This window comes from Stigmatopora nigra, chromosome 2, assembly GCF_051989575.1.
Source record: "Stigmatopora nigra isolate UIUO_SnigA chromosome 2, RoL_Snig_1.1, whole genome shotgun sequence".
Lineage (NCBI taxonomy): Eukaryota > Metazoa > Chordata > Actinopteri > Syngnathiformes > Syngnathidae > Stigmatopora > Stigmatopora nigra.
The window spans coordinates 4120199-4263790 of NC_135509.1; the positions used below are offsets into that span (position 1 = coordinate 4120199).

Here is a 143592-nt window from a genome sequence, read left to right on the forward strand (position 1 = left end):
GCATCACTCGTAAGTTCAAAGTGCCACAAACTCAAATTAACAAAAAGAACTTCAGAAATGTGCAACATTTTCTTGAAGGAAATATATTACTGCTTTCAACTTGCCATGTGTTGCTCATAGTAAAATTTGGCCTATAAAGTGGATTTTCTTTTGATCAGCATCATTAATCAGCATTAAAATGAGTGGCTTCCACTTAAAAAGAAAAAAGACTGAATGAACACAAAGTATATTGCAGGCTAAGAAGTAAAATCATGCAAAATATGGTGACCTAACAAAGAAAAATGCATACTGATAAGGGTAATTAGGGATAATACCAGAGAAATTGTTTCCCCTGTGCTCCACCCAGTAAGACTGGGACATCAGCTTCAATATGGCAGAATAGATAGAAAGAACCAGTCTATTTATTTCCACATGTGATAGGAAGGGGGCTTATCTTGGGGAAATAAACACAAGTGTGCCTGTGTTAGTGTTTTAGGCTATCGGATCCTTTCAGCTTTCATGTCACAGAAAAGTATTCTTTTATTTTTTAGTTTTGTTTTTTTGTTCAGGTTTTTGCACCTGTAAAAGAAATGTCTGTTAAATGACTTTAAAGAATATCTGTTTTCATACTTAAATGCCGGCTGGTTTGTTATGAATCCATAGAAATAATGTCTGATATTTCCTTCAATGGTTTAGCGTTTTATTTCCCTATTTTTTTCCCTTTTATTGCCTGTAACTGTTTTGGACAGCAGCCAATAATGTCTTGTGCAGTGTTTCTTAGCAGCAGGTTCTGCTGCTTCACTAACTGTTCATCACCACATTTAGAGACATTCGTTACAAGCTGCTAAGCCATACATATAAAGCTTTCATATTCAATTAGTCAGTCATCCAGTCCAATACCCAAAAGAAACTTTCCTTACATACTGTTTGAAAACTACAGCAATATCTTGACATATGAGTATATGCATGGGGGCCATTAGGGATTATTACCCTAATTAATGACATATATAATAACTTTCAATGTGGAGGAATGATTTAACTGTTGTTCTGCTCAGCATAAATACACGTTAAATACATGTTAAATATACCTAGCTACTATTCTTGCGGGAGGAAATATGTTATTATTTTGAAGAAGCTCAGTTACATAGTTGAAATTGTTAAGCATCTGTTTTCTATTCCTATAGGTGTCCTAATTAAAATAGAAAAATGTTTCATGATTAATGCAAAACTGAAAATACTTACAGTTATTACCTGTAGATTATGAAGCAATAATCTCAAGTTGGTTTTTAAACTTTGCATGCTGCATATTAAAAATATTTAGTCTCCAGCAGTGAAATGAATAAATATTTGAAGTACAGAAATACACATTTTTTTCACTATTATTTAGTCCATAACATAATTTAAAGTGTGTGTACTAATTAGTTCATGTGTTTTGTGCGTTGTGATTTGATTTTAACTGCGTTGCAAGCCAAACTGCGTTTTTTTTTCCAACACATTCTCCTGCACACCAGCAAAAATTACATATTTGGGGTCCTGGGTTCAAATCCAGGTGATCCACTTGTATGGAGTTTACGGGCTTACGTGGGTTTTCTCCGGGTACTCTGGTTTCCGCCCACATTCCATTCCAAAGACATGCATTGTAGGCTGATTATACACTCTAAATTGCCCCTAGGTATGGGTGTGAGTGTGAATGTTTATCCCCTGCCTCTGGCCTAAAGTCAGCTAGTAAGGGTTCCAGCACCCCTCATGTCCCTTAATGATAAAGCGGTTCAGAAAATGAATATCATTGAACTTGAGGGTTGGGGTCCCTTAGGATGGTGAGCATGTTAAATTTCAACCCAATCTGTCTGTGTTACGAGGTTGTGTCTGGTTTTTCAATCTGTCATCCTTATCATATGTATTTTACATTCTTGTGAATATTTATGATATGGGTATTTTCCGGTATGAATTTTTCATTTTACTTGGATTTGGTTCTCACAGAGTTTTCTTTTAAAATTATGATTTCATAATATAACTTTCACAATAACTGACTCCTTTGTGTGTGTTAAGGGGTCTGGGTTTGTTTAACACTACTGTGTATTTGCCAGAGACACTTTGCAAGACAAATGAATGCAGGTTGACTTCTAAGTATGAAGTAGTTCAGCAGAACTCAAATGAGTCCAAAAGCTTGACAGAACCTTGGCCTAACTATACTCCACAGATACCTCCCATGAGCCTCCAGTCTTTTTTTGAACAACAGAACATACCACTCGAGCATAGTCAAGTTCCTCCAAAGTACGAAATAACAACTGGGGGTGTCCCATAATAGTTAACGCAAACAAAACGGCCTGACCTGTACAAATGTGAAATGCGGGCCAGGCCTTAGAAGAATGTCAACATGGCAGATGCAAAGCATCGGAAACATGCGCCGGTCAAACACCACACACACACAAAAGGTCGAGATAAAGGCTGCGGTGGAAGTAGTGGGAGTAGATATAAAAGGAATGGGGCACAATGGGAACAATAGACTTAAGATAAAATACAAATACTAAAAAAAAATCTAATAAAATAAAATACTAACTAGTAATAAGAAAAAGGCGTCAGCAACTCATTTGTTATGCAGCTAAACATGGCAACTTGCAGTTTGTTTTCTTTTGTATATCACAATCCAACTATTTATAAGCACACAAATCCATTGGTCCCCTCCCAGAGGAATGTTAATCTTCCCAAGGGGCTTTACTCAAGAGTCCTAAAACAAAGCCAATGATTTCTATTTATTGTTGTTGACAGTTTGGTCCAAAAACACCCTTTGAGTAGACTGACTTTTAGGGAAGATGTCATTTATATTTAGTAACTACCATGTGTATTGAGAGCAAAAGCTGTGTACCAAATTCAAGGAAACGGGGATCATCCTGAAACACTTCCCATTGTATTACTTTACAGGTATTTTGTTTATGTCTTTTATCATGAACTTCAGTGGCTTTTTATGACTTAAATTTATCTGCAGGTTATTTTTATTCCCCCCCTGTCCTGACTGCATACTTGTCCAGAGTATGTTACTCCTTCAAAAGTCGTGAGAAAGCGTTCGAGTGATGGAAATAATTTTAACCCTGGACTTTATGACAACAAATGTGTAAATTAAGGACCACAGATCCTCAAGTCATACAAAGTAATGGGTCCCACTTTTGTGCTACTTGTACCTGCTTGTGTTTAGCCTCAAGGATGAAGACCATTAAGTTTAGTCGTAGGGTGGAGAACTGAATGACCTCCTCTGTGACCTTTTTTCAACACTTTGGAGGGTTATACGTAGCAAAGGCCATAGGGGAAAGGTTGGGATAAAGTTTTGAAATTTTAATTTATATCTGAAGAGTCCTGGAACTGCCTAAGTAGTGCAACATTTAACTTAATAGAGACACAAATTGTATGTAATACATGAAGATTCTTAATGCTACCAGTTGGTTAATCTGACTATATACATAATATTATTTTACTACCCTCCACACACATGCACACACACACACACACACACCAATACAAAAAGGAGACAGAGATAAGGTGAGGAAGTTAGGAAAACACAACAAATATGCAAAGATTTCAATGCCCAGATATGTATTGTAAAGCCACCCTCATGTTAGTCAAAATCAAGACAAGACCCAGACGAGACTGAGACGGGAACAAAACCTAGATCTGTTAAGACCATAACAAGACTAAATCAATCAATTAAAAGTCTTAGGTTCATATATTATTGAGGTTTCACTTTCCTACCATAGCTGATGTTGGACTTGTCTTTTGTATCTGTACTTTTGGGGTGAATATACCTTGTATTCTACCCACATGTGTTTCATCAGATTGTCATGTTAGGGTACAGTATTTGGTTTCTCAGTTCTGGCGTGTTGCTGTTTTTGCTGTTCATCTTCAAACATGTCTGACACCTCTCGAGTCTAAAGTCTATCTTGTTTTGTCTGCCCTTATATGAATTCCTTTTGTTAGTTCAAATGAACTTTGGGGCCACCACCATCTAACGCACCAGTAAAATCCTATGCACTTTGCTTGGATTTTTTTCCATTTACTTCTGTTTCACGTCCTTACCAGTAACTATTAGAGGTGAGTGGCTAACATGTTGGCCTCATAGATCTTTCTGATCTACAAAAATCTCAATTAAAATGTAAACTGTCTGAGTTTTGGAGTGCTGATGAATAAAATGAATCACTGTACGTATAACTATGTACAAATATTACTCTCACTGACCATTTTCATTAAGGCACCTCTTTTCACAATTATAAATTCAACTTTTATGAAATAACCATTGAAAATTAATTGAAAAACTTATTTGGTAAACTTATTTGGTGAACTAAAATGTCAGAAACTGACAATCTCAAAAAGAAATTCTCCTTTCTGCACCATTTTTTTTAATATCCCGAATGTCAGCTTGCTATTTGGATAGTCATGTAAACGCATGGCAGTGGACTGAACTCCAATCCACATATTTGCGTGACGAGAATGAATGTGAAGGGAGCCACTGGAAGGAATCCGAGAATAACGATAGCTCTGGTGAACTTGAAATAACACGGTCAAATCAACGGCAATGACAATAAAGTTTCAGGTTACTGACCAACCAGATGTTGACGTGTATGACCTTTTGTTTGTTGACGCGGTTCAATGACACTTTTTCAGAATGAACTTTTGAAACTTAAATAAAAACACATTAAAGTCATTATTTAATGCCCCCCCCCCTAACTAACCCCCACTCCCTAAGCACGTTCTGAGTTTCTATGCCAAATTTGGTGGTTTTCCAGCCTCATGCTGCTTACAAAAGAGAAATTGAAAACACATAAGCGTCATTTTCCAAACCCGTTTTCTCTTAGTTTTTGAAAAATGGCTGACTGTCATTCATTTTCCTGTGCTGCATCACAGGTGTACACATTCATCTTTTAGCTGTCTGTTAGATTTACCGACAAGAGAAAATGAACCTCAATTTGACATCCTCACACTAGCTATGTGTCATGTCTAATCTTTCATTTATTTAAGTTAAACCAGAATTAGTTACAGTGGATTTTTAATGTTTCTGTTTTATATCATCCATACTACCTGCTAGATGTTTGTGTTAGAGACTTCATCCCCCTCAGTGAGCCTGGCAACACTCCGAATGGGGAGTCATGGAGTCTGTGACAGAGCAGCTGATCTCATTAGTAGCCGACGGGTGGACTACTGAGCTGGCCATTGCCCCTTAACTGGAAAGAAAGGGATGCACAGCTTACATTGAGTAAGAAAGTTGTAGTTCGAAATAAAAGGGACAAACATGGCAAAAGGAATCTAGAGTTTCTTGAGCAATTCAGTAGAATTTATCTTGCAATGAATAATTGAAAAAATGGTTGAGAGATGGTTTGATAAGGTCCATTTCATGAGGGGATCTAAGATGGTTTGAAAATGTCATGAGGGGAACTAAAATAAATATGGTCAGCTGTAGTATTATCATGTTTGGCATCTATTTGTTCAATTTGTACTCTGATAATAGCAGAAAAGAAGCGGATAGTGGATAGAAATGAAATGTTAATCATGGCTTGGACTTCAACTCTCTCACGGCTTTAGCAAGGACAACAGCATCAATCACACTCAGAAAACAGTCTCCTTATCCAAAAGATAAGGAGGTGCTACTATGTGTGTGTGTGTGTGTGTGTCTGTGTGCGCGTGTCTGCGTGTGTGTGTGTGTGTGTGTCTGTGTGTGTGTGCGTGCTTGTCCGTTTTTTAAGCAGATGCAGCAGTAATAACAAGACATAATTCTGAAAAAAAAACTATTGCTTTCAATGAAGTAGGCCATGAAGAAAAATGAAAGAATAAATGTGAATGATAGAGACTTAATAAATGTACACGCTAGGATCAAGGGAACAAAAAAATAAATACATAGTGGAGGAATTGTTTGCTTTAGCTTCACATACTTTTAGTGATTCACTATAATGGGGTTTTTAATGCTTGTGTACAGGGTGGTTTGAGAGGGGGAGGGATGGAGCAAGAAAGAGGGAGAGAGAGAGGGGGAGAGAGAGAGAGAAATGACGCAGAAAAGTTTCCCCTACTTGCCTCTGAGGAGGACTTACTCCACAGCCACTGTTCCATCCATTGATCACAAGTAAGAAGTTAAAAATGCACTTGACTGACTTCAGAGGATCCTCTCATCTTGTAACGCCATCATTATTGAGCTGTCGGTAACGTCTTGTACTTTTTGGGGGAATTAACTCTACGCCCAACGAAGAAAGACTTTGACAGGCAGCCACAATGGACCCAAAGATGAGGATGTTGTTTTACCTGATCGCTCTTGCTTTAGCGAGGCTGTCGTGGGGTCTTGGATATGCGGACCCCGCGGTTCGTAATGGGCAGCGCGCGGCTAGTAGACACAGGTTAGTGGCGCACACATGCTGTTTATACCCAAGAATACTGTGGAGTTTTATGACATTCTTTGATTCATACATGAACCATTCCACGTATGGAATACACTAAACATTATTTATTTATTCATCGGTCTATTTATTTATCCATTGGTCTATTTATTTATTAATCTATATATTTATTTATTTATCTATCTATTTATTTGTTTTTATGCATGTATGTATTTATGTATGTATGCATGCTTGCATTTATTTATTAAAAATGACATTATATAATATATAATATTGTAAATATAGATATTTTTCAAAATTTAATTAGGTATTTAAATTGCACATTTAAAATAAAAACACTAAATGTTCTCACTTGCCAATGGTGTTTATTACAAACAAAATGTGCTTTTAATCATTTTTCACTCACATTTTTTTGATTGATTGTTTCCTGGTGTTTTTTTTAGCTGATTAAGGCATTTAAAATAAGAGAGAGAAACATCTCTCTGCGCACCAAAGGATAAAATGTCAGATAATATAGACAATATATCAATGAGGATGCTTCTTGCATATTCATTTATTTGCAACATTTGCTAATGAGGAAAAGAAATATGTCATCAATGCTTATTTCTTTGAGGAAATATCACCCATTTATCCATCAATTGCCTTTAAATGCTGTTTATCCTGTTCAGGACTATGGAAAAGCTGCAGTTTAACCCTGTTGATTTAGGGACAGATTAAATCACTCATTCACCGTGCTGACAAAACACCTTTCAAACCCAGTCTATCCCAGTTGATTTTAGGCATAAGTGGCCAGCCAGTCACAGGGCACGAGGAGACAAACAACCATTCGCGCTCACATTCATACCTAGGGGCAATTTAGATTGTCAAACCAGCCTACTATATATGTTTTTGGCATGTGGGAGGAAACCGTAGTACCCAGAGAAAACCCACGCAGGCCCAGGGAGAACATGCAAGCTCCACACAGGTGGACCAACCTGGATTTGAACCTGGGACTTCAAAACTCTGAGGCCCGTGCACTAACCACTCATCCGAGAGTATACCAATCTCGCAAAAATAAACAATCCAAACTTGAATCTCATCAAATGGAGTACGTAGTCGTCACTAATCTGACATTTATTTTTTATTACACCTGATAATCAGAAGAACCATAGTTGGTGTGGTACTATGTTTAAATCGCTTTGGTTCAGGCAGCTTGGTTTCAATTCCCCACTGACTTACTATGTCAATTTGAAAATGAATGGTTGACTCTATGTGCCATGTGAGTGACATGCAATGACTGACAACAGTACAGAGTGTATTTAGCTTTTGCTGTTATAAGTCTCAGCACCTTATGACTGTGGACAGGTTAAGTGGTATATAGGAAATGAATGGCTAGATAGACACCTGATGCACAGTGGTGTGTAATTTACGGGAAACACTGGAGACATTTTTAAGCAGTCATATAACTGAACTGTCTCCATTCTATGACCACAGTGTTTCGAGGGGTTAGGAAAGAACTCAACTGGCCTCTCTACTAGTAGTTTATTACTCTGGTAAACGTTATGACTAGCTGAAGTTGATCTGTGTTTTGAAGCAAAGTTAATAAAGTCAAGTCCAAAGCTACTAAAATGAAAAATGCCCCTAAAGTCAAACTTAACTTTGGAGTAACTTGGTCTCAGTTAGTGCTGTTGCAGGACCACGGTATGTCATTAGTATGTGCTACAGAGTAATTGTGCTTATTTACCTTTAGACTGAGTAACGACATGATGTCATGGATAGCCTTGTGCTTGTTGTATGAATGAATAGCATGATTAGTTTTAGCTGAGCCAGTCAAGGATTATCCTGTACTGTAAGTACATGCATATGTGCGTATTTCATAGTAAAACGCATACATGCACCACAACAGAATGACAGACAGTTTATAGCATTACATGTGGTATACAGCTGCATTGGTGCTTACCATATGTTTGCACTTTGTGTGTACACGCGTGTATGTGTATTTGTATAAGAAAAAGTGTCTAGAGGTTGAGCTCCCGAAATATGAGCTTCTATTAGGTTTCTTTCAGCAACTCAGAAGAGTCAACTGCTTCTGTTTTTACTTCCTGAGTGATAGTACCTGGTTGGTGTACCTCTTTTGTGTAGATTTTTATTGTATAGGTTTTCTGTCAATACTTGGCACGGCATTCTTGAATAATATTATTGCTTTATCGTTGCTAAATCAAATAAACACAACAGCTCTATATCTAAAAAGGATAATACTGAGAATTATGGAACTTTTTCGAATGAAATGAAAACAAAAGAAAGAGTAACTTTTCAAGATTCTGCTTTTTTTTTTCACTTTAGTATTTAGTATCGAGCCAGCCAGCCCCCTTTCTCTAAAACAAGTAGGGGTCTGCATGGTTGAGTCCCTATGAACAAAAAACACCACATGGAAACCAAGATGGGAAAGAAGAATACATTGCAGGTTGACCCTCTGACATCTGTTTGAACTCAAATGATGTGTTTTGACAGATGTGTCTAGTAGGCTGCAAGTGCTAAAGGTGCTTGAATAAAGTGAAGACATCCAGCAGACATCTATTAAGACCGCTTATTGTCAGTGTCACTGTGATGAACTGGGCTGGTTTTGTTATAAAGCTGTAAAGAGTCTTCTCTTCTTTTAATTGACTTGCATGCCTCAATAACATTCCTGGAATAAGTAATATGGCTCATCCCAGAGAGTTTGGAATTATAAGATGGCATACCAGATGGATTGTTCCATTGATCCGGCATGGAAATATTTAATTTGTCCATCTGCTAATGATCAATTTGAGCCTTTTTTTCTGGGAGGAAACTTATAAATAAAAAAATATACGACTGCTGATTGGATGACAGGCCCGAAGGATGAGTGGATAATGCTTCCGCCTCGCAACTCTGGGGTCCTGGGTTAAAATCCAGATCGGTCTAACTGTGTGGAGTTTGCATGTGTAGGTTTTGTCCGGATACTCCGGTTTCCTCCCACATTTCAAAAACATGTAGGGTAGGCTGATTAGACACCCAAAATTGTATCATATCGATAGGCTCAAATATAATATAGCTTTAATTATTTGGTGAAGTATAGCAAGTAAAGCAAAGGGTTGAAATTGGTGTCTTTAATGCAATCTCTCAACCTTGGCGGCATTTTTGCAAGTTGCAGCTGCTTTCCATGTTCAGCCTAGCTTGGCACTTCTCGTCATCATAGCGATGAAAGCCCTACTCACCATTTGTTCTGCAGTAGAACAGGAAGGCTTAGAGCTTGTCCATTTTCATGAGACAGGATCAGCCCCTCAAAACAGGCTAAGCTTCAAGAGGCTTAATATCAGGGAGAAAGTGTGCTTATGTTTTTCTACTTGGTATATTTTGATGAAAGCACATCACAGATATGTTGTTATGACCTACGGAAACTTTTAAATTGGACTGGGAGGTGAGGGGGGGTTCACAATGCAGTGATCCAACACCATTGGCAGGAAATAAAGAACCAGGCCCAGCTACTAATAACACAAATCTGCAAGTAATCTACAGCACCTTAAAAAGGTTCATACTGTACTGTAATTGCCTAACCCCGAGAATAGAGTAATAGCACTAGACAACTGACGCTAACAGTTTCTTGGAATGGGAATGCCACCAGATGGCACAAATAACTGCAAAGAGTGAGTTTGTCAAAATGTCCCTCTTCCTTAATGGTGAATGAGTAAAATCAAATTGACAAAATGCATAAATGCTGCTGTAAACAATTGTTCGCAACAGGGGCCGAAACGTGGACGCAAAGACCCAAAACAAACATGGAGCAGGCAAGTGGTGAAAAACTAAAAAATATTTAGGTTTCTCAAAATCCACAAACAAAGTGTAAAATAAATACAGGGGAAGCAAAACAAACACAAGGAGCCAAAGCTAAGTTTCCGGATGCACTGGTAAAATCATCAAGTGTTTTGGTACGTAGAAAAAATCTTGGCAGATATTAAGATCTGAAACATTGTTCTGAGGGCTTAATCAGAAGGAGAATGCCACGTGAAAGTTCCATTTTAGATTCGTCATAATGAACATTGATTATGTTATCCGTTTTTCATTAATCAACATTACGTAATCTATATTTAAACAAAGTATTTGAAGGGCCATTTACACGAGACCGGTAACAGGGGAGAAAATGCATAAACTTTTCCAGATGTCCATATCATTTAGATGGAGATGGCGTTTTGGGTTGCAGTAACCGCAAAACTCTGTAAATTTCTTCCAGATTGGAAATAATGACGATTCTCTACTCGGTTGTTGTTGTTGTCTAAATGGTTGAAAACACTAAATTGAGATACGGTTCAAAACACAAAATTGAGTTTTAGTGGTATTTGTCTTCCATACTCCGAAACCATAGGTGGGCGTAATATTCGAATATGAATTTGAGAATGAATGGGAAGAAAATATATAGAGGGTGTCACAAACATGAGGCAATTCAAATACTTATGTAACGTACTACTTTCCAGGAGTCATGTTAACAATTTATTTAACCAAGAAATATAAAGTTCATCGGTGGGGTCATGCAGTGCAGTATAGTGTTTTTCCTGACCTGGTCAGAAGGGACGGCATACCAGCAGGCATTGCAATGTTACCAGGTAATTATAGTCGAATTATAGGATTTTCCTGGCCAAATCTTGGATTTCATCCAAATTCAGTCCGTTTGATTTTTTTGCAAATTAGGACAGTTGACAAATCTCTTTATATATGTAACTGAAAATGTGGGAATATTATCTATTTGAGTTCCAGCCATAGTAGACTAAATAACTCTTGTCTAACTTTCAGCATTTGTAAATTGATTTAAAAAAAATGTATTGAATAAATGTGCATTGTGAGTGAACTTGTATTGTAATGTGTTGCCCAACATTTCTGTTAAAGCTCAACCAAAAACAATTTTTTAAAAGCATGTTTTCCATAATAGGTCAAAAGTTAAAGCACTCCCAACCCACGCCTCTTAGTTGTCCCATTGCTGACGTGTGTAGACAAAGCTACTAAGGCTATATCATGGATCCTTTCTGTATATCTTAGTCAACGCTAGGCTAAACAATCTAAGAAAGGTTTACACAGTCATGCTGTCCCTAGATTTTGGAAAAGGTCCAAACAGAGAATAGTGTGGATGTGTGTATGGGGATGCGTGTATGCACGTGCGTAGTAACGCTTAAAACCCCTGGAAAGAAATGGAAGAATGTGTGTTCTTCCATTATGTTAAACCGCATGCAATCACTCAAGCTTGAGTGTGTCCACTCAAGTGTATACAACTGTGTATGCAGTGATATACCTTTACATCGACACTGAAGGGATACTTGACCCTAGGTCATAGTTCAAACATAGAGGCACACCCCTTCATTGAAGTTGCTGTTAGAGCCCTCCCTTGAAGGCAAATGAAAGGTACATCACAACAAAAGGGACTGCTTAGTTATTTCTTTGTTTAAGCATTCAGCTTCATTCCCCCATTTTTCCCATTTCATTTACTCATCCACTTGCCCTTTGTGTCACTGTTTTCACTAAACACTCCTGCTTTACCCAGATTTCTCCCTGCAATAGGTCATTGACAGAATATGTTAGGGTGGATTTCCCAGAACACTGGTGTGCTCAATGACAGTCTTGTATTTAAGATGCAGTTGGATTTAATGGATACTCAGCCAAGTGCGGTTGTTCGACACATGGTGAGTTATGGCCCTGTGAGCAGAAATATTAGATCAAGTTAAGGGACATTTATTTCACTGATCTGAACTGTCTTAATGGATGGTAATTGAGCTGATTCAACGTGAAGACCCGTGTTTTGATGAATTCCTTTGTACGGAGGTATAAATATTATTGTACATATATCTCCATACTACGTACTTGTAAGTAGAAGTGGACCAAGATATTTTTCAGCTGATATATCAGGCCGATTTATGGACTTTATCCAAGAGTATTCATTGGCTGATAAACAAACAAAAAAAGCTGATAAAGAAACTCATTTTGATCAGACAACTGGGAAACGAGAGTTAGACAGTGATGGCTCCGAAATGTATATTCTTTCAAAAGGTTCTGGGTGTATATTTAATATTATTTTTATCTGGATATCTATTATTTAATGTAAATTTTAAAATGCTATAATATTCGGACATAGTAAGGTCCAGACCTGCCCTAAGGCTGAAATGGGGAAATTATTGTGGAATGCCGTTTCTTGATATTTTTTTGTGGGTGCCACAAGGCTATTTCTGGTATGTGGAAAATGACTAACGGAAGAGTGATCCCATCAGATATAATGAAGGAGGATTCTACCAATGATGTTCTACAGCTTGTCATACACTTTCGTGGGAGGAAAAAGTGGTTTGCTCAGGGGATGGCTAACATGCACTTGGTATGAGGAAGTACATTTGAAGTACCATACAGATACATGAGTTTAGTCAATGAGATTGATGTAGAGACATGGTCACTTTAAGATTGCATTCCATCTGAATATTCACGCCTTGTCACTTACACATCAACAATCTACAAAAATACGAATTTGAAAAAACTAAATACATTCAGGATAGCAAATGAATTGCCTGTACCTCTGTGGTGTTCATTCATCCATTTTCAGAACCGCTTTATCCTCACTGGGGTCGCACGGGGTTCTGGAGTTGGATGAGGTAAAAAGCTATCCAACAGTGATTTGGTTCCAAGGAAACCTAAGTGGCAAAACAAAACACACAAAAGTTATAACAGAAAATGAAAGCTGTACTGGACTATATGAGAAGTTTATGGGCTTTTTTGCAAGTGTCATATTTAGTGGGTAAAAAATGTGATTCTAAGATTTTCTTTAGGTTTGCTTGATTGATATTCCATACATTTTTTAGATTGTTAATTCATACACCAGAGATTCAGTAGTAGTAGTATTCAATGAAGTAGGTGTTCAGTACATTTGATAGTGTTTAGGTTAGCACAAAAAGCCTTGCTGGCAGTAAGGGCTCACCTCTGTTTTACACAAAGCCATTTCTTTCCAGATTTAGGCATTAATGTTGATTTACTGGATTACAGTGTGGAATGCTTGACCTCACTCACCTAGAATGAAAAAGAAGGCAAATGTGTAACCTATTCAACAACAAACACAAGTGCAAAGATGCACAACAGTAATATTTATTAATTTTACTTGTGTTTTTTTGGTTGTCTTTTGGGTGGCTCGTGATCAGATGACCACCAATTCATGGTGGCCCCTACCTACTACATGTAGTTGGCTGGGATAGCCTCCAGCACCACACATGGCCCTTGTGAGAGTGTTTGATGCTCACATGTATAGCTCACAACATTATCATTGTATAAATATAAATGCTCCTCTTGACAATTCTTGGGACCCAGAAGGCCTTCAGGATGGAATGAGTCCTGTGTGCACACTCCAAAGAAGGGAAAAATCATGTCTGTATGTTCATAACTGAAGAGACATGTACCTGTTAAATAAGAAATATGATTATTTACATTCTATCGTGGATAGTCTGTGTACTGTCGAGTGGGATAACTGGATTTTTGCTTCTGCTTCTAAGCCATTGAAAAGTGATAATACATTGCTAGAGGCAACTCACTGAAAGACTATGTCCTTAAGACAGTGGAGATATAGAAGGACCAGACAGATTTATTACAGCTGTCTCTATTTTAGATGTTCTTCATTCCATTCTTCGGTTTTCCATTTTAAGTCCTGATGGAGAAATTTCCCCTCTCTAAGAATGTCCAAAACACACACAATGGGAACCAACCACAGAACATAACAAAGCTGAGTGGCAGCTGTGTTTGTGGTGGCAGAAAATGTCTGATGATTCCAGATGCAAGGTGGCAGATTACTGGCCCCACACCATCATAGCTGAGTTGCCAGCAAAAGTAAAATTAAAATGTAATAAAAGAAACTAAAGTATAGCAAGTGATAGGCAAGTGTGTGCATGGATTTTGCGGCGTATAGTAAACTTATAATGTATTCCTATAATTTATTAGTGTTATTAATTGGCAAATGGTGTAATAAATGTAACCAATCTAATGTTATCATAAACCAAAATATGGTAAACTTTATGTTGACCATTACTTTTGCTTGCAAATGTGTATGTTTTTTGGAGAAAGCCAACATAGAGTGTTAGAAAAGGCATACAATAATATCTATTGTTGAATTAGTGAAGTTGTTTTGATCCAATCTGACATTTTAACCAGGAAGCCTATTGAATGTACAAAATAATAAGCATGGTTTGAGATTTGATCTATGTTTTTTTCCTTGTTTTTCTGAGAAATAAATACTACCATTGTGAGCAGGTTGACTCTATGTATGTTTTTGTAAATCGGGACACTCATTAGTTGTCATTTCCTTTAGCTTGTTTTTTTTTTTGTGTGGTATCACAGGAACTGGTGTGCTTACGTGGTAACTCGAACCGTTAGCTGTGTGATGGAAGATGGCGTGGAGACATATATTAAACCAGACTACCAGCGTTGTACCTGGGGTCAGTGTCCTCGAGTAGCGTAAGTATTTATTATTATTTGTCACACACACACACACTGAAACCCCTAGGTTCAAGCATGCAATTCATTGCGTAACTCCAATTTTTCCCATTGGGATTCATGAAATAGTATTTTCCAGGGCCAAAACTGTTGCCTCCATAAAATATTTATGACTTCTGTATTTAGGAAAGTAGGATTTTAACAAAAAACAAATAACTAGTTGATTTATTGTAGAACACATGAAATTCCAAGAAAAAATATGCAATGTGAAACTTGTCAGGTTAAACTAAAAGCTTTCAAGGTGGTGTCTGGAGAAAACATGCAAACTCCACATAGAAAGGTCTGAACCCGGAACCGAACCCTCGATCCCAAAACTGTCAGGCTCACGTTCCAACTAGTCGCTCACTGATATGTATATTATATTATTTAAAAATTGAAATAAGAGTATAGAGGCCAAAGAGTACATTAACAGTAAGAACACACCCAAAAATCCCCTACTTCAAATTTAAACCGGTACAACCTTTGGGGATTTTCAGTCAATTTCCCACACATTCAAATAAATATGTAGCTCCTCATTAACTTCCTGGCTTTTATTGCCCGGGTATGTATCCTGTCTATTGGCACCATCTTGCCTTTTCCTGTCTAAGGATACTCATTTCACTTAGCACAGTTTTAATTTCAAGTCATCTTTCAGGAGTGTCTGGTCAGAGAGGATCTCACTTGTGGTTATCCGGCTGTATTGCCAGAATGTCACTATGTAAATGCTTACACCGCAAAGATTTGATTTCAATAAGGAAGTGCTGTACTCGAAACCACATATGTATCACTGTGTTGTCTGGAGAATATCCGGTGTCTTGAATTGAAGCACAAATCAACTCTAGATGGAATGGATTTCGTGATTTTCTCCAAATGTGGATCTTAGCCGCTTAGAGAAAGCATTCACCAAGCCTTCCCGATGTTTTTGTTCTATCGAAATAATAACCCCATTGTTGTGAACTCTGGCTCCTCCTTGATATTTGTGGCTGCCTCAATCAACGGCCTAAATCCAGGCTAAAACAAGAATGGAGCAAAAAAGGAGTTCCAGCCATCGTCAGTTAGAACGACAGCATACTGGAGAATAACATCTTGCACTCTTGTCCTTTTCTTTTCATAAATTTTCCTCCACTCCACCTTTTTCAGCTTTTTTTTTTTAGATATGTATATTTATATTTCCTCCGAGAGTAGGTCAGGTCTCTTTTTCTCACGCTATAATTGCAGAGAGCTGGAAGATGAAGATCTTTTCCACTGGCTGAGCATACGATACTTTGAGTGTTGCCTATGAAGAGTTAAGAAAGGCAACGACCCACTGAACAATTGCCTTTAACGCTCATTAATGAGCCTGATTCGATGCCAATAAAACTTTCTTCGGACTCCCAGTCCAATTCTGGGCTCTGTATTGTTTGGTTATTTAGACGTGTATGGTCCTCAATCACAAATCTGAATGGGACATTAATGAGGGGGAAAACCTGCCAAGATAAGCATTCAAGGTTCCCACTAACAGCAAGACATGGAAATATAGTAGTGGCTAAATATAGCTGATTTGTTGGAGTGTGAATAAGAAATAGCAATTGCAATGTTTAGAACGCTAAAATTTGAGTAGTCCCAATTGGAATCTACTGTATAGAAATAGGAAACATGCCAAACTTTTACTTTTTCTTGCCAAACAACCTGTCGTTCCCCTTTTTTTGGTTCTTTTTCTTTTATAATAATGATTATTATTCCTGTGACTATTTTAATGGTGCGTAACAAGCAAAGTCATCATTCAACTTACTGAAAGACAGTGTGTGGCTCATTTAGGCGGAGTGTACTTTTACAGCCTCAACCCAAACACTTATCGGCTGTCCTAAAATTAAACCTGGAAACTTAGAGGCGAGGTAAGAAGATCTCATCCTTTTAAGTGTTCAAAGTGATGTCATTCCTTTAAATGTCCAAGTGGATTGCTGATCAACTTTGTAAGTAGAATGTGTTTTGTCTCATAGGCCTCACTTTTTGCCATGCTGTTGTTTTTAGAAAATTCTTATCATGCCTTATGTTTTTATGGATGATGCGTAGTTAGTTTTCTTTATATTATAGTAATGATTAAAAAATGTAGATGAAAACATCAAATTTTAGTCACACAATGTCCCATCTAAAGAATCTGGAGCTTACATATGTGTTGAAATTAGTCATCTAAACTATTCCATTTATTTTAAGGGAATGCTAACATTGATTTGTCCTCTTTACAGCTTGGTATGACAATGTAAACTTTCACAAGAAATATGCAGAACTGCAGTTTGGCGTAGAAATATAAATATTACATTCATCTTGCTAATCAGGCAATTCCTTAAAAATTCAGGTACCGGACATACAGGAGGCCGAGGTACAAGGTGGCTTACAAGATGGTTACAGAAATGGAGTGGAAATGTTGCCATGGATATTCAGGAGAGGATTGCCACGAGGGGCCAGTCAATGGAGGGCGACCACTCGTTACACAGACAGGCCACACACAAGGCACCGGACAGAATGGAAATGGTAATGAACCGAATGCTGTCATACTTGTGTAGAATGAGATAGATGTATATATACATAGACTATATACACAAAATTATAACCAAGCAGAAAGAAGACAGCCTATACATTGAAGATGTCTTCGCTCATAGAAAAATAGTAACAAAATTATATCATTGTAATGTATTTCATAGTATAGTTTTATGACAGAGACCTTTGTTTTTAGATATGATGTAGTACGTTCCACAATCAGTGGCCCGTTATCCCAGTGGAAACCATCATACTGAGGCAGACAGATTCTGTACACAGCCAAAACCACACAATCTCAACTTAAATTCCAAATTACTTCCTGTTATCTAAATGAAACCTACAATACTTACAAAAAGAAGAAAGCACTTTGTCAATTATGTTGAATTTGACTAAACTGTCTTCCCAGAAAAATGGAAGCCTTTTCTAGTTTGTTATGAGTTCCATATTGTTTTGATTTCTGTAGAAAGAATTACTGAGCATGCCAAAATCACTTTGCCATTAATTACATGCTGAAATGACAATTCACCACACTTTTCTTCTTACTTTGTATAAACACATTCCCCCACCTGTTATCTACCAAATACCAGACATGCAGACACAAAGTCTCTTTAACCTGTCTCCAGTCCAGTGACCAATCTTCCAATACCAGGTTTACTTTTTCTTTATACACAGGTGACAGTGAAAAGGTCAAACAGTTGGAACAGACAATCAACGGCCTTGCCAAAGACCTCCAGAACATGCACACCTCTATTCAAGATCTACACCAGAAGTTGTATGTGGATGTTTTTCCCCTGCTTTAAAATCCAACTAGTTATCTTTTAAAAAAAAAGATAGATAGCCTGAAAAGTGCCCCTTTATTGACTACCGTATTTTGCAGTCTAAATAGGGGGATGAAAAAGTATAATAAATGGGCTTTAATGCCACTTTATTGCATTTTGCTCTTGTAACTCAAGGTAATGTTAACTATTGTCTTATACAGTTCAGTCCTAAACGGAGCTGTTGTGCCAGCTGATTCCGCCCAGCCACATATGAAGGAAACGATAAACAACATCAACACGAAGCTGGACCATCTCTACAATAGAACACAGGTAAACTTATTACTTAAAAAAATAGAACATGAATAACCTCGCAGAAATGTTTTTTTTTAATTCACTGACTTCCTTAGCTATTCCTGTTTTACTTGCTTGAACAATACATAAATAAATAAATAGTTTTTATTACTTTGTTACAGAAAAACTATCATAGAAATAAAGGTACTCTAGAAGTTTCTCTTTGCTATTTATTTCTCTCCAAGTAGAGATCTGAGCATCCAAGCAGGCTTATTCCTTTCAGTTTATTGTAGAAATGTTCCACTCTGGAAAATTGATAGATGCTGCATAGGCCAGTTCGCTCTAATAAAACTACACAGTAAACTTTGCTTTCACAGATGCCATGACTGCTGTGCTGTAGGTTAGTAATATAGTAACCTAGTGATACCCATGTGTAATATGAGTTAATCCACTGTGATGGACAAGGATTCTGACAAACTACACATAAACCTTTTGATTTGGAATATTTCTACAGGTCCATGATCAGACCCTGCTCAACATTAACAACCACTTAGAGAATGGTGGAGGCAATGACCTAGATGGGGCCACCGTAGGACACCAAGGGAACCAACTGAACACACTCAAGGAACAAATACTGACCGAATTGGAGAGAAGAGTGACTCTGTCCTGCTCTGCCTGCCAGGTGAAGCTTGATGATACATAAATAGATGTTGGCATTAGATTAACACTAGGTGCCTTTTTTGGAACCTGTCTATTTACTCAGGTGCCTTTCTTCTGCGATATTAGTAAATGTCTTGGTGTCAGGAAGCAAGTAGCGTAAAGTAATGCTAGGAAGTATTATCAAGATCTGCTCTCATTCTCCCCAGAGGTCGAGGAGAATGTATAAACCCATTTAAAGCCATAACTTTGCTCTCCATAAACAATGAGTCACTTCTGGCCGCGTTCACCTTTCATGGTTCTTTACACGGCGTGTGGATATTCATTGCCTATCAGTGCCCCTCAAAAGCAGTGTTTGGATGAGGTAGAGTTTTAAAGGAAATTAAAAAGACATGTGTGTGCATATTTGTACTTTAGAATTATTTGTTTTGTTGCTAGCTTGTCTGAATCTTTGTAGGAACACTGTTTATTTTCCCTGTTCTTCTTCAATTCAGTATTAAGTATTATGTTGCACTTCTCGCTTTTTCGGGGAGTTACTTTGCTGTGATTGAAATACATTTTGATAAAGCAACAATGAAATCCTAAAGAGGTTTCATGCATATAAGAGTTGAGAGCATGTGTTATCTCTCACACTGATGAAAGTCAACACTGTGACAATAGAAACAACAGATTTGTCATTTTCTGATATTCAGGCTGGTGTGGAGGACATGAGGAGGCAGCAAGAGGAAGACAGAGAAAGAGTAAGAGCCCTGGAAAAGATCGTCAGCTCCATGGATCAACATTTTAGGCAGACGCTTCAAATCATTCGCAGTGAGACTGAAAACTCCCAGACTTGCTGCAAAACGCTTACCGAAATGGAGACGAGATTGTCAGATCTGGATATCCAGGTCACTTCCACTGCCAGCAAATGTGACACTATTAAAGGGCAACTGGATAAGGAGCTGTCTGGAAGCGGAGGAGTAAAGGGATGGGTGACCGAGGATAGGATGAATGGAAAACTTAGGGAGTTGGAAAAGAGGATGAACAATACAATGAGAAAAACTGACCAACGATGTATTAACACCGGCAACAATATAAAGGATAGCGTCCAAAGAGATGTAACGCTGTTACAAAACATGGTATTGAGTCAGCTGGATGATCATAGCTTCAAAATAGGAAAGATCGAGCTTGACGTTGCTGTACTTGGAGACACTGTAACAGATCACAGTCGACGTTTAATCCATCTGGAGAATGTGACAACTATCTTGGATAGAAATTTAATCGCAACTACAAAAATGTGTAATGACACTTGTGGGCGAAGTGGAAAAGACCATATGACTGAAGACACTGTAAAAACCTTGGAATGGAGAGTTGTGGCAAACCAAGGGGAAATCCAGAAATTTAACACAAGATTAAATGATTTGTCTGTGTCAGGTGACTCACTAGTAGATACGATTATTAACCTAACAGATGATGTCAAAAAGATTATTGCTGTGACAGGCAAGGACGGTGAAAACTTCAATAGGATAGTCACAGAAGTTGAAACAATAAGCCAGGATTGGGAAGACTGTTCTGTTTGTACTAATGTGGAGGAAGACTTACGTTTACTGGCCAACTCCACCACCATCGGCCTCAATAAGTGTCAGACCGAGTTGAACGATATGCGTAGAAAGGTGGATTCAGGAGAAACAGTGTGTTCCCAGGTATGCTCGAACCTTCAAGAAGAGGTAGGGCGATTAAAAGAAGAAGTGGAAAAGAGCAACGAACAGTGTAAAATCAACATTAAAGATATAAAGAATCGCTTGAACGGTCACACTGACCACAATGGAAGATTGGGAGGCGATCTGAAGTCCATCCAAGGGGAGCTATCTAAGTTCATGGTCACATTCCGCTCCATTAATGACACTTTGAAGGGCATGGATAACACTATACAGACGCATGGGTACGCACTAGATGATCTGACTGACACTAAAGAAAAGACTAATTCTGAGGTAATGCTATGATTTTGATATTAATACTGATATTCCGTATTTTCACGACTATAAGGCACACCCTCAATGAATGACACATTTTTTGTTTCCATATATAAAGCACACTGGATTATAAGGCTCCCTGTTTATTTTTGAGAAAATGTAAAACTTTTAAGTGCGCCTTATAGTTGTGAAAATACGGTACTATTTCTTTGTACTATGAACTATTTACGACTGGAGATTGTTTTGGTACATTTTTATTGCACAACAAATTGTTGAAATAGTTTTCCTAATTTTTAATATCCTTTTAGAATTTAAAAATATTTATTTCAAACGTGTCATTGCGACAGTTTTATTTTATGTGTTATTTCATTGAAACATATGGAATTAAACATACCTTTACTTTATGAACTGTAACATTCACATATTTTGGCTTTGTCTCTGTGGTACCTTACAAAAATAGACTCGAAAACTGTCTAACCTGCTTCTTTTTTTGTTAAAGGTGGATAACTTGAAGAATGATTTGGACGAACACGTCCTTGACTCAAACATTCGATTTGGAAACCTTGGCAAAGATATTGAAGTGATCAGAAGTAACTATGTCACAGAGATTGGAGAGTGTCGGCGAGCAAGCAATGGCCTAGAACACCGCTTCTCCAAATTAGAGAAACTGTGCGGGCGCTTCGACTCTTTTTCAGACAGTTTGCAGCGTATCAAGGAGGGCCTGAACCAACATGTATCTGGACTATGGAGCTGCGTCAATGGGCTCAATGTAACAGTCACATCTCAAGGACATAGTATTGATAATATCCAAAATGTCCAGTTAGTGAATGTTCACTCCAAGATACACAGGCTCAACTCATCCCTACTGGACTTAACAAGGGAGTTCCATGATTTTATACGACAAGATTTCATGGGTAAGACTCAGAGGATGCATGTCATGGGAACTGACTTTGAGAAAAGATATACAGTTTGGTTAATGCGAGGCAATATAAAAATAGAAGAAAGAAAGAATTTGGACTGTCAAGTGTTCACTTAAGAGCGTATATACTGTGTGAAAGAGGAGTTTTAGTCAACATCTTGGTAAAAAAAACTCAAGTTACACTAGGTTTAAGATTGTGTAGTAGATATTCTTGCATACTGTGAAGATTTCAGGTTTCTCAAGCCATTGATCTTGAGAAAAGATGCTCCAAAAGATTTTTATTCGGACATTTCAAGAGGAATTGCTGTGTTTAAACATTATGTCCTTTATTTATTTAAGACATGTACACAATGGCACGGAGGTCTGATGCTGGTTGAGATAGGAATGAGACCATTATTATCGAACCAGCAATGTTCTACTATTAACTGTACTGATCCCAGCTGACTATTTATAATGGTTTCTATGTCAATCACTACTCAAGCATTCATTCATATCAACACCAATTGTTATTTTTAGAGTCAAATCCAAGATTTAGTCCACATGTGCAAATCACTCTCTACACATACTTCCAATTTTAACCCCATTGGAGTAAAACATACTGAAAACTTGCTAAGTAACATCACTTAACCCACATAATCCAAATCCATCCTAAATATTTATTTCATCCAGGTCCACGTGGTCTACCAGGACCCAAAGGAGAGCGAGGGCTATCTGGACCCGGGGGAGCTTTGGGACCCCAAGGAAAAGTGGGGCCTCCTGGTGAACAGGGCCAACAAGGACCAGCTGGACCCCCAGGTAGAAACAACCAATTTTCACTCGTTATGTGCAATTGGCTGTCTGAAATAACGGTTAAATTCCGTCTTTCAAGAAACTTGAAATCTGCCATTTTAACTAAATACTTGTTTCTCATCTTATTTTCTAGGCCTCAGAGGTGAACAGGGTACGTGTTGTTTTTACTAAACATCACATGAAAGATCCCATTACTGTTTCATCTGTTTAAACTTAAATTCCTTTTCTCTCACCCCCACTTTAAGGTCTTGCAGGGTCTGACGCCCATGTGCCAAGACTTTCATTCTCCACAGCGCTAACTCGACCAATGAGGGGTGTTGGAACGATTGCTTTTAACAAAGTATTTGTCAATGAAAACGATGTCTATAACCCAAGAACAGGTAGGAATATGCACATTTTCTTTTTCCAAGGCCAAGTAGACCAAAATCAAATACAGCTGCATACAGAAAAATGTTTTAATTATTTGGACTGTATATATTTTCTAAGTGGACACATTTACTATTCTAGTGAGTGAATGTGTTATGATTGGTAACGTCTAGCACCATTAATGGCACTGAAAGATGAGCATTGACATTCAGTTTAAGAGAATACGACTCTATTCTGTATTTGCAGTATGAATGAGCTAAAAAAGTGTGCCACGGGCCGCATCTTTGACACCCCTGGTCTGTATCGTATGTCCTACAGGCTACTTCACTGCTCCAGTGAGAGGGAGGTACTTTTTCAGTGGAATTTTAACGGGCCATAAGAACATGAAGATCGAGGCAGTATTATCCAAATCCAACACTGGTGTGGCTCGAGTTGATTCAGCTGGGTATCAGCCTGAAGGCTTGGAGAAGCCAATGGCGGAAGCAGAACACATACCTGGAGCTCTAGCAGTCTTCAACATTATCCTGCCAATGGAGAAAGGTGATACTGTTTGTATCGATTTGGTCTCTGGCAAGTTGGCCTACTCCTCAGAACCCTTGACCATCTTCAGTGGAATGTTGCTGTATGAGACAATATGATTGGATGGATGTCAGTAATAGAACGTGGAGTCTTTTACGTGGACAAAGCAAACAGGCAGTCTCGAAGACTAAAGCTATTCAAGGTCTCTTGAGAGGATACAAGGGGTTCTCTCAGGGAATTGTGGACTTTAAATAAAAAGATTCCACTTGTACCTAATTATTTTTCTTTTACAACTTCAAGGAGACACTTGATTCATTCTCAACAAGTCATTATGGTTTTCAAAGCTTTTACAATGTAACAAATGTGGATTTCATGCCAAAAACTTGAATATTACTTATTTGCAATAACATAGCTTTTTGATGACACAAAGAAAGGAGCATATGAGAATATTCATTCGTAATGATGACCAATATTTTAAGGCCAAAGTTTTGATTCTGACCACAAGTAGTTTCCCATAAACAGCCAACTGTACCAGAAAAATGTTGAGGGAAATAAGTGGGAGGGAGACAATGTTTAAACCACCTTTCCTTGCTGTTTCAAGGCATTTTTTGTCCAAAATGTCGTTTAAAGTCAGAATATGTACACTACTACCAAAAAATAAAGGGAACACTGAAGTTTTTGAGTGTACCCTTTATTTATTTATTCTAACAGTATAGCCATTCAGCAGCTAACAATACTTTTAATGTTTTTTTTCTGTTTAAAAAAAGTTATTTTTAGTAAGCTATTAAATGAGCACCAAGAATATTCCCATTAAAATCAAAGCATTGCTCATTGAAAGGAAAATTTACCTTCAAAGAAACATCCTTATTATTGTTTGAAGTGGAATTGTAAACTCTGGAAGAATTGTAAATATCTTTTAAAGCATTTTATCATGTAATATTTTGTTGTGCTACCACTTCACATTGCAAGGTTCTGTATATTTTTGTATGTTTCATAATATGTGTGCCAAATACATGATGCACAATTTCCACATGGGCCTTTACGAGTATGTATGGGTTTATTCAGATTATTTTGTATTTACTGTAAGTACAATTACCATTTGAACAACAACTTTCAAAATACTTCTTGTATAAATCTGTACTCTAACTTTACACAGCATTGCTGAGATAGCATATCTCTTTTACATATATGACCCGATATAAATTAAATTATTTTATTTTAGATTTCAGGTTGCCCCATTAGTCTCATAATCTGCATTATAGCACCACTATGTGATCAAAAACGGTATTACAACTTTACAGGCAGAATGAAGACAGGTTTGGGGGATGATGGGTAGTATATTACACGTTTGTTCTTCGGGGAATATATATTTTTTGAATTGGAGATAATATAAGAGTACGAAACGGGTACCTTTTGTTGTTGTTATACCTTTAATAATAAATAGATGGGCTCTAATTGTAGTGCGCTCCTGACCAGGTAAATCGATCTCCTCACTTGAGACTTTTAAACCTAATCTTAAAATTGCTTGGACAGATAAGGTGACAGACATCATGAGAAGAACCCCTTAGTAAGATGTATTTTATGCTTATTATTTATAGAAAAACAAACTTAAAAGACATCAGATATAGTATGTTTTTTCTGCTTTTGCGCCGTGAAGCGTAAACTGACGTCATACAGCGTGGAAAGGTTTGAGCAAAGTTGTCAATATGTATTCGACTAGGGCCGTATACATTTTTTTAGATCGTCTTTCTTTTTGAACATAATATCCCCAATGTAAAATGACAATTTGACCAAAAGCTCCTTTCTTTTTTTTCGCGTTGTATTGCCGAGATTTAGTGCGTTTCGTTGCCATGGAGCAGAGTTACGCCTTCAACAGAAGAAACAAAGTGAAGCAAGACGCTTCGAAATGGAAAAATAAACCACAACGGACGGAATAAAATGTTTTTTAATGGAGAAACGCTTGAGAAGAAATGTTGACAGTGGTCAGCCGAAATGGACCAGTGCGTTCATTCTATAGGTGAGTGTTGTGATTAATCCTTTGCGTGTTATAATTAATGTTATCTTTTTTGTTTAATTTGGACATGTACAAGTACATTAACTAAATTGACAACGGGATATAGTGTTGATGGTATGTGCAATTAGATTCCAACTTTAACATTGCCCTGGATTTGTTTCGGCAGTTTTGCTATGACGTCACGCCATAGTTTATGTTATGACTATCGAAATGCACGTCATACAGGTTTATAGTAATGACGTCACCTTATTATGTGCAATGGCCCTGCCTCTAAACCCTACATACAACAGCCCTACAAAAATGTCTGCCCAACTAGAAAATATTTTTGTTATCTTAATGTCAACATCTGAAATTCTCATATGACCACCACAATGAAAAGCATGCATTATACAGCCAAATAAATTGAAATGACCTCTTACTTCTGTACAAGTGGATAAGTGCCACTTCATCAGATGACGGTTGAGTTATGCTTTGCCAATGTATGTAATGCTGATACATTCTCTCATTCATTCATTTTATGAGCCACTTTATCCTCATAAGCGGGGGGTGCTGGAGCCTATCCCAGCTGACCTATCACGAGGCAGGGGATACCCTGAATCGGTGGCCAGCCAATCACAGGGCACGGGTAGAAGGACAACCATTCACTCGCACACTCATACCTAGGGGCAATTTAGACTGTCCAATCAGCCTAGCAAATTTTTGGAATGTGGGAGGAAACCGGAATACCCGGAGCAAACCCATTCAGTAGAACATGCAAACTCTACACAGGTGGACCGACCTGGATTTGAACCCAGGACCCCTAGAGCTGTGAGACTGACGTGCTAACCACTTGTGGCACCGGACCAACCTCCTGATACATTAGTTGATAGTATATTAGGAAGCATTTTATCGCAGTTTTGGAGTTTGTTAAGTTAATATCACAAAGAACAATGTCCAGACAATGAGATGGGCTACCACCATTAAAATAGCAACAACTGCACTTACTATTCTCACATGTGGTTTACTTGAGATGACCAGCACAATAGATACCCAACAAAATTATACTGTAACTAACAATTCATCGCATAATACATTCACTACCATTATGAACGTCTTGTCATTTTTATTTCTATTAATGACCACTAAGGCAAAATGCAACATAAACCCCCATTGTCCCAGTTTTTCGACCAAATTTAAGAGTGTTGGATTGATGTTTTTTTGTTTTTCTTAAATGCATCTCATCAACAGTTTGTGAGCCTTTTGTCATTTCCTAGCATCTGTGGTCAGCAGCGCAACCATGACTGGCAGCGAGGTAGACATGCGCCTGCAGGTGCTGCAGATCTACCGTTTGCTGCAGTACATCAATGAAAATGATAGGGCACAGATTGAGACGATGGTTCACCTCGGGGTGGAGAACCTGATTAATTTCACTGAGCCAAAGAATGGAAGAGGGGCACTTCACATGGCTGTTTCAGCCAACAATCAAGGTAAAGACAGAGAAAGTACCGTATTTTCACGACTATGCGGCGCACTTAGAAGTCTTACATTTTCTTCAAAATAGACAGGGCGTCTTATAATCCAGTGAGCTTTATATATGGGAAAAATATAAAAATGTGTCATTCATTGAGGGTGTGCCTTATAATGCGGTGCACCTTATAGTCGTGGAAATATAGTAGTTTGAATGGTCTTACCGGGAAAACAATCATAGTAAATTTAAAGTGCAATTCTTCCAGTTTATTGCAATTCATTTCAATGTTAACAGAATCCAAGTGATGCGTTCATGACATTATGTTTTATCCCCCACTTCTTCAGACTTGACAAGGTTTCTTCTCTCCTTGAGAGCGCATCCCGATGTTCAAAATAAGAGGGGCCACACACCGGTCATGTTAGCGACAGAACTGGGTAATGATGGGATTGTGAAAATGTTGGCAGAGCATGATGCTGACATGAGAATCCAAGACAATGAGGGGAAAGGTGAGTACAAAACTCAGTGACCTCCACTTACATGGGTGCACATTCATCTATAACTAATGATGTGCCACTTTGACACATGTGATGTAGTCTGTTAAACGATGAGTATTATACATGTAATACTCAGATAGTAATAATGATTGGGGATAAATTGGCCTGGGATTTCAGCACTGCATCACTAAAATTGGTTGCAAATGAACGCTTCCTTAAATGGAAGTATTTTCCAACTTAAGTGCGATCAATAGGCTTATTTGAAGGCACTACCTACCCCAGCTCATCAAAATGCTCGACGAGTATTGATAAAGTTGCGGTAACCCAGACAAGTTCAATAAGCGAGCCTAAAGCCCTTTTTGGGACCATTTATAATATATCAAAGTGAATACGCAATGTATCATCGGGGATTATCAATGACCACTGAAAATTGCACGATTTGAGAGTCAATGGAAAGGTGCATGCTTGAAAGAGAAGTTAAAATATCAGCCAAACGTTTTTGTAGGGAGAGATTTAATTAGATTCAAGACCCTTTCCAATGAGTTATCTGTTTGTTCTCCTTGAAGATGAGCTAACATGTATGTCAGTTAAATGAATAGAGCATATTAAATATAACTGAGTATAAAAAACAGTTGTTGAAACTGTTTTTATTCCCCCTTCTATTTAGGGGTTCTTTTCTACTGCATCTACTCCACAAAACGGCATATACGATGCCTGGAGACAGTTCTAGAGTACCAGGCTGACGTCAACAATGTCTCATCGCAAGGGACTCATGTCTTTCAACTGATGTGTCAAAATTCCGAAGAATGCGCCTCCATGTGTCACATGATGCTGGCTAAAGGGGCTGACCCGAATGCAGCAGATGAGGTTCATATTTCGATTACTGTCATCAATTGTTGATGGAACTTTGTACCACTCACTACTTTGTTTCATTTGATTGGACGATGTAAATCAACAGCAAATAGTACTAAAAAAATCACTAGATTTGTCCCGTCTAAATTCTGTAAACAAAACTATTTCGAAGCCATTTTTTTTTTCGGGACAAAGCTATGTTGTCAGCATTTTGACAGATTTCTTCTCAACACTATTTTTGTCCCATCAATATAGTGTATTCCAAATTTACCAAAAGAAACAGGAGACTTAATTTTTGTTTATATATTTCTTTCAGCGATAGAAAATCTTATTATTCCCAGTAGTGTCCTCACAAACTGGGTTGATCTTAAATGTAAAAGAGTAGAATTGCTGTGGTCTACTGGTGGTTGTATCACAGTGAAATTATTCCCAAGCTTGAACTTTACAGTGAAGTAACATTACACCCTCACTCTCCCTGCTCAATTAAAATATTATAATTGATAACATCATTGAATGCTAAAAAAATTACTTGTATCTCAAATTTCTCGTATGTCGAGGTACCAATGTATTTGGGTCAATAACTACTGGTCATGACATTTATTCTCGTATCCATAGCAAACAGGTATTACTGCTTTGATGGAAGCTGCCAAGGCTGGATCCCTGGAGCTTGTCAGAGACATTTTAAAAAGGGGTGGGAATCCCAATGCCCTGGACCAGAAACGCATGTCAGCAGTGCACTATGCTGCCATGGGGGGCTTTTTTGAGGTGAAATAGCTGCTACACTAAAATGTATACATATCATATATTCTGTGGAAATTCAAATTAGCAAGGAAGGATCGTTCTTTTTGATTAAAAACGTTCTTTTGCCCTTGTGCATCACCCAGGTGATTGTGCTGCTGTCTGCGTTCTCAGCAGACATAAGCTTGATTACAGTGGATGAATGCACGGCCCTCCATTTTGCCGCAAAAACAGGCAATGTCAACTGCTGCAAGTTCCTGGCTCAGAGAGGTCATAGAAATATATTTTACACATTTCATGCAAAACAATCTATTATCTTCTACCAAAAAGTTGGGAACCATGTTTACATTTTTCAAAAAGTTCAAATAGTTTTTCTCTCAAAAAGTCTTTACATAGTATTTGGTCTAGAATGAGAAAAAAACTAATTGTGTTCAAACTATGAGGGTTAACATTCAAAGTGATCGAAACTCCACTGTAGTCGGAAAACCCTTTTAGGCCTTACAAATCCTGAAATCAGTCGTAAAATGTGATCAATGTGTCCCAAATCATGCATGTTTTACATACATGACCCATAAATATGGGAAAGGTAATAAGCATACATTCCGAATTAGAAATTTGGTTTAGTTTCTTGCATTACAAGGGCGAGAAAACCATTTAAATGGCTCCTGTTTGTGCTATCGTTTTCCCAACCTCAAAGATGACACCAATTATTTCAACACTGCATGTCAAACTGCATGTAATTTTATGTGCTTCATTTTCAGGAAGCAACGCCAAGTTAAAGAACATAGAAGGTCTTCTGCCGCGCCAGATTGCTAAAGATGCTGGTTTCAAACCGGCTATGAAAGAACTGAAAAAAGCTGAGAAAATGAAGGTCAAAGATACTGATGATAGTGTCTTGACAGATATATGGGCTCTGACCCTGCACGACTGGTCTAATGAACATGAAAGTGAACTCCTCCAAGCCTTTGACAGCGCAAAGGTTCCCGCTGAGAAATTTGGCTTGGTATTAACGACATTAGGTGCTCCGGTCAACCAAGAGCAACTTGAGTTAGTGATCTCATTACATGGGATTGGAAGAGATCCAATGGTAAATGTGAGTGACTTCATCAAGGGTGCAAACTACATCAAGAAACCGTACCTCCTTATGTCCTACATTCCCAAGAAGAAAAAGGGTGGCAAGAAAGGAAAGGGCAAGAAGAAACCAAAATTTGTTCTCCCTATGCCTATTTGTACCCTTCCACAGGAGTTTAAGCCTCGTCGAGAGGATGGAGGCCCACCAGAATTCATGATGGAGACATGCTATACCGAAGACTGCCGCCAACTGGATGAACATCTTCCACCAGAACATCCTGTACTTGATGACACCTCATGGTACACAGAGAAACCAGACAAGATCTACCTAAATATCAACTACCTCGTGAAGAATGGCAACATTGAGGCTCTAGAACTGGCTTTTAGTCAAAGGATTCCTGTAGATGTTCAAGATCCTTATTACAAGACCCCCCTAATGGTCGCATGCGCCGTTGGAAACTTGGAGGTGACGAGGTACCTCATCGAGAAGAGGTAAGGCACATTCATCCACTATTAATGGTTAAAATTATTTGCATGTAAGAGATTTTATAGTTTTTTTTTATGGTGACAGGTTATGCTTGTGTTTGTAACTGCTATGCAGTTTACTGGGTTGTTTTCTGCCAACATAGCCAAAACATTCATTCATTAGAAATACAGTTGTACCTCTACTTACGAATGCTAAATACTAAATATTCTGGTTACGAAAAATTTAGTCCCAAGATACAAAAAAAAAAGAAAATCTAAACCATATCATACATCCCTGAAATGTAAACATACTACATATAGGCGTTTTATTTTTATTTTTAATTGTCGTGGTAGTTTCTTTCTCATTTTCCCCAACACCTTACTGGCCTCCCATTGGCTAGATGGAAGCTGTGATTCCATGATGCCGGAACCGAAGGTAGCGCACTGTAGGCGGACGTGGGAGCCAGCAACCACTGGCATAGTTTGAGCGCGACTGTCCGATCTAAAGCCCCTTTTCCGGGACCATGGCGGAACAGCTTCTGTGGGCGGTGAGTTCCTGATTCGAGTCCCTTCGACCCTCATTGGTCACAAAGTTGTTTGTTGAGATTTTCTGAGTGTGCATAGCATTTCAAATTAAGTTGTATTTACGTGCATATGTATATATGTTTACTCACAATTCCAAAGGAAAATGGTATTCATTTTAATGGTTCCTCTTTTGCATATATGCATTTGCATACATATTTCATAGAAAATTGGTAGACTTGATAATTTATGTCTCTACTTACGAAAGATCCACGTAATGAAACAACTTTTGGAACCAATTAATTTTGTAAGTAGAGGTACCACTGTATATTGTTGGACTGATTGACTACCATTACGAACAGACACCATTTCACCTATGACCTTAAAAGTGACGAGCCGTAAGCAAGATCATTTGATGAAAAGGGATCGACAATTTATAAATGCCCCCATGTGACCCAGTCGAATCCAATTAACTTTAGCTACTTTGTTTGTTGTTATTCTTCAATATTGATTATTCTGAATAGTTTAGAAGCAAACCTTAATCATGAAGTATTAGTGAAATGAAAGACCCAACCAATGACCAACAGTCAATGTGGATAAGTCTATAATTTCTCCATAAACATGACAGATTTCAAGTTAAAGGTTGTTAGAACAGATATGATTTGATAGAGAAGATCGTGTGTGTTTGAGTGCTAAATTTTGTTCATTAACATAGTTATTGAGCATGTTGTGCTGTCAATGTTGTGAGTGCAGATTGCAAGAATTTTCACCCCTGCAAAGATGTATCACCTGAGTGAAAAAAGTGACAATTTATTCCTATAATCTATTTAAATGTGCAGTTATTCGTTTGGCTCCAGGTGAGCAGATGTGCTAGAATTGTTTAATTAGGGACCTCCTGCACAAAACTTCAGAGATCTAGGGCGGCATGATTATGACCAAAATAATCATAAAAATTAATTACTTGTATCTCTATTTCAGTTATGACCACAACCTGGTTGTAGGCTGGTATTTAGACTGGTGTCCAATTAGAGACTATTGAAAAAAAAAAAAGAAATGTATGCAAAAGTGAGTGAGCTATACTCATGTCCCATAATGATATCACAGTATAATTTTGTTATAAACAGTGCGGCGGTGGACTTACGTGATCAGTTCTGCTGGACGCCGCTTCACCATGGTGCACAAGCTGGCAAAGTGGAAATACTTGAACTTCTGTTGGATGCTGGAGCCGACATAAATGCTCAGACCATCACAGGGACCACGCCGATCATGATTGCCATCCAAAGCCTTCACCTCTCCTGTGTTGAGTTCTTCTTTACAGCTGGGGCTGATATCCTAATAGAAAACAAGAAAGGTATGACTCACTCAAACATCTGAAATCATGAATAGAGTGAGGTATTTTGTTTTCATGATAGTTATTTAAAACATATATATATATTTTTTTTCTTTCCCTTTTAGAACAAACCTGCCTCGATGTCGCGACTGCATTTGCCGATGGTGAAATATACCAGTTGGTCAAAGAAAAGTATGAAGCCATGCCTAAACCAAAAAACAAAGGAAAGGGTAAAAAGGTATATTCTAGTGACTCCCTTAAACCCACAACCTCACATCTGAAATTAAGTTTAAAGCTTTAAACAATTTATCTTTTTCTGTTCTAGTGACAGGGATCTCCATCTGCATCTCTTGGGATTCATTCACCCATTCACTGTTTCCTTTCCCAACTTCATCTGGTGCCAACTGTTATGCAATACATTTACTTCATTACAACATGTACATAAAAATAAACACATTTTTTCAAAAACTGCTAATGCTTATAATACAATATTCATCCATGAGGGGATTTAACTGGATTTCACCCAAATAGGGGAAAACACCTATAGCCGGCCTAGCCCTGATTTGTCAACCTTTTGCATTCTACTGTCATGTGAAGCTTTTGTCTTTCTATTTGCTTAATTCCCAAATCCATGCATATGCACATAATTATGCTTTGTTGGTAGAGGTGGGCAAACAATAGTCAGACTATTGAACCAATGTGTCTCCCTTAAAAGAGCAAGAAATCATGTCGCTGTAATTCAATGTAATTCAATGATGGTGGCCGTTTATTACTATCGTCACAGTTCAAAGCAGCTCGGGATTTTTGTTCATTTTGATTTTGACCCCACACAGTGAGATGCATGGGACCCCAGATCGAGATTTTGTTTCTTGTGTTCTTTAACAGCTCTGTAGTTTTTGCTGTCGCAGAGTTACGAGTGTGTCTGTTATAAGTTGTGTATATATAGTGATAACAAGTTCAAACAAATGTCATTAATGTAGGTAAGCATTTTTTTTACGTGAACAAATACTTATTTTCCATCATAATTTGCAAATAAATCATTTAAAGATACAAAACTGAGCTCATTTTATCATACTGGAGGTAGTTATGATGAAAATTACAGGAGAATTTGCACCATTGGTGGCTGACTAAAAAAAGTAGATTTTAGTTTAAATAATACCTCTGAGTGAGCAAGAGTACATATACGTGGAGTAAGTATACCTTTTTAAGCATTCTTAGATGTTACTTCAATAATAACTTGGCAGCGATGCTGGGTTTCTACCAATACATGGCGCTATTTTTCAAATTTAGCATTTCAGGGCTTTTGTTATTCAGGTAACAACTTCATAGAAAAGGCTGTGCAGTATTTTTTATAATGATAATAATTAATAGACCATAGCTTTGCATATAATAAGACAGAGCTTGGAATGTTATCAATATTGCTTTTTGTTCCTTGATGTGTTTTATTGTTTCTTAGATTGTGCCATTATGTGTGACTCAACAATATTTGGGACATTTTAGTTCCCTGCATCCCTATAGGAGAGCATCACAGATAATGGGATATATGTATATGTTAAATTCAGCATCCACTCTCACTCCCATCATCACTATCACCAGATAAAATTAGATTGCTGTGTCCTCAAGGTCCATGGGGACACAGTTATATAATCAAATCTACAGGAGAGAGGGGGTTGGTTGGTGTTGACGTTTTTGATACTGGCCCTTGGCTTTTTGAAAATACATTTATACAATATCATTAATGACAGGTAAGCAAATAGTGAACGAAAAATACGACAAGAGGTGGACAGGACACGACAGGAGGTGATTTAGGTGGGGTGGGTGGGGGTGTCGACTCAGAGGAAATGGTGGGGATGGAGATGTGGGTGGGTGGAGGGTGAGGGCTTTTGTAGCTCACAGGTCAGAGTGAGACTCCTGGGCATGTGACGCAGTGTGTCTGCCAGGGCGTGGCCTTGCACTTAAATAGTCATGCAGTGTGTTTGTGTATGAGTTCCTAAAGTGTACAGGAATGGTAGTGTGTCATTGTAGCCGAATACGTCCTTCAATTCTTCTTTTATATGAACATAAATAATCAGGCCTGTTTCAGAGTGAAAAGGTGGAATGACTGTGCGATGTTTATCTGGATGAGTGGGTGTTGTGTTCAAAATGAGACTGCATCTTCCTCTCTTCTCAGTTTCACCTCCCCCTCTACTGAGTATCAGTGTGTGTTGCTGGTAAAAGCACTGCAGTCTCCCAGCACTCCCCCTGCGCCGCTTACTCAGCAATCCATGCCAGCACCACCCAAAAAAACTCTAAATCTTGTGCACAACAACACTATGTGTTGATGTATTCTCTTGTATATGTGTATGTTTCTTCCTTGTCGTTTTTTTTAAGAACGCACCGAACTGTGCCAGATTTTTCTTTGTTAGGCAACATAGTAAGTGAGTTAGTTGCTGTCTTGCTGCTACGATGTCACACTATTTCAGGAACTCACAGTTTTCTGCCTACGCACCCCAATGGAAAAGCCAACCAAATTAGGGTATATAGGACTGTACTGAGCTGTAACACCTGGTGAAAAGTACATATAATTTAAACAAATAAAGTGTGTGACTCCGCAAAACACTTTCTATTATGGAAATTGCATATTATTGTTGTACATGTCAATGTACCATCGTTAAGTTTTTATTTTATCATCTATAAGTTTTTATTTTTGGATTGGTGATGTGTACTTAAGTGCTAGTTATATATTTATTTTTCTCTAAGACCACCAAAAGCATGTTTTTTTAGGCTATAGTTATCCATAAAATTTCAAATGTTAAATCAACAGAAACTAATTAGCCTGTCTTTATCCATTGAACTATTTTTAATTTGAAAGTATAATTGTTCCTGGTTTCTGATGAAATAAACTTGCCCTCCCAAAATAAATTATATATAATGTTTTCCTCTTTATTGTGCATTTTTTTTGGCTAGTACGAGTTATAGACCAAAAAATATGGTAATATGGTGTATTGTAAGGTTAGCCTGCTTATTAATGTCCAGGTTATTGCTATGCGTGTACAAAACATCAGTACTGCTGTTTTGTATTCGCATTAAAATATGCTCATTAATTCATGACGCAGAGTCGGGAGGAGATATTTGCGACAGTGTGTGCCTGAAGCTGGGCGCAAGCAGGAGTGTGAGGCTGATAGACGGGAGCCGGAAAACAGACCAAACATGGGCACAGGTGACGCACAGAGGATCCCCAGTTTCCATAGCAACAGGCAGGTGCAAGACATTGGGAGCCAGCCTAGCTTTCGATCCGCGGAGGTGAAACATTGATATTCACTGCATCACACACAGAAACACAAAGGCAGGGAGGACGTTGTGGCATAAAATCTCATCAAATTAATATATTTTAAAAAAGGATTGTTTTTCAGGGTAAGCACAGGAAAAAAAACACCGCAATTATTTAACCCTCTGAGAGGCAATTAAAATTTGAATAACGGGAAAATGTTATTTCTGAAAAAAGAGGCTACTGAATTATGAATGTGAATTAATTAGGTACCCAGTTGCTGTAAACCTACAGTGTCTGCATTGGGAGGGTAAAAAGGGAGAGCAGGGTAAATGTGAAATGAGAGAATGGGAGGATCGGGCACGGGGAATTTAAGGACATAACCTGGGGTGTGATAAATGATGTCGGACCTGAAAGAGACTAAGGTCTGCAAAGAGAGATCTGCTGAGAGCGGACAGAGGAGAAGACAACAAAAAAGACAGGGATCAAATTTATTAAGGGTTAAGGTTTTTAAGCTTGCTTAAATATGTATATATATATATATATATATATATATATATATATATATATATATATATATATGTGTGTGTGCGTGTGTGTGTGCGTGTGTGTGTGTGTGTGTATATATATATATATATATATATATATATATATATATATATATATATATATATATATATATATATATATATATATATATATATATATATATATATATATATATATATATATATATATATATATATATATATATATATATATATATAAGTGTACATTATAGTTTTCTCCCTGCTCCTCCAGCAGTTTTAAAATGTGATATTGTAGCGTTGCAGCACTCACATTAACCTCCATTCATTATTAATGCAATGCTAGTGCAGCGAATCCAAAGTCCCACAAAACTCAAGAGCTATCTAGGAATGCATGTATGATGCTCAACCTCAAATTCCCACCCTCCCTTAGTAGAGATTTGAGTACACTAACCAACAGGCTAGAATTTCTAACACTGCTACTCTCAAGACCTCTGAGGTGTGAGTTTGGAAAATTACACTTTTGAAACACAGATCTTCTTTTACTCTGATATCTGATTGATTTAAAAGGGAAATCAAGAAACTTAATATACATCTATACTCTTCATTTTAATTTGATCCTAAAACAGAAAGTCGGCACTCATGTTTTACTTTCCCGGGCCACACAAAATGATGTGGCAGGCCAGATATGCCCCTTGGGCCGCCACTTTGACACCTGAACTCTATATCAATTAAACATGCATCTAGTACAATCAGTATCCTGGAAGTAAATAAGCTCCACCCAATTTCTTCAAGTTTAAAAATCATAAGGCGAAACAAATTCTAGTCATGCGACAGGCAAAAATCTCAGCTGTCCCAACATTCAAACAGACACATGTTTATGAACAATTTTATAAACGCATGTGGGCACATATGGGAGTTGGAGAGTATGCACATTTTGAGTTCAGTCAGCAGTAATGTGCATTGGCCAGGAGGGATGTTACAGTCTGGGCCAATGAACTGCCACAACTCCTCAACAAATTCCATGGCGTTTTCACTGTTACATGTGTAACTATATGAAGTGTTACCTGTGTGTTACCAGAGTTATATTGGTGATGTTTCCCAGCATGGTAGCCAAAGTAAAAACACCAATATTTTTCACTCTTTTGAGCACAGAAGTTTACATAATGTTGTTTCAGTCCCATTTATAAAAGGCCAAGGTTAATATTCTCCAATTGCCATTGAAGCAGTCATGAGCATAGTGAAAGAAAATGGATGAAACCTAAGCTTGGTGCAAATGAGCAGAAATAGAGAGAGAAAGTGGAAAAGACGAGGAAGGATAGGAAAGACAAAAGAGGGAATTTTCTCTTTCACTGCAGGTGAATGAGAATCAATGTTCACCCTCTAACAAACCGGCAGCATCACACCCAAGCTTCATTCGCACTTATCAATGTCACAACTTGACCTCAATCGATCAATAGCTTAATTCTTGAATTGAATATCCGCAGTGGGCTGCGTGCTCCTTAGAGCTATTTGTTATGCATGTCTTTGCTCAGGTTCATTGTCAGTTGGCTTGAGAAGACTGAACAAGACAATTGGCCTGCAGGTGAATAGACAGTGATGCGCACAAATGTGACAAGAGGAGGAGAGACTCTGTGTTTGTGCTTAATACCTAACTTGGTCTGTGTCCATGCAAACAGGTACATTTCGATATTTTCTTACTCAAACTCAGATATTTGCTAATGTGCATGTAAGAAAAATACTTGTTTTGGGCTTGTCTACTTCAAATTTGATATATTTGTACTCGTTTTGCAAATTATTCTAAAAAAGAGAATTTATTTGACTTGAATATATTTTGATTTGTGCAATGGCATACTGAAAATGGAAACTTTTTTATATTTATTTAGAATGACTGTTAAATTTAAGTTGAAGCTGTAATACGTAAAGTTTCGTTATTGTCTTATCTAATTGAATAACAAGAAATGTTATTAATTTACAAATTCATAATTATCTTTTTTTTATTTAGACATGTGTAGTTTGTTTTGAACAAAATATAATTATAATAAAATCTTTGTGACTATAGACAGTCAAGACAGGATATAACAAGTTTTTAAGGGTTAATGACTGAGTAATGAGACTGATATTTTAATCGAGAGGGCAGATTTTAGTGCTGAGTCACTGAAAGGCTGTTCCTTGTGCAGTACCCTCCCGCACTCATCCAGTTTGGCTCCACCCCTCTATTCTCCTTTCTCTTTCTATCCATGTGTTCATCCTTAAGCAAAAATGTGTTATTTATTCATTCATTGGGCGTTTGGTTTGAGAATTCATTTTCCGTATATCTTATCTTCACAAGGCTCACGGTGGTGCTAGAGCATTTTCCAGCCGACTATGGGCAGTAGGTGGGGGACACCTTGAATTGGTACCCAGCCAATCACAGGGCACAATGAGTCAAAGAACCATTCAGGTACACGCTCAAACCGGATTAAGAATTAATTAATATATTCATTACATTATAACCTCATTATAAAACATTATTAGACTGTTTACAATTTAGATTAGCTCAGCAACCATACTGTTTAGAATTATCTGTCAGACTTTCCTGTTTTATATGTTTTCTCAGTCCAAACATGTTCAAGAATCATGTGCTGTTTTTTCAGGTTCATTGGCTTATATTTCAGTGGGCCTGAACTAGCTTGGATTTTTAATTTTTTTCTTTAATGAAATGTCATTTTACTGTCACAACCAAAAATCTCACCTTATCTCATCTCATTTTCTGAACTGCTTTATCCTCACTAGGGTCCTAGGGGGTGACTTCGGGCCAGAGACGAGGGACACTCCAACATTTCAGGTGTCGGATATACTGTAAAATCGTATAAAAGCACTGCATTAGACCATGAAAGAGTGGCAGTGTGGCCATACTTAAAAACATTACTTTTTCATTGTTGCTTAGTCACTCAGATTTCACCACTCCAGCTCTCCTGCAGCATTCCACCTTCCTTGTGAAGTCTAAATGAGAAGAAAATACAGCAAGTCAGCAAGAAGAGAGTGAAAGAGACAAAGAAGACAGGTGCAGACTTGATCACACCGAAGATTCTCCTCTGCTTGCTTATGCCCTTTGACCGTAAATCGAAGAACCGCAAATGCTGAGCTCTTCATCCTCTTACATTCCCCTGACACCTATTTTATACACACTCTGCTCATGGTCTAAATACCACTGTAACTTCAAGGGTGTAATTTGAAAGTTTAGACAAAAAGGTATCCAGTTGTTTGTTTCAATAATATGTGAATGTTAAAACTGTTTAAAACTGATATTGGGATAAGGTCCAATAAACCAATGGATTTTATAGACGCCCACTCCCTTTTGACTGGGAGGTCTGGCAGCTATGGCCTCCAGTCAAATGGGATTATCGTCATTAGTGGCAGTTAGACATGCTGACTCAGTAGCAGCTTTCCAAGTTGAAATGGATCTGATGTCTATAACTGTCAATGGAAGTGAATGAGTTAAGGGTTACAAGAAATAAAATAATCCGTAGGCATCATAATCCAAAATATTTGATTATATTTTCACTATTGAAACAAAAAGAATGTAATTATGTAGTACAAGTAAATACTCAAATTGTACTACTTCTCAGTAGGCCATATCACATTCAATTAAATATTTTCATAATTTTCTTGCAGCCAATAAAAACTGGGCACCTGACCATAATTGGCCCGCGGGCTGAAGTTTGGAGACCATTGAAATGAATAATGTTTCATTGTGCTTAACTAGCCTTTTACTAGATAAAAAGCAACTGCACTGTTAATAATAAAACGCTGAATTTCATTGTCTTCTTGTAAGTATAGCATACAATTTTTCCAAAATATTGTCCCTGCTTAGATGAATAAAATGAGCAATGGTAAGATCCTGTAAATCCATTCTCTACACATTCACCCAAGCATACCTTAACCAATACACTCAGACACGCACACACATAGCCCACCCTACCCTCTCATTTTTTCTCCTCTAGCTCCCCTCTCCAAATTGATTTTTCATGCTGTGTTATCATAACTATTAATTTAGAAGACAGGCTCACTTCAGAGCAATTGAAGACACATTTGTTACGGTGCCAAACAGCGGCAGCCAATGGATATGCGCAGGGCAGGACACCATCTTGGTGTTGAGTCCACATTCAAAAATCAATAAAATGCTGGAAGAAAGGAACAAAAGGCCATCCCTGAAAATATGTTGGCTTTTTTTTCTAACTGAGGCAATTCCATGGCAATTTTTTTTTCTGAGCAGGTATATTTTTGTGTTGTCACCTCAACACTAGTCTTTATGCCTCAATGGGGTCAACCTTTCCTTCCACACCAGATGTGGAGTGACAAGAGGAAGTTAACTTTGGCAGATCCGGAGTGATACAACAAACAAAACAACAGTAATGTCAAACTGAGCTTATTGGATGTTGTTCATGCTTTCTTTTTCAATTCAGTATCAAACATATTCAATAAAGTACTAGTATGAGCTATCAGATATTATTAAATATATATTTTTTAAATCAATCTTTGAAATTCAGACTTTAGAAGCCTAACCCGTTAGTAGATAAAATATATAGTATAATTACTGGTTCTAAAGTGTTTTGCATCACCCCAAATGTCCAAGATATGTTACATGAAATAAGATACACAAAAATAAGACAACAATTAAACATTTTCTATTCCGGAATTAGTTTCATACTGTATAATATTGCTATTCTCCTTGCTACTTCCGTTTTGATGTATTTAATATGCAGCTTTAAGATAAATGTATGATTTAAATTATGACAAAAATGTTATTGTACTTGCTCAATCCTCACATTATTTATTGTAATAATCTGTAATATTTATTTATTATCACCAGTTCAAATATATTTAATTAGATGCTGGATTGATGACGATAGATTTGTAGGGTAGCAGATGAACATATGCACACATGGTAAATAAATTGCTTACTATTTTGTAATGTTTTATATTGGCATACTTCTCAATATACATACAAAAGCCTTGATGAATTAAAAAATTAAGAATAGACAAATAAAGAGATTAAATAAAGAGATTTTAAAGTATTCTACTGCTTCCAAACACTATCAGTTTGGTTTTGTTTGAATAATGACGAGACAATAAATGGTAGTAGATACATACAAATGTAATTTCTGTATATAGATCCATTCTTGTGAGTTCCTCCTGATTGTGTGAGAGGTGGGATAAACAGGGGTCTGATTATTGCTAAAACACTAAATTTAACGATAGCGAATGACTTTGGCACAGTGCTCTGAACTGCTGCATCTGCTTGATACAAAATGGTAGCAGTTTTATTTCAGTGCTGAACTTATACCATTAATTACTTGCACTATTTCTTGTTTTTGTACTTTATAACTTTGGCTTTGGGTGTGGGTTTGAAATGATTGCCAGCTATGTTTATATGTAGCCAAAACACTGAATAGTGAGATTTACCACATGCACAAAAATTAGGAGTTGGCAGGGTTCCAAGGAATATGTAAATAACTTGATTTATCAATGGGAAGTGATCCATAGATCCCTGAAAATCAACAAGAAAGGGGGATCCATGCCCCAATATAAAGAAGAAATTACTGAAAAATCAACAGTAAATAGCCTAAAATACCCCCCAACTGACTCAAATTGTGCCATTGACTACCATAGGCATGAAATCCATTTAAAGTGGGAGGGATGGTTGCAAATGAAGGAAGGATGAAAAGAGCTCCCCTTTTATAAATCACCATTTCAAGATGCTACGTGCATCGCACCAGGATAAACAATACAATATATATTTTTAAAAATATAATAATTCCACTGCATGATTTTTATTGATTAAACGCAGCTGACGTCAGACTCTACGGCTACGCCATCTTTGACTAGAGCTGCACTGCTTTCCATCATTGAAGAAGTGAGGAAGACTCGGCGCAGTGCCTTTGCAGCATCGCCGTCACAGCGAGAGCACACACACATACACACGCACATTCACACACAGGGGGTGGGGGGCTGCTGGTCCCAAAAAAAAAGCGAGCGCATTTCCTCCAGTGCTGACTGCAGGCCGACGACAACAACCTCGGGTAAGTCTGCTCCCTTTTTTTCTCTCTTTTACGCGCAATTTGCACATTGAAAATCAGATGCTTATTTTTGGCTGGTGAATAAACAGTGGCGTTTGCCGGTGGTTCTAAGATGTACGACTAGAGCATTTTGGCTTATTTTCGGCAGGGTGCGCGTGAGGAATGAACAGTGCGTGACCTCCCGAGCGCAAACGCGCATCGAGTTGGATGGATGGCGGTGCGCAATAATGCGTCGATGTAAAGTGGGCGTTTTCACTGTTCAGGACCACGGATAGCGACGCAGCACGGTTGATTGTCAGAAGAAAATTGAACGAATGGGAGAAAATCCAGCATGTCAGATGTGCTCATGTTTTCTCCGAGCGACTCATGACTCGGGGGGTTTGAATCCACAGCGGGTACAGCGATGCCGGTGTCGCATCAAGATGGTGAATTGACGTCGCCAGCGTCTGAGCACAGAGCCGTTTTTGGGGGGTGGTGGATGGGTGAAAATAGTGCGTGCAAGGTGATTGCGGCGGATGTGTTATAGTAAAGTACGCCATGCATGCGTGGGGAAGTTAACGGGTGGAGGGTAGCCCTTCTAAACAGAAAGGAGGGGCTTGTGTGGGTGGCGGAGTTTGGGATATATGTGCGCCGTGACACCCCCTGACGTTTGTCGCCATCAATGAAGCCGCCACGCCACATGTGTTTGGTCAATTAACGCGCTGCGGATGAGGCACCAAGGAAATAAAATCACTGCAGTGCACGTCACATGTTCAAAGTTATGGGTCACTGATGGGCCACTGTTGCATAGGGTGCGCCCCCCATACAATAGATAGGTGGATTAGATAGTTGAAGAGATGGATGGGTGGATGGATGGGTGGATGATAGATGGATGGATGGGTAGATGGGTGGATGGATGGATGGATGGAAGGAAGGAAGGATGGGGGATGGATAGATGGATGGATGGATGGATGGATGGATGGAGGGATGGATGGCTGGATGGGTGGATGGGTGGTGGATGGATGGGTGGATGGAAGGACGGGTGGATGGATTTATGGATGGATATGGATGGATGGAGGGATGGAGGGATGAAGGGATGGAGGATGGATGGACAGGGGGGTGTATTGGTGGATGGGTGGACGGATAGGTAGATGGATAGGATGATAGATGGATGGGTGGATGGGTGGATGGATAGGTGGATAGATGGATGGGTGGGTAGATGGATGGGTGGATGGTGGATGGACGGACGGATGGATGGACAGAGGGGGGGTGTATTGGTGGATGGGTGGATACATAGATGGTTGGATGGATGTGTGGATGGGTTGATGGAAAGAAAGAAAGCAAAGAAAGAAAGAAAGCAAGAAAGAAAGAAGGCAAAGAAAGCAAGAAAGAAAGATCGATGAAAGAGAAAGAAAGAAGGATGTGGAAAGAAAAGAGAAAAAACAAAAGACATGACATGTCGTGACTCAGACTGATTGAATATTTGGCACCGCAGTCAAGTATGAGGAGTCTGTTTGCATGGCCTTGCGCTTACACCAATGGCGATAAAAGACCGTAACCGGGGGGTTAGGATGCTGTGGTTGTCATGACTGCTATGCCAACCATATCACGTTATGCAGCTTGCAGCGTTTGAACGAGAGACAGAGGAGGGTGGGAGGTGTGATGGGAGGAGTGTGGGCCTATTGAGCACATTGAGAAGGGGCCACTGCCCGGATGAATGGTGACTCACTGATATATGTTATCACAGTAAGTTCACTTCTCAGAAATGCCCTGGTACTATTAAATGCTTATTGTACTGCTACTGAAATCAAACCTGGATGTAAAAACAATATAATTGAGGCTGCTCAATATATGACAGCGTAGCTCTGTTAACTTTTGGTGCAGGATGTTGAATATTTCATGACATGCAATAAAACGTTTGCTATTCTGAGTGGATGATTCAGCTATCAATATCCAACACTTTTGTTTTTGTATTTTTGGATCAATGTTTACTTTTCAATGGAATAACAAACTACCTAAAAAATTAAATGTGATTGGGATTCTATTTCTAGCACAGGTTGAAAAGGTGACACCTTCAAAGTATACTGTATGTAAACAATCATTTATTCATGTACCATGATTCCCAAAGCAGGCAGAGGGGGTGCACAAATTGCTTTTAAACCTTGGCAGAGGTCTACATTTCACAGACTGCCTTGCTAGTCTATCGCTGTAAAAGCAGTTTTAATATTGAATTAGATATGCAATGCAGCTAAATTATTAATGTAAATGTTACTTGTCATTGATTTTATTGCATTCCAACGCCAGGTTCTGTTTAGGTATTGTTTTTCCTTTTGCATAATGGATGGACTATTTTGCATGAGCATCTTTTTCACTCTTGCTGTGTTGAAAGCAGCATATGCGTTTCTGACTATACAGATGCTAAAGGTGAAAAAAAGGTGAGCAAACAATCTTCTGAATGAAATGCATATTCTTTCACTATTCACACAGCCGTTATTTTAAAATATCAACAATTCACTCTCAGACAATACTGCATTCACGAGACAGTTACCCATGAACAAGGGGAAATACCAATGAAAAAAATGCCTCAGGCCAATTTCCTAAATGTCTCATAAGAGATAATGAATAAAGCATTGTTTTTCAATTCATTCAAATGCTAACAACAGATCCAAAATGTTACTAGATGCACATGCAGAACTGATTCAGGAAGAGAGACTTGTTGCTGTTTCGTTTTTTTTTTTTTCTTAACAATTATAGCAAACGCGCGTCATTGCAAGAGCCAGACGGTCTTGTCAGTAGCTGTTGCACCTCTGTGACTGTCAGCTGCAGTTGTGATGAGTAGAGAGTGACAAGAGTGACACTGTATCAAGAAGATGCGAGTACTAAGATGTGTCAATGTAAGTGATTGAAATGATAATGATAAGAATGTTTTGGATGTGTTGCTGGAGTAATTTCTTTTTGTACTGTATGATGGTTTTGCCTTGAAGTCAGATATTTGTTATCATGGCAATATGGTATGTTTTTTCATGCCAGAAATGAGTAAAAGACTGAATTAACAGCATGTTCAAATTCTTCAAATAAAATCAAATTCACATCACCGTCAGTTTTCACATTTTTGTTCAATTGAATTAATTGTTTATTATGTCAGTGCAGAGTCGCGCTAATGTAACTTTAAATTATTGTAGACAATGAAACAGAAGACCATTCTGTGTATGAAATGTATAATGTGATAATTTAAAGAAGCCAAATTGTAACTTTTTGAGTATGTGTTAACTGTCCTATAGCCTGGGCAAACGTAATTGCTTTTTAATGTTTATGTTTTTATGACTTCCCAAATACTTAACAGGCTTTAAAGTGGCTTAGGAATTAAGTCACCAAAACATCCAGTTGAGTTGTGATAAAAATCGGCCAATTTACTGACTGTGGGTTATTTATTTAATTTTGTCGCTCATCAATTATGTTCTCTTCTAGATGTTCCAGAAGGATAATGAAAAGCGTCAATATTGATTAAGCCTATATCGATTAAGCCTATATAGATTTATTTTTTTGCTGATGCGCTTCTAAAACAGGAATAATTTTCCCGTGCTCTAAACTTTTTTCATCTTGCAGATGAATTAAAAATGCATTACGGTGCACAATATCTTTTGCATATCTCTAACTTTTGTGTTATCATAAAAAAGATGCATAGACTGTACACACAAAAATCATTCCGTTGATATTTGGTCATATACTAATTTCAGTCACCTTTTAAAGCATTATAGTGTACCTAAATAACAAGTGATGAGAAATATTTGGCAAATAAAGAACAATTGTATCTTACAAGGATTTCAAATATTTAAGCTTGGTTAGAATGCCAATGATTCAAATGTCCAATAATTTATACATATATATAAATTTCATCTTAATTTTAATATCATAAAGGAGGGGGAATGCAGTTTACTTCACTTGCGTATTAATTTCTCTGTTATCCTTCATATTCTTGTCATTACCTGTGCGCACATGTGTCTGTGAGAGAAGAATAAAGGATGGGGATCATGGGTTCTTTGGTCAATAATGTATGGCAGTCTCTGTAGAGCGGCCCGCTGTGATGTTGCCCTTGCACTTAATTCCAACTTTTTTTCTGGAGAGAGAATTCCAGCCATAGTGACACCAAGGGAGTATTGTGTCATGTTACATTACTATTATTATTCAACTTTGCAAATGTTGCATTATATTAATACTACATAATGTTAGAATTTGCTGCAAATACTTTCACTAGACCAAAACACATATAGTTGAAAGATATCATTGATTCTAAGTGCAGTATAAGCTTGCAAATGGCTGTTCAGTATCAATTCCATAAGTCATATGGTCAGCCTACAATGGCACCATATAGTTGGAGAGAGTGGAAGAAAAATATTAATATACATGGAATTGTGTGTTGGAGAAAGTCAGTGCAGAAAAGGTAAAATGTAATTGGACAAGGACTGGGTGGAAGTAAGGGCATAGTGACAATATTGTTGCTATGGTAATATGCTTGCTGCTGCTCCAGATATTGCAAAACATGATGAATGATAGCTAAGGACTCATAAATGTTGTTTTAGTATACTCTTTTTGTGGGTAGTATTGCTAAGTCGTTATTTAAGATCCAATTAAAGGATGATCAGTTTTAATCCAATAATTGCCTTAAAACATCAGGTCTTCACCACATATGCCATTCATCACTCATAGTAGCTCTTCTCGAGTGCCATAAATTAAATCTCAACACTAACCAGCTAACCACAGCTGAAGAGCGTATTCGAGCTATGAAGTGAACACGGACACACCTGCACATTCAGATAGGTTACAGTAGCTTTGTTTTTAGAGCCAAGTCGTGTATGTATTTTGAAAAAAAATGGTACATCGTACTTTCCCTTTGAGTGTTGTGTACTTAATTGCCGTGCTGTTGACTTGGTTACCATTCTCTGCCACGTCTCTTTAGAAATTGTGATTAGAAGGTTGGGGAGAACAGTGCGTCATCAACTTTTGTATGGGAAAATGTGCAGTTACATACTTCAAATGCAGGCTGGTTAGCCATGCCTAGAGCATTTGGTTCTGTCTCAAAAATAGAACTGAAACCTTCAAGAGCATGAAAACCCCAGTGTTAGTACGCTAAATTAAACCAGGGCTTAGGTTTTAAAGGGAAAACAGGGGCTAATCATTATTTGTTTACAAAAGGTTGAAGCAAAGGGGACAGCGAGCTTGTCAAAAGCTGCACAAAAATGACCTACAATAAAAGAGAGTTAGAATTTGGAGCAGGAGCGGCATTTTCTACTGTATCACCTCAGAAACCCACTTACTTAAGTATAAGCATCATTCATTCATTCATTTCTGAACCACAAGGGTTTCAGGTATTATTGGAGCCTATCCCAGCTAACTACACGCAAACTGCAGTGAGGACCAACCTGGGATCAAGCCCACCATCCTAGAACTGTGCGACCAATGCGCTTACCACTCGTCCACCTTATAAGCATCACATTTTCAATAATGTTTAGAAATCACATTTTCACTTAAGTGCAGCTTTCACACAAAGAGACCATCTGCATCCTCCCTCCTTCTTGCTAATGTCACAATGAAATTTCCTGAATACGGGATGAATAAAGTTATCCAATCCAATTAAATCCTATAACACCTCTATGCTGCTGCTGATTAGGCGATAGGACAGCTTAGTAGGATCTAGGCAAGGATGATAATCTTTAAAAGCTCCAGACTACTGAGGGACTGTTTGATATCCTCAGTTTCAGTCTGCAGAAGGTGCCCACCTTGTGGACTACCTGTGTGTAGCTCCAGTTTTTTTACCTAGGTCTACAATGTCTTGTGTGTCTGTCTTGCTACTGGCACCAAGAAATTTCCCAAATACAGGATGAAATAAAGTTCTAACCTAACCTAGTTCATGCGTTGGACCAGTTGCCCACTTGAATTGAAGGAAATTGATAAGACTTTAAAAAATCCTTTGCCAAAAACTTCTCAATAGCGCACACTTGGATATTAAAATCCCTAACAAGAATAACACAGGAATACATCAACATAATTTTCTCAATAAGATAAATTATTCAAAAAGTAGTTAAATGACTGTACACTGTTTTAAAGCAATCCACCTTAAACAAATGTGTTTCAAAGCTAGATTAGATATAGTGTGAAAGTTATTAAATGCATTAAGCGTGTCACAGAACAAATACAATTTGTAAATCAAGAAAACTATAAAGTACGTACTGATCTTTGCATTGAATATATAACTACAGTTTTTGCATTTGTTGTTAAAACATAAACAGATCAAGAGGAGTTGCATCCCCGGAAAATTAAATGCTGAGGAAGTCTAGAGTGCAAAATGTGATGTTTGTAATTGAGCCATAAAGTAAAAGGTCAGTGTGGCCTGTTAAAACTTAATTGCTCGAATTTGGTTACATAAAGCAGGAGGGAGGCAATAATCTGTCTCCCTTCGGCAAGGGGCCTCGAAGTCTGCTGTAAATCGTCCTTGATTTGGATGCCAAGCACTGCGGTTCGCTGTCCACGTTTGAGATTTATGTAAGCCAACATGGCTGCTGCTGGCGAGCGGTGCAGCAGTGCGAGACGAAAGGTGGGTAGGAAGGGAAAAAAATTAGGGCAGGATAGAGCTGAAATAACATTAAAAATCGTATAAAATAAAATGTATACACAATCCACAGGTTTTTTTAAATTCATCTGTGACATGACGCAAAGTGAAATAACTGCAACACAAAGCAGAAGGATGGATTCTCTGCTGTGGGAAGATTTCTTCTGGTCTCCAATGTTATTAGCTGGTGTCCTTCAAGAGTTATTTGGTTTCGCCAATGGTTAAATTATAGTGGCTGAATGTTTGTGGCTGTGGACAGGTGTCTTTTAAAGGATTTTCTATTTTTGGTTTCTTTGGACTGCATCTATTCATGAGTCATTATAAAGATCAATTTTGGTCCAAAAGCAACGATGTGCACATCATCAAGCGATGTTAGGACTCTGCAGATTTCTCAGCTTTGTTAAACTGAATAGTGATTGACTGCATGTGTTCTGGGACACTCCGCACAGTGCATAGTTATACAAAATCAAGATTTGAAATAGATTTGTTGAAGAAAGAGATCCCCAAATTGGAAGGAACATTGTGTTTGGATTGACATCACTCTAAAAAAAATATTATTTAAAAAATAATAAAGAGATAAAATGAGGATGTTCCTACATCATGATAATAAGAAAACACCCTGCATTTTATTTACACTGATCTTTTTTGTGCCTCTTTATGAACCAGATGCTTGTGGCCTTTTCACTTCCCGCAGACTTTAAAAAATGGCAAATATTTTAAATACAAATACTAAACAATCGTAGATTTGTACATACTGAAACTGATAAATGGAAAATGTTTTTTAATAAAGTTACCTCAACACTATTTGCATGTATAAAAGACCAATGAATCAAACACAAATTAGTGTAATGTATATCATTAGTCAATTAGCAATGGTAAGTACATGTCTGTGGTTTGAGTCCTCTCTGTGGCTAGTCCTCTCCTTTATGGTTTACAGCCGTACTTCTGCGCCTGACACTGGTAAACAATCTTACATACTGCATTTTCTACATGATCATCTACTGTAGCATTCCCATTATTGTGAAGTGCAGAGAGCTTAGCCAAAAATAACTAGCACCAAAGCCTCTTTCAGTCAGTTATTTTTCTATTTTGCTTGATAAACTAAAATTTCTCATGCCTCAGACCCAACAGATCATAACACAACTATTTTGTCTGTTTTCTAGCTCTTCCCGGATTCCTTCTAGGATCAATTCTTCCCTGTTGGAGACCCTCTCCACCCCCCACACCCAACAGCCATGGCAGATGATGCGGATATGCGCAATGAGCTGTCAGATATGCAGCAACGGGCTGACCAGCTTGCCGATGAGGTAAGATTGATTATCAGCATTCTTTGATGGAGAGGTATACCTATCCTATCCTAGTTTGTAAAAAAAAAATGGACACATCACTGAGGACACCACCCAATGTTAACTTTTAAACTTGAAGTTCGCTTTTTACTGGTCAAGGACACCGCCATGAGAGCCACAGTGTTTTTAAGAGTTTTTGGGTTCTCTATGTCAGATTATTACAGTGAAAACGAATGTGCTAACTGTGCATTCAGATTTACGGGACTTGATTTTAATAAACAATTACGTTAGGCCATGGTGCCAAAACACACAAATAGCCAAATTGTTATTTGGCTATTTATCTGTTTTTCCAGAAAATTTGATGAAGCACAACACAAGTACTGGAGTTCTACGGTCACCAATGTAAAAAAAACTCTAAATTAGGTCATCCAGCGTTGCCATGACAATGTCATGCCTTATTGCCCCCCCCCCCCCCCCACATCATCAAAGTGGAACATAAAAAATATCACATTACTGTCTGAGTTTGTAAAATTTAGTTTGAAGATGCCCTTGTCATTTATGTTTTTTTTAAACAAAGATGAGAGATTATTTTAATATTCATGGGTCAAATATTAATTTATAAGCTTGACCTTGTGAGTGTCTGAATGTGGGTGTTTGTTCCAACAGAGCAAGAAAAGACCTCAGTAAGAGCCTGAAGCAGGCCACCACTCCCCCACTTTCACATATGACTCACACTGATAAACATGGACAGAATATTAAATATTTTCAAGAATAGCACAAAATGGTGGCATCATGATGATGAATATTTTAAGCTTCAGTTGCTCTTTCACCTAGAGAGCACATGTTAGAAAAAAAATCCATATGCTGCGTATTTCCACTTATTTCTTGATGTTGTCATTGCAATCATCAACAGGGGGAACAAACAGGAAACCCAGCAGGGTAAAGCTAGGACATTGTAAGACGGAGATGTCACTGAGTATCCCTGCCGGGCGACTGTGTTGCCTCTCACTTCTTAGGAATTCAAGCGTGTAGTGTGTCAATGACAGTATGTGAAATGAAACCACACTGGGGAAAGCAAATGTATTTTCATGGCACAACTACAAGATAGGGTTCAAAGTCCTTTACAGAACAAGAAAATCAATATAAAAACATACAATTGGAAATTTGAGCAATAGCTACAGTTATGACTACACCGAAGTAACAATCACACTTTTTTACCCTGATTTAAACAAGCTACATTTTTCAGTAGTACATGTACAACTCTTGATGACATTATACTACATGTCTACCATCATCCTTTTAATCCAATAACTTCTGAATACTCGAAATATTTGTCTCAATTACGACCTTGAAAGTGTGTGTCCTTTTTGAACTAAAAAACTGTTGTTTAATAATCATTTTGGTTTTGTATGACATACAAGAAGTCAGATTTTATTTGTTGTTTTTTTTTTACTATGATATTTGACCATTTTTTTTTCCATTCTATCCTACAGTCACTGGAAAGCACCCGTCGTATGCTGCAGCTGGTGGAAGAGGTAAAATCTGCTTTATCACTTTTTTTACAATAGGTTTATCATGCTTCCCTGAATAAAGTTAAACTACAGCTCTGGGCTGCAAATTCTTAAATTGTTTTTTAATTGTCTGCTCATTAGGAAAAATTAAGAGAGCATTTGTGCAAACAATTATTTGTTCATGCAACATTCATGCCTTGAAATTACACTGGCTCGGAGTGACACAGCAGTAAATTAGGAAAGGACAGTGAATTCCCGAAGGCAGATGCAGATAAGTAAAGTGAAGTGAAGGAAGATTGATGAGGGTTAGAGATATGGGCTTTTAGGAAAGGATTTCAAGGTCATATTGATCATTTGTCTATATTTAAACATCTTATCTTATTATAAAAATAGTATATTCTGTAATATGTAGCCATTATTCCTTCATTAATTTTCTGAACAACTTTGTTATTTACTTTAGCGCAAGAGGGTGCTGGAGCCTATTCCAGCTAAAAAAAATTAATGAAAAAAACTACAACGTTTCATCATTAGGTGAGCTTTCTTATAGGAGTCCCCCGAGAGGTATAATTCCTCTACTTTGGGATTTCTCCTGTGTAGACTTGCTGAATTACAGAATAATTTATATGCCAATGTTCCCTTATTGGATCCCTTCTCGCCTCTCAGACATCAATATGGCTTTCGTCCCAAATTGCTGAGATGGCTGATGGGGGGGGGGGTTATTGCAATGCTAGATTACTACTATAGTGTATATACACCAACACCGTATAATCATATTTATGCCTATCAGGCAAAGCCAGGTGCTACCAACAAATACGTTGCTCTAGGATTTCTAAACAGCAAGCTGTAAAACGGATTGTGGAGAAATGGGTTTCAGTCTTTTCCCTTGCAGAAATATTATTTTAAAAACATGAAGTCGGCCCAAAATTATTCCAAAAACTAATTTTTTACACCATGAACAAATTCTGGTTCGAGTGATGCACATAAAAGTAATGTAATGTTTTTAATTGCATAGTTTTTATGACTTTTCTCCAAATATTACTTAAATCTTCTGCAAACAAATGTGCTCACACAAACTTTTTGTCGCAAAAAGTTGATGCCCTCGAAACCAAACAACTTCCAGTTCATGTTAGATATTAAACCTTAATCCTAACCCTAACTCTAACCCTAACGGCGACCATATTCTAAACACTTTTGCCTCAATCTGAAGGACATTGCACTGGTATTTATCCAAAATGAATCAATGGCAAGCAATGGATTGTACCGTTGTAGTAACAAAGCCCCAATGGTTTAGCAACCGTAACTAACAAGGAACAGAACTTTTGCGACCAATCAGTTGCATGCCAACACTTGAGTCTGGTTACCAAGGTAACTCTTACGAGACGTCAATCACAAGTCACTCGACGCTGGAGTAAAGCATGTTACAATTGTTCATTTGAAGGTTTAATAAGATTGGTGAGCAGTTTCAGTACTTGGAAGAGTATCCTCGTGTGCAATAGCCGCAGAAACATAATTGGCAATTTCCTATCCTGCTCTAAAAAGTAGCAAAGAAAAATGGTCAGGGCACAAAGGGGAAAATGGAATGTAGGATTATACCAGAAAATATCTTTCAGTTCCCACTAACTCACCATGGCGATATAGCCTCATTACTGACCTCTACTGCATTTATTTTTTTCTGTTCCTACCTCACTCTACCTTCCTACTTGTCTGTCCTTGGGGAGTAGAGCAAAGATGCCGGCATTAGGACTTTGGTCATGTTGGATGAACAAGGAGGTAAGTGTGAAAGCAGGCAGTACACTGTTAAAGTATAATTTAGATAAAAATGATACAATTCTCTAACTACAGTCACATAACACTAACACATTTACTGATTAACTGATGTAATTTATATGGAGGAATGTAATGTTTACCAAAAAGACTGTTTATGAAAAGTTTCTTGATGCATTTAACTGTATTTTAACTAATTCAGTTTATCCCCTTCATGCATTCTTTTTGCCTATAATTTTGGTTACGGTGGTTTCTTTGCTCAAAGCAATTCTCATTTCCAGCTTCTTTTAATCTTGATTTTTTTTTGTAGCAATTGTCTTTGAAAGTTTGCTTTGCTAATTGCTGGCACTTTTTTTTCCTTTTTATTTTCCATTTACCAAAACAAACAGCAGCTGGACATGATGAATGTGCCAGAACACTCATAATACAAGCCGACCACCACAGTGACAACAACCTGTGTCTTAACATCATAATGTATTTTTTTTTACTCTAAAATGAACTTGAGTATTTTGGGGCAAGAATACTTTTAAAAAAATCAGTATTACAAGTATAAAATTGTAAGTGGTTTTGGTGAAATTGTATTTTGTTGCTCTTCTTCTAGTTTAAAATAAAAGCAGTTGAAATACTGAAAATCGGTCTGAGATAGGTTCAAATGCCCTGTCATTACAGATTCATAAAGAATGGTTGAAGATAAACGATCGATTTAGCTGGTAATGACAAAATATTCCCACATAGCCAACCCATTCACTGCTTTGCAAAATCCCTGGTTATATGCAGCTTGCCTCAGAGTATATTGAAAGCATGACAAAGCATTTCTTAGCTCCGGTATGGGTACAAGGCTTGAGCTTCCCTGAAATGCTTGTAAAACATTTTACATGCCCCGTGAAAGACCATTAATTGCACCAACAGGGACATAAATAATGGTATTGGTCCTCTGACCGTCGGTTTGTGTCATCCATCACCCACGGGACTGCAGAACCTTTACAGCAGCTGACTTAACAGCTTTCGTGCAACACTCTTAACAAGCGTAACATGCTTTCGTCTATTGCATGTCAAAACATTGAATCACTTAAAAGTCAGCTGTGCTTAACTGCAGCACACCCTTGACCCTGATGAGGACAAGCACTATAAAAAATAAATAAAAAAACGGAGGTACTACTTCATATGTTTGCACAACAACCAGGAATTTTACAACTCTGAATACAAGTAATTGATGATTATGCTTCATAATTCACATGCTGTCTTTAATCACTGGTAGCTTGGAATTCTTTGCTATAAACAGTCACCAAACTACCATCCACCACATCAGCATGAGCAAGGACCATTAAGAAAGTGCCTTGACAACAGAACAACATGGGGAGTTTTTGGGGTTGAGGGAGGACAGTTGTGTCATTGCAAAAATAACATTAAATAATAATCATATTTGACGCAAAAAAATTACTCAATATTCGATTAGTTGACCTTCAAAGTAGAAATGTAATAAATTGATTTTTTAAATGGCTATTAGACTTGAAAATAGTACATGATAAATGTGATTATTGTGCCTCAAATTTGAGATACAAGATGATCCGCCTAAGAAAAAGCAACCTAACATAGATATTACAGTGAGTGTTTTTTTTAAACACAAGAAAAATGGGAAATTATGTTCACTGCTTTCATTTACTGAAAAAAAATATAACATTGTCATTTGGTTAATGTTTTTTTTAATTACAATCCTGAAAATTGTAGATTGTTTATTTAAAATTAATTTTCTAATGTACAGTATATCAATGGTTGAATGTACGTGTTTCCAATTTAATATTATTGTACCAAACTAAAATATTTAAATGTAGTCAAACTTTAAATGCGTAGGTAGCACAAATATTCTAGAAAAAACAAGACATTATTGCAATGTATTATTATAAGAATACAACAAAGCACAATTAAGCTTAAAAGAAAAGTTTCTAAGAAAAGCTATCTAATCAAAAGTTTGACCTAAAATTGCATTGCAATATTATTTTCTTTTTTAAATAAAACAAATGTATTAAGCCAAACCAATTAACAGTTTTTTACTGACATTTTCAACTCCACCAATAGCAGTAAAGTTAGTAAATTACATGAAAATTACTAACTGGAGAAGAATGATAATTACTTCTCGGGGAACCACAAAGAGAAAACTATTATTAATGGTGACCATGTGTTCTGCATCCACAAATTGCCTCATCTTTGGCATTGCTATTCCCATGAATGAATGGATCATCTAACTCAAGAAAAACACAATTTATCCGCCCAAAAAATGCAGTCCAACAATTGATTATGTCCTGAACCAATTACTACGACTGTCTCCCCATTGACAGATATAGACACATTAACCCAGCTGAATCAGTTGCTGCTCGTCATAAGTCATATTTGTGTCAATCAGCCAATGACATTCATTCCACTACTGTCATCCCTTTGTCCTGACCAGAGCAACTCGATCGTGTTGAAGATGGCATGAACCATATCAACCAAGACATGAAGGAAGCTGAGAAAAATTTAAAAGATTTAGGGAAATGCTGTGGGCTTTTCATATGTCCATGTAACAAGTAGGTACTGACAACGTGCCTCAAAGGTTGTCACATATGTGGTGGCGTCCAGTTTTTCCTCTTTTATTTTTTTTCTATTTTTGTTTTTATCCTTTTTTTGGGGGGGTCTTATTTTCTTTCGTCACAGTGAGTGTCTGAAGTTATTGTCTTCTCTCCTTTGTCTCTATCTTTCTATTCCTTTCTCTCTCAATCTCTCTTTTACTCTCTCTCTCTCTCTGTTCTCGTGCTTCGTTCTGTCGGGGGATAAATGACTTGCGTTTAATCAGAACAACTGGAGCGCATCGAGGAGGGAATGGACCAAATCAATAAGGACATGAAGGATGCAGAAAAGAATTTGAACGATCTAGGGAAATTCTGTGGTCTTTGCTCCTGTCCATGTAACAAGTAGGTGCTGCTTGCCTGCCTGCCTGCCATTACAAAAATCTCTCTCTAAGCACCAATGAAACTGCTGGCATGATTACAGCTGTCAGCTATTAGCCTGCTCTGCTCCAGCTGCAAAAAAAAAAGGCATCTGTGCCTTCCACATCCATACACATAAGAGGTCACAATGCCGTTCCAAAAGTCTTTCCAGAAACACAACAGGGCAATAAAATACCTGCAAAGGCCAAAACTCTAGTCATATCCTGCTAGTATAACCTCATGCAACAATACTTCTTTAATTATAAAATTGTTCCCTCTGTAAATGTAGGCATTAGTAGTTTTAATTGGATTATGCAGATCTACATAAGTGCAAATTAGACTTTTGACCGTTTCTTTTAATTGCTCAAAATAGGATGACATTTTTAGTAACCATTTGAAGAGGTACTTCATGTCAGTCAGCCAAAGTATTCCACCAATTGTCTTCTGTCTCAATTTCAGGCTATTCTTAACAGTACTTAATTATTTAAGGAATAGTTTTAACAGTCTGCACAGGTATGCAGAGTGATAAAAGCAGGCGACTTTTGCAATAGTTTAACCAGAAGAACAGAGCTAAAGCACTTTAGTACTCAGATAAATGAAATGTGTTGCACATAGAAATGGAGAGCTGAAATTAGTAGCAAAATGTCCAGGACAGCATTTGACCGTTTGAAGCTTCTATTCATTTGCATGATTTTCCACTCTAACAATCACTAGTTTCACCATTTTGCAGGCAACGAAACCACTATTTTTACATTCTCTTAAAGCCCTTTGCCACACACTACTAATAGAAAAATGACATGGAATGACTTGAGAGCATGACCCTTGGAATGCTCATGCATGCATGGCAATAGAACACATACTAGCATTGCTGCACGTGATGATGCTAAGAGAATGATATTGATGATGATAATATATCTGATGATGAATATTGTTTTATATACAGTTCAGGATAGAAAATGGTGGTGAGCGTCGGGTTGTTAGGTTATAGCCACGGTACGAACTGCTTCTACTCTTCTGGAAAGATTTTATAAGTTCTCTGTTATAAGACTCAACTAGTACAAACAGAAAGTACATATCAGCAGGTATTAGCAGCTGAGTGAATCCTTGCCTCAATCCACTTCTCATAATAAAAGTTAAATTCAATAAAAACTATAGTATACGGCAGACTACAACCAATGAACTTAACAGAAAAAAATGAACATTTGCCATCCCGCTTACTGAGGCAATGCTTCAATATCATTCCAAAATAACCCAGGCTGTGAAGTTTTAAGATGTAACGATAAAATGTATATATGTAGCTCAATCTGGGGTCCCAAATTTTAGCGTTTTAGATAAAATAGTGAATGACAAGATACAACACGTAAGGTACAAAAGCACTCAGATTGTGCATCTTGTTAGCACAGCTCTATTTGTAAGTCCACTCATCCTGTTGAGACAGACACAGGGTAAGCATAGATAACATTATCACATGCACCACTGCTAATTATGGCCAGTAAGCGTTTTCGATATTGACGACAGAGAACCAGTGGTAGCTTATGCATAAAAGGCCGAATATTGAGCTCCAAGAATAGTACGTATGACGACACGTGCCATTCCCTTGCCTTTTTCTTTACTTTCTTTATTTTGTTTTATTTCCATTCTTTTTCAAATTTGTGCTACACAATAATTGTTGTCCCCCACCCACCCCAGATAGTGTGACAGTCTTGTACCTTCTATGTTGTTTGTGTCCCGGGAGCTCATCCCTATCTGTTATCTGTAACGTTGGAATAATCCACCTTGAGATTGGGGAGGGATTGTTTTCTTTGCAACAACGTGGAGGTGCCAATGAGATAGTTATACCAGGTTGTTGCACTTAAAATGCATGCCATACAATACACAATTGCAGAATGCACTTAACAGGTCCTAATAGCATGTTACTTACACTTGCATAGTATCCCTTACATGCCTGCTATGCTTTGCTTGACTTAGTCTAGTCCCCACTATTACTCATATATGTATATGTATATATGTGCTGGTTGCATGAAAATAATTCATTTGATATTGACTGATATATATATCCACCCTCAAAGCTACGGCTCTCTGTGTTGATTTATTTGACTAATGGAAGCCAGCCTGGTTGAGGAAAATGATGGTGTACTCCATCGGACTATCAAGTAATCGTTGTATCTTAATGGCCTTTGCTGACCAGGATGAAAAGCGGAGCCAGCAAAGCCTGGGGAAACAATCAGGATGGGGTGGTGGCCAGCCAGCCAGCCCGTGTGGTGGATGAGCGTGAACAGATGGCCATTAGTGGTGGCTTTATTCGCAGGTAAGCGTCAAATAAGTAACAAATATTTCCGAGTATAGCTTTTTCTATAGCTCCCATTTAGGTCAGTGTATAACTACTCCTGCTAGTGTGTAAAAACAAGTAGTTGCAGACTGGAATAGTATTGCAAAAGCGGGACTATTTTGAGTGAAATAATATATTATGACCAAACTCTATATTATCTTCAGTATCGTTAGAATTTTAAATCAACAAGTTTTTATTGTAGAAATTATTAGCATTATTTGTAGTTACTACATAAAATCATACGTTCCACCTTTATATATCTATCCATTCTGAACGAAATTATCCTTGTCAGGGTTGCTCATCACTTTAGTAGTGGTTTTATACACATATTTTCGTTGAATTACAGAAAGAAAAGAATAACATAGAGTTAGATTGCCACAGGGTTTGGCCTTAAGCTGTACAGAGTGTTACAGATGAGAGGTTTATGATGATTACACGATGAAGGGAGACCCAAGGGGTAAACCAGGTTTTGTCAGGGTCTCAGTTGGTAAAGAGAGACAGTGACATATTAAACAGGTGAATTAACTATAAAGACTGCGTGCTTTCTTTTTGTTTTTATCTTTTTCATACTATATACAAAATGTGTATGTTCTTTATGCTCAGGGTAACGGACGATGCCCGAGAAAATGAGATGGACGAAAATTTGGAGCAGGTGGGAGGTATCATTGGAAACCTGCGTCACATGGCTGTGGACATGGGTAACGAGATCGATACCCAGAATCGCCAGATTGACAGGATCATGGAAAAGGTGAAGTACTGGTGGAAAACAATGTTTATGTCATGCTTGAAAACAAATGTATTGATCCTGGAACAATAATTATCACAATCACTTGAAGAGTTTGAGTTGAATTTGGTGCCAAAGTAAAGTAATTGTAGAAATGTTATTTAAATTTATGTCAGACTTACGATTAATAAAATTATCAAGGCACAGGAGACTGCCGCTATACATTTTCCCATGAAATTTGTATCAAATTCTGTTGTAAATAGTTTTAATTAATACTGTTGGTATTCATATGAGATACTGGCCATGTTGAGACTTTCAAATTCAAAGAAAGAACATGGGGCAACTTCCAAATGTCCCCTTCACAAGCATGGCAAGAAATGAAAATAATTTCCTCCCTACCTGCTGTTTCATTTGGCTGTTGGAAATATGGCGAGTGGGCAACAGACAACTTAATATGACAGAAAAATGAATGCATTTTTCATCCTCTTGCACTGACAAGCTGTTCAAAAATGATTGCCTTCCTTTCCTCAAAGTGTCCGAGAATGTTTCAGAGCAAAATTTCTGCAAACAGTGTTTTCAACAGCAACACGGTATTATTCTCATAAACCATAAGAGTCTGTTTTATGACAGAGACACTTTTGTAGTGTAGCTTTTCATTTCCTTTATTTAGCAAAGACACCTATTAAAGTCACATCGAGATGTTGTCAAAGTACTATTTGTGTCATTTACTGGAAGTGATAAACCACTACAAATCCTCTATGTGCTCTTTTCATTCACCCAGGCTGATTCCAACAAGACTAGGATTGACGAGGCCAACCAGAGGGCCACAAAGATGTTAGGCAGTGGCTAAGCACCCCAACCCTCTTGGCAAGCACGACCCGTCCCGGTGTACGGCGCCGCACGTTATGCCGACATGCTTTCATCATGATATTGACCTTCTAGGTTTGCACACATGCACATATCACCCCTGCCCTCATTATAAATGTCGTTCTGTATGTTGTTTGTCAAGCTTTTTCAAGATGATTGTCCTGGTAAAATGATAATTTCTTATACTCCGTACATCATTCTTTCCAAAGGTTGTATATAGTGCTGAGTTAATGGCGCTCTGGCTCACCAGTGAAGTTTTTATTCTCTTGATCTGAATATATGTATATGTATATCATATATTATTCTATATCACATATAATATATATATACATACACATAAATATTGAAGTATACTGCTATGGATGGCAAGTATATAAGAGAAATGCGATACAAGCTGTTTGAATTCTTCCTTTTTGATTATCTCAGTATTGTTGTAGTAACGGTTTAACGTACGCTACTATCACACTCCTTATTTTAGTGTTTTGTCACAGAAAAAGGGAGAAAACCGAGGGTAAGTCAGGATTTGCTGAGTTGAATACGATTGCAAACAGAAATTACAATCATACAAGGCAATTGTTGGATCATTTCCCTCCATTGCATTCATACTAAGTTTACTGTTTAAACAATGTGCAACTAGACTCTCTGTAGCTGTATTAGGCATTTGCATTCCAAGTGATGTGAATTGTGCGTCCTCTGCATGACAAATGGTAGATTTTAGTCTTCTAAATAAAACCTGTCTGAAAAAATATCAATAAAAAATAAAAAAGGATAACACGGCAGTAGCGACTTGACAAAACGCATGCTCAGTATTAGGACACTGTTGAACGTTCCATTCTTCCCTGCAAGTTTGCAATAGTGCCACTCTTTCTGTCTTGATATATTTACCGACTGTGACCATCTTGTTGTATAATAATGCAAAGGGATCAAAAATTTGAAATGAAGTTGACAACATATGAAGATTTGTGGTCGTATTGCAAAAAAAAAAAGACCTGTTTTCTAAACGATTATGCAGTTCTGTAATGAGAATGTTGATTAAGTGCTGAAAGAGGAGGACTGGTTGTGTACTGTAACATAGGTTTTGGATGCTCTGAAAAAAAATAAACGTTTGCAATGTAAAGCAAAGACGCATATTTCTGAGAGACCTTACTTTTATAAGAAGACTGTACCTGTAAGTTTATTCTCCCCGTGTGGTTTGTTATTGGTATATAAAAAAAAAATGACAATGTTGGCGACAACTATACAATGAAACAAAAAAAAAAAACACAAAGGGTTTTTGTTGCTTCTGTACTTTAGAGCTATGCATACCAAATCTCCAAAATGTCCCCTTAGTTAGAATAAGTCGATGAATTCCCTAAACCTGAATGACAATAGAATCAACTGTGAGATTGATGTCCTCAACGCATGTTATATTAAAAAACTCCCTCTCTGTATCTTGTCAGTGTGTAAAGTGGTGGACATTTTGTAGCTAGCTGAATTGATTAAAAGTAATCAACCCTATATGCGTTTGTCTTTATTCTTCTCGTTTATGTTATCAATAAATAAACAACAATGTCATTATAAAAACTGAAGAAATGAAGTTAAGACTAAAACATTATCTGATTGGGCCATATAAAATACCATTGTTAACCACCCTGCTGAATTCAAATGAATAAAAAAATTACTAAATACAGTGGTACCTCGAGATATGAGCTTAATGCATTCCGAGACTGAGCTCGTATGTCAATATTCACGTAGATATCTGCTCAAAATGTTTCCTCAAATTGCTCGTATGTCGGGGGCACTCGTATGTCGGGGCAATCGTATGTCGGGGCACTCTTATGTCGGGGCACTCTTATGTCGGGGCACTCTTATGTCGGGGCACTCTTATGTCTGGGCACTCTTATGTCGGGGCACTCTTATGTCGGGGCACTCTTATGTCGGGGCACTCTTATGTCGGGGCACTCTTATGTCGGGGCACTCTTATGTCGGGTCACTCTTATGTCGGGGCACTCTTATGTCGGGGCACTCTTATGTCGGGGCACTCTTATGTCGGGGCACTCTTATGTCGGGGCACTCTTATGTCGGGGCACTCTTATGTCGGGGCACTCTTATGTCGGGGCACTCTTATGTCGGGGCACTCTCATGTCGGGGCACTCTCATGTCGGGGCACTCTCATGTCGGGGCACTCTCATGTCGGGGCACTCTCATGTCGGGGCACTCTCATGTCGGGGCACTCTCATGTCGGGGCACTCTCATGTCGGGGCACTCTTATGTCGGGGCACTCTTATGTCGGGGCACTCTTATGTCGGGGCACTCTTATGTCGGGGCACTCTTATGTCGGGGCACTCTTATGTCGGGGCACTCTTATGTCGGGGCAATCGTATGTCGGGGAACTAGTATGTCGGGGCACACGTATGTTGAGCTACCACCGTACAGTAAACGTGAAAGGGCTTTAGAATTGGAGAAAATAATGCAGGGCTCAGACACTGTACTCTCTGTCAGTAAACCAGTTAAGGCCAGATTTTATGTACATCCAGCTGCTATCTCTACAAGTAACCTGATCAATTCAGCGGGCCCTTGTGTAGCCAACCAGGATGCACCTACTGCGAGCCAGTGCTGCATAATGCACCGCTGGCAGTTGGCTGGCAGTAAATCTTACACAAAGCCCACAGTGACGGTGGATGTCAACTATTTGTTTCACCTCGCATTATTAAAGTAAGGCCAAATATCATAACAGCACATACATACCCAAGTGATGATGCATTCACTTACTTCTTTCATAGTGCAGGGGATGGGGCAGAGCCAGGTTTTTGCTGACGACAGAAGACCCTTTTTAGACCTGCCTGAAGGTTAAAAGGTGAAAAATACTTTAATGCTACAAGAGCGAGAAAATCATTCTCAACCAGAACTAAAATGCTACAGCGTTGTGTGACCATGAAACATAACTTAGAAAAGGTAGTGGAGAGAGGACACGCATAGACTAAAAGAGACGGATGATGAAACTGCCACACAATACCTTTATTGTGTGGGAGTTTCATCATATGTCTCAAGGTAAAATGGAATGGGTGCAATATAAAGCCTCTATAGAGGCCTAAAGCAAACACGGCAAAAGTCAATAGCTAAAATTAAAAAACTAATTGAGTTCAATTTTGCCTGTATTGTCTTTTTTTGCTTTTTTTTTCACAGTGATTCTTCAAAACCCTTAGAATTCCCTTCATGCATCCAAGATCTGCTTTTCTTTGTTATATTTTTTCACTAATCAGGAAAAAAAATATGCACAATGCAATCAAAATGCAAAATATTCCGTTTCTGGGAGTATTGGAGCCAAAAATGTGTTCTTTTTAACATTTTTCTTTATCTGATAATTCCATATCTGAAATGTTAGATGACCCACATTCTCCAAAGCAATGCAATGAGTCTGCGGGCAAGAAGTGAGAAGTGATTTTGGAAAAAAAGCAAGAGGACTTCACATAAATATCAGAAAAGCCACAAAGGCAGCATGTGGCCAGACAGAAAGGGTGGGGACTACAGCAATCTCTCGCCCTTGCACCAACACCGCAGCTCCTTATCCAACACGCGATGTGATGCAGAAACTACACTACTGACATGTTCTGTCCTCACAGCCACTGTTTAGATTGTTGTTTATTGGAGCAGTGGTGACAGCTGGGGGATGGGAAACAGATGAGGCAGAGGAATGACTCACACTGCGACTCAGTCGGAGAAAGAGATTGGGGAAAGAGGTGCAGGCTGCCAAGTATTTCCTTGTAATGACTGTACCCCAGTCTGGTCGTAAAATGTAAGTATCTCCAGAGAGATTCCACGGTGACCCGCTGTCACTCCACATACCTCCTCCAAATCCTCAGAGGCACTGAATGACCTCTGCTGTCATACAAAGATTGTAAAGGGTCATTATTCATCTAGGGGAAAAAGAGAAAATACTGGCACCTCCTGGCAGTGTAAATAAAGGTCGATTGAGGACGAGAAAGGTTTTTTTTAATTACTATTTATCCAAGAAAAGACTACACTAGTTTAAAATGTATAAAAACACAGTTGGAGATCCTGATGTGATTTTTTTTCACATTTGATTTTTCAAAGCGTCTTCATGGGATTTCTCTAACCTAACTCAGTATTGGGAATGATGATTAACTGAAATAAATAATTCAGTTAATGTCCATTAAATGTTCACAAATCTACATTAACCTGTTAATGGGCTAAGTGAATTTCTACTCATATAGGATGGTAATAAAGTAGTTGATTGTGCATCAAAATTCACATTATCAAATATGAATAGAATGGCAGTTCTCTAGAAGTTATATATTTAAAATGATTTGATCATGACGCTGTTGAAAAAACACATTTCAAAATAAAATATTTTTGATTAATTTACATTCAAGGAACCATATAACCTTCAACATCTCTGAAAACACTGAAAATTTCAATGTATGGGATTTGTCTAGAGACACTGGACATTACTTTTGACAACAAAAACATACACATTGTCTTCCTTGAATGATCAATGATAAAACTATTTACAGAAATTTCAGTCATGCATAAGTGGCATTTTTTTGTAACTATATTATAATTTAAACCATTACAGCATCACTTTGACACTTTCCTGAATTAGAAGGTCAAGTCTTCAAGCCATAATATCAAGACAGTGCTTCACACAGATACTTACACATTTAGTGTGTATAGATACCAAGCAGTGTATAACATGGCTCCTGATCTGAATTGAGTTACATTACCTCAAGTCTTACTTGAAATTGCAAAAAAATTTTAAATGCACACGTTTAAATAAGAGCCTGCAGAGACACAAGTGAATCTAGTGGTCTTTGTGTTCACCTCACTTTAAGGATTTCATTTGACGACGAAAATCATTTGTCTTATACTTCAAACAGAACCCACCCAAGCAATGGAGCCTTTATGATTTAGTAGGTTCTTCATAAGTTCTCACAGAGAACTTGAAACCATTGTTATGAAGCCGGTCAATGAGACTGGTTCTGTAGAAGGCACTCCCTGGTGTGTAAACTCCTCCCCTGTTAACACACCATTGAGTTAAAGAGATACTATATATTTGCCAAAACACATCAAGATGTACTTTTTCCGAAGATGGTTTGAGAGAAGAAACTACTAACCTCCTAGGCAGGGAGTGTCTTTCTTTCAGCACGGTTACTGCCGCCTGTACCATAGCAATTACTGTGGCCACATACCCAGGCTCTAAAACATATTGAAGCAAATGTTATAATAATCAGAAGTGAAAAGTTTCTAGTTAGCATCCAGTTAAAACATTAACAAACAACCAAATCCATGAAAACCAGCCCTTGAATTTCTCACTTTATATATTTATTCTTTTTCAAGGCATAATTAGTCCTTTGATTGCAATTTTTCATTTTACCAGACCATATATCTATATAGGAGTTCACATGAGCAATATACACCTACCTCCTCCCATGACCTCAGTGCAGATCTTGGCATTGGGTGGTCCCTGTGAGGGGTCCGTACCCTCCGAGTATCCCTCTCCGAAAAATGTCATGTTGAAACAGGTGTCTTCAATCTGGTAGGTTCAACATAAGAGTAGGATTTTAAACAATTAAAGAGTTTAGCTGACAATGTCAACAAGTGCTCTGACACACTATGACCTCAGGAAGCACATAAGTGAATTTGATAGATTAAGATTCATTGAGCGACAACCCATAATCCTTTTCTTTGTAAAATAAACTAAAAAGGTTGAGTTGTACACTTTCCCAGGCCCTAACCTCCTCTACGTTATTGTTTATTGATATAATTCAGTATGAAATTCAAATACATGAGACTTTACTAGGCATTGATTCTACAATGTACCGCCACCTATACTTTAGAATCACCGGGCCTTCTTTCAGCGCCCGCAAATCTAAGAGCGTCATGTTAGAGCTGTTTGCAGGTTTATTCTATTCAATATAAATCAAAATTACATTAAACACATTTAGACTTTTATACATAACATTGGCCTTTTTACTTTGTTAATCTCTATGATGTAACCTACATCTTACTTTGGATATGCAATAAAAATAAAAATAAAACTTACCTGTTTAATTGTTGGACCAGCCTTACTGAAAAAGCCAAAGGAAAAAAACCTAGGAAACTTTGGAAAATGAAGACACCATTAAAACATTGAAATAAGTTTCTTATTCACCTGGAGGAGCAAAGTTCACTTGAGTTAACTCAACAGAGTTTGAAAGAAAGATGGCATTACGATATTTTAGCAAAATTTGTGGCTAATGTTTGACTTGTTGCAAGAACCATAAATATTCTGCTACCAAATCAGTGGACATTTTCATGTTAGCCTTTAAGTTGCACCCTACAATTAGTTTTAAGAGGTGGTGTTGAAAATACTATAGTATTCTGGTATGATGGAAAACTGAAGGAATCTAACTTTGCAGCTTGGTGAAAATAAGGACACAAAGTAATGTTGTGTTTGTTTACCATGGTGAGGAGTTTCCTGCCGAGCCTAAATTTGACCAGAATCCAAAATGCAAGTCCTCCAACAAAGAGCTTGGCAATTGAGCAGAGACCACCTACTCCAACGTATGCACAATACTGGATCTGTCAATAGAGGATGTTGAGGGGGTTGGAAGGAGGCAAAATCAGAGGTGGAAATACTGTATATACTTGTATAATGACAATAAAAGCATTCAATTTAAATTAAAATAAAAATCACATTCAACTTTGGTAAGCACATATATTGTATTATTTGCATTGAGTGGATTACAACTGATATAAGTACTCACTGGTATTCGACATTCCTCCTGGTAAAGGAAACGTTGTGTTCTCTTCACTACAGAAGGGTCCGAACCCATAAAAGGGATAGCATACTGCACAATCTCCTTGCTATAAAACAGACAACCTCTACACATACACACAAGACAGGTGTAATATCAGATTATCCATTCAAATATACAGAACAAACTCTGTTTAAACAAATATACATACGTATACATGTTACTATTCACATATTCATGCAGTAAACATACAGTATCAGACCATTTTCTTCAACACAAAGAAAAGCCCTGTCAGCCCTTATATAAACAGAGTATTAATACATCTATATTTGTATATACTACTGCAATAAGAAATGTTCATCCAATCATATAGTTTGTCTGCCTTTCCTTATTTTAAGACCATGTTGGGAGGGTCCATTTTAATCAGAAGAGGAACAATTTTAAATTTTTTAAGTGATACCCATAGCAAAAATTCAGGATTTAGAGATGAATTATATTCAAATACTGCGTAATGTACCAAAATAAAATTTAGTTTTCTATCAGTGCTGCCATAAAGGGAAATAAGTCCCTCTCCATTTGGATTTAGTACAAGTACACATTACTTTTTAAAACCAGACAGAATTGCCAACAAGAAATTGCTCGCTTACCTCGGTTTGACTTTGGTTCCCAAAACAGGTAGCTGCTTATTGCCAAACTTCCTCCTCAACTGGCGCAAAGCACCACTGTCTGCGAATCCGTGCACAGCTGACTGCCACGTGGCATCATGACCGCATGAACCCTGCAAAGGTTAACAACACTTGCCATATGATATTCTATTTTCATTCCAATGTTTTATTTTCTCCTGAAGATAATCACGTGAGTTACCTTGGGCCCACTGTTTATAGTTAAGAAGCTCTCCACTGCCGTCAACGTGCCTAAAACGACATAATTTCTAAAATGAAATGGGTAATTAAACATCATTTCGCTCATTGTAAATTGGTATAATATCACTTCTGTTTTATGTATCCCACCTGAACTAATCATGATTCATGCTTGAAGTCCGAGTTGCAAATCAATATTGAATTTAAATGCTATATACATTTTAAATTCAATATTGATTTGCAACTCGGACTTCATATAACTGAGACAATAATTAAATGGCAGTCCTAAACAGATCAAATAAGATTTATAAAACTTGTGTGAGGGGGGGAGCAATGACAACAATTGAAATTATATTATATTAATATATATATGTTTTAAAGTTACAATCTAGCTCTCTTGTTGACTTGTTGTCATTCTCTACACTATTACTTAATAAAGTGTCACATATATATATATATATATATATATATATATATATATATATATATATATATATATATATATATATATATATATATATATATATATATATATATATATATATATATATATATATATATATATATATATATATATATATATATATAGTCTTTTTTTTTCACTTTAAGGGCAATACAGTTAATTAGCAATTCTATGTTTGCCATCATTTACCGTCAAGAACAACATCTGCTCTAGAGGCAATCTCAAAGTCTCCATAAGTCACCAATAAACCAAAGTCATCCACTAGATTTGTTGCTTTGTTATTAGTCGCTAAAGGAACACTAAATACAGTGTATACTAGATGAAATAAAAAAATTCTAACACTCTTCTTGAGCTACTTGTTTCTTCTTCTTTTACCACTTTTGTGACTTCTGATATTCTCCCTGAAAAATAAGTCAAACCTTTAAAATGGCTTTGTGTATAGAGAATTCCCAGGTCTGCAGGTATAGAGTCAAAGCCGCAGCTACCAATTATATACACTCCTTTCTCCAAAGCCTTTGTGTGGTACTCAAACTGCATGCGCTCCAGAAACTGTCAAAACAAGTACTGCTTTTTAAAGTCGAGTAGATTTGGTGTGACCGCTTGCTTCCTAGCATTCATATAATCAGACAAATTACCTGAGGCTCACCACAGATGTCAATGTAGTGAGCTCCATTCTCCACGCATGCAGCAACCACCGGTTCACCATAAAATCTGTACTGAAACAATGAAATCAACAAAACGGTCCATCAGTGTTTATTTCGACATGGTTTGTTTTAATTCGTTCTTCAATTACTGCTGCTTTCAATACTTACTGGACCCACACAGTTGAGAATGACCAGAGCCTTCTGGCACATGATGGCCAAAGATTCTTTATTGGACACATCTGCTACAATGATGTCAACATCTGTGTTCAACTCAGGCATGGCTGGAAAATAAAGAAAATATGTTAATAATGGAGTTGTCAAATTTTAAAACACACATAATACCACATGATCTTCTGCAATAAAAAAAATCCTTCTGATCTTCACACATGTACATACATATATATGTATGTACATGTACATGTACATACATATATATATGTATGTACATGTACATACATGTACATGTGCATGTACATGTACATGTACATGTATGCATGTACATGTACATGTATGCATGTACATGTACATGTACATGTATGCATGTACATGTACATGTACATGTATGCATGTACATGTATGCATGTACATGTACATGTACATGTACATGTACATGTACATGTACATGTATGCATGTACATGTACATGTATGCATGTACATGCACATGTACATGTATGCATGTACATGTATGCATGTACATGTATGCATGTACATGTACATGTATGCATGTACATGTACATGTATGCATGTACATGTACATGTATGCATGTACATGTACATGTATGCATGTACATGTACATGTATGCATGTACATGTATGCATGTACATGTATGCATGTACATGTACATGTATGCATGTACATGTACATGTATGCATGTACATGTACATGTATGCATGTACATGTACATGTATGCATGTACATGTACATGTATGCATGTACATGTACATGTATGCATGTACATGTATGCATGTACATGTATGCATGTACATGTATGCATGTACATGTATGCATGTACATGAACATGTATGCATGTACATGTATGCAACTGTATTTTTTTAAATAACAGAAAAAAACACGAAGTGAATTCGCGATAATCGAGGGAAGACTGTACTCTATTGTATACATACCCAGCCTCTCGGCGGCTTGCTTTAACACCCCCTTAAGGCGTTGTTCGTTTCTCCCAGCCACAGCCCATGTTGGACGGGTGTCTGTGATCGCGTCAGCAGCGAATCGGGCCACTTCTTCAACTACAAACTTTCCTGTAAAGCCTGAAGCACCGAATATAACGATATGGTAAGGTCTGGTGGATGTCACCGCTTCCATCTTGTACGTGTACAAAATCGTTCCGAAAGTAAAACTTCCGGTGTTTTTTTTTACATGTGGTGAGTGTTTATTTATATTTTTTAAAAAATAATTTTATTATTTTTGTTATTGCTTCAATAAGTAATGAGTTATCAATAGTTTATATCTTTGTTTCGTCACTGACGAATTGTCTTCTATTTATTGCACGTACTTGTGACGTGAATGAAGGTTAACCTTGGTGAAGGAAGAAGGGAGTACTTATATACATGCGCTAAATAATTCAGCTAATAGTAACCATTCTGTTTCACTCAAATGTGTCATTAACATGCACTATACCCCGCCTTGAGATTGTTGTTCCTTTCGGGTATACGTTAGTCCGTCCGCCTAATTAAATGTGTCAAAGTGTGCCAGGATTGATAACAGGTGTACACTGCCCTCTTGTGGCCATTATTGTGCACTTTGTACATAACGTCAAGCATAATAAAATTACTTTACAAAGCAATCATTTAAATGCAAATTATTAAAAACAAACACTGTTAACTAGCTACCCTGTACATCCAACAGAACCAATTTGGACAAATAGTCACATCGTCTTTAATCACAATACAAGTGTTTATATTGATCCAATTGTCTGTTTTTATTTCATTCATCTACAGTCCATTGTTAAAAATAATTGCAAAAAATATCACCTGAAATTGTGGCGTACTAAGAAAACAAGTCATATTGCTAAATTGGCCAACATTATCTATTGTGACAATACAAAAAAAAGTATTCAACTCACTCTTTTGACTCAGTTTAATGTGATAATATAGTACTAGGAATAATTTGAAATTTGTTTTAATTACCCTTGCAAAAAGCATAATGCACAAGCATAGGCTGTAAAAATAGGTACATTTCCATTTCATTTAATTCAACTTTAACATACAATGTGAAGATCATGTATAAGCTACTTTAACAGTCCATCTACATTTCAGTATTTTAGTCACGTGTCTAAAAAGTCACCTATTCAACATCTATTTCATCAACTGAATATACCGAGAAAATTACAATCCATGAATGTTGATTTCAAAGAAAAACCCTGTATATATGTGGATTTAAGAATTCAAGCGCAACACAGGTACCTGAGTGGGAAGACCATAGTTCATAGGTGAGAATAGAAATGTTACCAAAATGCTTGAACCATCATTTTCAGTATGACTAAAATAAACATGACACAATACAGTATCGTAACTGTGAGGCAAGACTGCAGTGCAGATTAGAAACTAAATTACAAACATGATCCATCATTCTACAAAAAAAAAAGCGCACCTGCAAATGGCAACTTACTTTGCTAAATTAATAAATAGAAACAGCTGAAAGCAAAAGAACCAGGACAAATAATACTACATATTACTAACAAACTACAAGAAACAAGTTATTATGTCAAAGTATGGAGAAAAGTGACTGTTACAAGAAGCAATTTTGTCACGGATAAATAACCCACACAAGCATATCTACTATTATCTTGAAAAATGTTACAGCTTGGTGTTTTTATTAGAAAATCCAATTTAAAATTTCATGTCAAATTTATGATTTAAGAAAATTTCCCTGAATGTGGATTTGACAGTGAACTGCGTCAAGACTTTTTATGTCCCATGAGGAAGCCAATGTCCGAGCCTTTCGAAGAGACTCCGCATTTTCGTCATGTAGAAATTCTGAGTAAAGTCAATGCAAACATGGGAGGATGAGTCCACCAAGAAGCAGTAGAGAGCGGTCCCACCAACACTGATCACCACGGTAACCAGACACAGCAGTAAAAGGATCATCCAGGAATCTCCACCATCCTCATCTGGAGTGTAAACACATGGCATATTTCAAATTATCCACGTGCAAAATATCAATATCTGCAGTTCCTAAGTAAATTTCCTTGTGCTAAGACTAAGTATAATGTTTTTTAAAAAAGGAAAAACAAGTAAATTGTCTTATTACAAAGTTGAGACCACATTTTGTGGTTAACTATTAAAATACAGCATTAAAATGTTATATAAAATATACTTTTGCTCTGGAAAATATTGATCAGAACATCAGTTCAGAACACTTTAATTTAAAATCTAACCATGATCGATGCCATCATCTGGCTCAGTGAATCGGACTTTGCGCTTGGCATATATTTTGTTGTCTGTATTACTGGGGGGTGGTAGTCCATCCAACGATGCTCTCCTTCTCTTCAGAATGGAAACCAGACCATCTGTGGACATACTCTAAATTTCACACACAAAACAGAAGATTTGGCTTTCCATTCCAACATAACTGAAATTAAAAAATATTGCATTACAATGTATGAGGCAATGTTTGTCATTTCTTTTGTCAAACTAAATGTATTTATAACATACCAGCTACTGCAAACATGTTTTTGGGTATTATAGCTATCTAGTCATATACCTTTTTTTTGAAGGTCGCAAGTACCTCCATCGGCCACGACGACTGACGTCGGGGACCCCAGTCCGGTGCCCATTTTCTTGTGCAATGGCCACCCTTTCTATTTATGTTCAAGTGAGTACTTTGAAAGTGCCTTATTATTTTAAATTACATCATGCGGACACATCTCCCGTTATATTGTGCTGTTAGTCAGGCAAAACACAGTGACCTCCTCATGTGTTACACTGCCACTGATGCAAGCTGAAGGGTGTAAATGAATGTTGCTGCCTGCTGTTTTTAATTTGAGCAAAGCCCTGTACTGCTGATGAAAGTGATTGTTAGTTAAATAGCCAAATAGAGCAAGCAGTTGTATCGATGTACATTTGGGATTCCATATTAAGACTAATCACCTAACACTTAATGAGTTTTCATCTCAATATAGTCACAGTGTTATTGTTCATTTATTTACTGTTTATTTAAGTATTTTGTTGTCCTTGTCACCAGTTATTTGGCCCAAGTTAAATGCATCAAATTCCAAAAAGAAAAGTCTTTATAAAAAAATGAGTTTTTCCTTTAAAAACAATTAATGTGGTTTATTTCATTCAATGTAGTTGGTTAAAAGGGATTTCTGAATAATTTATTTCTTTTTTTTCTTCTTTACATTTTACAGAATGTTCCAATTTCAGAAGGTTTGAGGATTGTAATTGAAAACAATTATCTTTGGTGGTAAATGATTTAGTGGCTAAGGAAAATAACATCCAATTCCATGTATGTGTAAAGAATCAAAAAATCAGTGAATATTATTTGTAAAGGTCTTTCCTACCCCATCTTCATGGCAAAGTTTTTCCAGCTCTATGTCTGTAGCCTGGTACACTCCTGTTGGCCACTCCACTTTCAAGTCATCCTCTTCGTCCTCTTCTTTCACTTCATCGTACATTTCTTCGCCTTTTATATGTTTTAGCTGCTTAACAAGACCTAACTTGGATTTCATTCTTCCCACTTCTTCATCATCATCATCATTTTTTATTTCGGGGTTGCATGCTGCAACTAAACACAAACATACAGCATTTATTGGAATGTTAAATTTCTAACATTGTCAGTAAAGTTGTAAGGTTCATTGCCCACTTGTGTGATGATCAAGATTTAAAAATCGGGGTATCAACAAATAACATTTGATTAATATTTTCCAAACACGTCAAAGCAGTTGAATGCCATTTAAAACTGTACCCCACAGAAAAAGGATTTCTACACTTTGACCAAATCAAGTAATGATTAAGAAATGTATTTGACAATGCAACATATTATTTTTACAGACATTGTCAGAGAAAAAAAATGGTGGAATTTACCTTTCCCCTGATGGCACGCTTCTCTCTTGCTCTGAACGACCGTTAGTGTGATATCTTCTCTGAGGGAAGGTCTAAGCCCAGAAGCAATGACAAAGGAATACCAGGTAAGGAAAATGAGCACATAATCTTATATAATGGATATGAAATAATCCAATCAAAGTGTTTTTTGGAATTCTTCAACAAAAGCCCATTCACCTTAGAGTCATATGTATTTATCAGTTTCACATGATTGTTGTGTACACACAACCATACATGGCATCAGTGGCCATATTTTAACGTGTCTCTGCTGTTCACAATGTGAATCTAAGTTTGAGATCTACTTTTCTATTTGGGTCTGTTTAGTTTTATATTCATGTTCATTTGTGTGAAGAAATGATGGGTGGCAAGAAGGAATGACAACTCTCACAATTCTAACCTCTAGTGGATCAAGATTCCACAGGAACCTCAAACTGATGACAAAGCTAAGCAACAGAAATCTCTTACTTTTCAAAGGAATGTAAGACTATTTTTTAAAAAGAATTTGTACCGCATCCCAAAAACAGAGGGAACATTGGTCGCCACCAATTAAAACAGCTCATGTCATTCCCTTCAAATACTGACAATCTTTTGCGTCAAACTGGATTGCACTTCTTTTCTCTTTGGAAGCAAAGCACACAACACTAATATGAGTTATAGATTTAACATATAGGATAATGACTCACTTGAGGTGTGTCCCACAGATGTGCCTCAGTGTCTCAATGTGTTTCTTACTGATGTTGTCTATTTCAGAAGCCAAACCGTTGTCAATATTCTTCTCTTTGCAACGGCTCTCTGCAAAGACAGAAATGGCCCACGTATATCAAAATATTCACAAAGCATCAAATTAGAACACAAATTCTAAGACAATGTTTAGTACCCCAATTTTCCTGTAGAACAGTGAGGTTGGAGAGCACTCGTTCATGGTAAAGCTTCTCTAGCTGGAGAAGCTGGATAGCCAAATGGTCTGGTAAGGTCACCAGTTAAAGAAATTCAATTCCCCTCATACATGGCCTTGTTGCTTGCCAGAATTTAAGTATGAAAACACATGAAGCTATGTCGTACCATCTATGATACAAAGTACGAGGAAAAGCCCTGACAAAACAAGACTACTTGCTTTCTTTTTGTAAGGAATGAACTATCCAAGCCTGCCTTGATAGAACATAAAGGCACTAAGTTTAAAGGGTTAAGGGTACTAGAAATGGTCCTGTAATAGTATTAGTTAAGAGTATCAGATGTATTATACATCAACTAGATAGAGCTGTGCTAAAGGGAATTTCATACAATGTTTAGCCAATATTGATTCATATATAGGGTGCATTGTTTTTAGTTCTGCCTTATAGTGCAAAAAATATGGTACTTGATACTCAAATTTTAATATTTCATTCAGACATGATTGTCACATTATATTGATAATGGCCATGTATTTGTACTATGCTTTAAAACTGCATACACATTACTTCAACTCTATCTATAAAGGATACAGTTCTCTTGGAGGGAGCAGAATTCTGCGATCTGAAATAAAATAAAAACATGTTCAACACTCAAAGAAACTACAAAAAAAATACAGTCACATACTGAGGCAGGACTTTCAGATGAAGTGATCAGTCACATGAAACTGCCTGAAGTTCATATTCGAATAGTATGTAAATATCACAAGCTCTCATAATACAAATTAAACTCCAAACGAACTATATATCATTTATTCTTTTCAGGAGAACATCATAAACAAAAGGGCCAAGTATTTTTTTCTGCTATGTAGTTATTTTATTATTTCATTTTCTCCTGCAAATGTCCAACATATGTTATGACTTTCACTTTGTTACCAGCCCTAAAAATGAAATGTAATGACTCTCTGCTAGACATTTTAAATTTTCTATCCTATGCACATTGAAAACTCATGCATTACTTTTCTAACTTAAACTTGGGTATTTAAAAAAATATGTATTATAATAATGCATTTTCCATATTAACAACTTTTTTCTCAATGCCTTGACTCATTTATGCGTTCAAATAACATGTCATAAAAACATCTATATATACTTATCATGCATTGAACACTGCTACACAGTCATTTTAGAACATGAACTAGATATTAACAAATTTACCACAGCTTTACAGAGGCTTAAAATTATTCATGCGTGATCTCTAGATTTTGCTTGCCAGGCCCTGGGGCCAAGTGTACCAATGTTTTGCCTATGAAGTGCAATGCTTGTATGGTCACACACAAAAGCATTCAGTCCCCAGAGATTGGAAGTGGAGACATTTCTTTTAAAATGCTCAAGTATTGCCCTCTTTCCAGACAAACACCCACCTGGTGCAGCGAATTTGGCAGTAGTGTGTAGTCAGTGTTTTCTCCAAGAGACTGTAGAGAGGCCAGCAGCTCTGGGCTGAGGCTCGACGTTCCATATCTAGATACACTTCCTGGAAACATACCAGAAAACAAGCAAAATCCCTATGAGACTCACCTGCTATTTTTCATGTCCAATTAATTAGGTGAAGCCTGGCATATTTCCTTCAGTAGCATTGGCAACACCAGGAAAATAAAGCTGATGATGGTGCAGTGATGTCATCAGTTCTGTCATAAGAGTGTTGAGCATGATGAAGGTGTGTCTGACCAAACATACCTCTCCTGGCAAGTGTCACAAAGTGATGATGCGCTAAACTAAAGAATGATTCACAATGACAAGGACTTACCTTTATGGACCTGACCTTGATTGAACTTTTGTTCCCTATTCATTCACATTTCTAACTTGCAAGACGTTTAATGGCACTTTGAGATACAGGGTTAAACTCTTATGCACTTAAAAATACTCAAATCTCAACACATCTTTCCCTAATGAAATAAAGAGAAATGCAATTAATCCAGTAGAAAAATAAACATCAGCAAGGCAACATGGTGAAAATAGAGTGAAATATATAGTATTGTATTATTAACAGCATTATTAAAAACAAATACTGTATACCACAAAGAGGGATGAAATATATTGTATGTGAAAACTATTTATAATACAGCCTCCACACACACAAACACACTCAAACACACACATAGAAACAGAATTTAATAACATATATAATAAGTATAGCACCTGTGAGACTTCTGATGTCCATTCCATCTTCCTCCTCTGGTTGAGTTGCATTATCTGGTCCATTAGGCGGGCCAGTATTTTGGTTACCCATCACATCGGCCAGCTTTCCTTTTACGTAAGTGTCCTGCCAGACAGTAACTTTTTTCACGAATTGTCTTAGCTTCTCAGTGATGTGTATCTGAGTGGGCTTTAGAGTTACTCCTTCCCAGGAAAGTATGAACTGTGCCGAGGTCTCAGTAGGTCGCTTTTAATCAAGCATGTGATGTACTGTAATCCTTCGTAGTCAAGCGAAGAGAGAGATGTGCAACACAGTTTTTTCACAGCTTAGAGAGAAAAGTCTGAAGCAGCCTCTTTGAATTGTTACCAGCCAGCTGTCAGGGAGAGATAATGAAGATAATTTAATCATTTAATTATTTTTACACATTCAGTTTGTTTCAACAATGAGAGGAAACAGTGAAAGAGAAAGTTAACGGTGCATCTTGTTTGTTATATGACTTGAAGGTCACTGATTAAATTAGCTATTTGGTGTCTAAACAAAAACATGGCTGTTTCCTGAGTCGTGCGGGAGTGCTCCCATCTTCAATGGCTTCTGGAAATAAATTCACATACTTGTAGTCAACATGGTGCTTGTTATTTATGAATCATTTGCTCAGGAGGCCTGAGTTAGATTACAAGAGACAACCAGCTTGAATATTGCTCAGGGCTTAGTGCGAAAAGCAGGTTGTTGATTTTATTCCTTTTTTTTACTAACCTATAATTATTTTTTGACAACAGTTTTTTACCACAATAGCAAACACTGAGTTTTGTGAGGAAAGTTGTAATTCAGACTGGCGGTATTATTAATTTCTGATCAATATATTGATTGGTTATGTTATGTATTTCAGGTGAGTGGAACGGAGTTGGACCCAGATCCAGAGAAAACGGCGGACACAAGGGTGTGCAGTAACACTAACGTAAGGTTTTAATAACAATAGGCAGTTTACAAAATAAAACCTGACATACAAAAAAATGGAACAAGCTAATAACACAAAGAAACACACCAACAAAAGAAGACATTACTCAAACATAACCTCAAATAATAGTCTTACATTACATGTTTATTATTCTATGCACCCAGCTAATCACCTGCACCCATCTGTCGGTCCTCCCCCATGGGAAGCAAATTAAGGCCTGTGCCATTTTACACACTAAAAGCTTGTCAACATCAACGTCAAGACCTCTGGTTTCTTAGCATTAGTAGAGAGTGAATAGGTCAAGGCTGCCATGGTGCTGATGAATTCGAGTATATGCATGCTTTCTGCAACATGTTTTAAAGCATTCATTTGAGATTAGGACACAGAATTTTGCAACATGATATGAGATGGTAATTCTGGGAGTAGTGGGAGTAGTAGGAGGAAGCCAATAGCATGCATGCATTTTATAACAAGAAAATGAAGCGTGCCCTATAGGACCCTTGTTAATGTATATGGCCGTGTTAAGAATAAATGCCCCCCACCCAAAAACATCCACGCACTCTCACACCCATGCCTAGGGGGAATTTAGAGTGTCCAACCAGCCTACCATGCATGGAAACCCAGCAGAGAACATGCAAACTCCACACAGATGAACATGACCTGGATTTGAACCCAGGATCGCAGAGCTGTGAGGCCAACGTGCATAACACTCGCTCCACCGTGCCGCTAAAAAAAAAAAAAAGGAAATTAAGCGAAGGAAAAAAAAGTGTATTTGCTAATTACAATTAGTGTTTAACCTCAACAAAAACAGTTTGGAAAGTTGGATAAATTATGGAGCCCCATGTAGTTTGAGAAGATGCTATATATACATTAATATTGTATTTGGGCACAGAAATAGTGGCTAACTTAATCATATTATTGTGATTATTGTGTGACACACTTCTTTGAAGCTTAATATATATTATATACGAATACTACAATTATTTGTGATTGGAGGTTGTCAATAGAGCGACATTTTGTTCCCCTTTAAAAAAACACACGCACACACAGTCGCGCGTGTTTTCTAAACGCAATCATCCACTGATGATGTGAAACAACCCAGATTCTCCTTACAAACATCAATCGCTTTTAAAACGTGACATCCCTGGACTGAACCAGACTCCATTATATCTTATATAACTTGATGACATCTGGGAAGGATGAAGACATCTTGTACTCACCACTGCATAAAGTATAGCGACGTGCGGTTCTCCGAAAGGAGCGACGTTTCCTCTCTTCAGCTGCAGGTTCTTATCCTCATAGACGCATCTCTTGTTTACCCTTCCAACCAGGGACTTTGTTTTATTGAGTTGCACTTATGGCCAAGGCTGCCACCTTCTGACAGAGAAGTAGATTCGTGTTGCCTGTCAAGGGTTACGTAAACATTAGACCGAGTCATATGATGATTTAATCCGGTGTTGTAGCCTTAGGTTATGGGTCGCCGTTATTGTAAAGATGCGCTCGGTAAAAATACATTTTCTCATATTTAGCACCATGGTGTTTCCTTATATGGTGTGAAAATGTTGCAGTCACTGTTTTTCCTGCACATTTACAACAATATTTAGCAATGTCAGTATTGATTCATTTCTCATTCATTTTCGGAACCGCTTTATCTTCACAAGGGTCGCAGGGGGGGGGGGGTGCTAGAGCCTATCCTAGCTGACGGGCACAAAGTGGAGGACACGCTGAATTGGTGGCCATGCTTAGGGACAATTTAGATTGTCCAACCAGCCTAACATGCTTGTTTTTTTATGTGGGAAGAAATCAGAGTACCTGGAGAAAACCCACATAGGCATGAGAAAGTCTCTTAAAGTCTGAAAGCACGTTTATTTTACATTTGGATCAAACAAGCTTACAATTTTATTTTAATTTTCTTCAGCACCAAAATGTTTATACAGTTCAACATGTAATTTGTGACTTTCCTGCATATAGGTAATACATACTTTAAAAAAAAGAGTTAAACCAGCTGTCAACTAAATGAAAACCTTTTCAAACTAACAGATCTTTTCATCAAAAATTATTTCCTTGGCAGGCAAAAGCTTCAGTTAGTGTCATAGTAATGTTTTGAATGTGTTTTTCTTTTTTTAAATAAGGCAATTTGGCAGAAATAAAGACATAAAGACAAATGTTGTATTCAGTGACAATAAGAAGAAGGAAAAACTTGACCAAAAACATTAACTATATGTACATCTATATACATACAATACAGTGTCAATACCCAGGAAAGAAACATAACTAGGTATTGAATGGACAGTTTTAAAAATGTTTGTTAATTAAAAACAATTTTATCTAACTTATCCTAAGACCTACAATGAAAACAATATTAAAGTATCTGATTACACTTCAACAAATTCAGAAGTGAAATCAATGTGGCGTGCATTCAAATGAGAAGTGATGAACCTCAAAAATTGTGTAATTAAAAATTCACACATAGTAAATATTGTGTGTACCTGATCGAACTAATGCTCTTAATGCCATCGCTCTATGGCAGTTAGTTAATAAACCACAGTTCACTTTGATGCCATCCTGTAAGGAGGATAACGCAAGAAGCTCATAATCTTCTCCCTCTTCTCCAGTCATTCCGTCAAGTCTTCAAGGTCCTCCAGGAGCTCCAGAGAGTCCGCCTCGAAATTCTGTCAGATGTCGCCTGTTGGACAGTGATGAAAGAGAATATCCATGGCTTTAAAGTACAACGCATGATGAACAGCAGACCTTCAATGCAAAAACCATTCATCCATTTTCATTGACGTTTATCTTGTCCATGGCCACTTAGAGGCTATCCCAGGTGACTATAGCAGATTACTGTACACCATGGATTGATTGTCACTTCCAATCAATCACAGTTCTCATTTCAATACTGTCAAACATTCACATTTACACTTTGTGAACTAAACCTTGTACAGATATTACATCAGAAATACAAAGTCACCATCTCAATACTGCAACCTACACATGCATTCATTCAATTTCCAGACTGTTTCCTCACAAGGTTTACAGAGGGTGCTGGAGCCTATCCCAGCTGACTTCGAGCCCGAGGTGGGGGGACCCTGAATTGGTGGCCAGCCAATCGCAGGGCACAAAGAGATGGACAACCATTCACACTCACATTCATACCAAGGGGCAATTTTGAGTGTTCAACCAACCTAACATGCATGTTTTTAGGATGTGGGAGGAAACTGGAGAAAGACCACCCACTGCAAAAAGCCCCTCCACACAGTGACTCGGTCACCGACCCGCCCATTGATTAATATTCAATACTGAAATGGGGCGCGGCTTCTGCCACTTAAAATGCCAGCCATATTTTTCCTAGAGTTTGAAGCCTTATGCCATTCACTGAGCTATTTTTTTATTATTAAGGGAAATGTTGTGGGCTTCTAAACACCACTTGTTTCATGTGTAAAATTGTGCAGTGATTTTATTTCCATTTTACAAGGTATTCAAAGAAATTATGAATATGCTGGAAAGTTTAACATCTTGTGATTACACCATTAGAGGACGTCAAAGCTTTGAACATTGAATGAAATGCTACAATTCTAATAACTTATTTTTATTCTGCCGTAAATTGTATATTTACAACAAAATCTGTATCACTCACAGTCTTGGTTCTGAACGATGAGGTACCACGTAGGATCCTGCCCGACCTTCTGCAGATCTCTGCTCAATTTGAGATATTGGGCTCCGACGTCGATGATCGTCTTCTGTATGAGCTCCAAAAACTGCCGCCTGCCGTTGAAGCATGTGAGTCCCTGAAAACACAAACATTGTATCACTCTACATGATCTCATCCAATCAAACTTCATTTCTATGTCATTTACATAGTCCATTTTTTGTGTCAAATTATAAAAACAATTACCCCTATACACCTCACCTTGACCTGACCCTGACTCTAGCATTGGCCCAAGACTAAGAACATCTCTGTACTATAAAAGTAGGTCAAGGGAGTCTGAACCCACCCCAATACACAGTCAGGTTGAACACACCCCTACACACACACACTGTCCAAGAGACAGCAGGCATAGCCAGGCCACTGGGGATTGAAACATGAAGGTCTCTAGTGTCTATAAGCCACTCAACAAAATTAATCAAATTGTGTTTACTAAGGTCATGTACAACATAGTTATTATTTCTTAGAAAATTAAATATACTATACAAGATTATATCTCAAAGCCTTTGGCCACAACATGTTCAGCTCATTTATTCTTTGTGCTTTTCTGCACATTGACCCAATTTCCCCCCCGTGTGGTCATTAAAATTGCATCAAGAAGCAACATCTGAGTGTGGTGTAGGGAGGTAGCAGTCTCTTGGGGTCCAGACCACGTACCATGGGGACATAACGTCATCAAATGCAGCAGATTGTGCTTGGGAGCGTATTTCAACACTCCCTGCAAATTCACCATCTTTTATTAAATATTTACTCATGCAAATCTAGATGGTCGTTTTCTATGAAATAAGATTCTGTGATATTTCAAATTATCTCTCATGGACTGTTTATAATAGCACATATTTAATATATTTTTCCTATTCCTGTTGAGGGGACAAGCATTTTTTTATGAGTACTATGTGCACACGTCTCGTAAGAGTAAACGTAGTGTAAAGTGTAAAATAAGAATTATATAATATTTATTGAATGTAGTTGTAATCTAGGGCAGCGGGACACAGATGGGCCATGGGCAAGGGTCAGGTGTGACATGAGATATTGCAAGTCATGCATTGTAATATTCCGAAAGAAAAATCTTGATATTAAAATTGAACTATTACGAGGTTAAAATCAAAATATGATTACGATGGGCTTCAATTTCTGACGTTAAGTTTGTGTTAGTACACAACCGCTTTTCATGTAATGTTAGGAGTTTGAAGTAATATTGGGAGTCAAAAAAAGTCGTAGTAGTAGTAGCACCTTTTTTCTGCATCCATTTCATGTTGTCAATATCATACACTCTGATGTCATAATTCTCTGGGATTTCATGATCCACCAATCGAGATTTCTGGCTATTAGACGATTGTCTTGTTTTGTGGGGTATGTCCTCAGAGACATCACTTGGGTGAGTACCTGCAGATAGAAAAATATACATCACATGTAATGAAATAAGATATTTTCAATCCTTTCTGTCAAAACATGAAAGTGTATACAGGAAAATGTATACCTTTGGCATTGGTGTCTTATTTTCAGCATTTATATCCTACTTTTAAGATAACCTTAGCACTCTTATTTTTTCCAAACACAAATGTGAACCAATCTTGCCTTTTAACTTCCTTTGCTTAGTGAACCGTTAAGTTCATATATTAATAATATGACTTCTGGCACTGGAAAGCCTTCCTTAACACTAAGTGTTCATGATCTCACTGCACACTCTACAGACACGTCATCTCCGATTCACATCACAACATTGGAGGATGGAGATATTTTTCTATTAATAAATTATTGAAAACATGTCTACAGTTTTATTTCTATGAGCCACATGAGGTTTTCCGAATGTGACTTTATTCAGCCATTATAGACCCATTTGCCAAATTCCTTATCAAAATTAGGAGTGTGTAATCAACTAATTAGTTCACAATTAAGCACCAACAAAGCTATTCATTTAAATCCTAATTTAAGTGTGTTTTCCAACGATATACGGACCCATCATTGACCATAATGATCCTGGCATATGGGTTAGATTAAGAAATATCTGCTCATAAAAATTAAAATTTTCTTTAAACCCGATTGTTTTGTACCTGTGTTTCCTCTCCGCCGAGATGATCTACTACTGTGAGCTTCTCTGAGGAGGGAGCCACTCCAATTGCTTATAGTGGCTTCACTGTCCCTCACCAAGCTATCATAGCCACTGCTCATTGTACTGTTCCTGTTTGAGAAACACAGCGACGTTTTACCCATAGCTGGTGGTAAATCGCCACTTAGTACACTAGTGGTGTCGCTTGCATGCCCACTCATGTGAGGGGGTGTGCGTGGAGAGGTGACTTGGTTGTAAGGAGAAGGAAAGGGGCCTAATGGCTCCAGCCCTGATAGGGTGGGGCTGGCAGGCCTTTCCTTCATAAAATCTGAAATGCGGCCATTGGTGAAACCTTGGATTGCAGATTTTGTAGATGAGCACGTGGAGCTTTGACTGGGTGTCCTGCTGATGGAATGACAAGAGAGGGAAGGAGAAGAGGGAACAAATGAGGAAGTCCTCTCAAAGCTAACAGTTTTGTTGTCCGGAGAAAGACTGGCACTGCGGTTGATGGGCTGCTGCAGGCCTTTACGGGGGAGACTGTGGTTTTTGATGTTAGGAGCAGATAGGCGTCGTACTTTGGGACAAGCCATCTTAAGTTTCCCTACAGCAGAAAGCTTTGAGTGTGTCGGCCTAGATAGAGTTACAGTTTCAGATGGAATGGAATTATAGCTGTGGTTAGTCTGCCGTGTCTTTCTGGAGCTTCTGCTAGCTCTCGGTATTGTACCATCAACACTCTTTCCTTTGTGAGCACCCTTGCCAGATCCATCAGAACATTTTTTGGAGGCACCCTGACAGCTCGGAGAGGTGTTGTTGCTTCCTCGGTCAAAAGGGAATTGACACGTGTTCTTCCTTAGGGATGTCCTTGTCAAATGATCCATTTTGGGACTAGAAAGTCTGCCATTCTCGTCCAACGGTGACATCATCCTCCCAGCCATCTGATCATGTTTCATGCCTACCTTTGAGGCCTCAAACAATGATCCAATAGCCGTTCTGACGGGTCGCCGAGCATCGTGTTTGTAGGCTGTTTCATATTTCAATGAAGAGACATTTTGGAGACTATGGTTCACCGAGGAAGACTGCTTGCCGCGTCTCCTCTCTAGGGTTACCCTTGGGCTGCAAGGAGTGGATGATGTCAACCCCCTTGGGTGCCGACAACCGTCTGTTGTCTGATAGTGGCTTTCCTGCTGGTTGGCATTTAGCCAGCTTCGAGGCAAACTACCTGTATTAAAGGACTCACTAGTTGTATCCAGGCAACTTAGGGAAAGACCAATTAATCTTGGATTCCCAAGACGTCTGCCATCTGATTCCTCCCTAAGCGAGGCCTTTGAAGGGTTTAAGGAGTAAACATGCTCCCAGTCTCCAGGGTGATTCTTGTCAGAATATTTTGTAGTGATATTACAAAAAGGGCTGTTTCCTAAAATCTCTGTGTCACAGGAAATCAAATCATAGTCTTGGGTCCCTTTATTGTCTGATCTTAATTTATTAGTCTCAGAAGCAGATGCAGAAGCTGTACACATGACTGTAGTCTCAGTTATTTCGCTTTCTTTCACATTATCTGAATCTAACTGTTCATCCATATTTATCAACATGGGATTTATGAACGAAGGTAGAGATCGTTCTCTTCTTGATGGATACTGTAATTTTTCACTATCAGTCATCGTAGTTCCAAGCATGGATTGTGTGACGTTTGACTCAATCGTTGCTGGACAATCTTCAGTTATATTGCTTATAATTTGTATTGGTTGAGAGCCTGAGGCGCAGTGCATTGGTGGTGTCGACTGAGTAGCATCTTTGATACAAATGATGTTCCCTCCAGTCCTTCCACTGTCGAGCGTGCTGCTGAGGGTCACCTCTTCCACCATAGAAAAAACAAGCTCATCTTGACCCTTCAAATCTAATGGCTGCTGAACAGTTACAGTTATAGTTGCCTTCATTTCCTTGCCATCTGTTTTGGGCACATTGGCCACACTGTCCCCAAGTAGCACACAGTTATTTATAGGTTTTGTAGTGTTGTTCGGAGGAGAAGGGGGTGAAGCAGGTAAACTTTTTCCAATGGGTGAAGTTCTTTTGTCTGCCTTGTACCAGTCCACTGCTTCATGACTTTGCTTCCTGGAAGTTGACTGAATAGAACAGTTAGTAGCCAGGCACTGAGTTTTCTTATCTACAGGTTGAGAAGACAGCATTTCAATTGAGTGAATGGCTCCAGATGTTGGTAACTGATAGCGGTAAGTTGTATTGCGATTGAGAGTTTGATTCGGTGGCTCCTCACTTGAACTTGTTGCACTACACTCCTCACAATCATAAAGACCAGAGTCTTCTCTCTGAAAATTGTCCCCATGAAAGGCACCATCTGTTGGGTTTTCTTTGCCCAATGCCTGACTGCAGCCCAACCCTTGTTTCATTATGGCCGATGCCTCCATCAATTCGGTAGTAGCCTGTTTCCCTGCCTCTTTCTCAGATTGTGTTTTGTGTGTGGCATCATTAATTGGATGGCCTTTGGAGGTTGACTGTAGCAAATCAATTGTTTCCTCCCCGTCAATGCAGCCCAAGCGTACTTGAAGCTCAGTAAATGTGTCACATTTAAGATAGTCTTTCTCTGGCTTCTTAAATTCAGATTTCAGAATTTCAGCCTGCCGTTGAGGATCGTCTTTCTTGTTCTCTCCACGAAGTCTGGGAATTTTCAGCAGCTCTTGGAGTAAAGCAGTAAACTCTGGGTCTTCAATATCAGTCTTGTTTGGGTGTAAGGAAGGTATAATGGGCACAAACTCAGGTTTTGCTAATCTTGGGGGTGCTCTAGGCTGGATTAAGCCATCAGTATCTATTTGGATTACAGTATCGCAGGACTGGTCACTGCTGGAGCATTCATCTTGCTCACCACGGAGACGAAAATGTTGCACGTCAACATCAACCTCATCTGTGGAGTGGAAAGCTCGCAGGGAAAAAGATGGAGGTCCTCTCTTTTGTCTTGTCAAACTCCTGCCACTAGGAGAGCAGGAGTTTAATGGCTGTCGAATATAGACACATTGGCAAAGATGAGTTGGGTACATACAGAGACAGACAACTAATCATAATCATTTAACCCTAAGTTAAACCCAGACTACCTGCACCAAACTCAAACAAGTGTACTACTACACCAGTGAATAATGAGAATTTATAACATTATTTCATTTATACCGTGTAGTACCTTTGTCCTCTTCTGTGTCCTGCGGATGCGAGAAGCCAACTGGATGATGGATGTAGTTTCCTGTAGCTGGGCCATTGAATTAGCAACTTCAGCAATTACTGCAATGTGGCAATTAGCATGACTCAGGGACTCCCGAAGAAGCATGGTTAACTTGCTTGCCCTATGTAGACATGCCGATTAAACAAAACACTATTTTAGTCACACAAGATAATTGCATTTCCATTTAAAAGTAGAATTTGTAAGACTGGTGAGAAAAAAGGGGATTGTGACAAGGATCAAAATATTGAGAGCTCATTATACTGTCCCCCTTTGGGTTGCCAGGAAAGCACTTTGCCACAGAGAATAATGTTGCATTATCATACCAATGGTGCACTTCAATCAGAAAAGCCAGAGGCTAACAAGCTGCACATTAACGTTAACAATGATCATGTGAGACAGCACCTTTGTATATGACATACCAAAAATTAGATTAGTCAATGCTACAGTCTGGTACATAACCAGTTTTAAGTTGGTGCACAAATAGCTAAAAAAAATTTAGTAAAGTGAGTCAGGACAAAAGATCCAAGTTAAAAACACAGGCAAATTTCTAATGGGATTGGTGAGACCATTCGTTTTAGTGGTATAAAACTCAATTTAAATGTAATTCATTCTTTAATACTCCTCTCCCACTTCAATAAGCGTTTTACAGAATTGAGATGGTCCTCCATATGATGGTGTCATAACAAATTCCCTGTCACCTTCATTTTTTTGTGGAGAAATGAATATTGCAATTAAGGGACTTGAGATGAAACCTAAATGTCATTCTAAACAATTTTCATCAGTTGAGAACCCTAATAATGCCATTGATACAACATATCATCGACACATACTATATATAATGCAACCGAAATGTTTAAAATTGCTTACTTTTTGGGGATTGTTTTATGTCCACTCAGTAACGATAAAAGAACTGGGCCGAAGTCTGAATGTGGAGGTTTATTTCTGATATATCCAACCCCACCCTTCATACCACTACAGATATCAATCATGGTCAACTTGGTTGGGCCTCGTGAACCTGAAACAAAAACAATCATACATAAATTATAAACATCATACTGATTTGAATAAGAAGACATTTATTGGAAAATATACTAATTAATATGTAAACATCTACTTTTACTAGTGCAAGCTCTCATGGGAGATGATTTTTGTATTACAACCTTTCCCAATGGTACTGCTTTCTTGTGTGCGAGGGGGTTGGACGTGCAGTGTGAAGAACATTATGGAGCTATGGGACAAGAATGTGGTGAAGTCATTGTGGCGGCGTGCTGCAATGGCCACATCTAGGAGAGAGGCAGCACGTTCAGCAGTTGGGGCCTTGACCCTGTTGTGGTTTCGTATCTGGAAATTAGTCAAAGAAAAACTATGTTTGTATGAATGTATATTTACAATTCTTTGTGGTTTACAATGAATTTTTATCAATTAATTTCTTACTGAGTGAAAATCAGATTTATTAATTTTGAGGAAAACATTTAGAAAGAACAATATATTTGAGACCTATAGTACCCAGGACCAAGAACTTCTAAGATACTATTCCAAAATCATTAATACTGAAATTGCCCATTCACAGTAGTATCTTTCTACCTGTATCCCATGAATGGGGTCCTCTTGGAGCCGAATGTTAGCTCTTGGGGTGTCCTGCATGCTTCCTAAAGAAGGTGCAACTTCCCCCAGTAGATCTCTCAGAGTGTCTTCCTCTCCACAGCAGAGTTCCACAGCAGATACGGATACAGTCAGATCCGTCCATGTCTTTTCTCGTCGCTTTTCGATTGCATTGTATAGCCATGAGATAGCACATGGGATCACTCCGAGTTTCTGGATGTTCTGAGCATTGCCTACCATGCTGGACCACGAGCCTGTGGTAGACAGTAGGTAACCGGGTTATGTATGCATTATACTATAACAAACAGAGCATTTAAAATAGATATTTTTAAATGTATCCTCTTCTATAGGTCACGATATTGAAGATACTTGTTTTCAATAAAATCACAGGGGGAAAAGATATATTATATTGTTTTTGTAGAATGAGGGAACGTACACAAAAATCCATATTTACGATAGGCACAGTAACTCAACCCAAGATGCACTGTATGCACATATATACATTGAGTGAATGAAGGGTACCCCCATGGGACTAATGCAATGCATATACGGACTGTTTTAAAGGAAAAACTAAATAACATTACTTTGTACCATTTAAATATAATACAAACAAACCCAAAAACTTTACTTTTCGGGACCTACAGATTGAAATATATTCATTATTTTTTCAATAATGATTCCACAGTGATTAAATTTAATGGTCATGTCAACAGTTACTGAATGTCACTTCAAAATTCTTCTAATGGACTAAGCTGTATCATAAATTATGATTTGAATGATTCATTTGCTGGAATCATGCCTAACTGTACCTCACTCTGCAGTTTTTGGCCAGCATCTGGTTCAATCAATTCAGGCCTGTTTTACTTGTATGTCCTAGCCTAACATTAATTGAATGAGCATAAGAGAATTGGTTTATTCCCATTAGTAGCCAAAATGCCTGCTACTGTCTGTTATTGAGACAGAATAGTCTTCTTCAGACGAGATTGATATCCCGCGGCTGCGGGCCACATCTAGTCTGCATCGGCCAACTAATTCATTTACGGAGAGTGGTTTCATGTGAAGAAGCAGCTCCAAGGAGACCCTGCCCTTACCTTGTGTGTGTATGTGTGTGCATACAGGCGTGTGCTCTACAGTATCTAACGTTGGCTCTCAGAGAGGCTAAGTGCATGGGTCCATCTCTTTAATAGCAACATTTTACAGTCCATTTTCTTTACAATCCCCTCTGTGCTCAGAATATCCCCAAAATACAATAAAAGGTGTGTTTGTGTACTGTGTGCTTGAGTATCCAACATTTATGGGGAGCTTTACAGGCGATGAATACATATAATCCACTGGTGGATTTTTCGTTGCAACCTCATTCATGAAAAATGAATGGATTTGTAGAATAGGGGTTCAATTGGCAACACTTTAATGTCATTACAGTAAGGACTAAAAATCCTAAAGGGTTGAATTGGACCAGAGAGGACTAGAGATGAGTATAGAGGACATAGACAAAAAATGGGGAAGGAACTCAAGTGATTAGGTAAGGATGGGTGACAACAGGAATGAAACTGCAGTGTAGAGGAGGGGGTTGGATGGATGGCTCTTGAGCACAGATAAAAGCATCCCACTCTCATTTGAAAATGTGAACCCGTGGCCCCTCGCAGTGAACGATTACTCACCCACATCAGAGCACCCCAAACCTAGAACACATCCATCGTTGCCGCTAAGCACGCAGCGAATGACATCAGCCAATACGCCGGCACATACCTCAGTCTGGTCATGAGGACAAAAGACAGAAAACATTTTATGACTCATATCTGAAGCACATTAATACATTCAATGAATAGGATGCTGGTCTGATCTCTGAAGTGAGTCAAAACATATTGAATGTAATATAGTGATTTGCCAATTACCAGCCCAGACCCGATCATATTTTCCAAGTCGTCACAAAGAAAAAGAAAAAAGGGAGACTTTTATAGAGTTAAATCATTATTATTATGCATTAGCAGGGATATTCAAAGTCCAATTTGAAGTGCTTTTCAATGATGGAGATGAAGCAGCAAACCTGAGTAGAATCTTGAGGATAGACTGCATCATAATGAAAAGCCTTCAGAAGATCCTTTCCATTCCTACTGGAGGTTTTCTTGGCCCGTGGGGGACTTTGGCAAACTGGTTCTAACAAAATGGCTCGTTTTTTGGAAGGGTCAATGTGGAGAACAGGGGGTTGGCTTTCGTTCATTGTTGGATTAACTCGCAGCACAACTTTGACCTGGAAACAAAAAGGTGGAGGGCAAACCACGTTGAATTTTAGGAAAATTAGTATGAAAACCCATCGAAGAAATCATTGATGGATCAATATTTCACCAACATAACATAACAAGTTATTTACTATTCACTATTAGTTTCTTCACCTGCCGAAACATTTTCCTCATCCATTCACCTCAATGTAAAATGTCTTTGCATATCTTATTAATCTTAATGGTATAATAAATTATATTATTTTATATTCTCTGATTTTTTCCATTTTACACATATTTCATACAAAATGTTTATACTTTTATGATTTTTTTAAGGGTTTGGGGCGTAGAATTGGAGACCATAGAAAGAGTTTTAAAGCATTTACATGTAAAATGTGTCTCTCCTAATGAATAATCCAAGTTACGAAACTACTTCTGGAACAAAATATTTTCTTAAACAGAGGTACTACTGTACTTCTTATTGTTACATTACAGCACATATCTACAGGATTTTTTTCTGAACAAGAAGAAAGATGATTTTGTTAGAGCAGATACAGGATCTATCCATTCACTCACAGCCATACATAGCGATGCAAACTGCCTGTTGTTTTTCTACATGTCATGACATTAATTACTTAATGCAATGGTGGACGGGAAAGTGCACGGAGGTCTTAAATTTAGTCCGATCCTTGACAGCCACTTAATAAGGCTCACAGACTTGTGCGGTGACAAAGGGAATATAAGCCGAATCATACAATAAAGAATATGGAGAGTGAAAATAAAAAGATGCTAAACTGACAAAGGACATTCAATCCAGCCCGGTTCTTGGCATAGTGCCTGAATGACTTTGTTTGCCCCTGACTATTTGAAATCCATGCTGCTGCATGATATTTCTGTTTTTCCCCTCTTCTCCTCATAATTTTGATAATGTATGCAGTAAGAGTCCACTGGAACATATTGAACTTTCGTCAAACCAAATTTATGAGCATTCAATTATTCAACAGACACTTTAACAACTGAGAAATGTTTTTTTCCCTCTCTCACGCATCGAATGTAGCACGCAAAAGCAAACCAAGTTGAGTGCTTTGGCAGCTGGGGAAGGCTCTATCAGAGCCCCTAACTGTAATTCTAGACTCAACCCAAGAGTCCGTCTATGAGACAAGGACAACCAGTCCGATGTATCGATCAAGCCCATTTTCCCAACAGACAAAAAAAGATGGGCAAGGGGGGTTTAAGATGGAAGCATTAGCCACATGACATTGCATCATGAAAAAGGAGGTGATACAGGATCCCCTCCAAATTGCCTGTGATGTCTTCAAAATTCAATATGGTTGGTAATAATGCTGACATTATGGAATTTGTGGTCTCGAATGGTGCTTGCGAAGATGTACCACCATTGCACCAATAGTGCTAGTATTCTCCACACATTACAAAGTAAGTGCGATAAAAACAGCTCTGTCCTTAACATACCAAAAAATGCAAACCTCCACCTTCAAAACAATGCAAATTTATGTCTTACATTAAGTACAAATGTGTTATCTTGAAGCGAAAATCTTAAGAAAAGTCATCGCATGTGATTTTCTGAGATTCTGTAAGAATCGAAAGGATCGTCTGTTGGATTGCACATTCTAAAAATGTGTTGCCTGCATGTAGACACATTAAAAAAGGAAGTCATGTGAGCAGTGCAACCAGGAAATGTGTACATAGTGGTCCAGTTTGGCATCCCTGAGCAGGCACAAGTGAGTTTTTTCACGTTTTATGCAAGATTAGTTTTTTTTTCTTGAATTTCATTCAGAGACGGCCAAATATTTTTTTTTTGTGTTTTATCTGTTCGTATTTTCTCTATTTTGACTTAAATGAGCAACAAATACAGCATATATGCCAGAAAATACGGTATATCTTTTTCCTTTTTCTGAAAAAAACTATTTTCCTTTTAAATAGTAAAAGTGCACCTGCAAATGTTTTATTTAAGAGGACAAAACAGCTGGAGTGAACAACAGAGTCAAACCAGGTTGGACAGATTGTAACACAGTCTTATGAGTTACCGATTATTTCATTCTACTGCCAAAACAGTAACCAAAAATAGATGTCGTTTTGGCCACAAATACTGAGGTTGGAAACCCACTGGGAAGGCCAACTGACGCTGATTGATGAGTTTCAATCAAATGCTGTTGTTTTAATAGTGAATGTACAACATACTCCCTCCTTTAGTTGCTAGATTGAACATTAAATTCAATAAATAACCTTTAGTAACCGAAAAAAAATAAAATTAAGGATTTCAAATACCTTGCCAACATTGGGCGAGTCTTTGGTCCTGAGAGCAGCTTGGAGCAAGCAGGGGGGGACAGGCGGAGGGTTTTTCTGGATGAGATCCCTGAAACTGTTGGAGAGATGAGGAGGAGTTGCATCTGAAGCCTGGCCTTTTCTCCTAAGGTTGAGCTTCTCTGCTGCCCTAAAAGGAAAATAAGATGTGTTATAGCATTAACAATATTTAGCACAATGGTTATCTGCAAGAAAAGTGCAAGAATGTAGAATATAATATCTCATAATTACTAAGGAAAAATGTACCTGGTCAAAAAGGACATAGCAGCAGTGTTTGCAATTGTCACAACCCTGGAGAGGTGAGGAATCTTGGAGCTAGCTCGTACAACATCAGTACATCCTAACAAAGCGTTATCTGAAGCCTGTCACAAAGAGAGCTGTATGTGAAGATTCAAACAAGTAATTGCACTCAAGCACCCACTCGTAATGGTCCAATTATCATGGCATGTTAGAGTAAGTGGAGCACACTGGGTTAAACATACACCATTATTCATATGACGATATGGACTGAAACGAGTTACTTTCAAGGGTTTAAATGTGAAATGTCTGAGTTAAACCATGACTCACAGGGTGAGCTATGCAGTAAATTGAATATTTATACTATACATGGTTCAATTTATAGTTAAACCATATGCAACACTTCAATTTCTATATCTTCACATTCTACTACTGTTCAGATGGAACTCAAACACCTGAAGTCATATTATCAACATTTCAATTACAACATTTAAGTCTGCTATTGTTTTCTCTTCGACTCTATGATTCAACGATTATAAAAACAGAACCAAATCGTTTTAAATGTGTTATTAGGTATAATAATTTGAACTTGACTTCTTGGTGAAAACAGTAAATTACAGCTCTGTGGGGACACTTTTTTTCTCCCTAACGTCGGAAACGACTCCATGAGGCTTACCACAATTTGTAGAAATGTAGCTGTAGGGTCAGGTTGAATGGTTCACATTTTTGGCTAAATAATTCAGACAAAATATCGAAAAAAGCCCTGAGTATGATGTTTATGTTTCTACCCCACTGCCAACAACAGTCATAATACCAAGCTTAACATTATTATCTATGTACAACATTATAGTTCTTTGTTATTTGTTTTGTTAGCTCTCATATAGTGCTCTAATTCCTATATTTTCCATTTCAATTTTCTCTCTATACACCCTTCCTCTTTCTCTGTAGTCCCATTTCCTTGCTGCCAGCCCATCTCTCTTCACTATAATGCCTCTACTTTCACATTACTTCCTCATACCCGGATGATATTCATATCGATCCGTTCTTCCACAACAGAACATTCTGCATTCTATTTTTCTAAGGAAATGTGTCCTAGTGTCTTGCAACATAGTAATTAAAAATTGTCAGAAAATATATATGCTTTGATTGCAGTAAAATGTATTTAGTCATAACATTATCTTAATAGCAGAGATGAGAGATTGAATCAATTGTGACACTCATCATGCATATTTATATTTCACTGTCTACCTTTTTAAATAAGACCACCCCTACTATTGATCTCAAGAGCTTTTTGACTGCCTGCTTTTATGACAAGGGTAAATCAAGGCCCAATTTCATTCCATTAGCAGAAGTACTTATGACAATGTCTTTAGCCAAGGAATTCAAAAAGGCTGCGAGATGGATAAATGAATCATTGCTTTCATTGCTGAGCCACCATAAAGATGCACATTACACCTGAAACTAATTAAAAGGGGGTTCATATAAAGGACTGTTCTGTGATTTAGTGTTAAGTAAAAGCTTTTGAAGGTACCTGACTATGGGGATAAAAGCTGACACCATCCGTAGAGACATTGTGCTGCTCCTCAACCCAGCGGTCCATATCGTGGTTTGGGGGCTTAGCTACCCTCCGCCTAAGTGTCTGTGGGGTTCTCTGGGGTGTTTTAGGGCTCCGAGGACAGTGATTGAGCCCATGTGGTTGTGAAGCAGCTCTGGCCACAAGTTTTGGGCTACTTGGTCCCAACACTGTAGCATTCCTGGCGCTGGATGATTGACGACTGTTGTTCAGGGCCAAGTGGACTGCCTCGTGCTTGAGCTGATTCAGCTTTGTGCCGCAGGTGGCACACTCACCCAGATCCTTGCTTCTGTCCCTAGACTCGGTGGTGGACCGACTGTGGATACGTAGATTGTTGTGAAGAAATGCGCACAGGTCACTAGAGTCCTATGGAATTTGACAAAAAAATGTAATGGGGGCTGTTAATGCTCCATGTTGTTGGTACTAGATCACAGGTGTCAAAGTGGCGGCCCGGGGGGCCAAATATGGCCCACCGCATCATTTTGTGTGGCCAGGGAAAGTAAATCATGAGTGCCAACTTTCTGTTAGGATCAAATTAAAATGAACAACATAGATGTATATTAAATTTCCTGATTTTCCTTCCTTGCTTCCTTTTGTAATGAACACATACATTTAGTTCATTAACCAATAACATGTAGTCAGAAAGGGCATTGAGATAGTTCATCTATAATTGGTGATGCCAGCAAAGTTGGGAGTTGACACATTTTAATTCATATATAAGAAAGAAAATTGACAAAATACTTAAGATGTGTCAGAAAAAAACTTGGCGTTCTTTCTGCAAAAACATGTCACTAAATAAATAATGTAAGCAATTGTGTCCTTTAACTGGACCTTTACTGTCTTTTCTGTCTACATGAATCAATCCAGTGTGAAAAATGCATTGCTTTCATTTTCTTTACCCTTGGTGTCTCAGACATGAAATAAAGCGCACACACATACAACCACTTTTTTTTCACTCTGCTCTTTGCCATCTGTCTAACCCATGCCACGAGTTCTCTTAGACAGTGACCCAAATTCAAATTCCCTCAATGGCGAATAGACAAGCCTGTCAGTTATGAAAAAAAAAACATTTGATACAAAACATTATGGTAATGACCAGAGCTTAACGCATTTAATAGACCACCCATCATGAAGAGACCATACAGCATCATGAAGTGTTTTAATGGGTAAGCTTTCAGTTTCAGTCAGTTTTTGTCTGAAATCTAAACTTAAATCCCCCCTTTTAAGCCCAAAATTGAGCCTGCCTGTACTATGTGCCTCTGAAATTGTTTTTCATAAAATTCAACCATAACATACATTGGGTTAATGTATATGTAGAAAACTAAAGTTTAATCAAGACATTTTCAACTTGTTTTACTGTTTTTGTTTGCGTTTTGCTATCACACTTATTTGATTATTAACTCAGCCAACACTTATAAAATGTGTGTTCTGTCCAAAAAACATAGTTTACCCCACTGAGACAGACAAAAATAAATAGTGATTTTTTTCCAAGGGGAGTCTTGAGGACATGACACAGTGATGTTGAGATTAAATATTTATGTTGTTTGAAGCCACTAGCACAGGGCTGGCTGGCACTTGGTCTGTTGTAGTGTGGAGTGATGGATGTTGGTTTGAACTGATGATGCGAGAAAATGGCCTTTTGTTTTGAATGAAAACTATCACTGGTGAGGCCACAAGAAAACTATTATTTTTTTCCCATTACTACCTTTGAAGTTATTTGTCCATTTCCACAAAAGAAAAAAAGGGAGTGGGGGTGATTTGCTGTTGTTTTGCCTTACGTCCACATATGCAATATGCATAGAAATTGCAGTAGAAGAGATCAATTGAATTAGTTTTTGATTTCATTGGGAATATTCTCAAATAGAAACTCAACCTTTTGTTTTTTTGCCTGATAGTTTACTAATGCATGTATACAAGTAAATTTCAATATAGTAATGTAACTGTTGGCTTGACAGGCTTTTGCCCATAAATATCTAATATAAAATTTATATTTATGCTTTTTGTTGTTGTTGTTGTTGTCCAAAAAGATTGTAAGGAATTTGTTAAACTAGGTCGAAAACTATTATTTAAATTTGATTATTGGGCTTTTCAAAATTGTCACAGTGCTATGCAAGGTCTAATCTTTTTCTCCAATAGTGTTTTACCTTTCTTGGTTTAATAAAAATTGCACCGATAACTGACATTGTTTGACTCTTAGCAAATCCAAGATTAAATTGAGCATGGCTTGCAGCCTGAGCCAAGTTTACTCACCTTACAAGAGAAGTGATGATGGACAGACAGGCTGAGAGCTTGTTTCTTGAGAGCAACAAGGGTGGCTGAGCATCTTTCACAACACGCCTCTTTCCTCTCCAATCGGGGAGAATTTCTTTGCACAGTCCTGCTTAAAGACATGATCCGCTCTCCCACAGACCCAGGCAGAGTCTTGTAGGATGGGACCCCTTCAGCTCTGGGGAGGTACATGTTCCGATTTGGGTCGCTTCTAAATCCCCCTTTACTCTCTGGCGTGGAATGCTGGTTAGGATGCGAGTTGAAATCAGTCCCTTTAATCCTTCCGGAAACTCGGGAGGACTCGCAGTGATGCTGCACTTTAGGTTCCTAAGAAATCCAACAATTATAAGAAGGATGGAGTGTAAATTAGATATGAATGGATGTAGACAACTGCAACCACACCCAAATGTTTCATAAAATCAAAACAAGGTTATCCATATATAAGTATTGACAAAACAATACTATAATTTTACAGAAATGCATGCAGTAATTATTTTGTTTAAAAAAAATAGGACCTACCGCGGCAGTAAATCTTTCTCTCCCTCCTGTCAGAGATGACATGACAACTTGTTAATATTTAAAAAGACATCCAAACAAAGGCTGGTTGCATTTTCGCGTGATTTTGCCAAAGCTCCATTCGCGTGTCGCTGGTTTCTTCGTCCCATAGTAGTCCAGATGAAACATAAGACCGAGAAAAAGTGCGGGACAGTGTCGGAGTCGGATGGGCGACCGTGATAGTGTCGGAGATGGAATGAGCGCACTGTGAGACACTCGTGAATTTCCACGTTTTGTCACTATTCAAGATGTCCACAGGAGGGCGACAAACAACACTGTTCTACACTACTATCTCTTATTGCTCATTGAATAAAAATGCTGAATTAGACATATCATTTGTTTTAGATAAATTATTAAGCACTAGCTCCAATAATAACATTTTGAACGAAATGAAACGTGATACTAAATATAAAATAATGTATAAACCAAATGTATATCGATAAGGGGGAAAATGGTCCTTTATTGACCCCTAGAGGGGAAATTGCTATTGTACAGATGATAATTCGAGGACACGGTTTAGAATTAAATTATTACTGTGTATATTAGCCTACATATACATTACATACACACTGTGAAGAGGGTGTTATCGTGTCGGTCTCATAGTTCTAGGGCCATGGGTTCGATGTGTGTAGTTTGCATGTTCTCTCCAAGTTTGTGTGGGCTTTCTCTAATCTAAATTCCGCCTAGGTATGAGTATGAGCGTGTATGGTTTTCCGTCTTCTTGAGGCCTGCGATTGGCTGTTCACCGATTCAGGGTGTCCCTCGCCTGTTGCCCGTGGTTGGCTAGAATGGGCTCCAGCACCCCTTTCGATCCTTGTTAGGATAGGCAGTTAAGAAAATGAATGACAAAACTTTTCAAATACATTTTTTAATTTGCAGATGAGTATACACATTGGTCATGCATAGCAGAGGCATAATTTAATAACACAAACGATTCTTACAAAAAGAGCAGATAATGGTTTTATGAACAAAAATATTGTTAAATGGTCAGTAACAGTGATTACAAGATTTATTATTTGCCAATGTTACTTTTATGTGACTACTTACTGTGTTGAGTACTTTTTTGAAGCCAGATGGCTTTTCGCAATTTAAAATGTAGTTGCGCCGCGCTTGTTGCGTTACGGTAATGACGTCACTCCGCCCACACTCCACACTAGCAACGCGCTGCTCAAGTCGCCCCGCATTTTGGCGCATTACGCATCAACCGAGTCCAACAAAGGCAGATCGTTTATTTATTTCCATAAATCGAGTGCAATACATTTGCGCCACTGAAATCCTTTACGATGAGTTCGATTAACGTCAGTAAGCTGAAAGTCAACGACTTGAAGGACGAGCTGAAAAAGCGTCGCCTCTCCGACAAGGGACTGAAGGCCCAACTGATGGAGCGCCTGCAAGCCGCCTTGGAAGAGGAGGCCCAGGCCGAGGAACAAAAAGCCTCCGAGGATGAGGCTCTGGAACAGGCCGCCGAGGATGAGGGTTTGGAACAGGCCGCTGGGGATGAGGGTTTCGAACAGGCCGCCGTGGATGAGGGTTTTGAACAGGCCTACGGGGATGGGGCTATTGAACAGGCCGCCGAGACTGAGTGCATGGTCGAAGACGAAATGGGAGCTGCTCCGGTAGAAGATATGGGAGCTGCTCCGGTAGAAGATATGGGAGCTGCTCCGGTAGAAGAAACGAGAGCTACTCCGGTAGAAGAAATGGGAGCTGCTCCTGTAGAAGAAATGGGAGCTGCTCCGGTAGAAGAAATGGTAGCTACTCCGGTAGAAGAAATGGCAGCTGCTCCGGTAGAAGAAATGGTAGCTGCTGCAGTAGAAGAAATGGGAGCTGCTCCAGTAGAAGAAAGCATGGAAGCCAACGAGCAGGAAGCTGAGGAGGAACACAACAGAGCCAGCAACGACGTCGTTGTTGCTACCGTTGCCGCCGTCCCCAGCGTCGTCGTCGTCGAGGACGAAGAAATGGGAGACTGCGAGGAGGAGGACGACGACGACGATGAGATCGACTCAATGCTCAGACCAGACGTGGATGACATGGAGAAAATAGAGGAAGACGACGACGAGCCAGAGGACCAGACAGTCGAGGAGGGTGAGTTGCCTCCATGGATCTCGTGGAGATTGTTTCCATTTGCTTTAACCTGGTTGTAATTGAACGCAGCATTTCAGAGCGTCCATATTGAGTGACCTGATTCGGCTAAGCGTTAGCTTCGAAGTGGTGCACGTGTGCGAGTATAAACATGATTTTAACGTGTTAATACCTCACGTCTGACCCCATGTTGCTGTTATTTCCCCCTTTAACGTCCCATCGGTGCATTCAAGGGATTAGATGTTGAAAACGTGTTTACTAATTCATTGAATACCTTCCTCGTTAACTAGCTGGCTAGCGACATTTCCTTTTGTCTGGCGAACCGCTTGTTAGTTCACAATTTCATTGGTGTTGCAAACTTAAAAGCCTATCACATATTAATAAATGAAAAGTTGGCTGAGTTTAACAGTAGCATTCGTGGTTTCATGTATGAATGGGGTTTAACGGGTGTCCTCTTTAGTAAATAAACTATGCCCGCTGAATTTGTTTAAAAATGGCCGCTTGTATAACTAGCTAACATTATTAGGTAAGGAAGTTCCATAAAGTTCCTTTAGGCATCGCATAGTAACCATCGTTGAAATAATACATGGAAAATGGACGTTTTACAGCTCTAGACCGCCATTTTAATCCTGTTTTAGCATTTGGGGGAGGGGTGTCAGTGCAGTTAGTAGGCTCACATTTCCTTGCATGGTGCATTACCCCTAAAGTACAATGTACTTATCCCCATTTTGTATAACATCTGCAGGGGTTGTTCTCAAATTAATGCACCAAAGTGTTCTCCCCAGTCCCACAACCACTACTTTTTAATGTGCATTTGGACCAGCTTGCATTGTAAATTAGACTCTGGTCATTGCCATTGTATTTTTTATCATTGTACCTTTGTGTAATATGAGGTGTTTCCACTTCTAGCTAATGATGGTCGACAACATGTAACTGACTGAACGGGCTTTGTGGGGCAGAACCCCACTGCCAGTCCGACCTCTCACAAAGGAGCACCTCATTCTATATCTTTGTTCTATTTTCAAAGGGGATGCGGACAAAGACACGAATGCTGATCAGAAGAATAAGAAGGGTGTTAAGAGACGCCGGGAGGAACATGGAAGGGGCTACTTTGAATTTATTGAAGAGAACAAATACAGCTGGTAAGGATGGGACAGAGCAAAATGGCCTTCTGCATCCCTGAAGTGCCATCATAGCTTTGTTGACATGTATTGGCTTTAAGTGCCAATGCACATATACATAGCTAGCCTTTCAAGAACATTTTAAAGAATTAACCACATTTTCACATGTACTGAGGGCAACCCCTTACTGCTCAGAAACCCTTACCATTATATATTTTACACATTGTTTTAGGATGCTCTGCAATTCTGTAGCAGGATTGATTCTCTATAGTCAGCTTTAAAAATGCTCCTCACAACACTTAATGTTTCACATAGCCAGTTGTGTCTTGCCGTGATTCAAGGCTAGAAAACAGATATGAACAGTCTATTTAGTGGAGGAAAGGGCTAGGCTGGGGTGGGAGCAGCTGAGAAATGTGGGAGTGAGGTCGACATAACGTAAAAGTCTAAACGTCCACGGATCAACTCGTTCTTTTACCGTCCATCGTTTGCCTCGCAACTATAAATAATTTTCTTTATCCTTGTCCCCTCCACACACACACTCTTTGTATGATGTTGATATTTCTGTGTTTCTGTCTCGTTTATCACACGTGTGTGAGATATCATGGTGCAAGTGTGGATGATGTGCGAACAGGTTTAATTTTTCCATTTTCCCCCGTGCTGGTGATATCATGCATGGTGTGTAAACATTTCTTGATTAGTGTTCTCATTGCGTTAACTTTTGTGCAATCAGGTGGCACAAAATCAGGTTGAGTTTTAGTCATTTTTTAGACTTTGGAGGTTCCACTGTATCACTGACCACGTTTTGACAGCTTTGTATACAACAGAATGCAACACAGAAACTCATTCAAATTAGACTTTGACACCACTAAGTGCTCATATCTATTGGTTTATTTGTAAGGCTTGCGAAAGTGCTGTTTTGTTTGTCTTCACTGAATGCTACAAGGTAAGTGTCTCTCCAGGAGCACAATATACACAACTGTGGCGGCCTGCTGGCTTGCCCAATCAATGTAACATCCTTTTCTTCCCACTTCTTTCCAGCAAGTGGTGCCCGTACATCCTGATCAATTTTCGTCATCCAATTGAATGTTTATGGTCTTCTTTTCCTACAGGGCTTCATTTAAGTCACCCTCACCCCCCTTGGAGGAAGAAGATGAAGAGTTTGATGATACCAAAGTCTGCCTGGACAACTGTAAGTCATCTATTTCTCATCACAGGATTATTTTGTCGTTGGAGATTGTTCGATGCTGTAGAAAGCTGTAAGCCACTGAAAATCCACACTGACATTTAATTAGAACCCTGTTACTGTTGGAACAAATAGTCCAAGAAAAATTTGCCAGTTAAATTGTCCAGCTATTTCCTATCTTTTTGTTGAGCATTCACATGACATCATAAAATGGTGCTAGTTTTAACTGTCTATGTTGTACATAGTCATTTGATATTTGCCTTAGCTTTTTGACAAGTTTAGGACAACAAATAGCACCATGTTACTGAATATTTGGTCACAAATTTGCTATATTATTACTGTGTAGTTTAAACGAATTCATTTATTAATACCTGTTATGCCCATAGACAACTGCGACCTACACTTTAAGGTGTCGCGTGACCGCTTCAGTGCCTCGTCGCTCACAATGGAGAGTTTTGCTTACCTATGGTCAGGGGGCAAAGCATCATATGGTGTGAAAAAGGGCAAAGTCTGCTTTGAAATGAAGGTAATGCAAATGTGAGATTGTATTCTTAGATTTCCTTTTTAGTCTTCCTCCAAAATATTTTAAAAAAAACATTTTTGTATGCCCAACAGATCACAGAAAAGATTCCAGTGAAGCACATCTCCAGTAAGAACCTGATAGTCCATGATGTGCAGGTTGGCTGGTCGCTAGCTTCGTCATCTCTACTGCTGGGTGAGTTCCCTCAAGCTATCTTAGACTGTGGTGATGGTTGTCAGACTTGTATCAGCCAAATATTTAAGTTTATAGTATCTTGTATTTGCTAGATATATAGTTTAGCCTACCCCTATTTTATGATGATCTCTGTAATTGTTCATACTGTTAATGGTATATTGAAGTTTTTTTATTTATTTATCAGTATCAGTAAATATCAGTAAATAGAAATAGACATAAGTTGCACATGAGTTCAAGTGGTAGTACCAGCCAAACTATGAAAAAAGTGTGACTTACACTCTGGAAACTATGGTATGTATGTACTCTTAAAACCTGGAACTAAAGTGTCTTGTATGTCCTATTAGGTGACAGCATCCATTCATATGCATACTCTAGCAAGGGGAGAAAGACAAGAAATGCTACGGTGGAGGACTTTGGTGAAACGTTCGATGAGAATGATGTCATCTGTTGCCTTGCTGTAAGTAGTAATAATGGATTGTGATGTTATATTTTACAAGCTGACTTGGCACTAAAAGGGACATTAATTCATTGTTCAGGACTTCGACGGGGGCGAAGTCGTTTTATCCTTTACAAAGAATGGTGGGGAACCAGCAGAAGCATTCCGGATCAGCAAAGACGAGCTGAACGGCGAGGCTCTTTTCCCTCATGTGCTGTGCCACAACTGCGCTGTGGAGTTCAACTTCGGTCAAATGGAGACCCCATACTTTCCTGCGCCCACAGAGTTCACATTCATGCAGCAGATCCCCTTGGAAGAACGGGTCCGTGGGCCTCTTGGGCCGCAAACTAAAGCTGAGTGTGAGGTAGGCTGAGGAATGCCATTAGGGTGACCTAATTCACATTGGTGTGTATTTTTACCTCTTCACTCATCATCTCTCGTTTATTGTAGATCATAGTGATGGTAGGTCTGCCAGGTTCAGGCAAGACCACATGGGTAAAGAAACATGTCCAGGAGAATCCTGGGAAATACTACATCCTAGGAAGTGACACAATTGTGGAAAAGATGATGGTCAGTTGTCATACAATCGTAAAGTTAGTATGGTTTGGTTTTGATTGTCTCCTTTGACTAATGTTCCTCTTGTACAGATCAACACTCCAAAACGGCAACCAAAGGAGCACAACAAACTACTTAACATATCCCAGCGTGCACCTCTTTTCTTGGGAAAGTTCATTGAGATTGCTGCCCGAAAGAAAAGGAACTACATCTTGGATCATGTAAGTCTTTGAAATGTTTCAGTGCTCACACTAGCATTTCATGGCAAATTGAAATATTAACCTTGATATTTTTCACTTGCCTTTCAGACTAACTTGTCTGCCCCGGGCCAGAAGAGGAAGATGTGTTTGTTTGCTGGTTTCCAGCGCAAAGCTGTGGTAGTACTTCCCTCGGAGGATGAGTACCAGGAAAGGGTCCAGAAGAAGGTTATGTGTGGTGGCAGAGAAGTCCCTGAACACGCCCTTCTCAAAATGAAAGGTGAAATCCCAATATGAAAGAAAGCCTTTTTTATACTGCTTTAAGCAACTCCTAATGCATTTTTGACAGCCTAATTAAAATTTCCTCTGCGGCAATTCCATTTATAGTCATACCTCTACTTACAAATGCCTTTTAGGTAGGACATTTTCAGATTACGATTTTTCTGAAAGACTCGTACTGCTTGATCACTAATCATGAGACCACAATCTTGCTAGCTGTCACATATTTAGTGTCAGTGCTTTAACTAGTATTTCTATTGTTCCATCTTGAATTGTTGCACCGTAATTAGGAGTGTTAAGTCGTTTTCTGCGTTCTCTGTCACAGGATTTTTTTCATTCCCTCTGGCGGGCGAGAGCTTCAACGAGGTGCTCTTTGCCGAGTTGCCCAGAAATGACGCTGCCAAAATACTGGAAACATACAAAGAGGAAAGCAAGACAGCCCTGCCTGCCGAGAAGAAGCCCAACCAGGGAAGCATTGCACCCAAGCGAAGCGGCGGGCCCCGTCCGGGCGGTCGCGGAGGCAAGAACCGCAACAATGGACCATCACAGAGAGGAGGAGGAGGTGGTGGCGGCGGTGGTGGCCGTGGAGGCTTTCAGAACCGTGGCAATTTCAGAGGAGGTGAATAGCGTCTTAGACAAAACAACAGTGTGTTTGTATCAAATTTTTCGGGCTGACTTTTTTCCACCTTTTTGTACAGGTCCAAGCCCCCGTGGTGGCTTCAATCACCCCCCTCGGGCCTTCCAGCAACCTCCTGCCTACAGAGGAGGTTACAACAACCGTGGCAACTACAACCACAACCGCAGCCGCGGTCACGGACCCAGCATGCACGGATCCCCCAGGGGAAACTCGATGAGAGGAAACATGGGCCATCGAGGCGGTCATATGAATAGAGGTGGCCCGATGAACCGAGGCAACATGAACAGAGGCGGCGGTGGTGGCATGAATCGCGGTGGAAACAGAGGGCATCACAACCAGGTGGGCAGAAGACCTTAAGGCGAACGGTCATGGTTTTAAGGAAGCTCATAACAGCCTTTTTCTTACACCGTTATCTAGCAGTTTCAACAAAGAGGTGGTCGCCGAGGAAACTATGGCAATAAGAACAACAATTTTGGCAATAACCGGAACGGTGGTGGTGGTTTTGGGAATGGGAATAGGAACGGCATGGACAAGGCGCGGGCTTTCAACCAGAGCTGGCAGCAAGGGGTCAGTGTTTTTTTTTTCTTCCCCAAACTGTTTTAGCAAAAAGTTAAAGATGTTATTTTTATCAAGTTTCAATGGTCTAAAACAAGTCTGTTTTTTTGCAGTTCTGGAACCAGAAGCCATGGACCCAGCAATATCAGCCAAGCTATTACTAAGACACTTGTAGCAAAAGGACTGATGGCCACACTGAAAACCACTGTAGCCATGGACCATCACTCCTCTTCCATCAACGCAAATTTTTTATAGAGGCTGCTCTTAGAATAAGACGAGCAACATGGTCCACATTCCCGCTCCAGTGGCACACCAGACAGCGTGAGATGTGTGGATTTTCTTTTTTTTGTTCTTTTGTTGTATATTTCATTTGTTTTGCACCACTTTTAAAGGATGTTTTTAAAAGTTTGTAATATCAAAAAATGAGTAACCTTTTTTTCCAGATGTTTTTTGTTGTTGTTTTGCTTCATTGTAAATATTTGTTTTGAGTATGAGATTTCTCACTCATTGTGGCTTCAATTTAATTGTTGGTAAAGCAAGCAAACAAACTAGCAGATAAATCCAGTTTCGATTGTGCCCCCCCTCTGAAACTGTAATCCAACTTGATAGACTTCCAATAAACACACTTTCCTTGTTTTTTGACTGGCTTGTGACTTATGTTCAGAGGTGTAAAAGACCTTTGAATGGCCCATTTGGAGAGATATACTCTGGCCCTCTGTTGTTGATTCATTAGGTGAAACAAGCACTCCTATGTGCACTGTTCTGGGGAAAAAACATTTACATGCATAATGTTCTGGGTGTGTCTTTATCAAGCTTTTCCTGCATTTGTTTTAAGGATCTCATTTGATTAAGTGCACCTAAGCAAACCGGAACACTAAGCTAGTACGCTTGCCATTTCAATGGTAGATGAGTGAAGAAAAATTCAAAGCAAGATGTAACTTGTTTAATAGAAATTGGAACATGGTTCTTCACATATTTGCATGTTTACATTAAATCAGACTAACTGAAGTAAGCAAACCACATTACTCATCCTACACCAGCAAACAAGGGCTACACAGTTCGTGCATTTTGAATCCACATGAGCAAATCATTGTTTTTATTTTCTTCATGGTTAGAAATAATACTTCGGTTCGTTACACACCAGCCTTTTTGTTGCTTGCTCAAAGATGTTGATTAAAAAATAAGCATGTAAATATTCCAAATAATATACTACTGCTGTGATGAAATGCTCATTTCCCTCAGTACTGCTGTGTGTTATAATGTATTATTTTTCATATCTAGAAAATAGGTGAATGTGGGTCTCCAAAGTTTTTATGTTTGGTTTATGTTCCAAGTTATATATTGGTCCTGTATTATTAAACCAACCACGCGACTACTTGCCCTTTGTACTTTTCCCAGATTTTTTTTGTCTCCATTAAAGTTAAATATGGTTATTGAAATCATCTGTTACTGTGCTTGCTGTAAATTCTTGCATATAAGCCGAGTTAGGTGTGCACTAGACTTAATTTACTCTTTTTCACCAGTAGATGTTGGCAGAGTAACATCTACTATTGTTGGATATTTTCTGTTTTGCAGTATCAAAACTACCATTACTGGATAAATTAATTCTTTATGATACTCAAAACCACAAATATCAACGTGAAAATAGTGAATTGGTGCAGCCTAAATGTGAGAAATTGTACATTTCTACTATTTTAAGGCAATTTTAAGGGTTATACGTGGGGGTGGCTCATATGTTAGTAAATTTGGTGATTTAAAATGTCAGTACAAATCTAAAATGGGTGATAGTAAACTTTCTAGTTTACTGTTAAAAAAAAAAAAGGCAGCGAGAGACGTCTAATCTGTTTCAATTGGGCGCGCCACCCAACTCCCAATACATTGAATGTCTATTGTCAATGGTACTGAAACCTGATCACTCACTGGTTAAAAAAGATTGGGTTTCTATTGCTGTCAATGGCACCCAATGAGTTATGCTAATTTTTGAAATACTAGAAAATGTCATATACTCCCATTAAATAAAGTTCTCTTCGATTCAAAGCAATTATTCATTCAGTCCTAACCTTTTTTTCACTGTGTGCAAACAACTTTAAGAGCCAGACGCTTTTTACCAGTGTCAACATGCAATCTAACAATGAAGCAGAAAAGGAAACAAATGACACTTTTCATCACCTAGATTGAATTTATTCTTCATTAGTGTTATCAATTACGCTAAATGGATTGTGATGATTAACTTTGCAAATAAAGGCGTGGTGATCATGCATTTTCTCAATGGTCAATAACATTATAAAAAATATTTGCAGCCAACCACAACAATATGAAAGGAAAAACAGAACTTTTAGGTTTATTAATCATTAAATGCTTTTCCTTTTTTGACCTCCCACCAGGCCCAAAGGGGTGAATCCACTTCCTATGCAGACAGACAGTTCCTCATCTTCAGTAGGTGGCCGTTAACCTACGTTTACCTCCATCAACAGCATATTAGGCAATGACAAGACCCCCCGCTTAGATAGCAAACAACACATTAGGTATGTCGGTCTCCGTCTAAGCCTAACGTTAATTCGTGACGACCTCTTTTCTCATTCAATGTGAACTAGTTGCATGTTTCCCACTATGTGGTCGTGTAACTTGTCCCCACTGCAAATAAAGCATTACAACGAGCATTGATCAAGTGTATAATTATATAAATGCATGTAAATTACATCAGGAATGTTTGTGACATCTGGATTGAGGTTTTCTTCTTCACGCCAGAAAATAATTGTCAAATAAATGTTTTTTGTCTCACACTACACATGATCAATCTACCTATAAGGGCCATTACAATTGGATACACATTCTATAGATTAAGTGTGTTCGCAGGCCGCATTAATGTCAATTCTATTTTATTTGGGCTGGAGGATTTTAGATATAATATTTTGATTATTTTTTTTTATAAAAGGATTAAAAGAACTGCATTAAAAGCCCTGAATATTCCGTTTTTTTAATAGATCTACAACAATGTTTTTTGAACTAAAAACACAGAAAAAACTGATGGAAAATTATATATATATATATATATATATATATATATATATATATATATATATATATATATATATATATATATATATATATATATATATATATATATATATATATATATATATATATATATATATATATATATCTATATATTCCCACCGTGTCCCATGATGCAAGTACCTACTTAAAGATACAACACAAAACATGCTTTTACTGAAACAAAATAGTTTATTTTACCAAACTATAAATTCCTTCATAAAGTATATACAACACACGTGACTGAATTTGAATGACAGCATGCAAATTCAAGATAAAAAACCCTTTCAAAATGTACAAAATATATAACAAAAAGTGCTCTGGAGTGGCGTGCAAGGTAACTCCCGCATGCAATTGTCCGTTTAAATAGGAAGTACTTATTATAAACCCTTAAATATACCATGAAACTGCGCTACATTATCCCCATGTCGGGTCTATCACAGCCGTTTCCTTTAGGTTAACTTCACATTATGGATACATTGTCCATAGTACACGCACACGTCTCTACGATCATGTTGGGAAACTCCGCCACTTCGATTTCAGTGTAGTCGCCCTTCTTCACCAGGTACATGATGGGCAAGGGGGCGCTCTCCGACACTGTGCACCTCCTCTCCCCGTAACCGTAGTTCCGTTTGGGCTGCCTGCAGCCTCCGGTACATCTGAAGGCCGCGTAACCTGCCGGCTCAATGATCCAGTACTGCGTCCATGTCAGGGCGCGGAAATCGACAAAGTACTCCTCTCGGCAGCAGGTGGTTTTGCTCGGGTTGATGTCACAATCGCCACGAGAACTGCAAGGCAAAGAAGTGGTAGGGAAGTTTAATTGTTGTTCTTTTTAATTGAGGGTTATGTTCATTTTACTCATTGAGGTGGAATTTCTTATCTACAATCAATACAAGGAGAGATATTGCTGTCATTAACTGTTAATGAGACATGCTTCAAAGTCCATAATAAGTCTGAACTATAAAGAATGCATCAAATCAATACAGATCTGCAACCAATTGATATAATTTCTTGAGAAAAAGCCTCTTACTGAATAATCTCCAATTTAGTTTCAAATTCATATTTTAATGAGTGACTCAATCTGGAAATATGTATTTTTTTTAGTAAGGAACGTTACAGCTTTGACTTGAAAATACGAAAATAGTGTATTAGGTTGGAGTCGAGTATATAACTTTGATAAAGATTGCACACTAATAAAAATATATATTATTGTTTTTTTTAAATATTCTGACATTGTGCAAAGTTACTCATTGCTTGTGTTTTATTTTGACTTGTACTTGAGTATTGTATTGGGATGACTACTTTTACCTGAGTATTTTTTGGGCTGACTATTTTTACTTCAATATTTGTATAGGGTTACCTACTTTTACTTGAGTCTTTTTTGGCATGGCTACTTTTACTTGAGTTTTTTATGACTATCTTGAGTATTTTATTGGAATGACTACTTTTACTTATACATCTGAATATTTTCTTGGCATGACTACTTATACCTGAGTATGTTTTTGGGCTGACTATCTTTACTTGACTTTTTTTATGACTATCTTACTCAAGTATTGTCTTGGGATGACAACATTTACTCTTCAAAATCCTCTTTTAAAGTTACACTACTCATTCTCCACCACCCCTGCATATTCCCAATTCAAAATGACCACAACTCTTGCCATCCCCTCCTTCTAAATTAGGGTTAGGCGGCCAAAAGGTGACAGGTGATACCCCTCCCTATGCAACCAAAAAAAAAAAAGAAGAAGCGAGAGATGGGGGGGTTGTAGACTAATTGTCACATGGACACAAAATCCTGTATATCAAAAGCTGGCCCCCTTACCCGTATTCTTCGAGATTGAGTGTGTAGAGGACGAGCTCTGGTTTTCCCAAGGTGTTGTCCGTCTGCTCTTGGGTGGTAAAGCGCACACTTTTCGCCACCTCCGCCGCGTAGCTGCCAGGTCTCTCGCCCTCGATCCACACCTCAAGACGCATGGGGGTCTTCTGCTGCGTTTTCGACCAATAGTGCACAGCCTGGGTCACATCAAAGCTCTTCCAACCAGTTTCGTGAATAGGAATCAACCTGTGAAGACGAAAAACAAGTTAATTAGATTTCCTCATCCCGTTTCGATATTGAATTACCCCCGGCGCGGGGGGGATGGGTGTCTCTATAGGGGGGGGGTTGATTGTCTCACCGTGAGTCCACTAGAGAAGTCCGGTTAGATCCGTTGGGAAGTTCTTCCACCCAGTAGACGCTGACTCGGGCGTTATTTACCGGGCGATGCGGCTTTCTCTCCACCGCTAGACGCTTGTATAGCGACCCCCGCTGGTAGAGTTTAAGTTCGGCCATAGTCACTTCACTGTTATCGGGGATTCTTGCTTCCATATCGAAAACCACGCGGTGCCGAGTAGTGTCTGAGTACACATACTCTCCTGAAATATCTATAAAAAATGCATTTTTTAAAATATATATATACATATATACTTTTTTTTTTTTTAAATGAGATCCGTGCGTAAATGACGCACCCCAACCATGACGCGCTCTTACCAGCATTTCCCGGAATTCCTCTCAAAATACCAGCAAGACTCGGGAGAGCTCGTCGTTTTCTGCTGTGATGGATTTTCAACATGGATAAGTATTTGTTCCGGACTGGAGCCGGGACCACCAGATTGTCCAAATCCCTCTTGTGGATCTCAGGAACATGGTCCAGACCCAGTTTACTCAGGAGCGCCTCCTTCATGTCCTGGTGCGTAAAAGCTTTGGTCCAGCCGAGGAAGGCTGTGCAAAGAACACAAGCGCGGAAGAAATCCATGTGGAAGGTCTTGGAGGGTCTTAAAAGTTTGATAAGCAGGGGTGCACAGTAGCACGAGTCAAAGGCAGAGATGGACAGGGTCCCCCCTAGGAGACTTCTTTTATAGTGTCGCGACCCTCCCAGTCGTTCACACATTGTCGATGGGGGGCAGGGGGACTTATCAGAACAAAGCTGCGACAATGCAAAGGCCCATTCGAAACAGGATATCTAAGTGGCCATACTTCAAACAGCAACAATTAGACATGAGGGTCATCACTATGGAGGGAGTGGAATTTTTCTTGCCTCTTGTATTTGATGTTTTACAGGTTAATCCACCTCCAAAGTGGATGTAGGTGCATCATATCGGGTATTGTGAAAATATTGCAGCTGGAAAATAGCATTGAGAGACATGTGGATCACCAATTTCATGATAATTCAATACAATATTGATTTTCTGGACTGTAAAGTATTTGCTGATGTTAAAAAGTCTACCAGACGGGTATCAAAGTGGCGGCCCGGGGGCCAAATCTGGCCCGCCGCATCATTTTGTGTGGCCCGGGAAAGTAAAATCATGAGTGCCGACTTTCTGTTTTAGGACTAAGTTAAAATGAAGAGTATAGATGTATATTAAATTTCATGATTTTTACCCTTTTAAATCAATAATTGTCATATTTTAATCCATTATTTTCTGTGTTTTTGGTTCAAAATTAATTTTAACAATTCATGTGACAATATTTTTTAATGTGAAAGAAGACAATTTGCAATCAATACATTGATTGTTATATCCCTCCACGCCAAAAAGTGCTCATATTTGCTATGGGAAAATCTGACTAGGATTATCACACAGGTAAGAATAAAGATGGTCAGAAATGGGGTCAAAATTATATCATTTTAAAGGGATTGGAATCAGTTGAAAAAGATTGTGTTTTTAAGCATTTTTAGAAGTGGAGTTATGCATTTCAGTTTTACTTCCACTGTAAAAAATTGATGTATTGACCTATTGACATTACTATAACTAGTGGATTGTTATTCACATGAAACAGAATATTCAAATAAAACTTGTTTTGCAACCTTAATTTGTTCTCCACAACCAATGATATAACAAGAATGTTGCATTTCTTTTTTAAAACTTAATTTAAACCATAGCCACAGTAATCCTTTTATATGTTGGGATAGATTTAATTGTACTTAATACACAAACCTGAGTATCAGTATCAGCTGTGAACTCTATCTTGACAAAATATGTGATGGCAACATCCTTAGTTAAGAGAAAATAGTACATTTTCCAAACTTGTATACGATTATTAATAAGTAAACTAGGAAAACAACTACTTGTTTGTCTGCTCCAGATGTGTCCCAGACAGACATGTCTTGACCCTATGAACCCAGAGTGCCCCCTCTTCACTATATCCCCCTCGTCTGTACACACACCCCACACTCGGATGTGTACATTCCACCGCACGATGTCAGGCCCGCGACAGTCTGGCAGCAGTCTGTCACACACCAATCTTATTTCTGTCTGTCTGGAGCGAGTTTTTTGGAACAAAGTAAACCACAATCAACTCATCCGGTCTTTCCGATCATGCGGCGTTCAATCAAAGTTTCGCCCATTGGAGGACACGCATTTCAGCGTGGGAGGGAGATTTTAGGATTAGATGTTTATTCTGAGCCATGTCACCCATTCTTGGTCCTCCTCTCTCTCTAGCAGATTAAAATTATTAGCCAAACAGACAGTTAATCCAAGAGCCGGGGGGCCGGCGAGTGATGTGGATTGGGGCAGGCTCTTCACAGGTTGGTGATTATCTGATTCCATTGCGAGGATTTGCCTTGCCTTTTTTGTCACACAAACATTACAAGAGGGCCGCTCTCACTGGCTACTCACAAGGCTCTCCATGTGATTGTGTATTGGCTTGTTTGCTTAGAGATGTCAGACAGACTGAAGAAGCACACAGGAAGAGCAAATGACAGATGACTGCCAGGACTGTAGCTTCTGAACACTATGTTAGGATCCATATGCTCCTTGGTATAAGCATCACTCAACATGTTTCATGACCAAAAGGCATATGTAAATATGCAATGGTTGCGCATTAGTGAGGAAAATACAATATGTACTGTATATTTATATCTTCACATCCATTTTTATAACTAGGAGCACAGTAACATTTAACTTCATGCCAGTAAAAGAAAAATAGAGCTGTGCAGTAATGTTAATAAAATTGCGGGTTGCATTAGATAATATGTGTCAAAGTGGCGGCCCGGGGGCCAAATTTGGCCGGCTGCATCATTTTTTGCGGCCCGGGAAAGGAAATCCTGACTTACTGTTTTAGGATCAAATTAAAATGAAGAGTATAGATGTATATTAAATTTCATGATTTTTACCCTTTTAAATTAATAATTGTACATTTTAATCCATTTGTTCTGTGTTTTTAGTTCAAAAATCCTTTTGTAAAATCTAAAAATATATATATATAAAAAAAAGCTCAAATAAACATTGTTTTAGATCTATAAAAAACTGGATATTCAAAGCTTTTAATCCAGTTCTTTTAATCAATTTATTAAAAAAATATCTAAATATTATATCTAAACGGGTCCAATGTGTTTGCGGTGTATCACATGTTATGGGCAAGTCGGGAGCCATATGTGGCTCTTTTAGTGGGTGTATATGGCTCTCCGCCTTTTTAAATCATAATTTTTCTTCATTAGACTCTTCTACATGCATTCTGTCATTGATACTCATTGATTAGCAACAGTGAAATAATGTTCTCTAGTTTTTTTTACTTTCAAAGTGGTGAAATGAATAAGAAATGATCACATTTTCATGTATTTTTACTTTTAAATTCTGAGTATGGCTCTCAAGGAATAATATTTGAAAATATGAATTGTTTATGGCTCTCTTCATCAAAAAGGTTCCCGGCCCCTGACATATATGAACAACCAAAAAGAAGGGGGGAAAATGTGTCCCTTCCTAAATATGGTGTCCTAAGTGCTCAATCATGTTGTCTGGTGTGTCCTATTGTTGAGTGCACTCAAGTGCCAGTCTAATCTAAGTGCTCATACACTAAAATACATTTGTCCTTCTCTCCTTAAACATGTCAAGCCCTAATTCAGCAAATGAAGATGTCCTTTTGTGTGATATTTCTCAGTCTTTCTTCCTTCCCATGTCAATCAGTTCAAAGCCACATCTCAATGTTGTTAGGTGCTATTTCTTCTCAATCAAAGGCCACAGAACTCCCACAATCAACAATGGAGGTGTTAATTAACATGCAACATTTGCATTCAAAAGACGTCCAATTTATTGGTTGTTTTCTTCCATTTGTGCAACAACACATCCTATTTTGTAGCCAAATACTTTGGGAAAGAATACTATGAAATGTATGTGTGAATGTTAGAGCAAATGTATGGAAGCGTATTGGAGTCATTTGAAAAATTAAACAAAAATATATGACTGTTTTTCAAAATAATGTATTTTTGGATTTGTTTTTTTTAAATGGTTGTTTTTTTGAATGATTTATTTTTCAAAACTTGTCTTTTTTAATACGTAAAATATTATCTTGATTATTATTTATATTTTTCACATTCAGGAAAAAAACAAATACAAAAAACCCTAAGAAATAAAAAAATAAAATAAAATAAATAAAAACTAAGAAAAAACTACTTTTAAAATAATTCCTGGGAAAAACATAGTTAAAAAATATTCAAAATACAACTCCAGAAATTAAATTAGTTAATAAAAAAACTAATAATTAATTCAAAGAACTTTCCCAAAAATAAATTAATTTGAAAAATGTTCATTGTTTTATTTTTTAAAATAAATGGGGCTTTACTTTTTTTATAATTGAAATCTAAGGGTCCATTTTTTTGCAAAGGGGCTTTACTTTTGCATATGATAAGCACATTCTCTTGTAAAACACAGCATACAGCATAGTCAATATTGAACTTGTTGTTGGTGGTCAGTGCAAATTCGTCATTATTATTCACATGCCTCCCCATCTATCTGAACGTCAAATATTTGACGAATTGCTCTCGTTTGCACAATAATGGCCCCTGAGCGACCGAGACAATCCACGCAATTGCTCAATAATCATTGATCGGTCTATCACAAGTGGAAAGCGCCAGACCAGACGAGTCGAAACCCTATGAACAATTATTGCTCAACGACCCAGTCTAGTACACGAGCGTCTAATTGCATTTGAGCATGGCTCTACTTTAATCCCACTGTAGATTTAGACAAATAGGATCAGACATGATTAAATAAGACTCCGAATTGATATTTGCATTAACTTTTAATTATTTGACCCTACTGTTCTCAAAATCTTTTATCTTGCAGGGAAATGCACTACAGCGAAGACCATTTACGAAAAATAATACAGTTAATAGTACATTCACAGCAGAGTAGTATTCGTAAAAAAAAAGAACTATTTGTGTCCGCAAGAGGGCAGCATTGTCACAAAAATGGTCAATGAAAGACGTCTGCTGCCAATAATTATGCTTAAAATAGTACAATAAATTATACATTTTAAAAAGGAATATTTGTTGATTCGTCAGTTTTAAAAGAAACAAAAAATACGAGTTATTTCTAAAAGGGAGAAAACGAACGTTTATAATGTGAAATGTAGTTTGTCTAATAAATGATTTCAATATTTAGATGGGTGTGTAAACTATTTTGACTTCTACTCTTATAATTTATTAAAAATGTGTACTTTCATAAACAGAAAGTTCCATTCTTGATCAAACCTTACCGCCACACTATTTAATTTTGTCTGTTAATCATTCATTGATGTACTTTGAGCTGCAATAAGTACTTTGCTTCAAAAGCTTGCGGTATGATAAAACAGAGTATCACAGAAAGGTTATATCTTGATCTCTTTTTATTTTCAAAAATCATTAACTTATATTCACATTGGCTTCCTAAGCATTTAAAGATGACTTTGATTTAAGGCTTTCCTAATCATTTCTCAACAGTTTAAAAAAATACTGATAAACTGTACCGTGGAAATAGGATAGCCAAGTGGGGAGAGTGGTTGGCACTTTGGCCTCACAGCTGTAGGGTTGAAGGTTCAAATCCCGGTCGGTCTACCTGTGTGGAGTTTGCATGTTCTACCTGTGTGGGTTTCCTCTGGATACTCCAGTTTTGCCTGCCTCTTGCTTGGAGTCAACTGGGATTGGCTCCAGCACTCCCCGCGACCCTAGTGAGAATAAAGCGGTTCAAAAAAATGAGATGAGAGATACTGTACATAATAAGTAATCTTTTACTGACATGCCTATGATAAGACTGCAGGACTTTAAGTCATTTGTCCACAGCTTTGCTCAAACCTTATATCTACATGACAACATCATATTTTTATTTAATCATAACTAAATTAAAGGAACAGGGACTTTTAAAATGCCAACAATGAAAATTTCCCCATTGCTATGCACCAGGAGCAGCCTGACAGACAGGCCGCAGTTTCCATTCACCTTTTTTTGACAGCCCCCAAACCCGCACCCCACCATCCCGATTCACCTCCACATTGCCCCCTTCTTTTCCGCACAGCAGATGCTGCGATGGACGCCATGACTGGGATCTTGCCCGCAGAAGCAACCAAAGATGTTATGAAGAGAGAGAGATATTACCCTAAAACCACACCAAGATGGCGGAGTCTAACGTTTCATTTCTCAAGATAGGAACGTTAATTACGCTTCTACATCTTCCATTTTGTTCATGTAGTACTTCAAAAAAATGCACAATGTCTTAAAAACGATTTATTAAGGAATTGTATAGTGAGATGATTGCTTTTTATCTCATTACTAGTCAAAATTGGCTTCCCAAAATGCAACGCGAATTTTCAACAAACCCAGTGGAGTATTGTTATCTTAACCGGGGAAGATCTTTGGTAGCGGATCGCTGCGCTGTGTTTAGAAGAACGACCCGCGGACGAAGCGAAGGAGAAGAGGACAAGAGGGAGTTTGGGCTGCGTCCCGTGTTTTGGAACCGACAAACGCTCCTCTTTTTGACGTGACACGGGCTCCCGTGCAACCTTTTTTTCTCTTTTTTTAAAAGGACAAGAGCAATCCCTCGCATTTTTAACGTCCAACTTACCGGATCCTTCTTTTGAACTCTTTGAACAACCGTCGCGTGGAAGTGGGAAGGATCTAAGAATCTAGTTTGAGGACAGACAGTGGGATTTAAATAACATATCTAGTAGCACTGCCTTGCGACAATAAGAGGATATTTTGAGGGCTTCATTACGAATAACATTGAAAGGGTCCGATCTAGCTTACGTTTGACAGACACGCCGACCACATGACAAGGGGATACTTTGAAGAGAATAACGATGATGACATTTAGCAGTAAAGCGAAGAAACGTTCACTTCGCTAGCCAACGGGCTACTCGGCTAAGGTAGCTAACTGCTAACTAAGCCTGTGTCGCCCTTTGCATTCCCGGAGCAGAGGAGGGGCACCGGGGCTTTGTAGCATTGCGGATCTGCTTCGCATATTTTGCTGGCTTCAAGCACGAATGAAGACACCCGAATGTGCGCCATATCTAGTCAGGGGAAGCTGTTAAAACGCCACGAGAGCACAATTTTACAGTTTTGTTCCATCGGGGAACAGCGTCCGATCCAACCGTCCTAGGGCAGCTAGGCTATGTTTCTGGGACTACTACTACTATACTTTTCTCTTTTCCCCTGCGGCGATCAGGAATGTTAACATGGGGAGCTACTGCTGCACCCCATATAGATCCAAAATGTGGATTTCTGGGCAAAGATCATGAGTAGATCGTCGATACTGCGAGGTTTTCATAGTTAAAAGTTTGCAATTATTTTCGATACATAGTCATCGTGAGAGAACTTTTTCCTCTTGGCCGTTGGAATCATCACTACACTTTTGATCATATTTTTTTTTACTTATCGTTGAAGAATTTTGGACTATACAAGCATGTCGGGTGAGGTGCGTTTGAAGAAGCTGGAGAAGCTGATTTTGGACGGGCCCACTGGGTCGAATGGTCAGTGTCTTAGTGTGGAAGCCTTGCTGGATGTCCTGGTATGTCTCTACGATGAGTGCAACAACTCTCCCCTCAGAAGGGAGAAGAATATCCTGGAGTTTTTGGATTGGGGTAAGCAGGAAGATCCTTTTATTATTGTGTTTTTTTTCCCCATATTGTTCTTTTTTGGTAAGACGATAGGCTAATAATGTTGGTTGTGCACTGACCCTCCCTTCTACATCACATTCCTTTTATAGTATTCGTTGGCTTCAGCTGGCCTGCTGTTTTTTTTTTCTTCCTTAACACTAACTGCAAACTACTTATGCGACCCGGATCTTAATTATGAAATGTGTTATGAGACTATACGCATTGTTGTCATGGATTAATGACCAAGTCTAAAAATATATATCTGTGTAGAATGACATTTTAAATGATGACATGAAAAGAATCTCTAAAATGTCATTGTGAATAGTACATGAGTCTACCAGACTGCAGTTTTACTGTTTTATTCTTATTTTTGTCCGGTAAGTTTGGTAATTTTTGTTCTCAACTCATTTTATCCTCATTAGGGTTGCGGGGGTGCTGGAGCCTATCCCAGCTGCTTTTTGGGCCACAGGAGGGGGGACAATCTGAATTGGTGGCCAGCCAATCGCAGGGCACAAGGAGACAAATAATCATTCATGCTCTCACTCATGCCTAGGAGCAATTTAGTGTCTAATCAGCCTACCATGCATGTCTTTGGAGTGTGGGAGGAAACCGGAGTACCTGGAGAAAACCCACCCAGGCCCAGGGAGAACATGCAAACTGCACACAGGTGGATCGGCCTGCATTTGAACCCAGGTCCCCCACTGTTAGGCAAAAGTTTAAGTTGCACAAGAGTGCAGAATACAGTAAGTATGTCACAAAATAAAGGTGATTTTGACCCGAAATTTCAGTAGTCCCGAAATGACAGTAATAATGCTATATAATAATAGAAAATATTGCATATTTTGTAATAATAGGCAAACAATTTTGCCCAATTACATTCAGAAATAAGGTTGTTAAAGAGAAAATTGTTCACAAATCAAGTCATATTACACATTTACAGTACAATTTTCATCATTGAAGAGGAATCTTAAAAGGTAAGAAAAAGCAAAAGTGTTCTCCTGTTATGAAAATGTCAGGATTTTTAAAAAGTTGATTTATTTCTACCAAGTGAGGATTTATTGATATATCATGGGAAATGTAGAAATGTTAAGGTGTTGTAGTTGAACTGTTACTGTAATAAAAAAATGGCATCATGGTAGCCACCCAAGTGGGAGTGTGTAAAAGACAAATTCCGATGCTTAAGAGATTTTTTCCCCTTCACAGGAGAGTGCAATGTCGAGCGTCCGTGTTAGCTAATTAATAACTCTGTGTATTGGTCGTCAGTATATATTGCTGGTGCCTATTTCCATTACATTACTGAGTATACAGTATTTTTAAAATGACATTGATACACAGGCTGTTACTAGCAAAAACTGAAGACTTGTCAGTTGACCCGAAGACTAACAAGTTACCCCGTTAACATTCCGTTTTATTTGCTGAAAACCAGAATATTCTCTAGGCCAATTTAAAGCCATAAATACTCAGACACTACTACTACTGTAGTAAAGGCAGTCAAGTCACATTTTAATCACAACAAATGTCTCCAAGGGATTCACTAGTCCACAGTTTACAAACAATAACTGCATCCATTATCTGAAGATTCACTTAGTCATCTTTCATTAATGCTTATCCCCCGAAGGGTCATAGTGCTGGTTATTTAAATACATGTGTGAATGTTTTTTCAAGTCCAGAAATACATCTATAATATATTCTTCTCATAATTTGGAATCCACAAATATATCAGTAATGTGTTTTTTGGATGCACAATTTGAGCCACAATTTTCAATCCACAAATATTATGTTTTTTTTCCATGTGTGTACATTTTTCATGATCATTTTTAAATACTCTGTTCTGCTTGGAAATTATTGAATTGGCAATTGTGGTTGGTTGGACAAAGAGCATGCACACATGCTGGATAGTGTGAAAAGCTATGTGTGTTTGTGCCCTTGTGACATGTGGAGTTTAGTTGATGCATGGAGCAGGAATGTGAACAACTCACCTTTTTTAGCTACTAGCTGCCAGAGCATGCCTGCCCTACCCGGCCCTACTACATGCCCTACCCTACTACATGTCTGGGAAAGCCCTAGAAGTGGGAAAAGTATGTGTGTCTACTTTAGGGAATGTGGATTAATGACACACTAGAAAGTAAGAAGAAAAACAAATTTCCAGTTTTGCTGGCCACATTTTAGCTCAATTAATGTTTAGGAAACAGACAATAGTGATGGGATTTAAATGGAGATTCATTTAACTTGTAAGTTTCGTCTATCACACCCATTTCCGTTTGTAAGACTTATTTAAATAATATATTTATTAATCTCTGGTAGTGGCTGCTTGCTTCGCAAAAGAAGAAAAGGCAGTTCCTTTTTAAAAAAAGCACTGTTTATTACACACTTTTTTTGTTGCTGTTTTTTTGAGCTGACACACCGCAACAAAAATATTTGCAATAGATGGAGAATGGGTGCGCCAAATATCATATATATACCATGGGTCGCCAACTCCGGTCCTAGAGAGGCGCTATCTGGTCTGTTTTCCATACCTGCCTCCCCTACGACACCTGGATCAAATGATCAAGTCATTGGCAAGTTGTCCAGAAGCTTTATACTGATCCCGATTATTTGATTCAGGTGCCCTTATTCACTGCTCGAAGCTCGCGTTTTCCAAGGTGCAAAACTGCAAATTTTCGTGTGATGAACACACCCGGACTTCAAGGAATAAAAAAAAAGAACCAGCATTATGATGGATTTACGTGAAGCTGGCATGACGATAGGACATAAACACACTGCATTGAACCACTTGGAAGGAGACTGATGATGCCGCTGTCATTGAATTTGGCAGTGTCAAGACAACAGGAACAAAATTTGTACAAGAAAAAATCCTCTCGAATCTAACGAAGATGGTTTGGACTAAAGCTTCAATGACCGTTTTTTCCATTATTTAAATTCAGCGGAGAGGAACTATTTTCCACTGAGTACAGTACTTAAAGTACCGTATTTACTCGCATATAAGCCACCTTTGTTTTACAAAAAATGGCTGAATGGAGGGCTTATATGCGCATAAAAACACAACATGCACGAAACTGTGGCTTATACGCAAGAAATTGTAAAATTCTAAAATTTCAAGGCAATTTTTAAAAGCGCCGTTTATACGCAGGGGCGGCCTATATGCGAGTAAATACGGTATTTACATTTTTTTAAATTTATAGATTATATTGAGATATTAATCAATAGACTTCCATGTAATTGTACTTGTGTACTTGTATTTTCATTTAGGCATGAAAACATGTACTTGGCGGTTTTTCGATTATCGGGGCCATGTCTGGTCTACATTAACCACGATAAACACAGGATTAGTGTAGCTCACCCGGTCAAAAGCAAAGTCCATTTGCAATAAAAACTATATGCACTGTATTCATTTCACAGTGTCCAATTTCTGATTTACCACTACAAAACAAATGTCACAGTGGTAGCCTATTAAAAGCAGACTACATCTGATAGATGGTATAAACATAGTTAAATCCTACATGCTGTTAACTGTTTCAAGATGGTTCGCACGAAACCCAATAATGTTCCAACTTTAGAACTATCTGCCTTTTGCAGAAGATTTGAAAATGCACAGCCATTGTCAGGCTGATACGCAAAGACCCTGAAAAACTAGTCATTTAGCATATGCACTTTTTAAGGTATTTATCAGTGAGTTAGCCAGTTTCTTCTTCATTCCATGAAAACAAACATTTAAATCGGGTGTGCTTATCTTCTTGTTTGGTGACCTAATTCCACCTGAAATGGAGACCCCTGCATGACCTGAAGCCACAGGAGAAATGAAAATGGGAAAGTATACTGTATCCTAATTCCTTGTGTTTATTTCAGCAGTTACTGTGTATGCAAAGAAGACCATTGTAGTTTAGGCTTGTGCACCTTCTCATTCACCCACACTGTGGTTTATGAAGCACAGCAATTGACTTGTATTTATGCACATTGTACTATTTCAATGTCACTGTCCATTGGGTAATACAATCAACACATGATAGTCATCCATATCTATTAAATCAATTTGAATTCATGGCCAGTCAATTGCAGTGTACAAGGACACGGACAACCATTCATGCTCACAAATCATACCTAGAGGCAATTTAATGTTCAACCAGCCTACCCTGCATGTTTTTTGGAGGTGAGAGGAAACCGTAGTAGCCGGAGCAAGCCGTAGTACCTGGACAAAACCAACACTAGGATGGATGGGAGAACATGCAAACTCTACCACTTAAATACACGAGCACTTGTTGGTTTGACTTGTAGCTTAGTTTCCTCGCTATAGCCATTTAAATTAATGTTATTAGTTCTAGAGAGGTACTGCTAAATTCTACGTCAAGACCCTTTGGTTCCACCACATCCAGAACAAAAAAACCTTGTATGTTAGGCAATCCCCTCAGCCCATTGGCATCTTGTACTTTTTGGCCATTACGCTCCCACCAGCAAGCATGTGATTAGACCACTCTGAAACTAATTCAGTTGTTGCGGATGAAAAACGAGGTTTATAAAATAAGTGCATGCTCAATAAATTGGTATTCTTGAATGGATTAAGATTACTTGTTGTATTTTACAATGATCTTGGTATAGAGCTAAAAAAATAGGATGCACTCTCCAAACAGGACATCCTTACAACCTCTCGGCTTTTCTGATGTTTCCCGTCTGGTTGTCTGGTGGTGACGGTGGTCACATTAAACAGGAAGGAAGCACAAGAACTCATTGAGCTAGTTTGGACCAAGCATGGACATGATGTCATTCAAGGAAGTGAGACAGCTGTATTGCATTGTGTCATTGTGTGCTCACTTGTTTCCAACATTGTGGTAGTGTTGACAAGTAGTTATTTCCTTGCCTGTGAATTCATCTTACATATGAATATATACCCAATGTCTCTTTTGTGTTTTTTGTTGAGGGTTTGAAAAGTTTTGGTCTTTTAGAAAATATTTAACAGCACTTTGGAGTTATCCTGGTTCTTGATTAATTTAGTGGCTTGTGAAAAATCACTAAAGTATGCAGTTTAGTAAACTGTATCTTTCCTCTGCCTTTTACCATTGTGTTCCACTGTGAAACACCTGGATATTATTTTTGAAGGAACTGGTGAAATTCAGTTTATCAATTTTTTTTCTCGCAGATTTGGCAAGATGGAGGAATTTGTTCAAATGTTTGAAACAGTAGTTCTACCTTTTGAACTTTGCACTGGTGTAGACCGATACATGTTTCATAAGTCCGTAAGGAAATATCTGGCATTACTTTTGTTACATTGGAGTGGCATGAAAAGAAGGAATAAAAAAAAAAATAGGAAAAAACGTAATTTTCTAAGCTTTGACCCCTGTGTACAGCTATGGTCAGTTCACTGAACTGTCTTCCCTTGAGACTTTTTCACACTGCACTTAACAACACTCGGCCCGCCACTGACGAACCCTTCAACTGTGTATGTGATATGAGGGTGTGAAAACGTAATGGCTCATCGTACTGTCACTCGAGGCGCGGCCACCCTCAAATGGACTTGGTAGTATTTGTTGGAAATGAGTTCATAGTGTTTTTCATCTAAGTTGTTTCCAAACCAATCAATGCTCTCAGACAAAACAATAAATGAGTTCCCCATTTAAACGTCTAAATTATGGTGCAATTGCCTTGTCTGTCCAATGATAAAATTGATATGGAAAGAGGCTAATACATTGCAACACATTCCATGTTTTTCCCTACCCGCTTTTAAATCTAAGGGTTTGTGAACCAAAGGCTTCTTGGGATTCTGCCATCGATGCAATTTGGCTTTCACAGTAGATCCATGTGTACACACTATTCTATCTGCAAAGTGATCTTTTTAGAGTAATGATAATCCTTTAATTTCGGAGTTGGGTTCCTAGAAGTATAATATAACATACAGCCAAAATCCCAATGTATCCTTTGTGTCTTTATACCCATAAAATAACGAGTGGTGGAGTTTCACTTTTCATTGCTTGCTGACCCAAGAACAAAATTTAGTCGAGGATCTTAAAACCATAACTGTCAATAAATATCCTTGTAACAGAACAAGTAAAAAAAGTGAATTTCTCTGGCCTCGTATTCTCTTTGAGCTTTGCTTCACTTGTTGCAGGATGTTTGTCAATTAGGAAAGAAAGAGACAGGCACAAAATTCCAGTTGGGGGTTGATTGAGGTGAGAGGCGGGCACACAAAAAATGTTGTCATCAACATTTACTTGATTATATTTTATAGCTATGGGCATGTACGTACACGGTGAACTACTTTTTCACAATTAAAAATCATTACGACTTGGTTATTTGGAATATATTACCCATTGCTCTAAGAAACTGTTTGCCAAATCGGAGTTTGAACTAGAGACCACATACAGTACATTATCTGGATGTAGCTGCTTTATATCTTTGTTTGCCAAGCATCTCCCCGTTGCTTTGGTCAGAGGACTCCGTTGTGTGTGTAAAAATCGCTGACTCAGTCCGCAGCCCCCATAGTTGGGCTGCTTGTGGAATTTGGAGTTGAGGTGCAATGTTCGGCAACACAGCAGCTGTTTGGAAGGGGCCAGATCGACCCCTTTGTCCTCCAGTGCCTCACTCACCCCTCCTCATTTTGTATGTGTCTGTCTTTCTGTCAGTCCACCTCTACCTCCATTGTGGATTTTCATTGTTATAGTCGGTGATGATCAATCAGCTTTCGTTCACTGGTGCATTCTTTAAATGCTCTGCTACAGGTTTTGCTGATTTATAATTCTTAATCTTAATTAATGATGGAAGACAAATGTTAATAAGAGTTGTGCGGTGTGCCATTGTTTCCAAGTTTGCCCCGACAGTCTCGAGGACATTGCTTTTTACTGCACTAAAACTAACTTGTGCATTTCTAAACCATGGCAGCACAACAAAGTGTTGCCAAGTCAGTGTCGTCCTTAATGCAATTTGTCTCTATGGCAGATAATTGATGCAATAAGCAAACAAGATTAAGCAGACAATAATGAAGATTCCACTTCCTGTTGTGTGTTGTTATTCTCTGTTCTCAGACCACAGTGCTTCCTGATAGCTGACACAAACTGCTCTGACCTTGCCGCATGGATCAGCACAAATCTAATGGTCACCTTCTATTTTTAGGCCCATTCATATAACCACTGGTAGATTTGTTTAGCTGACCTTCTCAATCACGTAAAGTGAGTACGCATGACTTAAGGACTATTAACTAGCCTACTACTATGTCAGCAGCGTTCATCCATCCCCCAATTCTATGGCACTCATTGACTTAAGTGAAATCTCACATGCTGCTGATCTGATAGTCCCACATCCTTCCTTCTTTAGCCTGAATCGCTTGCATTGTCTGGCAATCTGTTTCTGCATTGACTCATGAGGAAGATTCCTCCTCATGTACCTTGAGGGAAAGATTTGAAAAGAATGAATCAATTTCTTACCTGAGTATTTTGTTCACATTTTTTTTAAATCTCTCTCATACTAAGGATAAACATGATCATTTGTTCTTCATAGCCACAGGTTTGTGTATTTTCCCCCAAGGTTTCTGTCACGGGCAGCACATAATGGTTTGTAGGTCCGCCTCACTGTTCTGAGATCAAAGGTTGAATCATCTTTGTGGTTTGAACTTCCTTTGTGAAGCATGCATCTTCTCCAGTGTGCTCTGGCGTCCTCCCACATTCCAAAAATATGTCTGGTAGCTGATTCGCCACTACAAATTCTCTGTAGGTAGGATTGTGTGTGGAATGGTTGGTCGTCTTCTTATGGCCTGTGTATTGGATGGCAACCAATTCAGGTATTCCCCAGCTTACTGCCGTTAGTTGACTGGGATAGGCCCCTTGCCCCACACAACACTTGAGGATAAGCACAATGAATGAATGAATGAATGTTTTTCTCATACTCAAGACTTAAGACAACGCAATTGTTTTTGTCATACTATACTTTTACTGGGCAAGAGTTCTGAATGGCACTGCAGTTGTTTTGTAATCCTGCATCCTGCTTGAGTCAGAGTATTTAAAAGAAACACAACTGCAGGTAACCTTTTTCATCTTTTACAATTAAAGGAATTTGTGCCGGAACAGGTGTGGGAGTAAAGCCTGTTTGGTGAAGTTGGCATGTGGTCTTGGCATGTATCTGCTGGGATTGACAAAGCGCAGTTCATTAGTGAATCTGAGAGGCAATGTGTACAGGTTCATTTAGGTGGGCCATGTCCTTATCAAAACAGAGGTCACACTATGTTCTCCCACGGAGACTCAATCTACTTATCTGTGAGGTCACACGTCTTCTACCTGTTATCTCAGTCAGCCTGCTACTGTGCCAGAAGCTTGTTAGTTATCACTGTTTATCGTTCATTCATGCTAAACAGATCAGAGATGAGTTTGGGTCTATATAAAGCTTGTTTTTCCTTTCCATGGTGACACATTTTTTCTGCAGATTTTGTGAATAATGAGTTGTGTTCTTTTATAATTTGGTTTAACTCCTCTGCATTCTGTGAATTCAAAAGATGAAAACTGAAATTTTATACCCATGTATGTGCATGTTATATGGATCATTCAGCACATTTAATTTTTGTTCATACTCTTAGAAATTTTAGTATGGAATGGATTTGAGATTTTTTAAGTAGCTTTAAATTTCACAAATCATTGCTGTGTGCTTTCATTTTGGTATTTCCTTTGTCATCCACGCATGGACAATGAAACCAAATTAAGCATGTAGAATTCCAGCATTTGCCATTAAATGGAAAAAAAAGAGAGCAATGATGTTATAAAAGTATGACTTGTAGCTGCTGCACATACTTAAAGGGATACCCATCCAACAAAATCAATATGCAGTCTACACACTGGTTGGCAGTCATTCTGTGTGGAACATAACCAATATGACCAAGCGTCCCCTTTCCATGAGAATTCCTCTCTTAGTTTGTCAGGATTTTTTTTTCTTCTGTCACTCTCATTATCGTTTTTGGGGTATGAATGACCGACCACCTAGTAATGTTATCATGCCATCTCGTTCCTCTTGTCGTAAAGGTCATAACAAAAGCCTTGTGAATGCTGTCATACTAATGGGTGGCTCTATTTATAGCAAGGGGTGGTAATGATAATACAAACCCTTAAATGGTACAGTCTTTGCTGGGCTATCCCCCTTCAGGCACAGACGTCTGTAACATAGTAACAACAAGAAACAAAACCCATGTTTCCATGTGCACATGAATATAGATGGGAAATACTCCTGGAAACTTTGCTAATATTTGTTAGGGTGTTGTGATATCTTGCTGTTAGAATATGCAGAGGATAGATATGCTGATTGTGGACTTTAAACTGCCCAATCATAACATTTAACAAGTCTTTATGGATGTTAACACTATTTCTACATTCTTCTATACTCTGCCAAGTTAAATAAACCACAGGGCTTTAAAAATGTTGTCTGGGTTACGAAAAATTCATTATGTGGGCATTATAGTGTATGTCTTGGAATTTTAGGTAGCAAATGAAAATGTATGAAATTGATTGCTTTTTCTGGGAAAATGCAGTATTGGGAACATTTGCTGATTTATTCAATTACATTTTCCTAATGTCATGGCTGTATTGAAATCTGATAGATGATTATTTTTTCTCATTTGTATGATGGATGTACTATTTCCCCTCTGTTATTTCTTTGTCTAGAAAATCTGCATTATGAATTTTCTTCCTTCCAGTGGTCTAGTCATGACGCAGGGAAAGGCCACGCACAGGTTTCTTTCCCTGCATTTGGCTAATCCTGAAGAGTCACCCTTCTCATTCTCTTTCCCCTCGCCTCTCTTGAAAACTACATTTTTGTGTCGTTACCTCACTGTGGTGTAAATAATATTCGTGATGTCTTCCAGATGTCCCTCCAATCCCACTATGGAAGTGGGAATTGAGTTGTAGTGTGTGAATATAAGGATCGGACGATTACTGTAACTGTCTCAACTACTCACTGGTCTTTTGGCATTGCTCACTGCTCTATCCAATATCACTTTCTGTTTTGAGTTGAACTTGACGGCTTTTCCAATCAATCCCTGTTCTCTTTCCGTACGTTCACCCGGAGTTATCATACAATCATGTTCTATTCTGTTATAGTTTAACAGTTGACCGCAGACGAGGAACAGTCATCATTGTCATGTTAGTCCTTCCAGTGGAGTTTATTATCGCACACATTCAAACAATCCAGCACAATTCTGTTGGATTTGTTGTGTTTTGGTGCTGGTCATGTTGATACAAAAAGCAATATAATTATGTTGGATTTCTTTGCAGAGTTGTCAAGGACCATTCAAGTCCAAGCCTATATTCAGCAGTCTAATGTTAAATGGAAGCACCCTTAAACAACAAATGTGTTAACCTAATGAGGAACAAGAAGGAAAGAATGTTCCTTACTAACATGTTAGTCTGACACTAGGAAAGGTGACATTTTTAAAATAGCTATAACTGTGACTGTAATGTGGTAGGTAGCGATAAACCAATAAAAAACAATAATAAGTACTTAGCAGTCGCAATATTCTCACGCTTCTTCGAAGGGCAAATTTGAATGTGTTACCAGAGTCTCTTATCCAGCCAACAGTAATTCACCCCAAAAAGTGAAAAATTGAGTGTTGCTGAACACTTCTGCCTGGTCATCCATCTGCCTAAACCCTTGGTCAAAGGTTTTGAGACTCTTTCCAAACTTAATAGTGGAATTTCTCCAATCTAAGACCGCAATAGTATTGTGGATCCGTTTTAACTAGTACGACACATGCAGAAATACATGCATGCTTATTAACTGCTCAATGCTGATCTTCCCTTTGTTCCCTACAAAAATGAAACATCCGCCCCGTTTTTGTGCCAACTAGAACTAAACCAGCATGCAAAAATGTACTAAAATGTCACATAATTGTGCCATTTGAGCTAAATAACAACAATAGCCTGAAAATGCACAAAAAAATTCCATTTTCATGAAGAAAAATGGACCACTTTAGTGCTCTGGATTTTGAAGTTTACTGCATTACTTAGCTAAGTTTGGCGTCACTCACGTTTTTCCAGTTTCGCTGGCTCCTGAGGCCAGACATTACTGTATATTTGTCTGTGTAGTTTGCAAACTTAGCCTTACATATTCATGCTTGTTGCATGCCTGCATTGAGATGACTTTCCCATATAGTGTAATGCATTAACCGACTTGTGACTGACATGTCATCTTTTTCCAATCTTGACTCACCAGTTGCAGTCATTGCAAAACCTCTTGCAAACAAAGGGCTTCAGTTATGCTCAGTTTGTATTGACACTTTCCCAATCATTGCCAGTGGTTCAAGCCACACCTTGTCTTAGCAACTGTTGCTATGTTATGGTCTCCGTGTATTTTGTTAGCAGGTAAAGATGGATTACAAAATTGGATGGTATTTGTTTGTTTTAAGTCCGCCCCAAAAAAATAAAGAGCCGTAGTCTAACCTCACTCGCTGTGTAAATGTGGGTTATAGTTAATTGCAATTTTGCGAGTTTGCTGTGCTTTTATTTATATGTTAGACTTTCTACCTGTTCTGTTCAACTTTTTTTGACTGGCCCAAAGGGAATTGAACAACACCAAGTAATTTTCCTGCTAAAACAGAGTGAAATAGCCGAGGTACACCGTATCTAGAGATGTGTGCAGCAGTCATAGCAGCTCACCTATGTCGTCAGCCCCTTATGACTCCGCTAAGAGTGAGCACTTACCGACCTGCTGTGTTTGTTTAATTTTTCCAAAGGCGTTCCCCTTGTTTCACAGTGTGAAAGTGTCATTTTCCGGAACGCCAGTGGGACTATAAAATCATTGAACACACCCATGCACACACAAGTTTAGAAGGCATGGATAGATGTAGTGACAACTAACAAACTTTCACCTGTAGAGATTTTTCTAACTTTCACTTATATACAAAAATGTCTTTGCAAAAAATAAGTGTGCACTCTCTAAAACATGTCACCAAAAGGCGTTACGTGCTTTTATCATTGGTATCTCTTTTGTAATGTATGACCATTGAAATGAAGTATTGTAAAAGTCAACTTATTTATAACATATTTGAATGAACTTAAACTCTTGCTTCTTCTTTCCTACAGCCAAACCATTTACCTCCAAAGTGAAGCAAATGCGGCTACGCAAAGAAGACTTTGAAATCCTAAAAGTGATAGGACGTGGAGCTTTTGGAGAGGTACGTTTCTTTCTTTTTTGTGCATTAAATCCTACCTAGCAACAGGCTACTACTGCAGATGTGCACAGCTTGCAAATGGGGTTTCCCTCCCTGTTTAGTTGAAGAAACATGTGTCAAGGGTCAGTTTTGAAGCTTTTCCTTACTCCTATCAAATCTGCTTCTTTTTTGTGACCTATCCACTTTGATTGGAGACAGGCTCCAATCTGAAACTTGTTCCACCAAGCACACTATCCTGAGACAATACTTGTGGGTAAATGAATAGTATGTTGCACTTTAATTACTAAGCTACAACAGGCAAAGAAGTCAGATAGTGGGCTGATTTCTTCTGCATTCCTGGAGCAGTTTGCTATACAAAATGGTTGAACATGACTCCACTTGCTAAAAGCTCTTCATAGGATTAAAGTGCCTGTGAAACTGTCCACTAAAACCTTCTTTGCTCATTTTGTTCTTTCTTGTAAGATAGAATCTGTGTATTGAAATCGTAATTGTTTTAGATTCTTTCCCTAACATGCAAACTCTAAAGAATAAAATAATATTGAAGTATGATACACAGTCACCATGGTGTGGAAAAATATAAGTCAGTTGTTTCGAAGATGACTGTTCAGGACTACTTTCCTTTGCTGATTTGGAGCTACTCGGCTGGCATGTACAAACATGCTCCCAGATGCTCAAAAGATGAAGTGCAATTCCATCCGCATAACTAGCATTTGTTTTCTATTACCTTTTTTGAAGAAGTGTTAAAAAGAAGAAACCAGATAACATTGATCATGTTTGTTTGATGATTCTTGAACTTTTTAAACCATGGTGGTAAACGGCACTCAAAGTGGAGAAATTTTTTAACAATAATAAATAATATTGAACAGTGATAAGTACGCGATGCAAAAGGTTTATAAAGTAACAGCCTTTGTCCTGGTAAGGTTTTACAACATTCATAGTTCCTGGGATTTGCACCACTAATAACTCAATTGCAGCCACTTCTTAAAAGTTAGTGATTTGTGAAAATGTATTGGAAGGAATCAATAATTCTTGGAATAAACTGGTAAATAATGATGGGGGTGGAGAACAAGAAGCAACTAAAGTGACAAGAGACAAAAACACCAAGGCTTTGCCAAGAACAGTGCAGTCTGCCCCCGTCCTCCCCTCCCCTCCCCTTCCCTTCCTCTACAGGGGGATCCAAACACTGCAAGAATGTTATCATTCTATTGCATTAACAACATTCCCCAACTCGTTTAATAGACTACAGACCCTGTTGCATGAGCTTCTGTTTGTTTCTTTGCTTGGATTCCCCTTGGATTCCCATCTGTCATACATAGTGAAAAACTTTTTAAAATGTATTTATTTGTATTTAAAACTCTTTTTCCCCCCAGCTCAAATGTTTCCATCAGAGATACTTAAAAGTATTTTTTTTTAGCCATAGCTATCTAGTGAAGGAGGCTCTACAGTCTACAGCATTGACAATTGTCTACCTGGAGTGGCTTACTATTTTTATGAGGCTATGTTTTTCCATTGTGAGCATGTCAAACAGTGTTTAGCTCCATTTCCAAATATTGTTCCTGTACAAATGTTTACTTTGTGCATATTGTTGTACATAATTTATGTTTTCTACAACTCCATTGAGTTTGCGAAAAATATTACAGATAATTTGGGTGTTTACTGTTTCCGTTTGCTTTTAGGTGGCGTGTATTTAATGTTATTCCAAGTTATTCAACTGGTACTTTCTCATTTTGCTTTTGATTGATCAAATACTGACCCTTCTTATCATGTCAAAGACCATCCCAAATCCAAGCTTTTTTTAATCCCCAATCAAAACCATTTAGATATGGACATATATTCATTATATTCATTTATATTCATTATTACTTTTATTGTTGTGTGCAGGTCGCAGTTGTGAAGGTTAGAAATACAGACAAAGTATTTGCTATGAAGATTCTTAACAAGTGGGAGATGCTGAAACGAGCAGAGGTAAGCGTCATTCGCAGCAATGTTTTTTTTTTTTTTGATTGAGGAAATTCTGATTTCCTTTGTTGCAATGAGGTTTCACTCATGCATAACTGCGGCGTGCACTTTTGCTGAATTACAACATGTCTTTGCATATCAAATGTATTGTTTCTATTTTCTGTCATTACCTTTTGTATAATTCTATCTCTTCTACCCGCAGACGGCATGCTTTCGGGAGGAGCGAGACGTATTGGTGAATGGGGACTCCCAGTGGATCACTACCCTTCACTTTGCCTTCCAAGATGATAACAATTTGGTAGGCTTCAATAAGAATTTTAGTATTAACAAGACACGTTTCAAATTTCAAGAGTCACTGTCTGTCTTTTCTGTTTCCATTGAGCAGCAGCAGCATCTGCTCCTTTCATTGGTTCTTTCAGCAATCTCTGTTTAGAACACAATACTATCTCTCAATATGGCAGATAACCCGCAAGCTGCTGACCTGCACATTCATTTACCGCCCCAAACCATAACATGACTAAGAATTGTAGGAAATCAGGGAATACATCTGGCTAAATAAAAGACACGAATGGAGTGTTAATCCAACTAAGGGCGAGACTTGCCGACCTCCAGGCTTGATGCCATAAACTATCCGTTTAACCTGACCGTCCTCTCTCTTTCACCCTGTGACCCAGAGTTCAAATGCCGACACTTCTTGTCATTCCATTTCCCACATTCTCACAACAAGTAATTTACTCGAGACACTCCCATAGACTCTTAAGAGTACTGCCCGTCTAGTCATCTATCTAATTATAGAAAAATAACATTGTATGCATTTTTGCAGCATAGCTATTATACTCTGAATGATGGTGCTGTTTACTTTGGTTTCTGCAGAAATTCATCGCTTATTTAATGTTTTAAGGATTCAAGTTAATAAATACCTCTAATGTTATTCCAGTACCTGGTTATGGACTACTATGTGGGTGGTGATCTGCTCACTCTGCTCAGTAAATTTGAAGACCAGTTGCCTGAGGATATGGCCAGATTCTACCTGGCGGAAATGGTACTTGCTATCGACTCCATTCACCAGCTTAACTACGTTCACAGGTAAGGGGCAAAGTGCATTGTATATTCTTAGATGAAAAACTGTGTCAAATATTTAAGATAGGGGTTTCATTGTGTTGTTTGCAATACTTATGAACACGGGAAAAAAATGTAAACTGTAAGGAGGCATTAGAGCCTACACCAGGAGGAAAATGAAGGGAAAGTCAAGGGCAATGGTGGGAAAGCAAGAGTCACTGATGATGACAGTGTAGGCAGGCAAGTCAGAAACTGAAGACATTTCTTCTCATAGCCACAATCGTGGTACATGGTTGCGGTATTAAAGGAATCCTCTGTTGGGCGTGTTATAGTGTGTTTGTGTGCGCGCGTGTGTATATATAAATATTATAATACATATATATTTACATTTCATTATACTTGTATAGTGACAGTTAAAGCATTCAATTGTGTGAATGCGTATATATAAGTATATATAGAAAAATATATTTAAAAAAAATATATATAATGATGTATGTTTTGACAACAATGCAGATGCCTTGCTGAAATCAACAGTTGTTTTTTTATGCAGTGTAAAAGGAAGTATATACAATAGTCGTTAATTAATAACGTCTCAACTGTAAAAATTATGTCACTGATTTTTTTTCTTCTAGTCAACTACCATTATTTTAACGTTGCCTGGAAAAAATATTAAATTGTTCAACCCACATGAACACCATAGTATTGCAGCCAAAATTTTGTGACGCATTGGCAAACAAGCAAGTAAACTGTGTCGGTATTACTGCTGGAAAGTTTAATAAACAGCCATTCATTACAAAATTATCCTAGGCTTTCTTGGGAAAATCTCTCATTACTGAGCTACTGGCTGTGGTCACACTGGGGTTTGCGAGCCTCATGTTGGCCATTCCTGCCAAAATACGAGACTCAGCTGCTCAGGACATTTGATATATCAGACAAGCTCAGTGAGCTAATGGCGCAATGCTTGTTCCCCAACAACACCAAGTTACATCAGCCCTATAATTGTTTCCGATTTTGTACTGCTGGGCTTGTATTATCATGTCTGAGGTTATCATACTTAAACAAATATATTTCAATAAATGCCTAAATTGATTTACTTGAAAGTCATGCTTCTAATGCAGTGATTTTTAACTTTGTTGGAGCTACCTAACCCCACCAGTTTCATATGCGCATTCACTGAATCCCACCAGTTTTATATGCGCATTCATCGAACCGTTCTTTAGTGAAAAATAAAATGATTATTTTTTCAAATTCAAGATAGTACATAAATTCCTCGCAGCAACGATTGGCCAAAAAATGTCAATTGATTATATACAGCCAGTAATGGTAAAGTAGGTCATGTTATCATGAATAGACATGTCTCGATCTCTGTAGCAGAGGCTCCACCGAACCCCCAAAACCATCTCACCGAGCCCTTAGTGTTCGATTAAACCTAGGTTGAGAACCAGTTTTCTAATGTTTTCTGAAAGGACACATCCAATGTTGAAGATTGCTTTTTTTTATTAAATGACTACCATGAAAGAACTTTCGAGACAAATGAAAGACTTGGGTAATGTTTCTGGTAGGCCTAGAGTTGACCTTTAATGGAAAGAAGTAGACTTTTTGAATGTAAACAAATGTGAGAATAAAGAAAGTGAGTGGGCAGCCACTAATTGCATGCTATTATCTATGGCCTTCTGTGGGAGCTGGTGGGAGTAGTAGACATGGAAGAGTGAAAGCAATGGAAAAAGATCACGGAGGGGGGATGTCACTGTGTCCCTTTAAGTCCCCTTGTGGACTGTTTGGGACAATAATGATGGGGTGTGTGTGTCTGGTGTTGAAACGCCCCACCGTCCCACCCCCATGTACTGTCTTTTGGCCTCCCCGTCTTTATTCTCTGCCTATGGGCTTGTGAGAGAATTGCTGTTCTTTTTCCAGGCACATCCCTTGCTGTCTGGTCCCGCCTGAGAAAGTGTGTGAGATAAACATGTTTGGCAGCATGAACACAAGCTTGTTTCCCCACTCATAAGACTTAGGAAAATGACAATGCAGCCACTCAATTAATTCACAGCTCTTGGTGTTCAATCGTGACCTTTTCATCCACCAAACAAAATTTAGTGTCTATTTTCAAATTCAAAGGTTGTGGTTCAGTAGAGTAATGAAATTCCGGCTGTTTTCCCTAGGGTAATTACAATTGAAGTGGATGGTGATATCCTAGTCTCTTGGGGATCATTAATGGTCCCATCCCCTTTCATCTTAAAGCCTTTTCAAGCACTAGGTTACAATACTGTTTGTTTAAAAATATAGATAGATGATCAATGTGTATATGTACATACAGTAGTCCGTCGACTATCAGTACCATTCTTAAAATATTTACATTTGTTTTTATTTATAGATATTAATACATTTATCTTTTCATATTCCTATAACTGTAATATTTATATAAGTTCACTTCTTGATAATTGTACTTGTGTACTTCTATTTTTGGACAGGCGCGAAAACACGTTGTATGATATGTTGTAATAAAAGGTGTGATCATACTTGGCGGGTTTTCGATTATCATAGCCACATTGGGTCTACATTATCCGCAATATTCGAGGGATTACTGTATACCTTTTTCCAACAGTATATTTTGTGCATCAAGTTATGCTCAGTGTATTTAGGCCATCTAGAAAAGTTTAGTATACCCATAATTCACAAGAACAGGACAACTGTGCTAAAGATATGACTCATCCGACAATATCAAGTAACCACACAGTACAGTAATTATGATAGTGATAATTGCAATGATAATGATGATACAGTTCTGTCACAATATAAAGCGAGAAGTAGAACATTTATTACATAACAACAGCAAGTGTAATATAGTGTAATAGCCATAGGTGTTTAATCCTATATTCACAAGATCTCTGTGATTGACAGATTACCAGTCCTTTGTGTTGTTGACAGCTTTGAACTTTGATAAGTGTAGAAAAGGGCTGGATTGCCATAGGGCATAGGTTTATTGAGTGTAACAGGACTGCAAAGGGCCCCATAATAAATCATTTAGAAGCATACCATTCAATGACATTAATTTTACGCTAAATGTAAAAATGTAACAGTCCTTTTGTCTTGAACCAACTCTCACAAGACACAAAATGTGTTAAGCAAATGGAAAATGTGCACGTGTGCACATTTATTTAGAGGTCACTGATGTGTGTGGCCTCACAGAGGGGCCTGACAAATGTTTCTATAGCCTTACACACCATTGCTTAGTGCTGCCCAGCACCACATCTGTCTACTGTGGGTTCAAATGGGGGAGAGTAAAAGGCCTATTCTGCCAAAGTTTGAGGAGATGAGAAGACAGAGGGAGATTTGTGCTGATGACTATGTTGGGTATCGTTCCAGTCCTAAATTCATACAATGCCCTATGTCTCGCACGATAGTAATCCTTTGTGAGTTGAATCTTAACGACTGTGGAGCTTGTCTTGTATGTGAAATGGCAGTGGTTTTCCCGATTTATCATTGATCAGGACCATGTGACACTTTTTCCTAGCACAGACTTGGGAAAATGGGAAAACACAATTTTACGGGCTCATTTTTTCCATCGTCTTGAGTCAGACGTCGAGAGCCAAGGGGAAACATAAGTGTGCGTGTGTTTGTATAGGAAATACATCATGGTCAATCTTCACAAAATGGACTTGAATATTGGAAAGTACTGTATATTCGTATAGTTGTAGTATGTGTAAGGAGGAAGGAAGCTAACGTTAGGCCAGGGCTTCAGATAAACACATACAATTTAACATAAAATTGCTGCTTTTTTAGAATTGATTGGCTGCGTTACTGAATATCCTGCACTTTTTACAGTCTTTCCTTCTCGTTGTTCAGTGTCATATTTTTTTAAACTACTTAAAAGCCATGCCAATGGAAGGTCAGAGATTGTCGAGCAGGACGCAACTCTGCCGTGACAATTTCAAAATAAAATACCGGACACAAAAAAGGCATTGGTGTTTTGGGGGATTTTGTTACTTGGATCATGTTTTCATATATTGGATGAGTAATTTGCATTTAAAAGGGTTTCCCAGTCAGAAAATTTCATATGTAGAAGCATTCGTAAGTAGAAGTATCATTGTACTTGTTTTAGTTCATTTAATTGCTTTAGTTACCAGACACACAATAATTGCTTTTCTTAATCCATGTGGGACATCCTTGTCTATGCAGCTTGCATTGTGCATGTGTGGGGGTGTGGGCATGTGTGTATGGATGGGAAGGGGGAAGTGAGTGTGTATTTGTCAGGTTACAACCAGATGGCCCTCCCAGATGGATGGTGTGTCTTATAAGAGCTTACCTCCCTCTATTCTAGTCTTGGTGCTTCTTTTAAAAACCGCAGGAGACTTGTGACACACTTGCTCAATTAACTGGACTAACCAGCCTAGTATTAGCTTAGTACTCGCTCCAGGCCTTGCAATGTTAGGGAGATAAGGTGTGCCAGTGCACTCATGTATAGCTAGTGGTGTTTTGCAGCAGCCTTCACTTTTGAGCTCCAAACATTTTGATTTGATTTGAAAAAGGTGACGTTGGGTTGCACACAGTGTCAAAAGTCATGTTGTGAATTTGAGAGGATTTTTTTTTCCTGTACTTGAGACCCTGACATTTCAGGTTAGGGGCCATTCTTGTCATACTAAAGTATTCACCCCCAATGTATGAATGTACAGTTTGCCATGCTTTCTAGAAATGTATTTGGCAATGTGTTCCAGTTCAGCAACATTCATGATAGCATAACACTGCCATTACTTCCAAGAAATCTCAGGAATGGCCATACATTTACACAGGCTTAAGTTAAACCATAAGTCCCACTTTTTATTATACTTTGGCTAGGCCTCTGACTAATAATCAAGTGCCACTCATGGTTTTTTCCCCTCTCCAACCACTGAGAGCCTGTTATGATGTTGTATTTTTAAGGCAATAGTTATCTGAAAAAAATCTTAACCGATGCCTATTTTGCCTACATTTTTACTATTGATGCTATATTGTATCTTTCTCAGTTTCTGATTAAATGAAAAATTCTCTCAGCAAAAATTTAACTTCTAGTCCAATACAACTGAAACCCAACTCTTAATTTTGTTGACAGCCTGTAAAAATATTATTGAACTGCCATCAGCTCTAACTACAATATACATACTTAAATGCTGATTTATGATGCAGGTGCATGCATCATTCTTTAATTTGGAGATTTATGTTTCTTCCTTTAAGTAACTGTTTGCACTCTCAATTTTCTTTCAGGGATATAAAGCCCGACAACATTCTGTTGGATAGGAATGGTCATATCCGCTTGGCAGACTTTGGCTCCTGTCTCAAACTCATGGAGGATGGAACGGTAAGCTTTCAGTACCCTGTAACTTTCTTTTGCGGTGATGTTTATACAACTAAGTATTAGTTTCGTATTTTATAGGAAAATAAAATGTATTGGCATTTATACTGTAAAATTGTGGATTTTAGGGAAAATATGTAACACTGCTCCACTGGCTGAATATTCATTTCTATATTTTCCTTTTTGATTTATGTTTGACTGCAGTGTTGTCAAAGCAGCTGCATCCCTGTAAATAAACGTTAAATGTATTGCAAGCTCACCTCGACTTACGAATTAATTAGTTCTAGAAAGTTTGATTTTTTTGTAAGTAGCGCTGTACTTTATACGTAAATCCTCTAATTGATTCCATGTTGGAACAGTGATTTGCATATCAAAATGGTACTTCTGTATTTTGACCTTTAATCATCTTTTTAAGATAATCTGTTATTCTAATCAAAATGGTTAGAATGCCAAGTTTCAACCTTCTTTATCAAGACTTATAGTCCCTTACTTGTTGTTTTTTGTAGGTCCAGTCTTCGGTGGCTGTAGGGACCCCAGATTATATTTCCCCCGAGATCCTCCAGGCCATGGAGGATGGGAAAGGCAAGTACGGACCTGAATGCGATTGGTGGTCTCTCGGAGTCTGTATGTATGAAATGCTGTATGGAGAGACCCCCTTTTATGCTGAGTCTCTTGTGGAAACATATGGCAAAATTATGAATCACAAGGTGAGGTGCAATGATCGGACACCACCTCAAACTTTTAATCATTGATTCAAACCATAGCATTTAACATGTTTTTACAGGAGCGATTCCAGTTCCCACAACAGCTAAATGATTTAGTTACAGAGGAAGCAAAGGACTTAATACGTCGACTTGTTTGCAGTCGAGAATACAGAATAGGACAGAATGGAATTAAAGACTTCAAGAAGCATCCATTTTTTGCAGGTATGAGGAATTACAATCCTTACATACTCCTCAGGTTTATTGGCTATATCTGACATCTTTAATATACAGGCATTGACTGGGACAACATCCGTTTGTGTGAAGCCCCTTACATCCCTGAGGTCAGCAGTCCAACAGATACCTCTAACTTTGATGTGGACGATGACTCTCTCAAAAACGCAGTAAGTGTGTCAGCTGTCTGACTAGCCTCTCTAAGGAACTCACAAAAATAAGTCAGCAGTGCCATAGCCGGCATGTGGAAACCTAAAATTTGTGGGCCCAGTCCCCTTCCTTTATGATCATGTCAAGCATTCTTGAGCAAAATACTCAATCCGATGTTTCTTTTGAGGAGTAGGTGAGCGATGTGGCAATGTCAAAAGGCTTTGCGTGTTTTGAAGGTGGAAAAGTGCTACACAAGTGAAAGCTGATTTTTCAGTTGTCTGTAAAGATTGTGCCACTTAATCATGTTTTTTTTTTGCCCTTTGTCACAACGTTTTTTTTTTCTGTGTAGGAGACCATGCCCCCGCCAACTCATACTGCCTTTTCTGGCCACCACCTGCCCTTTGTCGGTTTCACTTACACTAGTAAATGGTAAGTTAAGTTTATTTTTAAAATATAAGCTAAATGTAAATGCAGCTGATATTGGGAAAAATCGATAACCTGCTGTTCACATTATCACTGCGTTTCTATATGTGAGAAGGCTAGCCACCCTTATCACCAAATCACGTTTATTCAAAAATAATAACATTAAGAAAAAAAATAGCTACAAATTCATTCCGACTTTCCACGGTTATGGCGTTTCGTGACATCCTGCTCAAAATTTAAATCTATAGAAGCACATTTTTGACCAAGGACAGCCAGGCGTCTTCTTGGGAATGGTGCAACAAGTTCCTCACAATTGGATTAGGGGATCCTGTGCAATTCTTCATTGCAAATCCTCTCCAGTTCTGTCAGTTGGGCATTCAATTTGGATGGACAGCCATTGTCTGGTCTCTTCAGTGATCGGGTCTAGTTCAGGTCTTTGGCTGGGCCAGAAAAATAAGGATTGTAGTGCAGCGTGTTGTACTGACTTGATAACTACATCATCAACGCTTGTGTTCTGAAGCAGAACAGTACCTGCTGCATTTGGCTTAGCAAAATGTATCAGAATTGTGTCTAGTTTATTTTCCAACTAATGTCTGTGCCAGCTGAGCCAGCAAAATCAGTTTACATACCACGTTCTGGGTAAATACTGGAACATTGCTGGACTTTATTGTGTATGTCTGAAATGGGTTCTAAACTGGAAAAAGTGCACTTAATATGTGCTTATTCTGTTGTGTTTGAAATGGATGTTCAATTGAAATATTCTCAATGGACTCATTCTTTACAATTTTCATCCTGTGAAGCACAATATCTGATCGTGGTTGCCTGCGGCAACTGTCAGGAATAACAGGCAAAGAGGGTAAGGAAGAAATGGACAAAGATGTTCCACGCAGCCCCCAGAACAGCCTTGGCACAGACGTCTACGAGAGGAGGATCCATCGCCTGGAACAGGAGAAACTAGAGTTAAACCGCAAAGTTAATGGTACGTGAGCACGTTATCTACTACCACTTAAACACATCAGCCTGAATTATTTGGTGTTCACCTGTTATGAGGGCTATATTTGACTTTTCAGATTTGACTAAGACTGCTCAAGCTCGCCCACAGCCTCCGAGTGAAGGCATATTGAGTGGAAACAAGGAAGTGGAGATCAGGAGACTAAAATCTGAGATTGACCTCCTCAAGAAACAAATCAGTGGTATGAATTCATTAGTATATTGCCTGTGTTAGCCATACAGAATCATGTGATGAAACAGATTGAATAATTTGAGTTGAATTTGCAGCATTATCTTAGTGACTGACTGAGTGTCTTTATGACAGACTCAAGCCAATTTGAAAAACAGCTTGAAGATGTGACGATGGCTCGTCGAGACCTGGAGGACTCGTCTAAACATGTTAAAAAGTTAGAGAAACAAGTCAAGACTCTAACAACTGATAATGATGAGTTGAAAAGGGTATGCAGTTGAATAGTATTTTCAATATTAAGCATTATTATTCAGATGAAATATTTACAACAGTATTCTGTGTCATAAAATGCATTGAATGTTTATTTACCTTTCTTGCATGTGCTCAGGGCCTTGTTGAATACAATGAGAAGCTGAAGGAAGCGCAAAGCCAGAGAAAAATGACCATGCAAGAGTTTTCTGAACTCAACAAGACCCTCTCAGAACTTCGGTAGAGTCTGTTCTGAAATAATATGCATAATAGCGTTGTTCGCATGAAAATAGTGTATTTTACAATAATGTTAACATTTGCTTGTCAGTACTGTAGAGTATCAACAATAAGTTAAGAGTGCAAAAGCAAACTAAATTATCAGCATTGTGTAAGCACTTAACTCTTATAACATGCTCTAATAGTTTGGAACAAATGTTACATTTAGATTTTGTTTAATGGGTTTTAATTTACAACACACCGTTGTTTGAATTTCACAGAAATTTTGTTTGCAGGATTATATTTTGAATAAATAATGGTCCGATAGATTATTTGTTTTCAATTTTGAATGTTGATCATTGTCTAAATATTCTTTCAAAACTCAAACAGGACGGATAAACAGCAACTTTCTCGCCAGCTGCGTGACAAGGGGGAGGAAATGGAAAGACAAAATCAGAAAATGGAGGGTTTACGCCTTGATATGCGAAAGTCTGAGAAGGCCAAGAAAGAGGTAGAGTTGATATCAGTGGTTATTAGCATACTTTAAGGTACAAGTTGTTTATATTTTGTCAATTTGGTACAATTTGTCATTATAGCTCATTAAGGTTTAGAAACAATTTATTTCATGTATAGATTTTTTTTGTATTTAATAAGATTGCACTACAGAGTCATAGAAAGAAATTGAATGTGTTCTCTGTGATCAGATGGAGACTCAAATGGAAGAGCGCGCCGCAGAAGCGCTTAAGGAGAGGAAGATGAGAGAGCGGAATGAAATGGAAAGAGTGAAGGTGGGTACTACAACAACACCCTTCAAAGGCCAAATGTTCCACCCATTGTCATTTTTCATTTTAAACCCCCATTATTTTTTGAAATCTTAATCCTTTAGAGATAGTCTTTTTTATTTTTTTGTTAATTTTTCATTACACTATGCAATTGTTAAGCAGACTGCACTCACTGGAGTGTTTTTGAAAAATACAATATATGCAAAGTAAGGCTTAATGCATAACAATTTTTAAACCCTAAACTCTATATACATAACTTTATGGAACTCATCTACGCGGCACCCTATCTGACTTCTTTTGTAAATGATGTAAAATATCTCTTTCAGTGCACTGGATTGTGCTGTGGAGGGACTTTCCATTGTTTTTGAGTATATCACAGCAGGAATTGTTTGTGTGGTGCTTGTGCTGAGTTACAGTTAAAATGAGTTGCAGAAAAATGCACTAGTGCACTTGATGACATCCACTTGGGATGTGGAAGAATTTTGGATCAAGTTTCCAAATTTGAGGGATCATTCTTGATACCACACACAGTTTTAT

General features: G+C 38.2%; 9 protein-coding genes across 30 annotated transcripts in view; 5 read left to right on the plus strand and 4 right to left on the minus strand.

The window, feature by feature from the left end:
* The first annotated feature begins 6018 nt into the window (after positions 1–6018).
* Positions 6019–24276, plus strand: emilin1a (elastin microfibril interfacer 1a). The gene is made up of 12 exons (XM_077735450.1): positions 6019–6350; positions 14697–14813; positions 17167–17342; positions 18021–18120; positions 18328–18436; positions 18912–19079; positions 19747–21024; positions 21506–21920; positions 22595–22720; positions 22848–22865; positions 22960–23094; positions 23399–24276. Exons 1-12 carry the CDS (start codon positions 6229–6231, stop codon positions 23716–23718), a joined length of 3084 nt encoding a protein of 1027 aa, XP_077591576.1. The 5' UTR covers positions 6019–6228; the 3' UTR covers positions 23719–24276.
* Positions 24277–24478: 202 nt separating this feature from the next.
* On the plus strand, positions 24479–33560 carry ankef1a (ankyrin repeat and EF-hand domain containing 1a). Of its 9 annotated transcripts, none has more exons than XM_077735469.1 (11): positions 24479–25166; positions 25436–25616; positions 26880–27079; positions 27405–27566; positions 28222–28421; positions 29022–29171; positions 29291–29414; positions 29906–30707; positions 32327–32553; positions 32658–32770; positions 32858–33560. In XM_077735469.1, the coding sequence occupies exons 2-11, from the start codon at positions 25570–25572 to the stop codon at positions 32858–32860; spliced, it is 2028 nt and encodes a 675-aa protein (XP_077591595.1). In that variant the 5' UTR covers positions 24479–25166; positions 25436–25569; the 3' UTR covers positions 32861–33560. The 9 variants fall into 9 exon arrangements, 8 of the variants coding, with proteins under 8 accessions (XP_077591595.1, XP_077591596.1, XP_077591594.1 ...); XM_077735470.1 differs by having other exon boundaries at positions 24479–25075; positions 25430–25616; XM_077735468.1 differs by having other exon boundaries at positions 24479–25075.
* sccpdhb (saccharopine dehydrogenase b) lies at positions 32380–70507 on the minus strand. Of its 6 annotated transcripts, XR_013329072.1 has the most exons (18): positions 70229–70507; positions 69271–69383; positions 69094–69174; positions 68878–69007; positions 68000–68049; positions 67783–67913; positions 67145–67262; positions 66840–66959; positions 66442–66498; positions 65820–65931; positions 65513–65594; positions 65283–65413; positions 64081–64259; positions 63150–63220; positions 39218–39291; positions 39041–39145; positions 32665–32738; positions 32380–32534 (listed from the first exon to the last, which is right to left on the minus strand). XR_013329072.1 is itself a non-coding variant. In XM_077735523.1 (13 exons), exons 1-12 carry the CDS (start codon positions 70422–70424, stop codon positions 65299–65301), a joined length of 1305 nt encoding a protein of 434 aa, XP_077591649.1. In that variant the 5' UTR covers positions 70425–70507; the 3' UTR covers positions 63079–63220; positions 65283–65298. The 6 variants fall into 6 exon arrangements, 4 of the variants coding, with proteins under 4 accessions (XP_077591649.1, XP_077591655.1, XP_077591662.1 ...); XR_013329071.1 differs by lacking the exon at positions 64081–64259 and having other exon boundaries at positions 32381–32534; XM_077735523.1 differs by lacking the exons at positions 32380–32534; positions 32665–32738; positions 39041–39145; positions 39218–39291; positions 64081–64259 and having other exon boundaries at positions 63079–63220.
* Positions 42183–61895, plus strand: snap25a (synaptosome associated protein 25a). Of its 2 annotated transcripts, none has more exons than XM_077742232.1 (8): positions 42183–42371; positions 50118–50261; positions 51734–51775; positions 53473–53521; positions 55962–56079; positions 58667–58786; positions 59411–59555; positions 60313–61895. In XM_077742232.1, the coding sequence occupies exons 2-8, from the start codon at positions 50190–50192 to the stop codon at positions 60379–60381; spliced, it is 615 nt and encodes a 204-aa protein (XP_077598358.1). In that variant the 5' UTR covers positions 42183–42371; positions 50118–50189; the 3' UTR covers positions 60382–61895. The 2 variants fall into 2 exon arrangements, with proteins under 2 accessions (XP_077598358.1, XP_077598351.1); XM_077742225.1 differs by lacking the exon at positions 55962–56079 and adding an exon at positions 56346–56463 and having other exon boundaries at positions 42188–42371.
* A 673-nt stretch (positions 70508–71180) lies between the features above and the next one.
* cnstb (consortin, connexin sorting protein b) lies at positions 71181–79588 on the minus strand. Its single transcript, XM_077735559.1, has 10 exons — positions 79424–79588; positions 77251–77621; positions 76476–76585; positions 75646–75676; positions 75042–75128; positions 74848–74956; positions 74147–74217; positions 73624–73847; positions 72499–72643; positions 71181–72231 (listed from the first exon to the last, which is right to left on the minus strand). The coding sequence occupies exons 2-10, from the start codon at positions 77339–77341 to the stop codon at positions 72029–72031; spliced, it is 1071 nt and encodes a 356-aa protein (XP_077591685.1). The 5' UTR covers positions 77342–77621; positions 79424–79588; the 3' UTR covers positions 71181–72028.
* Positions 79589–80045: 457 nt separating this feature from the next.
* Positions 80046–98151, minus strand: kif26bb (kinesin family member 26Bb). Its single transcript, XM_077735423.1, has 15 exons — positions 97920–98151; positions 97383–97727; positions 95091–95498; positions 93569–93684; positions 93287–93452; positions 90829–91032; positions 90443–90536; positions 88764–89035; positions 88340–88520; positions 88047–88194; positions 87141–87300; positions 83961–86961; positions 83140–83292; positions 81838–81988; positions 80046–80889 (listed from the first exon to the last, which is right to left on the minus strand). Exons 1-15 carry the CDS (start codon positions 97959–97961, stop codon positions 80835–80837), a joined length of 5496 nt encoding a protein of 1831 aa, XP_077591549.1. The 5' UTR covers positions 97962–98151; the 3' UTR covers positions 80046–80834.
* A 926-nt stretch (positions 98152–99077) lies between these two features.
* hnrnpub (heterogeneous nuclear ribonucleoprotein Ub) lies at positions 99078–106348 on the plus strand. 2 transcript variants are annotated; one of them, XM_077711441.1, is made up of 14 exons: positions 99078–100037; positions 101062–101176; positions 102265–102344; positions 102725–102864; positions 102954–103053; positions 103398–103510; positions 103590–103853; positions 103940–104059; positions 104137–104265; positions 104353–104521; positions 104846–105139; positions 105219–105496; positions 105575–105724; positions 105826–106348. In XM_077711441.1, exons 1-14 carry the CDS (start codon positions 99239–99241, stop codon positions 105874–105876), a joined length of 2802 nt encoding a protein of 933 aa, XP_077567567.1. In that variant the 5' UTR covers positions 99078–99238; the 3' UTR covers positions 105877–106348. The 2 variants fall into 2 exon arrangements, with proteins under 2 accessions (XP_077567567.1, XP_077567575.1); XM_077711449.1 differs by having other exon boundaries at positions 105578–105724.
* A 2674-nt stretch (positions 106349–109022) lies between these two features.
* lft1 (lefty1) lies at positions 109023–117788 on the minus strand. 2 transcript variants are annotated; one of them, XM_077711470.1, is made up of 6 exons: positions 117617–117788; positions 116639–116723; positions 111294–111524; positions 110941–111187; positions 110589–110828; positions 109023–109554 (listed from the first exon to the last, which is right to left on the minus strand). In XM_077711470.1, the coding sequence occupies exons 3-6, from the start codon at positions 111484–111486 to the stop codon at positions 109230–109232; spliced, it is 1005 nt and encodes a 334-aa protein (XP_077567596.1). In that variant the 5' UTR covers positions 111487–111524; positions 116639–116723; positions 117617–117788; the 3' UTR covers positions 109023–109229. The 2 variants fall into 2 exon arrangements, with proteins under 2 accessions (XP_077567596.1, XP_077567587.1); XM_077711461.1 differs by lacking the exons at positions 116639–116723; positions 117617–117788 and having other exon boundaries at positions 111294–112271.
* cdc42bpab (CDC42 binding protein kinase alpha (DMPK-like) b) overlaps positions 117397–143592 on the plus strand; it is a 43753-nt gene continuing 17557 nt past the window's right edge. For 4 of the 6 annotated variants that reach the window (XM_077711383.1, XM_077711399.1, XM_077711391.1 and 1 more), the window contains exons 1-16: positions 117397–118631; positions 130688–130779; positions 132658–132741; positions 132938–133033; positions 133673–133821; positions 139033–139126; positions 139627–139827; positions 139905–140046; positions 140116–140225; positions 140555–140634; positions 141429–141607; positions 141699–141821; positions 141944–142077; positions 142197–142297; positions 142664–142784; positions 142978–143061. In XM_077711383.1, the coding sequence (XP_077567509.1) occupies positions 118454–118631; positions 130688–130779; positions 132658–132741; positions 132938–133033; positions 133673–133821; positions 139033–139126; positions 139627–139827; positions 139905–140046; positions 140116–140225; positions 140555–140634; positions 141429–141607; positions 141699–141821; positions 141944–142077; positions 142197–142297; positions 142664–142784; positions 142978–143061 (1968 nt within the window). In that variant the 5' untranslated portion in view covers positions 117397–118453. The remainder of the gene's footprint in view (positions 118632–130687; positions 130780–132657; positions 132742–132937; positions 133034–133672; positions 133822–139032; positions 139127–139626; positions 139828–139904; positions 140047–140115; positions 140226–140554; positions 140635–141428; positions 141608–141698; positions 141822–141943; positions 142078–142196; positions 142298–142663; positions 142785–142977; positions 143062–143592) is intronic. The other 2 variants (XM_077711428.1, XM_077711418.1) reach the window with 1 other exon arrangement.

Bases quoted from the DNA above. Each gene is read 5' to 3' on its own strand.
- ankef1a (XM_077735469.1), top strand. From the start codon at position 25,570: ATGTTGACAGTGGTCAGCCGAAATGGACCAGTGCGTTCATTCTATAG. The intron at 29,172-29,290 runs GTGAAATAGCTG...TGCATCACCCAG, and splicing joins CCATGGGGGGCTTTTTTGAG to GTGATTGTGCTGCTGTCTGC. The intron at 30,708-32,326 runs GTAAGGCACATT...TGTTATAAACAG, and splicing joins AGGTACCTCATCGAGAAGAG to TGCGGCGGTGGACTTACGTG.
- cnstb (XM_077735559.1), bottom strand. From the start codon at position 77,341: ATGGGTAACCAAAATACTGGCCCGCCTAATGGACCAGATAATGCAACT. The intron at 73,848-74,146 runs GTAAATTCCACC...GTTTGTGTTTAG, and splicing joins AGCGTGCCATCAGGGGAAAG to TTGCAGCATGCAACCCCGAA. The intron at 72,232-72,498 runs GTTAGATTTTAA...TTTACACTCCAG, and splicing joins AGATGATGGCATCGATCATG to ATGAGGATGGTGGAGATTCC.
- emilin1a (XM_077735450.1), top strand. From the start codon at position 6,229: ATGGACCCAAAGATGAGGATGTTGTTTTACCTGATCGCTCTTGCTTTA. The intron at 21,921-22,594 runs GTAAGACTCAGA...TATTTCATCCAG, and splicing joins TATACGACAAGATTTCATGG to GTCCACGTGGTCTACCAGGA. The intron at 23,095-23,398 runs GTAGGAATATGC...TATGTCCTACAG, and splicing joins TGTCTATAACCCAAGAACAG to GCTACTTCACTGCTCCAGTG.
- hnrnpub (XM_077711441.1), top strand. From the start codon at position 99,239: ATGAGTTCGATTAACGTCAGTAAGCTGAAAGTCAACGACTTGAAGGAC. The intron at 100,038-101,061 runs GTGAGTTGCCTC...CTATTTTCAAAG, and splicing joins GGACCAGACAGTCGAGGAGG to GGGATGCGGACAAAGACACG. The intron at 105,725-105,825 runs GTCAGTGTTTTT...GTTTTTTTGCAG, and splicing joins ACCAGAGCTGGCAGCAAGGG to TTCTGGAACCAGAAGCCATG.
- sccpdhb (XM_077735523.1), bottom strand. From the start codon at position 70,424: ATGGAAGCGGTGACATCCACCAGACCTTACCATATCGTTATATTCGGT. The intron at 69,384-70,228 runs GTATGTATACAA...TTTATTTTCCAG, and splicing joins GCAAGCCGCCGAGAGGCTGG to CCATGCCTGAGTTGAACACA. The intron at 69,175-69,270 runs GTAAGTATTGAA...TCATTGTTTCAG, and splicing joins TTCTCAACTGTGTGGGTCCA to TACAGATTTTATGGTGAACC.
- lft1 (XM_077711461.1), bottom strand. From the start codon at position 111,693: ATGTGTGAACGACTGGGAGGGTCGCGACACTATAAAAGAAGTCTCCTA. The intron at 110,829-110,940 runs GTGAGACAATCA...TCGTCTTCACAG, and splicing joins ACTTCTCTAGTGGACTCACG to GTTGATTCCTATTCACGAAA. The intron at 109,555-110,588 runs GTAAGGGGGCCA...TTTGCCTTGCAG, and splicing joins CTCAATCTCGAAGAATACGG to TTCTCGTGGCGATTGTGACA.
- kif26bb (XM_077735423.1), bottom strand. From the start codon at position 97,961: ATGTCATCTCTGACAGGAGGGAGAGAAAGATTTACTGCCGCG. The intron at 88,521-88,763 runs GTAGAAAGATAC...ACTAATTTCCAG, and splicing joins ACCCCATTCATGGGATACAG to ATACGAAACCACAACAGGGT. The intron at 87,301-88,046 runs GTAAGCAATTTT...ATGTCTACATAG, and splicing joins CATAAAACAATCCCCAAAAA to GGCAAGCAAGTTAACCATGC.
- snap25a (XM_077742232.1), top strand. From the start codon at position 50,190: ATGGCAGATGATGCGGATATGCGCAATGAGCTGTCAGATATGCAGCAA. The intron at 53,522-55,961 runs GTAAGTGTGAAA...TGTCCTGACCAG, and splicing joins CATGTTGGATGAACAAGGAG to AGCAACTCGATCGTGTTGAA. The intron at 58,787-59,410 runs GTAAGCGTCAAA...CTTTATGCTCAG, and splicing joins AGTGGTGGCTTTATTCGCAG to GGTAACGGACGATGCCCGAG.